Raw genomic sequence first — 144179 nt, forward strand, 5'->3', positions numbered from 1 at the left:
ATTAAGAATACATTTTATTACAACGAACAATCGTGTTTTATCTTTTCTTTCCAGGTACAATGGTCATAAGAACACATTGTGGATGAAGACAAAAGAGGTCTGGAATGCTCCACTTGCAATATCAATACTACCAGTCAAAATACCAGGCGATGAGCGAGTTTTTACAGACAATGAGGAATTGGTATTTGTGGTACATGCCTTTTCCATGTCTACATACGGCTTTCCAATTACATCTTTCGATCTTTGCTGTGTTGGTAAGTGCTATCTGGATGCAATAGTGTGAAAAGTACCAGCTTTTCAAAATCATTTTGCTGGCAGAGATTGGCCATAATGCTTTATGAACCGCCACACAGATTACATTTTCCAAAGAACATCGAAAAATATTATTTATTCAAGGGCTTCAAAGTAATTAGTGATTTCTTTTCAAACCTAGACAAGGAGATTGCTGGTGTATCTCGAGAACAAATTTGGAACTACGCCGAAACAAATCTCGTCGACGACCCAGGAGACAATAAGGTTATCACACAGCGAGGCTGCAAGTGCCCTTAGCAAATTTGAAACTCATCAAATGGTTGCACATCTTTGATGTTTTGTGGGAAGGCTACAGGCAATCTAGCACCTTGATATATTAACTATAAAGCAGAAAAGATTTGGTCCATTTGGACCGAGTGTGTATCAAATGAGTCTAGGTATAACAGAATCAAATCTGGGTGGTTTGATTACCAGGTTTGTGAAGATTGGTTCATTTCTCTCATATTGCCTATTTTAAAGAAACAAAAGGGTGTCAAAGTATGAACTGAAGATAATTTGAGTTCCCACATCAACATGGAAGTGCTACCAGTATGTCAGGGTGAAATCAAATTTATAGCCCTTTCACCACATACAACCGCCGGCCGGTGTGACCGTGCGGTTCTAGGCGCTACAGTCTGGAACCGAGCGACCGCTACGGTCGCAGGATCGAATCCTGCCTCAGGCATGGATGTGTGTGATGTCCTTAGGTTAGTTAGGTTTAATTATTTCTAAGTTCTAGGCGACTGATGACCTCAGAAGTTAAGTCACATAGTGCTCAGAGCCATTTGAACCACATACAACCACCTGCTACAACATCTTGATATGGTGTTTTTTTGGCCTTTGAGAAAACATTGGAGGGTAATTCTTACTTAATGGAAAACGACAGTTTCAGGAAGCAGATGCTTATCTATTCCCAAGGATGAATTTTCTGGTGTATTAAAGAAGCTTATGGCAGCCATGGAATCGAACCGAAAAAAAATCTGATGTCTCGTTTTCTCAAAATTGGAATTTTTACGCTAAACAAATAAAAAGTTTTATCAGGGCTTCTTAAAGCTAGCCTAGACAATAATTTTGGTGATATGGCAAACCTCATTTCTTGCAGAGATAAATAAAAGAAGGCAAAATGAGACAAATCCAAGAGAAAAGGAAAGATGTGAGAAATTGCATGTTTTAGCATGGAGGAGCATTGGAACATCTGATGTTTTAAATGTGGAAAACAACAAAAAGAACAAAACTGAGAGAGACCTGACAACTTGTACCAAGGAACAAGGAACGAGAAGGAAGCAGCAGAAAAGAAAAAAGAGTCATCCGGATGGGGAAACTGATGTCAGTGAGACATTTTCTTTACAGGATTTCAATGAAACTAATTTGGAGTTTTTACCTGGACAGTTCTCTGATCCTGATGACTGTTCTGAAGGAACAAACTATTAAAATCAAGAAACATTTGTTGCTGAAGAGAGTAATAGACTTTTCAGTTGGAAATTATTCTGTTGACTATTATGAGTGTAATTTGTTCCCAGGGAAGGTCATCAAGAGAAAGAATGGCGATTTCATTATTTCTGTTTTGGAGTGATCTAAGAAGAGTTGGAAATGGCCATCAAAGCCTGATTCCATTTTTTACAGTGCAGAAGAAGTTTTCTACAGCATAAACCCACCAAAACAAATAAACAACTGAGTTCTTTTTCATGTGATTGGTTTAGATTAATTGTTAAGCTGTTGAACTACAATGCCTGAAACAACAGGTATTATTTTATCAAAGCCTGGCATTTAAAATTAGGTTTTATAATATTTTTACTTGTTCCTTGATGTTATGCGGTGAAACTACTTTTGTCCAACCACAACTATGGGTTCTTTGATTGCTCGATGATCTGACACATCACACTATATAACATACAAAATATTAGTTCACTTTATAACATAAATGAATAAAAGAGTTACTTAACTTTGACACACATCTTTTCCATAGGATTATTCGATAAGTTACAACTTTCTACTGACTATTATGCTTCATTTGATGCACAGATTAACAAACTACTCTTTTGCTCTACAATGTTACAAACGTAAATGATCAAGTCTATCATAAACTTTAACTATGATGTTGATCCTATACTACAATGTTGACTCCTTCAGATGAGTCCACCCAGTGTGCAGAACTCTTGTTCCTCGACACAGTATTGACCTCAGTGTGAGAGCACTGTTATCACTAATGTCAGTTTACACCCAAGTTGTAGGCAGCGACTCTTGTTTGGACGTTCATGCTGCTGTTGAACAGCACCATACCATCAGCATATATAGCCAACACTATGTGTGCCAACCACGGTGGTCTAGCGGTTCTAGGCGCTCAGTCCGGAACCGCGAGACTGCTACGGTCGCAGGTTTGAATCCTGCCTCGGGCATGGATGTGTGTGATGTCCTTAGGTTAATTAGGTTTAAGTAGTTCTAAGTTCTAGGGGACTGATGACCACAGATGTTAAGTCCCAAAGTGCTCAGAGCCATTTGAACCATTTGAACACTATGTGTGGCACCTTTGGTGCACTGGCAGTGTACAGGGAGTATAGCAAGTGGCCAAGCGCCGACCCCTGTGGTACCCCTAAATATATCTGCCTGTCAGTGCATGACCTGCCGTCTGCCCTCACATGGAAGGTCCTCCTAGCAAGGTAGGACCAAACAACGACCATGTGTGATGTTGATATTGCATGCACAAAGAGTTTGTATATGAGGCTGTTGTGCTACAAGGAGTCAAAGGCCTGGGAGACATTGAGGTGCTCTGCCCCAAGGTACTCCCTTGTTTCCAACGCCCTCACTGCCAGTTCCACCAGTCTCAGCAGCTGATTAGAGGTGGATTTGCCACTCCAAAACCTAAACTGTTCATCTGATATGTGATGTGTAGCATCAGCCTCCTAGCATAAAGTCTCTGAAAACCTTTGAGAGGGATGGGAGTAGCTGATGTGCCGGTAGCTGGCTGCCTGGCGTGGATCCTTATCAGTTTTCGGAATAACCATCACTTCTGCATGGTTCCATGTAGAGGTGTAGACACCCAACCATAGTTTTTCATTGAAGATACTGGCTAATGACTGATGGACCCCTGGTGGAAGGTTCTTCAGCAGGTGGTTGGTGGTGCCATCGCTGCCTCCTGCTCTCCTGGCGTTCAGAGACCAGAGTAGAGCAGTGACTTTTTCCTCTATGGTCGGTTGTATGATAGCCAGGAAGGCGGGCCATTGTTCTTCAACCTGCTGGTTGTGGTTCTCGTCAACAGTGTCGGCCACTGTCATGAAGTTGTCCCCAAATGTGTTGGCCAGCATACTGGCCTTCTAATCTGGTTTGCAGACGAGGCCGTTGCCTACTCGCATCGGCGCAATATGCTGACGGCGGCGCAGGAAGCTTCTGACGACTTTCCAGATGGTGCCATCATCAGGGTTTAGTCTGGGCACGAGATCTTACCAGTTCCAGTTCCTGAGCTCCTCTACGGCTGCCTTACCCTCCAGCCTCATGCAGCAGACGCAGTGTTTCGTGTCTGATTGCCAGGTGAGCTGCCATTCATGAAACAGCCGATTCTTCTCTGTGATTGACGCCAGTATGTGGGCCGGCAGTTAGTGTGGAACTCTAAAGATCGTTGTCGTCGCTTCAGAGTGGCTGTGCCTGCTGCTCGAACTATTCAGTGGTTGAAGTAGGCCAGCTTGACATCGGCTCCCAACTTTCTCAGGGTCAGGTTGTAACCTCCCCCTCACTTATCGACCTTAATGACACTGAAAAATTAAACCGCGTGTACCTAATGGAAATTTGGAAAAAGCAATCGTCACTGAAGTTAATCTGTCGGTAAAGAGGGAGGAAAGGGTTACATCTAAATGAAAGGAAAAATGCCAATGAAACTGGTGGAAATTAATTTTGAAAAGGGGTAAAGTGAATAAAGAAAGTAAATGTGCGGCCATTACGTTAACAATTAACTAGCGGCAATTAGATATTTGAGATTTGGGGGAAATTACGGTCGCCAGTCCTATGGACAATTATTACAGTAACTGAAAAAGAAAGGTTATTACACGTATAATTAGCACTAGAAGCGTGGCAACTGAAGGTTGACACGTGTAGTGTGAAAACTGAAAGTTTGTCAGAAGTAATAAATTTCACTACACTCTGACTTAATTTAGCAAAAGAATTAATAAAACCGGAAAATCGAAAGTTAATTTAGTGTCTGAAGTTAATAGTGAGCTTTCTTTCTGAAGCACATCGAAATTCAGTAAAATATGGTTAGTCTTGGACTACCTCAACAATCATTTCAAAAGCTACTTGAATCTACGCAATTTAGAAATAAGAGATTTAACTTTGAACTTGAATTAAATGATTCTGAACAATTAACAATAGTAAAATTTAGTACGTACCAAGCTGAGCTGCAGTCACAGGTAAGCTAAAATATGGTAACAAAACTCGCACTCTTAATTTGTGCTTGTGTAGTCTAAATATTGTAGCCAGCTATGAATACCTTAACTGAACTTTGAAATTAAAGCAGTGAAATCGAATGATGCTGGCGTTTGAATTTCAACGACACTCGGGTTCATTCCGGAAAAGGAAGGGACTCTGCTTTGTAATGCAATTGGGACAATGAGCAACAAACGTTCATGCTAAGTTGCTGTAATTTTGTGATGCAACAATTTTAAAAGTTTGAAAAGCTGAGGTCTGCCATACAGTTCTAAAACTTTACGTGCTTCCAGTCTTCCTTGTTGGTTGATTGAAGGTTTGAAGCCGTCGATCGAGGAGGTGGCGACAGTCACTCATTGTCGGCCGTCGCTGTTGCAGAAGCTGGATGTTGGCGCGCCTTCCTCTCGACACGCTCACCAGACGAAACGGGCTCTTGATGTGCGACAGCTAATGCTTCCCGTCCGCGACACCATGTCAGAAACTAACATCGCAAGTCGAGCGCAATTACATGCTGCCGAACCCCGAAAGCGCGGCAACTCGCGGGAGCTTCACACAACACACCTGCTCCACTGCACCACCCCAGCCAGACTCCCCCTCTCTGCCCGCGCTCCACGCGACAGAGTTAACACTACCAAAGATCCTAAACACTTTGGTTCTCCACACGACCTATCGATGTATTCGTTCGATAGCATAGTTTTCCCTAGGCCAGACCCAGCGTATAAATACAAATAATATTCACAAAACAAACCAATTATAAATCGACACAAATGCATATATGTACAAATAGAAAAACAATTACAATAAAGAGACAGAAATGTCATATCTTCAGGTGGCAAAATAAGGAAAAAATTTATAGTACAATAGATGGAAACAGGAGGATATGCATTTCCGGAGTTACAAGGTGCATTGTCCAGTAGGTCTACCACATCTGATCAGTAGTGCTCGCTGTCTATGCTTCAGTGGCTTGGATGACTGGCTGGTAGTGTGGCACCGATCACATCCATGTGGAAGATCACAGGGTCATGATCAGACGACAGGATGTTTCTTGTCATAGTGGCCTTGATTTGCCCGATGCCCTTCAGGAGACGATGTGGAGCACTTCTGGGAGGCCTGGCTCAAAAGCACACAGGGTGATGGTGCTGTTCTGGTGTGTAGTGCAAGAAAGGCGACTCCCACTGGCGTTGGTAAGGCAACAATTCCTTTCTGTGATCTTTGCTTCGAAATCGCTGACAATGGAAAGTTCCTCCCCCCCCCCCCCCCCTGCTTTAATTGACAGCAGGACGTCGAAGTCCACTTCCTGGAGCAATCCCTGTGGCTGCTGATAGGCTATGATGAAGACACTCTCTCCAGTGGTGGTATGGACAGCCATCTATGTGGTTTCCATAGTGCCAACTGCCAGCATTATGGCTTGATGGTACAGCAATAATGTTTTGACATAGATGACCATGCCACCCCCTGATATTGGCCTGTCAATGCGGTAGCACATTAGTCCCTGGTTTGAGAAATGTTTTCTGTATGAGACAGATGTCAATTGCCTCACCCCATAGGAACTGGCGAAATTCGCCTTTCTGTGACCAGAAACTCCTTACATTAAATGTGCAGATGGTTGTAACATGTATCTGGTCGTTATCCATTTTACGACAGCTTGTTTGTGTCGCCAGCCTGGAGGGCCATTGTTACTGTGTCGAAGTTCAAAAATGGTTCAAATGGCTCTGAGCACTATGGAACTTAACATCTGAGGTCATCAGTCCCCTAGAACTTAGAACTGCTTAAACCTAACTAACCTAAGGACATCACACACATCCAAGCCCGAGGTAGGATTCGAACCTGCGATTGTAGCGGTCGCGTGGTTCCAGACTGTAGCGCCTAGATCCACTCGGTCACACCGGCCGTCTGTGTCGAAGTTAACTCATGAGTTGGTTCAGTGATTGCGAAAGCGATTTGACATCGATTGCGTTCTTCCTCAGAGCAGCAACCTTCAGTGTAGATGTGATGAGCTGTGATCAGAATGACATCCATGCCCATGTGATCTGGCCTGTGATGTGGCTGGGGGTGCAATCGCAGAAATTCTCTGCTGCTGGGACCAAGCTAGTGACTTCCCCTTAGTGATGTCAGTGACGTTGATGTCTGACTGAACTCTTCAAGCTGCTTTGTGTCTCTTGAACACGTTGCAGCCTCTGTAACTAGCCACATGTGGCTCGTTGCAGCTGCAACACTGTGCGGTCTTCTTTCTTGTGGGAGCACTCTCTTCTCTGCTGTGGCCCAGCACATTTCATGCACTGCACCGGCGTGGCGCAGTAGTGTGCTATGTGATCCATACCTTCACAAGAGTAAGACTGCGCCCTCCTGCCCTTTGCATGGAGACGTTCCAGTGCCACCCTGATGTCAGTTACCTTCTGTAACTGGAAAACCTTCCAGTTTTCAGAAAATTTATCTTCAGTGGCAGGTGGCCGAAAACCACCTTCACTGCTTAAGAGGTTCTTCATTGTGGGTGTAACAATGCAGCACTCCTTCTGCATGAATTCCACCACCTGCCGATGATGGCCAGTTGTCGTTATTTGGACCTAGCACAGGTAATTTCTGGCAACTCTGATGTATGTGGGGGGTGGCGATATTCCTAATCATCTGTCAGAGGATCTTGTAATACATCCAGTGGATAATGATAGGTAGGGGGAGGCGGCTTCCTCTCCTGTGGCGGCATGGCATCTTCCTCTGTGACTGCTTCCCGTGTACCAGAATACTGGTTTCCATTTGCCAGCAGTTTTGGTTGTACCCACTCGAGAGCTTTGGTTTTGGCATGTGTTTTTGGCAGGGAACAACGAAATCATTATCCTGCAGCTTCCTTTTCTGCTGTGTCCTGATTGAGCTGCCGTGGGGGGAGGAGTCCTCATTAGTAATGCTAGTGTGTCTCTGAGAGGTTTGTGTTATGTCCATGGCCTTGTCTTGTGTAGGCAGATTTGCCTTAACCTGGCTGGCATGTCCGACATTACTATGTCGGGTATAGTGACAGTGCTCTGTCTCACAGTGACCTTGTTTGGCGGGATGCAAACAGTCTGCCTTACAGTCGAGATTACAGCCTCATCGCCGTCATTGCGGTAGATCTGCCCGCTGGTTGCAAGAAGGTATTGAGGAATTAACATCTCTTCATCTGAAGGTTTGCTGTTCCTCTTGGATTGGGTACAATCTCGCTGGCGACGAATATTCGTGGGCAAGGCCTCGTGCGCTGTCTGAACCCACAGTGTGCTTGTGGTTTCAGACTCCAGGTGAGCAGCAATGACATCTTCTGCTGACATGCACTTCCTAGTCCTCTCTAAGGAGTCGATGTGGTAGCAGTGAATTGGCGATCTGAGCATGGTATCTGTCTCATTGTCAAAGTATGAATCCAGTCTGTAGGCTCAGTGGGGCTGCTGGAAGGGAAACTTCGCCACATAGCAACCCACCACACCCTTTGTGCAGTAATAGACGAAAGTCTCTTGTTGGCTGCTCTGCCATGCAAAGTTTCGAAGACACAACAGTTTGCCACGAAAACACATGACATTTTGTTTCTTTGGAGCAGAAATCCTCGTCAAACAGAGTTAGCCACTCAGAGAGTCCTAGTGAAGCACATGCAAGTGTGCACCATAGCACCATACAGCTGCCTGCGCTTGTCGAGAGGCTTTTTTTTTCTTTTTTGCACTTTTCATGCTCTTCCCTGAGAGGGAGGAATGGGCTGTTTGAAGGTATGCTAACTACCTTTTTCAGCCATAGGTTTTAACAATTTTTACTTTGTTTTATCCATGTTGGATCTTGTGAACTCTGCAGCCGTTAATGATAGTTGGTTAATGACGCAACCAGCCAGAAATACCTTTTAAATATTTTATTTTAGTGCCATAACTGGTTTTGGGCTACCATGCCAATCTTCAGATGGCTAATATTTTTCGTTACACACTTGTGGAGCAGACGTCATGCTGTTGGCCAAAATATCGGAGTAACCAAAAATATTAGCCATCTCATGATGGACATGGTTGCCCAAAACCGGTTATGGCACTAAATGAAACATATAAAAAGTATTTGTGGCTGACTGCGTCATTCACAAACTAATTTTTATTCTTATTGTATTTATTGCATTTTTCTTGCAAGAAGTATATAATTCTATCAGCACAATTTTAGTTTTAAGTTATTTCATTAGATTGTTGTCATAATTTTTTACATATGCAATATATATAGATAGTACATATTAGTATGCAACATATATAGCTAAGGAGAAACCCAGGGAAATTGAATTTATACATGGTACATGTATAGGTAAGGAAAAAAAAGAAGTGAAGGAAGGAGTGAATTCTGGAAATTAAGCAATGTTATATTTTTGAATGAATAGTGACGATTGCTATTACATATGTCTGTACGCTATGCTGCCATAAGGATAAATCGTGATAAGTAGATAATGTAATTAAATTAATAGTAAACTGATGGAAAAAAGTCGCAGCAACAAGAAGGATTTGTGTGACAAAGGAAAATTGGTACGCATGTTACTATTTCTCAAATTTCATTCCAGTCACATAAAAGTGGCGCTAATAGCGCCATTGTGAGGATGCAAATCAGGTTTGCTTTAAGTACACACTGTAACGGTCGTGAGCGTTAGTTACCTTCGAGACTGTCGTGTCAGTCAAGAGTGCCTTTAAGGCGACAAAGACGCCATTATCAGCACCTCACTGAGTTTGAACGAGATCGTGTTTAGGACTGCGAGAAGCTGGAAGTTTCTTTTGTGATATTGCAGAAAGCCTTGGCAGGTATGTACGCACTGTACATGATTTCAGGTAACGGTGGTCACGAGATGTACGGCCCCAGAAAGACTGGGCTCCAGACGGCCCTGTGGCACTACTGAGAGAGAAGACCATCATGTTTGGCTCTAGCACATTGTACTGCATCTGCAGCAGAAATTTGAGCAGCAGTTGGCACCACAGTGACCCAACAAACTGTTGCAAGTCAGTTACTCCAAGGATAGCTCTGAGAAAATGCCCTGTAGCGTGCATTCCACTGACCTCAAACCATCACCTTTTGCGACTTCAATGTTGTCAAGTGAGTTCTCCTTGAAAGGCAGGCTGGAAGTCTGTTGTGTTTTCTGATGAAAACTGTTTCTACCTCAGTGCCAGTGGTGGCTGTGTGTTGGTTAGAAGGAGGCCAGATGAGCGCCTGAGACCAAACTGTCTGTGTGCTAGACACACTGGATCTACACCTGGAGTTATTGTCCAGGGTCTGATTTAGAATGACAGCAGGAGCAGACTCGTGGTTATCCCATGGACCCTGACTGCAAAGCTCTATGTCAGTCTGATGATTCGACCTGTATTGCTGTCATTCATGAGCAGCATTCCATGGGTTGTTTTCCAACAGGGTAACGCTCGCCCACATACGGCTGCTGTAACCCAACACCTTTTACAGAGTGTGGTCATGTTGCCTTGACTTGACCTGCTTGACCATAAACCAATCGAGCACATATGGGACATCACTGGACAGAAATTCCAGCGTCATGCACATATAGCATTAACTAACCCTGTATTGATCGGCCAAGTGCAACAGATATGGAACTTCATCCCACAAACTGACATCTGGTACCTGTACAACACAATTCATGCACATCTGCACGCTTACAATCAACATTCTAGCAGTTACACCGGTTATTAATGCACCAGCAGTTCACTTTTGCAATGGCGTACCTCATCCTTACATTAACCTGTTATCTTGCAGTGCTTATCACTTACATATGTTCACAAATGGTTCAAATGGCTCTGAGCACTATGGAACTTAACATCTGAGGTCACCAGTCCCCTAGACTTAGAACTACTTAAACCTAACTGACCTAAGGACATTACATACATCCATGCCCGAGGTAGGATTCGAACCTGCTACCATAGCAGTCGTGCGGTTCCACACTGAAGCGCCTAGAACCGCTCGGCCACACCGGCTGGCACTTACATATGTTACCTAGTCAAATGTATTCCAGAAATTTCATTACTCTGCATTAATTATGTTTGGTGTTGCTACTTTTTTTTCTGTGAGTAAGTTAGCTTGAGGATTTTGATAAAATGTTATATCATTTACACTAGTGATTAATGAAGCTGGGTTTGGATCTGAGTTTTTGAAATGAATACAATATGTTCTTAGGTCTAAGGTTGTTTGTCTTGCTTGTATGATTATAGGGTTTTGTCTGTGTGTGTGTGTGTGTGTGTGTGTGTGTGTGTGTGTGTGTGTGTGTGTGTGTGTGTGTGTGTGTGTAGTTTCAAAGCTGTGGGTCGAGTGTTCATAAGTCATATGTATGTGGCATTGTGAGTATGGGTGTGTGTGTGTGTGTGTGGGTGTGTGTGTGTGTGTGTGTGTGTGTGTGTGTGTGTGTGTGTGTGTGTGCATGTATGTGTTGGTCATCTGCTCTTTCATTCAAGTGTGGGGGTTGTTTCGTCAGTAGTTATAGGTTCTAGGATGGGAGCAAGTTCTGGATAAGTTTTTGTGGTATTGCGTGGTATTGTGCATGATAGAGTGACGTATTTATATTTTGGTTTTCTATTTGTTCTGGGATGTGTAGAGGTAAGATTTTCCATGTCAGGACTTTTCCTGAGTATGTGATTGCCATACTTTGCTCTGAGTTTAACCACTCTGGTTTGCAATGGTTCCATTCTGGTAGACTGGTATGATCTCATCACTGGACATGAGGGTGGGTAATTTGGTGATGCTGTGAATCAGTGGCCTTTCTATACTGTATAATCTGTATGCTACTGATGCTTGTATGTCTCTCAGGGGACTGCTGTGTATTCCAGTACAGGTCTTATATACCAGTATGTCTTCTAAGTATGCAGAGGTGTCTGCACTCAAGTATGCAGTGGTGTCTGCAGCCATGTATATGAGTATTTCCTCAGACCTGTCTGATTAGGCTTTGTCAAAGTCTTGCTTTGTTTAGCAGGCATGTTAGGTGGGTTTACCACTTAAGATGTTTGTCAACATGTTCTCTGAGGTTTCTGGCTGTCTCATTGAGTGTGACTAGGGCCTCCCATCAGGTGGACCGTTCGTCGGGTGCAAGTCTTTCGATTTGGCGCCAGTTCGGCGACTTGCGCGTCGATGGAGATGAAATGATAATGATTAGGACAACACAACACCCAGTCCCTGAGCGGAGAAAATTTCCGACCCAGCCGGGAATCGAACCCGGACCCTTAGGATTGACATTTCTATCGCACTGACCTCGCAGCTATTGGGGGCAGACAGTCTTAGTGGGGTGTTCCATAGTGTAAGTCAGATGTCGTTGGCGTTTTTCTGTCTTTTCTTTGTGGGGTGTCTATGTCTGAAGAGGACTCTGTGTGTTTTTGTCAGGTTCAGTCGTATTCTCCACTTTGCCATCCAAGTTTCTAATTGGAGGAGGTAGGAGCATACTTTCCTTAGTATACTAATTGTCCTAAGTTCAGTACACCAGTAAGCAGTGGCGTCTGCATTATGTCCTATGGTATCGGTCTGTGTCATCACAGTTGGTATGTCAGCCATATACAGGGTGAATCACCTAAAATTTGCAGCACAAATATTGCGGAAATGGGAAGTGCTACTGTTGCACGTTTTTCACATATTGGATGGATAGAAAGGGGATCATATTGTTAGCCAATAAACAGACTTTAGTACTACTTAGAAAGTATTTTTTGCGAAAATACACTTTTAAAACGTCACAATGACTACTGTTATTAACAAACTGAAACAGGGTAAATTAGCATGTCAGTGGTGTTTGCCACGGGATTTTAGTGCGAGTCGTTTAGGAGATATCGTATTTTGAAAAGTTTCCTCGGCGACACTTGACTGTGCCATTCAATCTGCGCAGTTGCTAGGGACAATGTTGTTATGTTTGCTTACAGTGTGCTTGTGTGTTCCTTGAGTATAATGCGACTTACTAGTCAGTTAGTGGGTGACAGTCCAAGCAGTGCGTCATGGGTAGACGATGATATTTACCAATGCATAAAAAAGCGACTTGCTCATGGTGTATGGAGAGTGTAGGAAGAATGAAGTTCATTCTTGTATGGTGTATGCTGCAAGATATCCTAATAGACGTCAACCATCTCGGTAATTATTAATCATTTATGTGAAAGTGGTAGTGTAACACCTATATGACATAAGTCATAACAGGAGCAAACAAGTGATGACAGAAGAGGGATAAATTAATGTTCTTGTTGCTGTTGCAGTTGATCAACACATTAGCTCCCAGGCAGTCACATGAGGAAGTGACATGAGTCAGGAAAGTATCCTATGCATTCTCCATTAACACAGGTTCCATAGCTATCATATCTCTCTCTATCAAGAGCTACATGGAAATGATTATGAGAATTCATGGGCATTAAAACAGGATACTCCAGGTGTTTCTTGTTCAGTGATGAAACCACATGTACTACTTTGACCACATGAACCACAAAAACATGCACTAGTGGTCTGTTGACAATCTCCATTGGATTTGTCAGGTGGAGTCTCAGCGTCCGTGGAGAGTAAACATGTGGTGTGAGGTAGTGAACTATTAGCACATATGCCTATACTTCATACACGGAAAACTGGATGCACACAAGTATTGCAGCCTCCTAACAGACCATGTTCCAGAGACGCTAGAAGACGCTCCCTTGCAGATGAGGACGAACCTATGGTACATGATGGCTGTCCAGCCCGTGTAGTACATGACGCTCTACAGCACCTTTTCACGAATTATTTCCAATTGGATTGGGCGCAGACGACTTGTACCTTTGCCAACTTGTTCCCCAGATCTGACGCCTGTAGCCATTTTTCTGTGGGGAAACCTGATAGATGCTGCCTACAAGGACATATTATCTACATCCAATGATACCCAATGATGTATTACTACAGCCCGCTCAGACATCTCTGCTGAAATGCTAGCATGTGTGCAGCAGTTGTCCCACACCAGACTGGAAACGAGTGTTGCCGCTGCTGGTGGTCATTTTGAACACAACCAGTGATCGTCAACTGTCTTGTTACTGGTCAAAATCCACATAACTAGTGTATGCACTCATGTTGTTCTTTAGTGTGTACTACCACAGTTATTTTATAAGTATTGGTCTGGGATATTTTAAAAATACGATATCTGCAAAACGACTCGCACTAGAATCCAGCAATAAACACAACTGACATTCTGATTTACCCTACTTTCAATTTGCTAATGTCAATAGGCAGTTGTTGTTGTTGTGGTCATCAGTCCTGAGACTGGTTTGATGCAGCTCTCCATGCTACTCTATCCTGTGCAAGCTTCTTCATCTCCCAGTACCTACTGCAACCTACATCCTTCTGAATCTGCTTAGTGTATTGATCTCTTGGTCTCCCTCTACGATTTTTACCCTCCACGCTGCCCTCCAATGCTAAATTTGTGATCCCTTGATGCCTCAAAATATGTCCTACCAACCGATCCCTTCTTCTAGTCAAGTTGTACCACAAACTTCTCTTCTCCCCAATCCTATTCAATACCTCCTCATTAGTTACGTGATCTACCCACCTTATCTTCAGCATTCTTCTGTAGCACCACATTTCGAAAGCTTCTATTCTCTTCTTGTCCAAACTGGTTATCGTCCATGTTTCACTTCCATACATGGCTACACTCCATACAAATACTTTCAGAAACGACTTCCTGACACTTAAATCTACACTCGATGTTAACAAATTTCTCTTCTTCAGAAACGATTTCCTTGCCATTGCCAGTCTACATTTTATATCCTCTCTACTTCGACCATCATCAGTTATTTTACTCCCTAAATAGCAAAACTCCTTTACTACTTTAAGTGTCTCATTTCCTAATCTAATCCCCTCAGCATCACCTGATTTAATTTGACTACATTCCATTATCCTCGTTTTGCTTTTGTTGATGTTCATCTTATATCCTCCTTTCAAGACACTGACATTGCGTTCAACTGCTCTTCCAAGTCCTTTGCTGTCTCTGACAGAATTACAATGTCATCGGCGAACCTCAAAATTTTTACTTCTTCTCCATGAATTTTAATACCTACTCCGAATTTTTCTTTTGTTTCCTTTACTGCTTGCTCAATATACAGATTGAATAACATCGGGGAGAGGCTACAACCCTGTCTCACTCCTTTCCCAACCACTGCTTCCCTTTCATGCCCCTCGACTCTTATAACTGCCATCTGGTTTCTGTACAAATTGTAAATAGCCTTTCGCTCCCTGTATTTCACCCCTGCCACCTTCTGAATTTGAAAGAGAGTATTCCAGTTAACGTTGTCAAAAGCTTTCTCTAAGTCTACAAATGCTAGAAACGTAGGTTTGCCTTTTCCTAATCTTTCTTCTAAGATAAGTCGTAAGGTTAGTATTGCCTCACATGTTCCAACATTTCTACGGAATCCAAACTGATCTTCCCCGAGGTCCGCTTCTACCAGTTTTTCCATTCGTCTGTAAAGAATTCGTGTTAGTATTTTACAGCTGTGACTTATTAAACTGATAGTTTGGTAATTTTCACATCTGTCAACACCTGCTTTCTTTGGGATTGGAATTGTTATATTCTTCTTGAAGTCTGTGGGTATTTCGCCTGTCTCATACATCTTGCTCACCAGATGGTAGAGTTTTGTCATGACTGGCTCTCCCAAGGCCATCAGTAGTTCTAATGGAATGTTGTCTACTCCCGGGGCCTTGTTTCGACTCACGTCTTTCAGTGCTCTGTCAAACTCTTCACGCAGTATCTTATCTCCCATTTCATCTTCATCTACATCCTCTTCCATTTCCATAATATTGTCCTCAAGTACATCGCCCTTGTATAAACCCTCTATATACTCCCACCTTTCTGCCTTCCCTTCTTTGCTTAGAACTGGGTTGCCATCTGAGCTCTTGATATTCATACAAGTGGTTCTCTTCTCTCCAAAGGTCTCTTTAATTTTCCTGTAGGCAGTATCTATCTTACCCCTAGTGAGACAAGCCTCTACATCCTTACATTTGTCCTCTAGCCATCCCTGCTTAGCCATTTTGCACTTCCTGTCGATCTCATTTTTGAGACGTTTGTATTCCTTTTTGCCTGCTTCATTTACTGCATTTTTATATTTTCTCCTTTTATCAATTAAATTCAATATTTCTTCTGTTACCCAAGGATTTCTATTAGCCCTCGTCTTTTTACCTACTTGATCCTCTGCTGCCTTCACTACTTCATCCCTCAGAGCTACCCATTCTTCTTCTACTGTATTTCTTTCCCCCATTCCTTTCAATTGTTCCCTTATGCTCTCCCTGAAACTATCTACAACCTCTGGTTCTTTCAGTTTATCCAGGTCCCATCTCCTTAAATTCCCACCTTTTTGCAGTTTCTTCAGTTTCAATCTGCAGTTCATAACCAATAGATTGTGGTCAGAATTCACATCTGCCCCTGGAAATGTCTTATAATTTAAAACCTGGTTCCTAAATCTCTGTCTTACCATTATATAATCTATCTGATACCTTTTAGTACAGTGCCCCATCTAAAAAACGTGCATGTCTTGCACAAAAAATACAATTTGTAATTATTATTACAATCTGTTTATTGGCTAACAATACGAGCCCCTGACTGTCAATCTATTTTGTGAAAAGCGCACATCAATAGCACATTCCACTTCTGCAATATCTGTGGTGCAGGTTTTAGGTGATTCACCCTGTATAATGTTATAGATGTGGGGACTGTATGCTACGTTGTAGCACTCCCATTTGTGGGATAAATTCATCCAATGTTTTTTTTGGCTATGTATACCCTGCAGATCCGACTTCTGACATAGGCTTAGATTAGTCTAACTACTTTGGCTGGAATTTCCATGTTAATTAATTTAAATTACGTGCACTGATGTCACAGATATTCGAAAGCTCGTTCAATGTCGAGGAATGCGGCAAGTGTGCAGTTTCCTATGTTGAATTCTTTGGCTATACTGTCAGTCAGTTTGGGTAGTGAATCGTTAGTCCAGTGTTTGTGTCTGAAACTTGCTTGTGTAAGAGGAAGTAGTCGTTGGTTTTCCACAAATGTTTTTAGGCGGCTGGTCAGTATTGTTTTGTAGGTTTCCCCTATTATGTCGAATAAGGACACTAGTCTATAGGAGTGAGGGTCAGTCCATGGTTTGTTAGGTTTACGGATCATAACTAACTTGCTGGTCTTCCAGGTGGTAGGGATTGTTTCATTGTGCATGCAGAAGCTGAAGATGAGGGATAGGATGCGATTAGGATATGTGGAGGGGCTATTTTAAAGTGTATTCGTCTTGTCATTGTGTCCTGGGACAGAGTTACATTCTCAGTGGATTGCCTCTAGATTTCGATTTCTGGGATGTCTTGCGTTGGATTTGTTCTTCCATTTCAGTTGTTGGGTTTGCCAGAATATGCGTTAGCTGTGTTTCGATATGGAGGCTTAACTGGTCATCAAACTTACTGAAATTAGGAAAAGAGTATCTTCTTGTAAGACATATTTGAATGCTTCAGCCTGTGCATGGTGGCCAGTCTGTTCATGGTGGTCAGTCATGGGCTGATTGTTAATTATAACGATACTGGTGGATGTCTGTAGTTGTCCAGTCAGAGTTTTAAATATTTTCCAAAATTTTCCAACGTCCCTGTAGTTTTGTCTGCTACAGGTATCATCTCATTGTCACTGTCTGTGCAATGATATTATTTTTTTATTTGTGCATTGAGTCTATTCCACTCTCTAATTAAATCGAGGTTGTCAGTTTGTCTTAGTTGTTTTTGAATTTGTTTCTTTTCTTGAATTAAATCTAGTGCTTTTTGAGAGATGGAAGATGTCCAGTTTTCCACTGTTACTGTGAGAACCGCTTTTTTAATGGATGGTTCGAGTTTGTTTGCCAAGTGGTGTAGGTAGTTGTTATCACTGATGCTAATGGAGAATGTTAATTCTTCTGTGAGTACGTCTTGGTATTTGTCCCAGTCTGTGCTAACATATTTTAGAACAGTACGTCTTGTGGGATGAGGAGGAGGGGGTAGGTTTGCAGATATGGGAAAGAAGTTCAGAAGGTGATCTCTGGAGATGGAGTCGCCTGTCCTGCGTTGTGCTATTGTGTCGTTCAGGTCAGGGCTAAACATGAAGTAAAATCCGATACAGGTTGGCTTATCTAACGGCAGTGTAAGGACTGAGTCGGTCGTTAGCATGTTGCAGTGTTGTCATAAATTTCCATTGTCCAGCCTGTCATATAACATGAGCTGTCTGGCATTAAAGTCTGTAACGGGATGTAGTGTTCGAATGTCATGATGTATTGTATGAATTGTGTCTGCAGCGCCACCTCTGGGGGATTGTACATGCAAAATATCGTAAGGGATTTTCTGTTTCTGTCTGTTAGTTTGAGGGCAATGGCTTCATTGTTGGTAAATATCGCTGGGACGGCGATCTTTTTCGCTGTTATTGCGTAATGCACATATGTGCTATGCAGCCTTGACCATTTTATCTATTTTAATGAAAGATATTGTATTTCAGAAGGTCGCATTTGTTGGTGTCTTTCAGCTAAATTTCCAACAGTCCACAGTGTATGTTTTCCTTTTCTAATGTATGCATTAGTAATGGTCATTTGTGTCTCACTCCTTGCACGTTGGCAAAGAGGAAATTAATGTGTCGATGATCTTGCTCGTTCGTCATTTTTAGTGGTCCATGGAGGGGGGTTGTTCTGGGGAGGTGGGGGTGGGGGGCGTCTGCTGTAGATCAGTGTGTGGCTTTTGGTGCATGTGGTGAGGTGTGGTGTTGAGTGGGCATGTCTTTCTCACTCAGTGTGTGGTGTGAATATGGGCTCTTCATGGTCCGATGTGTTTGCTATTGTGAACTGTAGCATGTTTTTTATATCTCTTGTTATCACATCCCTCTCAAGGATTTTTTTTAGTTGCTGTGTTGACTTAACTTTTGGGATCCTCACGTCTTTCTTGGTACAGGTCCAGCAGGATGATAGCAAACAGCCTGATGACATCATCCTTGTCTACTGCTCGGCTGGTGAGATTCTCTCTGGGTGGAAGGGGCTCTGGTCCATCCACGGTCTTGATTGGTGCCATGGTTTCGACGATGGTGGCCTCCTTGGGGCCTCATGGGCACTAGTGGGATACTGCCGAGTAGGCACCATTGCACTTTCCTCACTGCAGCTTCTCTTTTCTGGTGCACTGCGATGGTCTGTGGGTCCCTCCACACCTTGCGCATTTTGCTTATTCTGTCCACTTTCGTGGTCCTATATACAAAGGATAGACGTGTTCCAGACTGCGCCACTTGGGAGGGGGGGAATCATGTGGTGGTTGCATAGGTCTTCGATTGTAATCTACTATGACTCTGTCACCTAATATTTTGTCAACAGTTGGCTGGTCATATATAATCACTTGAAACTTCTCTGTAGAAGCAATTTTTTGGAGGCAATTCTCCATGCTTTTGTAACATCAAGTCCTTGTTCTTGTAACTGATGTGAGTACCAATTCGTCTGAGGTACCCTCTGGTGCTTTTTTGGTAATGGCAGAGAGGAAGGAGGTCAGTCATCATCAGATATTTTTTGTGGCCACACCTCTGCTTCAGGATATCCTGCTCATTTCAGTGTCACATGTAGGTAGTGTTCCTGGTCTTTCCTTTCAACCTGTAAGAAAGCATTGCTGTATTTGGTCACAGTTCAGTATTTAACGTTATCTAAGACCCCTTCTTTGAAGTATTTTCTCATGATGCAAGCAAACTTGGGCTGTGTTGTGTCTTTTGGTAGTCTGATGATGATGTAGGTGGTGGATCAGAGGTTATGTATTGGAGTCACTGGTGGGCAACAATGAAGTGGAGCCGTCTACAGTCTGGATTCTTTGTTCTGGAGTCATTGATTAGGTGGTGGATGTTCCTTATTTCTGCCATCCATCAGTGGAAGGGGCCAGTTTTTTTTCCAGCACTTTTCATTCCCACCTTGGAGGCGGCAGGGTGGGCCTTATGAGAGCTTGCTGTATTGCTCTTTGTCAGCCTAAAGGTGAGGATATGTTATTCTGTTTTGCACCTATATTTGTTTGCATGTGATGCTAGGGTAATGACGGGGAATTAGACTAATGTCTCCCAATTGAGACTGTAGGAGAAGTTGGAAGGGGCAGTTCTGACATTCGTCTTACAACCAAGAGGAATCCTCCAAAAACCCTGGCTAGCACTGTTATTGTTTCCACCTATGTATCAGTCCTAGTGTTGGCGTGAACTTATCTGGAGGTTGGACTTCCAACTACTGGTGTATCTTCTATTGCTGTGTTGTACTCACATCAGTGTTTCATCTTCATGGTTTCTGTTGTACAGCCTCATTTGGTGATATATGTCAGGTTGTGCTCACCAGCGATTCCTGTAGTATCTTGCTGTTCAACATGTATTTATTGCTGTTAACAAATTCAATCGTCTGTATCTCCTGGCTGTTCATGGCTGGTTTGGTGACTCCCTTGCGACTGTCCAACTTGGCTTCTTCAACTACTCCTGTCGTCTGTATGGCAAGGTTTATCATCATGCTCAAGTGGGGCTTTGGTTGGGATGTTTGCATCGCCTGATTGTGCATCACATTGGCCTCGTTCTGGGAGGCCATCAAGACACTGCTGTGCATGCCTGTCTGCACTGCCCTCGCTCCCTTTTGTGGCCACCAATGGTAGGCCTCCCACAATAGGAGACTGGTGGCCTCCATCTCAGCATGGAGTGTTATTCTAACGCATGACTCTGCTTCCTCTAGTCCAGTGTCGATGTTGGCACATTGGTCATTGTCTCTGCCTCATCACTGCACCATCTTCTGCAACCACAATGTGCTATTATTCTCTGCCCACTGACAGAGACTGCCTTCTATCTCCACCCCACAGCTGGCTTCCCTCCCCACCACTCTCACTGGTAGTGGGGGCCTCTGGCTGCACTGGATAGAAGGCTGCTGTGGCTGCACTGGAGAGAAGGCTGTTGCTGGTTCACGTTGCTCATCGCCAAGGACGAAGCAGTGGTCCTCCCATGTCTTAGTCGCCTCCATCGCTTCTTGGTGCTCTCGACCAGTGCCGAATTCGTCTTCTTTTGTCTCAGTTCACTGGTGGTGTTGAGATCTGAGAAGGCATTGCAGCCTCACCAGTTTGCACCCTAAGGGGGTGGAGAAGACTGCTTGAGAACTTGCACTACGCTCTTTCCAGCCGATTGGTGTACAATAGCAGTTTATTTATTTAATATTTTTGAATTATTGCAATTACTCATATTTTACAAAATTTACGATTACATGTTTTCCAAAATGAATAAAACAAAATTTAAAATCACCTTTAATTTTGACATTTTATAAGAAAAGGAATTTAATTATAGGTTCACATATAACATGTTGCTAGTATTATTCATATTTTACAGGTTACAAACTTCTTAAATTAATATGTTTAAGGTGCCATAATTACTTACATGTTTTAATTGAATCAAATACCTCTACAAATTAAATGAAAGTAAGTGAAAGTAAATTGAGTAATTTAATCGCTTCACTCCTGCTAGAAAGCCCCCATGAGTGGAATGTAACATCAGCAAAAAAACTCTCCCCCCTACCCGCACACACACCAAATTACTGATACTGTGACAGTAGAGAAGACTGGTTTAACAACTTGATCTTATGATTAGGGATTTATTGAGAATAGCTATATTGTGAGGCAGCAACTCAGTAATTACCACAATTGTTTTAATTTTAATTTATAGATCAGTTGTTTTCATAGGAAAAGTGATTTATTGGTACTATTTTATACCTTTTAATTCATAGTCACCCATTACAGATTGCAGTTAGAACATTGATAACAGGCAGCAAGCACAGAAAAGAAATAGTGCAGCTGTCCACTCATGGGAACATTGAAAACATGATGCAGCAACTTCTTACAGGGATAGCAAGTGCCAATACTACTTCACATGATGAAGTTGGCCACATATTTCTCCCCAGAACGAAGATCTTTGGAATTTAAGCTTGTGTTTCCAGAAGTTGCGAGATGCAGGTGTGATTGTTAAATTAGTACTAAAGTCTGAGTGAAGTCAGTAGTTTAGCGAAAATAATTTTTGAAGGAGTTTCGTTGTTTGCTGTACAGACTGTGATATAGATTGTGTCACCATCTAATTCTTAATTTTCGAGGACCCTCTCAGCGTCTACCGGTCACTCGGTATGTAGACGATAGTTCAGAAGTATTCTTATGACCTAACTTTATTTTCCAGACGCAGGAGATGCTTCTTAGGTAGTGCTTTAATTGGCAGCAAGGCCGAGAAGAGTGAAAATACGTCTGTGACGTGAAATCAGTAGCTGATGAAACTTTAGAAGCGATAAAATGGAACTAATAGAAATGAGCTGTCAGTTATTCACGATCGTTAAAGATGTAGTGCGTAACTGCGATTTATGTGATCATTTGTGTCTGAAGTATGGCCTTGATTCTGTGCCTCAACATTTTCTAGAAAATGGTATCACCAGTAGACTATATCGGGACTGTGTTTTTAAAAAATGATTGTGCTACAGCACGGTGAGCTAATTCTCTAATGCACGAACGATAACTTCAGGAAATGCGGAAGAGGTCGTAAACATAGTATTTCGTACATTGGTCTTGCACAAAGCGGTAAAATTAAATTTTGATTGACTTGCAAGAGAGAGTAACATACGTTGTCTTTGTTGGCGGCACGTAGTTCTTGAATGTGAGAATGAAAGTTTGCGCGGAAAAGTTCTGATTTACATTACTTAAGATCATTTCCATGAAACTAAGTAGGTAATCCTGTTGCCGAGGAGACTCGGGTATACACCTTTGATATGTAAGTTGTGAAATTTAATCCGCAGGTAAAGTTATGAAGTGATACGATGAACAACTTGGTTGAGCTAAGCCTGTTAAATTTGTTGAAATTATGAGCTTCAAGGCATTTGCTAGTTACATGAGTAATTTCAACCAATTACTATGGTTAATAAACTTTGGGATTTAGAGGGACATTAATGAGGATGATCAAAGTCTCTTGCATTGACTAGAATATATGCTGCATTCATTTTTGTCAAGTTGGTGTGTGATGGAAAAGGGTTAGAACCAGAATTTGTAGGCCTAACTGTGGAATTAAAATTTTAAGTAAGATCAGTTGGGATATAGAAGGGTTAATGCAAGAACCATGAGAAGTGATAAAATAGAATTCAAATTGGGACAAAGATTTTTATTACATATATTGAAGTAACTTAAATAAAAATCAATTTTATACGAAGATGATTGAGGTATGTGCAGTAACATCCTCACATTCTGTTGATAATTTAAACACCACTACAAAGTTCATAAACGATTTCAGCTCCCTCTATATGAAGGGACAATATACTAGCTACAATTAAGGACTTTAGAAAATTAATATTGAGCAGGTGGATAAAAGAAAATATTTAGTAAATGTAATTTAACCAGTGGCAACACATTTAGGGGGAAAGTAACAGGAAAGATCTGATAGAGAAAATGATTTGGTGAAAGTGTAAGTGAAAGTTCAACGTAAATGATAATAGAAAGGAGGAAGGTTAGAATGAGCTTGAATTGGGAAGGAAATTTGTGTTTTTTTGCAAAAGTACCAGTCTGACATTTGCCATGAATGATTTAAGCAAACCACAGAAAACCTGAATCTGATTGGTCATATAGAGATTTGAACTACCATCCTCTAGAATGAAGAGTCCAGTGTCTAAACCACAGAGCATTCACGCTCAGTCATGATATTAGGGATTTTATAGAATATTATCCAGAAGTAAGCAAAACTATTAGGAAATGTCTGAGAGGATGCAAGGTGATGCAATGACAATTTGAAAAGCATGGGAAAAGGGGCAAAACCGAAGATTGCACTAGCCCTACCACATATCAACTTTGACCTATGACATCAGGATGGTGGACGCTGCTATTTAAAGTGTGTACAAAATGGGGACTGTGATATCACTAATTACACATGTGAAAAGGACATAAGTAGTACGAAAAACATTTAAACTGCAGAAAAACAAAGAAACAAGTGGGACAACTATTGAAATTTGGTGGTTTTGGATGAGGATAAACTAAATATAAGACAATACTAACAATTAAGAAGTACCAACATAAATACTAGCACAATAATAAAGCAAACAAAAATTTGAACAATTGCTGAAACCATAATAAAACAGTTGGTATTGGAAATTTTCCTTGACCTATAGCTCAACCGGAAATTCCTTTGATCTGTGTAGCTCAAACGAACCAATGTAGGTAACAAAATCTGATACCTACCATTTGTAATCGAACCTAATTACTGACAGTTAACATCACAACCTAGGAATTCATAAAAATTTTGCATTAACACCAGTTTTGTTATACAACAAACACAAAGGCATCTACACACATATCATACATAGATGTATCACTATTTAAAAAATCAAACCATAAAATCAATGTATCAAACAAGGTCACCTGACCTGCAAATCTAGGAACAACAAAAATAAATCAACAACACAATATCTTGAATATCTGGTCTAAACCACAAACCCCTCAGCCCCCATGTGCGCCCCCCCCCCCCTGCTCCCCCACCGTCCTTGGGTAGAATGCCAAATATTATCCTTCTGGCAATGCCAGTGGTCTCTTGGCAGAGTTGCAGCAACTTTGGTAAGTCCTGTATCTTTTCCACAATCTTAACACGTAACAAACTCTGCAGTTAAACCAAATAATCCTAGGAATTTAGATGTGGTAAACAATAACATTTTGTCCCCCACTGCTGCATGCAGGGACCTCTTTATGAAATTATATATATATATATATATATATATATATATATATATATATATATATATATATATATATATAAAAAAAACCTCCAACCATAAACTATACACTGCATTAACAATTCCCAACCTATAAACTCCCCATGGCGGCCAACATCAAAATAACTCAATACCTAACTGCCACAAGCTCTTCCAGTATTCTAACAAATAGCACTTGTGGAGTCCATTGAATCACTAATATCACTATGAACCAATTTAGAAACATAAACATCCCCAACTAGGTTGCCGCCCTATACTCACATGCCACAATCCATTTCAAGTGCACTGTGCCGTCATGATTGCAAATAACACAACCGTTAAGTCTTGGGTCAATGAAGCCAAGTGGTACTGTAAACTTCAGTCAATCCAAGAAAGAATACATACAGAACTTTTTTAGGGTACACCTCATACGTACATAAGATGGCAGATATTGCAGTAAGTATTCATATGTGAACCAGGAATACAGATAGTTAATCATTGATTATGAAGGAAATGCCAGTAGAGGTGTATAAAGCCGTTCAAGGAACAGAGACAGAAAAGTTATCTGGTGATGGTGTTTCAGTAGGGAAGACTAAAGGTAGAGGTAAATTAATACATAGTCAGCTTTCATAATTACACACAGAATTTCTATGTAGGAAGAAAATTCCTCAAAACAGGATCATTGCTTTAAATGTTGTACGTAATGAGAAAGTAAGCAGACAAGGTGTGGATAAAAACTATGTTTATATGTCCCTTCCAGCCACACGACATTTCCATTTCCATAATGTCGAAAATTTTCATTACAATTATTACTAGCCACATAGGAACAGCACTGGATTTTAATCAAACCAAATTTCAAAATTGTAAACACAATTGTGGAATAAGTTACTGAGTATAAAGTAGAGAATAACTTGTATTAATTGACATTTGTAAAATCATTTGACATGGTTCAAACAGATATGTAATAATATGTATTGAGAAACAAGACATTGGCTCAGTCTGTGTTACTATACTGAAGAACACATGCTCAGTGCTTCAGGTTACACAAATCATCATTATATAGTGGTAAATCCAAAATTGAAAGAGTTTGACAAGGATAGTGGGTTCTTGCATACAGCCAGATTGTTGTCAGACAAGAGAAAAAGATTCCTCCCACCCCCAAATTTGCTGCATGTGGCTGGACCCAACCTGGTCTGTGCCTAGACAATTTGTGTTGGATATGTGCTGTTTGAAATGTTTGGGATCTATGTGAATTGCATGTAAGGTTGTTCTACATCGGTGTGGGGACTGGGCTGAGTTGGCTTACTTATGTGGGTGGTTGTCTGTCTAGAGACCTGGAATAGTGTTACGCAATGATCCATAGTGGTGGGGTTGAAAAGCTAATCATTTGATGGGACATAGCAGGATCTGGTGTGGGCAGACTGCACGGTGGCAGTATCTGGCGGCTGGAAATCGTAAGGTGTTCTATGAAGACACTGAATGCGTTAATTCTCCACATCCAGAATGTGGGGGTGCTTTCTAATTGCTGTTGTTGAACAGTGATTTATTATAGGCTCAAAAATAGTATCTATACTGACTAGAATGTCTCACCCACAGCCAATTCCACCCACAGTTGCCGGCCGGAGTGGCCGAGCGGTTCTAGGCGCTACAGTTTCGAACCGCGTGACCGCTACGGTCGCAGGTTCAAATCCTGCCTCGGGCATGGTTGTGTGTGATGTCCTTAGGTTAGTTAGGTTTAAGTAGTTCTAAGTTCTAAGGGACTGATGAGCTCAGCAGTTAAGTCCCATAGTGCTCAGAGCCATTTGAACCACCCACAGTTGGATGTTTTTTGAAAGTCTGGTATGTTTGGTTTGCTCTTTGACTGGGAGGGGTATGGCAACTGCAGGTGCTGAATTTCATTGTTGTTGCAAAATTCTATGAAATGTTAATGTGAATTGTGATATGTTGTTTTTGGCAGTGACATTTTAAGTTCATCGGTGGTGAGTGTTAGTCAACTAAATCTACCAATAATGCATGTTGGCTTTGTCCTATGATGTGATGTTGTGCTATGTGAAGAGTACAGAAATCAGAAAAAAAATTATTTTGCATTTGTATAATTTTTAGAATGTAGGTCGTGGTGGCAGTGTGAACTGTAATGTAGCTTGAGATATAGGTTAGGTTGAAATGTGACAGTTTGGGTTGGTAAAGCCAGTGAATGTGAATACAAAATCTTGGATATGGTGACAGGCTGAATTGCAGTGTAACCTGAGGCCTTTGTTTAGTTGAAAAGTGGTAAATTTGGTTGTTAGTTAGTATGTGGTGGTATTGAGGGCTTCAGATTTGTTGGCCTGGATAACTTGTGTTGCTTAGCTGTGTATAGTTGTAAATAGTGTACCATTTCTTATTAATATATGTCCTAAAGGTAGCACATGACCTTGAATTTAATTTGCAGTGTAAACCTAAATTCAGCAAAAACAGGGTTATATGTCACTAGGTTTTGTAAATGCTCTTGAGAGTTTTCGTGTAACTACTATATCATAAAGGTAGTTCGCACAAGTAGGAATTTATTTTTCTATGAGTCATGACTATTGACCCACAATCTCTTATACAGGGTGCCTCAAAAGAAAGTTTAGGCTATATTGGATGTGGGGAAAAAAAGTTTATTATTGAAGTATAAAGTTTAGAAATTTGCTACTTAAAAAGGAATTTAAATGCAATGTAGCACAGCTATGGCACTCACTTAAAAGAAGAAAATTTTGGATGATGGCTCAGCATGCCATGGATATTTTCTTTCAAGCCCTCAGGGCTCAGTATTCATTTGTTAGGTACAGGTTTGGTGACCCTGGGGTTCCTGAGCTGGGAACTGGAAAGCGCTGCCAGTCCTATCAGCATAGGTTCTTAGCACGCTTCAGTGACCATTGTGCAGTGTGGCGGTGAAATGTTGTGTGTCACCTTGGTGTGACTGCCCAGATTGCGAGGATGGTAAAAACCTCTACAAAAAACCTTAATCTCAAGGTGTGCTGTGTGCTCATGAGATGCATGCCTGTTGAGATTGAACAGTTATTAGTGGGCGACCTCTGGGGAACCTGCCACAGCTTAGTTGTATAAGGCTTACCTAGGCATGTGCGACTATGTCTAGGTGGAGTAGCTCTGTCCAGCTGCTCGTGGGACCAGCATGGGTCTGCAGAAACCTTGTCTTCCTCCTCCCAATGAAAAGTGTGGGCGGCTGGTAGGTTCCAACACGTAATCAAACAAGAGGGCGCGTGTAGCCAGTGCTCTAGACTTGGGCATTACATAGACTGTGTCATTGCTGAGTAATAGACCACACGTTGGTGGCCAGAATGTGTTTCTTGTAATTAAACAAAAAGAGGGGAGCTTTGAGAAAGTTTCACCATTTAACATACAAAAAGATTTAGAGGAAATCACTGGAAATTTTAAATCTGCCAAGTGCTTGTGAAACGAGACACTATTGATAGAAACATCCAATTCCCAACAAGTGAAGAACATCGAGAAAGCTCAGTGCCTCGGGAAGTATGCAACAGAAAGTGAACTGCACAACAGCTTGAATTGTCGCAAAGGTGCTGTGACTTAAACGGATCTGGTTGATATTCCCTGAGAAGAACTGAAAGCTGAGTGGTCCCAGGAAGACGTTGTTGATGTACAGAACATAGTGAAACAGGTCGATGGCAATCTCATGAAATCACTTGTTTATACGGACTTACAGCAGTGCAAAACTTCCAGAGCATGTAAAAGCTGGTTTCCTCTACCTCAGTGTGTGGTCTTACGCGTAGGGACTCAGTTGTTCTCTACCGTCTCTGAATTGGACATACGCAGTTGACCCACAGCTATCTCCTTCGCCGTGAGAACCTGCCCAAGTGTCGCTGTGAGGCAGGGCTGACAGTGGTCCATCTTCTGATGGACTGCCCCCTTTTAGCCCCCTTGCGGCAGTCCTTTAATTTACCAGCTGCACTTCCTTTAATTCTAGGTGACGATGCCTCTATGGCTGACTCAGTTTTACGTTTTATCTGTGCAGCTGGGTTTTATCACTCACTCTAGTGTGGGCACTCTCACGTGATTTCTCAGGCTACACCCACTCCAGCGACTTTTAATTGTGACGTGGATACCAAAAGAGTGTCTTTTTATGGTAACAAGTTGTGTTGGTACCTCTATCAACGCTTTCCAGCTGGAGGTTATTTGTTTGTAGTTGAATGGTTGACCTTTTACCTGATCTATCAACCACTGTAATCTGTTTTACTCTAGTCAATTATTTGCTCTGCTCCTTTTAAGTGTCCTCTATTTTGTGTTATTGCGGTGTTCATTTTAGCTCTATACCCCTTGGTGTTCCCTCCCTCTGGGTGCAGAGGTTACGCTTTTACTGTATAGGCCTTTCACAAGTATATCTGTTTGGAACAGGGGACTGATGACCTCAACGTTTAGCCCCCATCAAACCCCAAAACCAACCAACCATTGTGTGGTTTTGTTTTCTTAACCCAATCCGCTGTTTTACATGACAGTGCTTTGGGCACACATCCTCAGGTTGTAAAGGAGCAGCCAGTTGTGCCAAATGTGGTAAGATCGCTCATGAAGGTGTTGGTTGTTCATCTCCTCCAAAGTGTGTAAACGGTCTAGAGTAGGGACTGCAATGCCTTCCTTGAAGAAAGCAAGATAAGAGATCAAAACAACTAAGCACATATGTTATGATGAGGCCAAAAAGATCTATAAGGCCATGCAGCCCCCCCCCCCCCCCCCCCTCCAAAGTTTGCCACCTCCTTTGTGTCTGCTCTTAAACAACCACTTCACAATACCGATGCTGCTACCCAAATGAAGGTTGATAGTGTCAACCCTAGCACCTGCTTGTGCCAGTGCACTTGGGCTGCTGCAGTTCCAAAGCCTAGACTTTCTCCCAAAACATCAGACAAGTTTGCTGTCACTGACATAGTGGAGCTTTCTGCTCCTCCAAAGTTTGTCTGGTCCACTGTCCAGTGGTGCTGCTATCACTGCTGTAGTTTCAGCTCCAAAGTCTACCCAGAGCAAAAAGCTGAAGGCCAAGCATCCCCTGCAGACAGTTGGGAAGCTGTGAGATGATGATGATGATGATGATATCATACTATCTGATGTCTTTCATGATGACTCTGAGGTAGAACTAATAGACCTTGATGTCGCACTGGGGCAATCGTCTTGCTCAAAGACTGAGGCCCCAGCCATTACAGGCTCACCTCCCTGACAGAAAGATGGGCTGAAAGTGTAACCCCTGTGATAGATGGCTCCTGTATTGCAGCGGAACGTTAACAGGTTCAGGACACACATGTAGGAACTGAAACTGCTAGTGCAGGAGCTCCCTGTGTCTGTGTTTACAAGAAACACATTTTAAAGCCACTGTCACACCTGTGCTATGTGGCTATACCCTCCACTGGAAGGATGTAGGCCCGAGGTATCCTGCCTGTCGTAAGAGGTGACTAAAAGGAGTCTCGCACTTTTCGGCCCTATAAATTCAGGTCCCATTTTATGGTTTGATCTGCCACTTTACAAATTCTACAGAATTACCGGCCTTTTGGGGAAGGACGCCTTGTGTGGTGCATGAGTTACCCATAGTGCTCTTAGATTTGATCTCCTGAGTCTCTTGTCATGGCTTTGCATCTCCACCTGCAGTTCAGCTACTTGGCCGAGGGCACTTTTTCGGGGTATGTCATCTTCTTCCATCTTCTTCCATTGTCTCCTGTCCTCTTTTGTCCCCATGACAGTATTGGTTTTGCCCCTATGACCGTATTGGATTTTTCTGTGCCCAATATCCAGCACTGTAGCCAGTCCGTTGTGGTGGGGCCGTCATGTACCCGTTTGGTGGTAGCCCCCCCTGACAACACAGGGATCACACTGCTGATGCCTGAGCTGTGAACTCTCTACGTATGCCAAGGAGTAGATGCCTGTCTCCCTCATGCATGAGGTCTCCCAGCAATGCCCATCGTGCAAGGTGACCTTTGCTGTGGCTGGGTGGCACCCGTGGGGAGAGCCCCTGATCAGAGTGGGTGGCATCAGGGCGGATGACCCGCAATGAAGTCGACTAAGTCATCTCTTGCTGGTGACCGTACGGCACCAGCTGTCTCTAAGATGGGCAAGATAGAGTACAATGCGGACTGATGTGGCCCTAAATAGTTTCCCTCCCTCGCTACGCCATGGGGGGCACAGAGGTCTACAGAAAGAAGAGAGCCATATTCGCCTCGGTATGTAATCTGTAGCAGAATGGATGGGGACTCCTTTCTATCTATGAAGCATCAATTTTTTGTTGAACATATTGAGGATAAGTTTGGGGAAGTGACTGAGCTGTCAAAGATGAGAAGCAGTGCAGTCTTGATTCAGACAGCATCCCCAGCCCAATCCCGGGCGTTACTCGCTTGTGACTGGCTAGGTGATATTTCTGTTTCCATCACTCCCCATAAAAACCTCAACATTGTCCAGGGGATTATTTTCCATCGCGACTTCCTCTTGCAGTCTGATGATGAGCTCCGCGCTAATCTAGAACGGTGGGGTGTTTATTTCATCCGGCGTGTTTACAGGGGACCCAAAGACAACAGGGTTGCTACTGGTGCCTTCATCTTGGCCTTTGAGGTTGATCCATTGCCTGAAAAGGTCAAGGTGATGGTTTACCGCTGTGTGGTTAATCCATATGTCCCTCCCCTTATGCGGTGCTGGAAATTTGGGCATGTCTTCCCGCTGCACTTCCAATGCCACATGTCAAGACAGCGGATGTCCACTGCATCCAGATACTCCCTGTGCACCTCCTCCCACTTGTATCAGCTGCCGGGGAGCAGCACTCCCCCTGCTCACCAGACTGCACAGTACTCCAAAAGGATAGGAAAATCGTGGAGTAAAAGACCCTGGACCGGGTGACTTACCAAGATGCTAAGCTTAAATTTGAACGATTACACCCCGTTCAGTTGACGTCCACATATGCTGCATCTACATTACCATCGCCATCACAAGTACCAGTCTTACCACTCTCTGTGCCATGAACAGTGGACCCTCCGGGCCTCCAGAAGACATCTGCCCCTTTGGTAGTAGGGGGAAAATCTCCTTCTGTTGCTCCCATAGTACCTACTTCGGGAGCAAGCGCAGCCCCCCCCCTCCCCCCCCCCCCCCCCCCGCCCCCCAAACATGGGGGACATCGGTCCCCTCCCCCCAGCCAGAGAAGCAACAGTCTCCTCCAGCTCATCTCATGTGGAAGGGGTCCCTTGAGACCCACTCTCTCAAGATCTCCACTAATGTTACAGTGGACACTCCCCAGTGGCTAAAGGAGCCGAAAGCTGCTGGACGAAGAGCTTCAGTCTTCCTCCGTGCCTGAAGCTACTTCAGGGAACAAGCCCCTAAAGAGAAGTGAGAGGGCAAGCAAACAAAGAAGGTCTGCTAAGAAAAAGGACCCTCCGGTGGCCCCATCACACCACTTCCTACCAATTCTGCACCGCGGATGAGGTGGAGAGCTTGGCATCCCCCAAGGACGTGGATCTCACTGATGTTTCATTCACAATAGGAATGGATACAAATACTCAGTCGGTAGCAGCAGGTGACCCTGAGGTGTAATCTGCCTCCTTACATGCTTCATGCCTTCCCAGCTTCACGATAACGTCATCCTCCAGTGGAATTGCTGCAGTTTTTTCCACCACCTGGCTGAGCTACAGCAACTGATAAGCTTTCCACGTGCTTTCTGCATTGCCCTCCAGGAAACCTGGTTCCTGGCAATGCGGACCCCTGTCCTTTGCAGCTGAAGGGGATATTACAAGAACCGTAGTGACTATAATACTGTGTCAGGTGGAGTTTGTGTCTGTTCTGAACTCAGTATACAGTGAACCTGTGCTGCTTCAAACCCCTCTTGAAGCTGTGGCTGTCAGGATAAGAATGGCACAGGAAATAACTGTCTGCAACATATATCGTCCTCCAGATGGTGCAGTATCCCTGAACACATTGGCTGCACTGATTCAACAACACTCTAAACATTTCCTACTTTTAGGAGATTTTAATACCCATAACCCCTTGTGGGGTGGCACTGTGCTTACTGGCTGAGGTGGAGATGTTGAAGCTTTCCTGTCTCAACTCGACCTCTGCCTCTTAAATACTGGGGACACCACACATTTCAGTGTGGCTCATGGAACTTGGCCATTGATTTATCCCTCTGCAGCCCAGGACTTCTCCCATCTGTCCACTGGAGATCCCACGATGACTTGTGTGGTAGTGACCACTTTCCCATCTTCCTACCACTCCCCCAGCGCTATTACACTGGACGTCAACCAAGATGGGCTGTAAACAAGGCAGACTGGGAAGATTTCAATTCTGCTGTCACCGTTGAATCTCCTGCACATGGTACCATCGATGTGGCAGTTGAGAGTTGAGCAGGTCACTAGAACGATCATTTCTGTGGCAGAAAGCACGATCTGTTGTTCTGTAGGGTTCCCCCCCCCCCCCCCCCCCCCCCCCCCCCCCCCCCGCCCCCCCCCCCCCCCGCCCCGGTGAAAATCAGTACCTTGGTGGTCAGTGGAAATTGCTGAGAGGCCGTTAAAGAGCGTTGGCGAGCTCTACAGTGACAAAAGTGGCACTCTTCCCTAGAGCACCTAATAGCTTTTAAACGGCTCCATGCCCGCGTTCACCAGCTTATAAAAAGACAGAAACAGGGGTGTTGGGAGGGGAACCTCTCGGCCATTGGGTGCCATATGTCACTTTCCCAAGTCTGGACGAAGATCAGACAGATTTGTGGGTACCAGATCCTGACAGGTGTTACTGGCATTAACATCAATGGTGTGTTACCTACCAACGCAAACTCAATTTCAGAGCACTTTGCTGAGCACTGTGCTTGAGCCTCTGTGTTAGAGAATTATCCCCCAGCATTTTGCACCCTCAAATGGCGGATGGAAAGGAAAGCCCTTTCGTTCAGTGTACGTCACAGTGAACCCTATAATGCTCCAGTTACAGAGTGGGAGCTCCTCAGTGTCCTTGTACATTGCCTTGACACAGCTTCTGGGCCAGGTCGGATCCACAGTCAGATAATTAAACATCTCTCATCCGACTACAAGCGACATCTCATCTTCAACTGGGTCTGGTGCAATGGCGTCTTGCCATCTCAGTGGCAGGAGAGCATAATCATCCCAGTGCTAAAACCCAGTAAAAACCTGCTTGATGTGGATAGCTATTGGCTCATCAGCCTCACCAATGTTCATTGTAAGCTGTTAGGACGTATGGTAAGCTGGCAGTTGTGTTGGGTCCTGGAGTCACATGGCCTACTGGCTCCATGTCAGGGCGGCTTCCGCCAGGGGCACTCTAATAATCTTGTGTCCCTCGAGTCTGCCATCCGAACAGCCTTTTCCAGATGCCAGCACCTTGTTGCTGTCTTTTTTTTTTATCTACACAAAGCATATGACACCACCTGGCGACATCATATCCTTGCCACATAATACGGGTGGGGTCTCAGAGGCCTGCTCCCGATTTTTATCCAGAATTTCCTGTCGCTCTGTACTTTCCATGTCCAAGTTGGTGCCTCCCATAGTTCCTCCTCATATCCAGGAGAATGGAGTCCCACAGGGCTCTGTATTGAGTTTACCTCTTTTTTTTAGTGGCCATTAACGGACTAGCAGCAGCTGTCGGGTCGTTGGTCTCACCTTCTCTGTATGCAGACGACTTCTGCATTTCGTACTGCTCCTCCAGTACTGGTGTTGGTGAGCGGCACCTACAGGGAGCTATCCACAAGGCGCAGTCATGGGCTCTAGCCCACAGCTTCCAGTTTTCTACTGCGAAGTCATGTGTCGTGCACTTCAGTTGGCGTTGTACCGTTCATCCGGAAACTTAACTTTATCTTAATGACAATCCACTCACTGTAGTGGAGAAATATTCTTAGGACTGGTTTTAGACACCCATTTCACGTGGCTTCCTCATCTTCATCAGCTGAAGCAGAAGTGCTGGCAGCACCTCAATGCTCTCCGCTGCCTGAGCAAAACCAACTGGGGTGCAGATTGCTCTACACTGCTGCAGCTCTACGGAGCCCTTGTTCAATCCCGCCTTGACTATGGGAGTCTGGTTTATGGTTCGGCGGTGCCGTCAGTGTTGCATTTACTCGACCCAATGCACCACTGTGGAGTTAGACTGGTAAGAGGAGCTTTTGGAACAAGTCCAGTGACCAGCGTCATGGTGGAGGCCGGTGTAGCGCTACTTTATGGTAGCACAGGAAAGGTTCAGTTAATGAAAGGACTAGGTGACAATTCTCAAACATGATTGACTTTGTTACAATATAACTCTCTGAGCAAGTTTCGTTCCTTGGTACTGATTTAAAAAAAAAAAAAACAAACCACAGAGCATAAAATTTTAAGACAGAGCTTCTCATAAAAACATTACTCTAATTAAATATAGAAATATCCAAAACAAATTTAAGCTGACAAGTAATTGGCTTTAGAGTTAACTTCTGCAATAGTTCAACACAGGAGCATTAAACAAACTCGTGGTTTTAAAACTACGCCACCACTCACGCAACTACAAATGCATCAAGAGATAATGGTTTTAATTGGAGGCGCATACTTAAAGCAGGATTACACAGCTTTCTTTTCATTACGCATAAACTGCTGCTCTCAGGAAGAGCCCTTTTACTCTCGAACAATCAGCAGGCCCAGCTCGCCTGTCTCCTCAGGCAGGTCATTGTACACACGGGAGAGAACACAAAGTACCAAGACAAGCTTCTAAAACACACAAACAAATGGTTTAAGTCAACAAGCCTCAAAAAACATGTTCATATACGTGCTTCAGGGAATACAGGCCAAACAATAATGACAATTTAAACTATGGCCTGGAAAACTTCAAGAAACCAATTGGTCCAGTAAATAAAATTAAAAAAAAAAAAAAAAAAAAATAATCACACTTGATAAACCATGAAAACACGGGCATTTCACTACTAAGGAAATAGTTCAGGACTGGCAGTTAGCAATACCTATAGCACAGATTGAAGTAGCTGATGAGAATTTCGAATGAGGGAACAAGAGGCAGCAATACATTAAATCATGTTGTTAGCACAGTTAATAGGCTGAAATTTTGCTCAAAAATGATCCATGGTTCCTATACCGTTGTGAGCAGAAACAAGGCTGTCCACTCAGTCCCGTCAACCAATCATCAGAATCACCAACGCCACTACCAATAGCCTCAGTTCTACGCGTTGCTAGCTTATACTGCCATCCAGTGTGCTTCCAAACACAGTGCATGCACACCTCACACCTCGTAGTTGCTCCGTGTTCACACTCTATTCATGTGCCTCGCCTCGGGCTCGTGCTATATAGGCAAACTTTATGCCAGGTGAGATCAATAATGGCTATGTCGATGTGCACACATCAACCTCCCATCTTAAGGTAAAGCTCCCCCAAGTTTGCGCACCTAAAGTTAGTGCAGTTGGGTGTGAAATTCCCTGTGTGTCTTCAGACCCCTCACCAGGAAGTTGACCGGACTGAGTACTCTTAATTACTTCACATGGGCCAATGAACCTGGGTGTTAATTTACCTACTGCCTCGTTATTGCAGTGTCCCTGCCCCCATAAATCTTTTTACAAAAATCCGGTCGCCCAGCCCAACTGACATTGCACGCCTTTCCCTATTATACGCCTCTTCTCAGCGGTGTGCCAAAATTATATTTCCTTTTTGCTGCCTCCCGTCTAACCCATAGCTTGTGAGGGTCCACATGCTCTGGCAGAATGTCCTTTATGGACCAAAGATTGCTCAAGGGGTTTTGTAACTTAAGAGTAGCTTCACAGGAGTAGTCCCGTGGCTCTCTTGTTGAGTGGTGTTCAAAGCCAGACTCAGCCAATTCAATGACTGGTCCCACTTAATCGGAGCACTAGAGTGGTAAATTATAAATGCAGATTTTAAATTGCAGTTAATCTGCACTGCGAAAGAAGGTTGTGGGTAATATGGAGTAGTCTTCACATGGCGAATACCTTGCACAAAACAGAACCTACAGAATTGCGGAGAACTAAATGCCGGCACATTGTCACTCACCAAACCACAAGGTGGACACAAAATTTGTGGAAATTGATGATAAATGCCGGGTACTCGCATCTGTGCTGGTACTTCTGCTCGGAATGAGCCAGACAAATCTGGTAAGAGCATCCACTACTACAAAAATAAACCTGTTCCCATTCTTAATGTGTGCAAGTGGCCTGACATAATCAGTGAAAAGCTTTTGAAAAGGTTGAAATTCCCTAGTGGATTGCAAGAATCCCTTACGCATGCCCACATCCGGCTTCCTGTGTTGGCAATCTCCACGACCACTGACTAACTTTCGAATTTTGATATCCATCCCTTTCCAAGTAAGATGTTCTTTAATTTTGGTGAGTGTTTTCTTGCCACCTAAATGTCCACCATATACAGATTGATAGTAGTATTTAAATACGGCTGGTACCACTCCGTTCAGCAGACAAATTCCTACCTTCTGGTCTCGTTGCTCTTGATAACAAAGTACTCCTTTCTCTATTGAATAACCGTCTAACAAATGCCCATTTTGCAACTCCTCTCGGACCACGGCTAACTTGGGATCACTTTCTTGCTCTTCCTTAAGGTTACTAAACAAGGCTGGGATCTCGGTTAGTACCACCCCCACCACTTGAGGTTCCGGCACCTCTGCCAAATCTGCAGGTAATGATGCCTGAAAAACTTATTTGTGGAAATCTTCTCAGTCTGGCTCAAACATGCAGCTAAGTACACCAGCAACCAGATTTTGCGACCCTCAAATGTCACCACATCAAACTGGAAGGCTGAAATCCTAATATCCCAGTGTGCTATTCTACCTGTTTTTCGTGGGCGTGCTAAAACCCAACTCAGTGCTTGATTATCAGTCTCAAGCTGAAATCACCGATGCTCAAGATAGAATTTGAATTTCATAGTAGCAAACAACACGGCTAATGCTTGTAACTCATAAACAGAGTAATTGCGTTCAGGACCTGAAAGTGCCCTTGAAGCAAATGCTATTGGTCTGCGTTCGTGTTCCTGCTGTTGCAACAAAACTGCAGCAATGCTGGCATTTGATGCATCGGTCTGCACAATAAATGGCAAATTAGCCGGGAATTCCTAATACTGGCGCATTGCTAAGAGATCCTTTAAGCACCTCAAAGGCAACGTGCTGGCTATCACCCCAGTCAAATTTATCCCCTTTCTTTCTCAACTGATTAAGAGGAGCGGCCAACCCAGCAAAATTTTGCACAAATTGACAAAAGAAATTGCACATTCCAATATATCGGGCAACTTCCTTCTTATTACAGGGTGCTGGGAACTTGTGAATAACACTGGTTCTTCATTGATCAACCCTCCTGCCCTTTTCAGACACAATGTGTCCCAGAAAGGAAAGTTCACTTTTAGCTAGCGTGACTTTGCCTGGTTTCACCGTAAGACCTGCTTCCTTTAACCGTGTGACCACTTGTTTCAGATGTTCAATATGCTCCTCAAAATTCTTGCTATAGACTACCACATCATCAAGGTAAGTGTGCACAAATTTGAATTTAAACTCGCCAAATACACAGTCTAAAAGGCAGGACAGGACTGCCGCCCCAGTAGCCAACCCAAATGGTACATGGTTGAATTCATACAAGTTATAATCAGTTCAGAAAGCTGTTAATGGTTTAGATTCCTCAGCCAGGGGGATCTGATAGTAGGCTTGATTTAAATCTAACACGGAAAACACATGTGCACTTGCAAACCACGTAAGACTAGTGTGTAAATCGGGGAGGGGCACAGGTTCTAATACCACTTTCTGGTTAAGAAAATGGTGGTCTATGACTGGCCTAAACCCCGCACCGTTAGGCTTTGGTACAAAAAAAATTGGAGAAGCATAAGGTGAAACTGATTGTTTAATAACACCATCCTCCAACAACTTGCTTACGATCTTACCTAATTCCTTCATCTTGGGTGGAGAGAGCCGATAAGGCAATTGTCTAACTGGCTTAGTATCACGCACCCTTATCTTACAGGACACCTCATGTGTTACCCCTAACTTTTCTGAAAAGACGTCCAGGAACTGGTAAAGAATGTCTTAACAGTTTCCAAGCCTGATTGCGAGACAAATGTCTAATGTCAAAAGTGAAACCACCCCCTGTATGTGGTACACGCTGTTCTTATCTTTATGGTCACACAACTGTAATTTTTCTGCAGGATGGAATTAAAAAAAAACAAACTCTTTCTGTGCATAGTCTAAAACACAACCAGTTCGTACAAGAAAATCATACGCCAGCAATACGGGTATTGTCATGCCATGAATAATCAAAAATTGCCAAGGCCAAGTAAACACACCTATCCTGAGTTTACACTTTATGCAACCTAAAACATCTAATTTTTTATTAGCCACGGACCGACACTCACTTTCTGTTACTTGTAAGACAGGTAAACCTGCACAAACTCTATTATTAATATACCATTTGTAATTGATTAACTATACACTAATTCCTTAAGCAAGCAAACTAAACACAGGTTAAGAACCCACCAATACCCAGGCAAGAGGTATCGACCGCAAATACTTTACGACAACCCCAAGGCGGTCCCCCTGAATTTTCTTCTGGTGTCAGCTGTTTATAGAATGCTTATGTGGTTTGGGACAGCCATGCACAAAATGCATTGTACTACCACATCTAAAGCACCGCGGGCCATGACCTTGACGCCCTGTAAAATTGGCCTGGAACTCGGCACATTTGTTTTCTTCTTCGAGCATCTGCTCATTCTCAAGTTTTCCATCACAATACTTCAAATTGTCTACTCCGACCACCAATGTGTCTAACTCGGAAAACAATTGCGGTCTTTCTAAAAATACTGTCAGAAACTGAGCTTGTGGGCATGTACCTTCCACGATGCTACCCACGCCTTCTACTTCAGATATTTTGATACACAAGGCTACCATAGCCATTCTTACTCTTTTTACATAATGGGATAATGTCTCATCATTGGCCTATACCCGATAAAAATAATCATCAAGATCCTTACACCTTCACTCGCCCAAACATTCTCTTAAAATCTTCTGCTGGAGACAAGTCAAGGAGCCACCTCTGCTTAGCACATCAATTATCAATCAACTCAGCTGGCCTGCGGCTAGTGGAAAAATTATCTGACATATCAATTCTTCCTGAATTTGCAATACACAAGTCTGGTTCTGTAATTTGACAACTAACCACGGAAGCTCTTTAACATGATTCACATCTTTGACAACCTACGCACTCCTTGAAGAAGTAGTAGTAGTAGTAGTAGTAGTAGTAGTAGTAACAAAGGGTTCGGAAGTTTACTAAATTGTTCAGATTTGGGGGTTTGAACAGGCACAGGTTCACTACATACAGAGTTTAGGACATAAATGCAAACCACTGTAGTGTTCACCTAGCGACAGGAGCTTGTTGAAAGAGTCCGGTGACCAGAGTTCTGGTGGAGGCAAGAGTCCCTGCATTGCGGATCTGACGTGCACAACTGCTCGCCAGTTATGTTGCACACATTCGTAGTTCTCCTGCACATCTGAATTACCGTCTCCTTTTCCCACCTGCAGCAGTTCATCTCACACATTGGCGGCTGAGGTCAGGGCTCACGATTATGGTTCATGTGCGATCCCGTCTATCCGAACTGGAGACCTTCCCTTTGCCACCTCTACGTGAGGTCCATTCATGTACATCTCCATGGTGTAAAATTCAGCTGAAGCTCCGTCTGGAAGTTTTACATGGCCCAAAGGACTCCGTTAACCCCACCGCTCTCGGCTGTCACTTTGTCCCGATTTTTGACGTGTTCTGGGGCCCTGAAGTTGCTTACACCATCAGCTTGATGGCTCATGGTAATGTTGGCTTCACCTATGTCAGCGGAGGCTATATTGAACAGAATTCCTTGCCCACTGGCTGCAGTGTATTCACTGCAGAGCTTGTGGCCCTATCTCGTGCACTTCAGTACATCTGTTCCTGTTCTGGTGAGTTGTTTCTTCTCTGTTCAGTCTCCCTGAGCAGCTTACAAGCTATCGCCCAGTGCTACCCTCGTCATCCTTTGGTACCATCCATCCAGGAGTCCATCTGTGCCCTGGACCGGTCCCATCATTCAGTGGTGTTTGTGTGGACTCCAGGACACATCAGAATCCTAGGCAACGAACTTGCTGACAGGCTACGCGGAAACTGCTTCTGGAGATGGGCGTCTCTGAAACTGACCTGAGATCTGTCTTATGCTGCAAGGTTTTTCAGCTTTGGGAGATGGAGTGGCATAACAAACTGCGTGTCATTATGGAGACTGCGACTGTGTGGAAGTCTTCCCTGCAGGCTTCTCGCAAGGAATCAGTTGTCCTTTGTCGGCTCCACATTGGCCATACGTGGCTTATACAGGGTTACCTCCTGCGTCGCGAGGACCTACCTCATTGTTGCTATGGCTCCCAAATAAGTCGTCCACCTCTTGCTGGACTGCCCACTTTTAGCTGCTCTGCAGTGCATTGTTAACTTTCCCAGCACCCTACCTTTGGTGTTGGGTGACAATGCCTCAACAGCAGCTTTAGTTGTACATTTTATTTGTGAGGGTGGGTTTTATCATTTGAGCTGAGTTTTAATGCGTATCCTTTGTCCCTCTTTGTCCTCCACTCTACGGCTTTTAGGGTGGAGGTTTTCATGTGTTTCAGAGTGGCTGGCTTCTCCTTTAATCTCATGGTCAGCCAGCCATGGTAATCTTTTTTGTTTTTAATCTCTTCTCCCTGTTTCTTGTGTGTCTCTGTGGTTTTTTGTCCTGTTTTGTCGATTGTAGTGTTTGTTGTCCTTCTGGTTCTTCCTTTCTCCTGTTATAGTGCCGTACATCGTCTTTGTTTTTCTTCTTTCCGTTTGGTAATTGTTCCACTGGGAATTTCCTTTCAGAACACTTTAACCTTCTTGGATACATCTCCTACCTTTATTTTTACTTGAGTGAAAGTGCTGCAAGACACTGTTTGATGAAGCAAATTGCAGCCTTTTGTTTTTGTTATTCATATGTTGTTATTGCCTTTTGTGCTGTGCTTGGACAATATATCACAATTTTTTTTAGGAGACTGTTAACAGCATTGATATACTTGGAGAAATGCATGGTACATACTGTATTGTTTTAAAATGTATTTATTCATAACTGGTTTTGATCATTGCTCTTCACGTTAAAATTGAAACAAAGCAAAAACTGTGAATATCAACAAAAATTAAATTTCCATGAAAATTATTAGTCAGAAAAATTAAATGTACTTATGAAAAATGTTAAGAGAGTGTCATATATGCTATTTACCCAGAAAAGATGCCATAGCTGACTTGCAGATATCAGTAGGAGATACTTCACACCATGTCAGCTTAAGCAAGAAGAAAATGTTGAAAATATGAGACCATGTAATGGCAGTAAGTGCACAGCACTATTGTTCAGGCACATCATCCAGTGGGTTAACGCACAAGTGTTTAGCAAAGAAACTACAAGCCAAAGTAAAAAATCAGGTTCAGAAATATATGTATATTATAGTACAGTCCCAGAGAGGCATACATTTTAGCTTTAATTTAAATTCTTCCCCACCCGACGCTCTATACACATTTTAATTAACACTGTCTTGATGGTATGTCTTAGCATAAATAGCTGTTAATGAGTAGTGTATGCAGTACATCATATTAACAATGTGTGTTTTACTTTTGGCATCCATTGTTTTCATGGTGTATCAGTGGCAACATTATAATGATTACACACTGATGTACTGTATATATAAGTTACTCAGAATGGTTAAACCATAGTTCCTTGGTGTGTACTTAAATTATCTTACCCTAGGCCACCCCCCCCCCCCCCATCAAAATTTATAAATTTTTTACATTTACATGTTACATAAATTTTCATAAGTGACACCCTTGTCACATAAGCTTCTACCTAGACATCCTTTTCTGTTATTTAGGACCTAATACTGAATGGTTTTACATGCATGTTGTAATTAACATTTATACATGCTGTTGCTGATGCCATAGATATAAGGTTTGTGTATGCCTCACACCCCTACCCCACCCTCTTTTTTATACATTTACATTTTCCATGTTGAAACATTTTTAGCTATTTTCAACATGTGTCTTAGATTTTTTATTAGATACATAATATTATAATGGATCTGCACACATGGTCAAATATTAAACAATATAAATACACTATGAGATAGGCCATGGAGACATACAGCGTATTTTACGTAGATCTCTGCCACCCTTAGAATCTCTTACACTTTTATGGAGTAGGCATAATTTCACAGCTGGCTTATTTGGATATGATAACAGATGTGTGTGTATTTTCTGATAGTTAAATTCAGTGTTAGTTTTAATATTGATGCAGTTGGATAATATGAGGTGTATTGGGCATGTGCCATGTTCAGATTACTGGTTAATTAGTTTAATAAAATTGTTTGGAAATGGACAGTAAGGTCACACATGTTGCAATATGAATGATTATAGTTTCTGTAGGACAACATTAGAAGTGATTTTAGCCTTGGTGTCTCAGTTGGTTACAATATGTTTAATCTTGAACTTTTGGTGTGGACGTGACATTGGAATTGTCTTGGTGGTTATTTTGGTTTTTATGTTCTGTTGAGGTTAATGCTTCTCATAATGTTTTGACATTATATGTGTATGTAGATTTTTTATTATGCTGGTCGTTCTCACCAATTCTTTGGATTGTTATGTGACATTGTACATTTACCACCCTCCCAACATTATTCGTGTTATTCAGCACAACTTTCTGCTTCCTGTTCCTTAAGTATGATTTGAACCAACTGTGTGTATAGCCTTCAGTTTCATAAAACCCGAGTTTTTCTAAGAGTGTGACATGATCCACACAGTCAAATGCCTTGGAAAGATCACAAAAATTAGGGCTTGTACTATTTGATGAGTAAATGTGTAGGTAGCATTCTCGGTTGAGTAACCCTTCCAGAATCCGAACTGTGACATCTTGAGTAAATTATTTTCACTGAAATGAAATGTGAGACTACTCTGGAATACATAACTTTTTTGAATATTTTAGAAAATGAAGTCAGCAATGAGATTGGTCTATAATTATTTAAGTCACTCATGCCCCCTTTCTTATGAAGAGGTTTGACAATTGCGTATTTCAATTTGTCTGGAAAAATTCCCTGTGCCAGCGAAGCACTAGATATATCGCTAAGGACTCCACTTATTAAAATAGAACAACACTTCCAAATTCTGTTAGACTCCATAAACACCACATGAGCTCTTGTTTTTCAGTATATTTATAATTCCCTTAATTTCAGTGGGGGATGTTGGTGCTATTTCTAAAGGCCTAAAGTCCTGGGGAATGACATATCTAACATACTTTTTTGCTTCTTCAACTGAACCCTTAACCCTATTTTTGCTCTACATTAAGAAAGTGATTGATAATTCACAAGCTGCTTGTATTTTTAACACTCACATCATCATTTAACTTGATTGCTATGGTATGCTGTGCACTGTCAGGCTGCCCTATCTCCCGTTTGACAATATTCCATATAGTTTTAATCTTCTTATCCACATTATTAAGACTGATGACCTTCGCTGTTTAGTCCCCCTTAAACATCCCCCCCACATTATTAATTTCTGTCAGAACTCATAAGCTTCTCGACTTCTTAATGACTTTCCTTCAAATATTACAGTATCTTTTGTAGTAAGCAAGTAATATCAGATCCTGACTTATTCTGGCCTGTCCATGTATTTCCCTCTTCCTCTTACACATCATCTTAATTCCCTTAGTAATCCATGGCTTACTTGACTTTGTAATGGTTTTTTGGCTAACATTTCAGGAAAGCAACTCTCAAATATTGAGACAAGTTTATGGTGGAATAAATTGAATTTGGCATCAGCATCATTTTCTGTGTATACTTCATCCCATTCTACCTCTTCTAGGCTGCTCTTAAAACTCTGTACCCTGTTCGCATCAATAAGCCTCCCTGCCTTGTATGAACCTTCCTGAAACCTGTAAGGTGCTATATGTGTTATTTACATTAACTGTGCATTATGATCAGATAGCCCATTAACAACTGGGTACACATTAATTGTTTCTACCTGAGCACTGTCTGTGAAAATGTTATTGATAAGTGACCTACTATCCTGCTGCATACGAGTTGGAAAATTTACAACAGATACTAGATTGAAACAGCCAAACAAAGATTCTAGCTCATTTTTCCTATCTATATCTTTTAAGAAATCTACATTAAAATCACCACAAACCGCTGACTGCTTCTTCTTGTCTGAGACGTAGCTCAATAATGCCTCTAGATTTTTCATGAATTGCTGAAAGGTACCTTGAGGGGATCTGTAGATTGTTAAAATTACTATATGAAGTATATTGCAGTAGGAACTCACAAGCACATGCTTCAAGGATCTGATCTACACTAAAACTATTTGTTTCAATATTTTTGACTTTGTGTCCAGTTTTTATATAAGTAGCAACTCCTCCTTTTTCCATGTTGACCCTACATGAATAAGACGCTAATCTATAACCCCTTAAATTTAACTTCTCCATCCCTGTGGTTACATGGTGTTCAGAGAGATACAAAACATTTATACCTTCAGAATTTACCCCATTTTCTAGGCATACAAGAAGCTCATCTATCTTATTTTACAATCCTCTAATGTTCTGATGAAACACACAAATTTTATTTCTCTGGGTAGTGCTACAGACATTATGGCACTGTTCTGTTTTAATCTCTTTCAATACTCTGTCTGTAACCTGACTCTAACCTAAAAATGTGTCTCTCTGACTCCAGTAATCACAGGTATTTTGTCTTGTGTGCATGTAGCCCCCTTTTACATTGTCTGCAAGATCAACTAATCTATCCTCCCCCCCCCCCCCCCCCCATATTCAGGTGCAGGCCATGACTAGTTGAAACCCCATCTCCCAATTGCGTCAACAGGCACAGCACAGATATGAGATTCAATTTCTGCCAACAGTAACTCCCCCCGCTCTCTGTTAACAAGGTTGACAGCCGTATTAACCCAGGGCTGGTCATGGCACTGCAAAACATGCACAAACCCCCACACAAGTGTGAGCTGTTGCTGCTCCTATTACATCCAGGTCACACATAAGACTATAGTCCAAATTGCTAGCCAGGCTGTTTCCTGCTCCTTCTACTACAAGAACATGGTCCTCACCATCAAAATCTTTGCACAAGGCCCCTAGGTTTTCTGTAACCTGGCTAAGCTTAGCACTAGGTTTCACAATGCTTGTGATGTAGGTCTTACTAAATGGTCAGTTTGTTTTTATCATGTGATGATACTGTAGTATCATATGAAATGCAACAGCATCATGTGACTATTGTATTGCATATTATTGTACAGGACTATGTATACTTTTCTTATGTGGTGGTTTTCACCAAATGGTTGGTTTGCTTTTATCATGTGACAAGATATCGTGTAATATTATAATGGTATCATGTAGCTATTGCAGTAAATAATATTGTATTTAAATAAAGTGAAAAAGAAAAATGATAAAATAGATAAATAAAATTAAAGGGGGAAAGTATACATGTGTATCTGCTTTTATTGTATTTCTTTTTATTGTAATTTTAGTGCATGTGTGTTTCTCTGTGACTGTACTAATATTTTGGAACTTGTTCCTTGATCTTTATATTTGACCTTGTTGTTTGACTTCAGGCTTGTAACTTCTTTGATCAACACTTGCGGGCATTAACCTACTGGGTGTTGTGCCTGAGCAGTGGTGCTGTGCACTTACTGCTGTTATATGGGTTCATATTTTCAATGTTTTCTGTTTGGTGAAGGCGGTATTATGGCGAAGTATTTTTCTGACATTTGCAAGTTATCTATGACATTCTTTGTGGTTAAATAGCACGTATGACGTGTGAGGTTGTCACAATATTTTTTGTAGGATTTTTTCCCGATAATATTTTTCACAAAAATGAAATTTGTGTTAATATTCAGTTTTCACTTTTTTATTTTTGTCCCAGCACTAGGAAGATGATTGATGATTGAAACCGATTGTGAATAAATATATTGTAAGACAGCACAGTTAGGTGGTGGTGGTTTTAGGTTGCTTGGTTCCTGGAGAGAAGATAAAGAACAAATTCATACATGCTGTCAGAAACTATGGTTGGATTTGTCCAGATACTTATCAATTTTGTTGTGTTTATTCATTAGTTACATAGTATTGAAGATAAGTTTTCATACTTATGAATGCTTTATACTGTCATTCTATTTCAGAAATGGCTAAGTGGGGTGAAGGTGATCCCCGATGGATTGTTGAAGAACGACCAGATGCAACAAATGTCAACAACTGGCATTGGTAAGTGTCTCTGTAAATAAATAACTTTTGTAGATTTGTAGAATTAAATCAAATTTGATGTGGTTGAAAAGTGAAGATTTAAGAGAAATGTGAAATATTTTCATATCATTCTAAGGCAGCAGACTTTAGTGGTAGCTGTAGCCGAATGGATAGCATTATGGCCTTTGATGCGGAAGGATCTGGGTTTGATCCCCAGTACCTTCTGAGATCTTTTCTCTGTGGTTGAATGGTCTGGTATGGAGCCGCCGCCCCCCCCCCCCCCCCCCCCCCCCCAAGCGTTTAACACATTGAGGCTGACGAGCAAGCATATGTAGTAGAGAGTAAGTTAGTATTCAGCTGTGATTGAATCTGTACTTTATTGGAGAGCTAGATTTCAGCTGCAGTATAGGTATCATGAGTGTACATGAAGCGAGTTATGCAGACTCGACAGGCTCTTAAGTGCGTATTATTGCACGACATTAGCATTTATGTAGTTTGAATTAAACTCGAACAAACTAGAGTTCGAATTGAGGGGCTGAGAGTACAAATGGTGCAAGTGACATTTCATAAGGAAATGATCTAAATACATATTTGGTAAGCTAAAGTGTGAATCTCTTCTGAGTGAAAGATATACAATCAATTTTCTGCATAGTGCTGCATTTTGTGATGATAAAGTAGAAACTCTAAGCCAATGCCTGCACTGAATTTAGAATATGCATACAGGTGAAATGGTTCACAGAAGTAGAAGTGCTGCTATCTTTAATGAAGTTTCAGGCATGTAATTATTATTATTATTATTATTATTATTATTATTATTATTATTATTATTATTATTTCTTTTCTCAGATGTTATGTCTTATTATTATTATTATTATTATTATATTATTTAAGTACAATTGCCCAATGCTTTAGCTACTAAGAGTATTTACAATAATACTTAATGCGTTTGTAAATACACGCTATTGTGAAATATTGGATTACTTCTTGAAGCAAAATAAACATAGTGACACAGTAGATCATCAGTTCCACACATATATAGAGTATGATAGATTTTGGTCTCTGTGGAAAGGCAAAGCAGCACTTCAAATATATATTTGTTCCCCAAGAAGGGATGGAAGCAGTGAAGGTGGTCAGCACTGGGAATGAAAACAAAAAGCTTTCTTCAATTAAAGCCATGGATATGATAGCAAAGGAAACAAAATACACTGGAGGAATATCAGGTAGATCTGAATTAGCAAGCAAAATCCTCTGAACTGTTTCATGAGTTTATAGAAGTGGATTTTAGCAGGCCCAATATTGGCCCCCATCAACACCGCTTCTGCAACTTTTGCATCAAAATGCAATTGAAATAAAATTTTAGATGTGGAAAAATCTTCAGGAAATAAAGAAATACAGCCAACACTTCATCATGAGTCATAATAATGTATCCCATTCCCAGAAAACAGTTACCATGGGTGTAAGAAGAGGGAGTGGGAAAAGAGGACGACATAGTCAAAGCAAGGAATGAGGAAGACGGAAAAATGCACAACACGATGGTACAGCATTGCAAGTATTGCCCCAGGAAGGACATCGAAGTGATACCACAGAAGGAAATGACTATGGTTCTATAGACATTGACAGTGACTGGAGTATAGAAAGTAGCTACGAATAATCTCCCGTATATGTTGGAATTGCACCAACATATATTCATTCTGGTATTTCTATTATATTTGCTATTAACCTGTGTGTTTCAGCTTGTTATATTAATTCTGCCTTAATTTCTCACACACATGTACGGTGCTTTACGTATTGTGTAGTGTACCAAAATGTCTTCAAAATATAGCACAGTAAATAAAATGTTTCTATGCTTGTACTTGTTTTACTGTAAAAATTTGTAAGATGCAGAGCATATGTGTTTTTAATATATTAAAAAAATTACCCAAGGGCACTACAATCTCTAACCATACCTATTACTGTACGAAGACTAACTGACCATTAGGCAATAATGTATGATGTGTAGGTTGTTTTGGAAACATTCATTGCCAGTTTTGCAAAGACAGTCAGAGTATGAGAGTTCGTAAAATGTCTTCTGGTGCAGTACAACGCTAAGACAATTTCTCCCTGCACTATTACATGACTATGCCCCAGGGTCAGGTAACAGGATAGAAGAATGAAGGTTCTAAAACACTCCAACAAATTAGGAACAGTGTCACACAAATGAGTTAAAAAGGTTAACTTATCTTTGTGGCTTATTGAAAAATGAAGTCTGCAGTACTGCATGTAATAAAACACAGAAAGGCCCTCAATGGCTAAGTGCAAATAATCATAGGTAAGTTTCACAGTACATAGCAAATGCAATTACAACTGCCTGTTCATTTCTAAGAGTTCATTAAATGACGTTCCCTGTCTGTCAGCCCTGGACAACGGCTGCTCTTCTACCTTCCGAGTAGGTGTTTGTCCGTTGTTGTCCAGTCATTGGCGGATTGTACTCGGCCAGCAGTTGGCTGAGGCAAAGTAGATATCTTTATCCTTCAGCGCCGTCTGTGGTGCTGGTGGAATTCATGCAAGTGTTGAGTCTAGGGCACTGGCACCAGTTCGCAACTTTGCGCTGTGGTGCTTTTGCCCTGCTCTGTCTTGTTCGGATGACGTGGCGGATAGTAACTTTCATGATTTTGTAGACAGCCATTTAACTCGGACAGTCATGTATTCATCTTACTTCAGCGAGCACTTGTACTCTTTACACTCTCAGCTCCTCAGTTAAGCTATGTGTATGCTAAGGTCATGGAAAAATGTGTGCATTTACAAGAGTGTTGAGTGTATGACTCACTTAAGATACACTGACTTTTTGTTATGTCACAGTTGCTGTGCACAAAGATTCCAGTAGAATCCAGTCTGAACATAGTTCATAATTTTGTTCACTATGTTTAAACTTTAGACCTTAAGAATGTGTGTTTATATTTACACTTCCTTTTATAACTCTAAAATTTTTTTTCTTCTTCAGTGCATAGAAAAGTTTCCGGTGAACTGTACCAGTATTACATGGATTGCATGTGTGATGGTATTGGGGAATTTTTTTGTTAGTTTCTGTATTTATGCCCAACTCCCTCCCTCCCATCTGTGTGTGTGTGTGTGTGTGTGTGTGTGTGTGTGTGTGTGTGTGTGTTTTAGTTTTAAACTGCTCTTGAAAAATGACTTTCAGAACTAGCTAGACAGTTATGTGCAGATATAAAAGAGAGGAGGGTTTATAAGAACATAATGCATCAAAAGGAGGTTGGGGAGAGCTGTCCGGATGTATTAAGTACGAAGTAACACAGGCTTCCACATCCCCCCCCCCCTCCCCCCAAGTGCTTCAGACCGTTTCACTGTGTGACACGTTATTCATAAATGGAGTTTTTCATTATGTCTAACTACAAATTTCAATTCAGTGGCCTATTCTTCCTTAAGAATGATGAACTTGTTGAGACATTCTAGAAAACTAAATGTACCTGAAAAATAGTATCCTTAGAGCTATATCTGAAATGCCTGTGTAACTGGATTGAGATACATGCATACCTATTCTTGAAGAATAAGGGCAGAATTACAAGCTAATACTCTTCATAAGCTAGTGAGTACAGCAGAAAAATTATTCAAAAACGTAAATGGTACCAAATTTGCTCATGTTTCCGGATTTAGCTAGACTACTGACCTGTTGGGCTCCGGTATGTCAGAGAATTCATGGCATGGCTGTTGCCAAGAACCTATAACAGTGAGAATGAGAATGTGGCCCACTGTGCAGTCTTAAACTTAGTTGCTGAGCCACCAACAAACAGCAATTAATGTCTGTGATGAATAATTACTTTGGGGCACAGAGGTATATTTGATGATTTTTCCTATATCAAATCAATGTTTTAAATTAGAAAAAGTTGCGTAAGCATTTATAATGTTTGACAGCTTTTGGAATTGCATTCGCAAAATGGTAGTGGGAACAGGATATAATGTAAATGGCCCTTTGTTCCCAATTACATTTTATGTAAATAAACTAAATCTTAAAAATAGCACACATCTGTTCAGACAGTTGACTAAAAAGCTTGCAGTTCTATGTTTTTGCATCTTGAATTTGTAATTTCTCTTAATCATGAAGTTTTTATTTCACTAATAGTGATACAATGATAAATTTAATTATTGGTTCTGTATTCATTATTGAGTGTTCAGTAAGATATGAAAAATTCAGTCATAACATTTAAAAAAGCATCTTCTAAACAAGTCAGTGCACAGGAAGACTTGGATACTTACCTTGCAGTTTATATTTAGATGTGCAGAATGGACGTTGGTAGAATATACGGGTCTCGGCAGACATGATTAAATTACTTTAGATGTTTCTGCCCCTATGTTAATTTTTTCCTTTTTTGTTCGAAATGTAATGTATACCTGAGTAAAATTCATAAGTACATGGCAAAATGTCTGACTTAATGCTCCTGTGATATACGCAAAAATAAAGTAATTAATAAGACTAATGACAAAGAAACCGTAAACAGTTCTGGCAGAGTGAAATAAATTCCTAATTAAAAGTATTTAAAGTGGCTCAAAGACCTAAACTATTGATTCACACTGATGTAAATAACTTTATAATAATTTCAGACAATTCCTTTTTCCCCTTTTATTTTCAGTGGTATTTTAATTTGTGCTATAGAGCATACAATTTACTGCCTTTCAGAATCAATACTGTATGTCAGCAGCATGAAAACCTTGACTTCTGTAAGTTTCTTAAAGAAGCAGTCACTTAGTTGTCATTGCACAGAGACTGGAATTTAAGATGCTTTTCATAACATTGAGAATCTCATGAAATTGTAGGTTTAGTATTACTAATCTAATTGTCAAAGGATTAATTGACACTAACACAGTATTTGTTAGATTAATACATGGAAACAAGTCATATGTACAGTGTGTAAACTTTTAGATGGCAGATCTCTTCGTAGTCTTGAATCGGTAGAAGTCGGTAGACGTCGGGAGGCTTTGGTAGGCACGCAGTTTCGACTGCTGCCAACATTACGTAGCTGACTGTGTTGTACAAGGTAGCCATTGTCGTCTGCTTCGTTATTGTTTTGCGCCGTACTGTTCTGCGTGTTTTTATTGTGCAGTTGTGCTAAACATTATCATAATGAGTGAAGAGGCAGTTGCTGGCCCATCTTGGGAGTCACCAACAACCCCTACTGGTAGGCATACGGTATGAAGGAAACCGGTATTACGTAGCGATGCTCACAAAATTATATTGCATGTGATTGAATGCTGCTAAAGGGAAAGGGAGCAGAAAAAATTGTATTTCTGTTCTATTTCAAACACAGAAATGGAACAGAGTGACAATGAAAGTGGTGGACCACATGGCTCTAAATGTTTTTACAACAGTATGACATCTTGAATAAATACAAAACAATCTGCCATTCATTGCGTCGTAAATTTTATTTCTATTTCAGACTGTTTCCTTTCCTTGCGATAAGCGTACTTCATTGCTGCAGTTAAGATATTTATTAAACACTAGCAGTACGCCCGTGTTTCGCAACGGAGGAAATCTCAGAAAGTTGTTGACTGATTGATTTAAAATTTTGGCACAACATTTTTTAGGAATACGCCCGTGGTTTTATATACTTTTTTTAACACGTTTGCGAAATGTGTTGCAAATAGTGTTAGTAGTGAAGAAATAATAGAACAAAACGTCATGCCTGACGCGGCACTTTTTCACGCATCTCGATGTTTACTACGTCATATCTCCTGAATTATATGTCACAAAGAGACAAATTTGCCGGCGCATTTACTGATAAGTGGGTACTGTATGCGAAATATGTTGCAATTAGAGTTAATAGTAACGAAATTATACATTAAAACGTCATGTGTACTGTGGCAGATTTACGGTATGTACTGAGAAAATGTAGTAAGCGACAACCTTTTTTCCTTTCATTATTTTGTGGGGGGTGTCAGCGAGAAAAATTTTCGTAAGGGTTTGAAATTGTATGTAACGTTTGTTGCTAGTCGCTAAGTGCTCTCATTTTCAAATAGTGAACGCATAAATCTGGGTATTTTCCCGCAGTGGCATCTTATTGTTTATGATGTCATATCTCCTCAAGAATGTGTCTTATTTCTATTTTTTTTTCGGCTAGGAACCTTTGTGGGCGTACGGAGAACAAATCACCAAAATTTCATCGCAATCAGATGAATGGGTTGGGAACACACAGAGGGCAGACATATATATATATATATATATATATTTTTTTAATGCACATGACGATTTCAGTTTCGTTTACGAACAACATTTAAAGCAAGTTTTACTTCCGAGCCTTTCATCTGCTTTCGTGTAAGCATGACGCGCAATTTGTAGTGCCAGCACTGCAACTGGTAGGTGTGCCTTCCCCCCACCCCCCACCCCCCCCACACCCCCATCCCCACCCGCCAATGCTTGCTTCCTCCTCTCCCCGCACTCCCTTCACAACACACTGTACAGGCATATGAATTAAGAAGACAGGGTTGTCAGCTGTGGCCCTGTTGATGGAATCAGTCTAGTATCTTCCTGAAGTGATTTAGCTAGACCTAAATCAGTACGGCCAGACTGACCACGAGCCATTATCCAGCTGAATCGGATGCCACTGTCTTGTCAAATGGACTGTCCCCTTGAAACAAGATAGCTCAGTAATTTGAAAATTAATTACACATTGTCAGTTTAGCCTGTGTGTGTGTGTGTGTGTGTGTGTGTGTGTGTGTGTGTGTGTGTGTGTGTGTTTTCTGCGCGTGCGCCCTCATACACACTTGCAAATGACTTTAGGACAATGGCCAAGCTGTCGTGCCTGTAGTTACCTCTCTGTCTTCCTTTCTGCTTGTCTGAAAAAAAAAAAAAAAAAAACTTGGGCAGAATCCCTTCATGATAAGTGAGATATTGCACTCAGAGAAATGGCAGGACAACAGTACTGTGCACCAGCAATCTCGCTTGATGATTTTCCTATGGAAAGAAATGCATTTTTATCATATGTTGATGTGTCAGCAGTTTTATTTGTTTCGTAAGTAATCTTTTGTGTAGTGTTCATTATTAAGAGGTACATTTTGACTTTAACTGTCTTTTTAAATAAATGTATTTGAGCTCACTCTTTCATCTCCTTGGGCAAAATTTCCTTAAATTTAATCTGTGGTAGAAAATACTGTTTAGTTTCTCTCTTTCTCCATGAGTAAATGTAGGTCCAAACTGGCCTTTGTTTCATGATTGTGTGTAGAACTATTTATGACATAGGTACTAATTTTTTTTGTGAAGTGTCCAGTGGTTTAGTAGATGTATTCTCTTCACACAGTAAGGATACTCATTTTAAAAAAAAAAAAATATTTCCTTACAATGAGTCTTGCTATTACTTTGTATCTGAAGTTATTTTCTGTAATTTGAAAATTTTTGTTTTGTGCATTTGATCAACAGAATGGAATCCCGTAGCTAAGAATTGAATGTACGTAGGAATATTATGCCATAAGACACACTGGCTCTTGCACACTGATGCTACAACCTTAAGTGCATAACATGCTGGTGACATTCTTTTTGCCACTACCTTTGTGTGTTCATTCTATATCCATTCACCCCTTAAAACACTGTTTGCTACACAGGTGATAGATTTAGCCTTTGTTCAATGCGTTGTCTCCCTTTAATCTGATGGACATGCTGTTTGTTTTGTTTCAGTGTTAATTTATCATATACTGAGCAATTGTTAACATCATTGAGTGTTCCAATTGCATCCTATTTTTCTATTTGAGACTGGAACCACTCATTAGCTATTCTTCTTGTACTTAGCATTTCTAGTTTGTTTAGTAGTATTTTGTGATAAACAGTGTCTAAAGCTTTCAACAGCTCTAAAAATATGCTTATAACACAGTCAACCCTATTGAGAATTGACGGTACAACCTTTGTAAACTCTGTTATGGCCCATATTAGAAGTCAAACTGTGCAGCATTTAGGAGGTTGTATTTATTCAGGTAACTCACTTTAGTCTGTCTTTCACAGTACATTCTTATTATTTATGTTTGAAAATGTTGATAGTGAGGTAAGTGACCTGTCGTTTTGAAAATTATTTTATACATCTTGGATGTGCTTTAGGTAAGCTGGAAAAGTACCTGAACTGAAAGATGTATTTGTTACTAGCTGACAAATCTGGCATTGCCCAGATGTTCATTTTGCGAATTTCCTATTAGAAATGAAAGCAAAAAGGGAACTCTGTTTGTAGTGAAGTATCGAAAAAATTTAATTTCCATTTATTTGTGAAAATGCTTTCAAAATTATGGAACAGTCATACACAGAAATATTCATAATGTGCAGATGTGTATTGTACAGTATCCAATTTAACGAATGTGATGTGCACAGGTTCTGTATGCTGGACGCATCTACTTTGCATGTCTACAACATGATTCTGTAAATGTCTCTGTGGCAACACGTCTTCATGTCTCTATTGACAGCTGTCGTTTCCACTTACAGACGTTTATGCTTCGCAGTTTAAAGCTATCAAAAGCACTCAGAGGAATCGAGGATTTCCTTAAGTTGACTCTACAGGAGGATAGTGTTTGTAATAAAGAATAAATTTATTAAAACTTAACAAGTTTTCTTGTGTGGCCATCCTCTGCAGCAAGCCCAGAAATACTTGTTTTGTAAATAGAACTGCCTTTTCTTGCTGCAACTTGATTTATTCCCAGGTGTGTTTCGCCTTTTCCTTGCTCTAAGGCATCATCAGTGGGATAGTTTGCTGTGATCTGTTTTTCCTCTCATGTGGTCTGGAGTTTGCACTACCACTTTATTTCAAACACATAAGCATGATTTTGTATTCCCAACTTTTCCACACTGTTCACCATGTTTCTCCTTTTTTGTGGTGTACTATTATTCTTTTGCCACTTGGTATGGCTATTTCTTCAGACACTGTGCTTTTAACAATGTAAATAGAACTTACAATATTTATGTTGTTAAAAGCACAGTGTCAGAGGAAATAACTATATCGAGTGGCAAAAGAGTAATGGTACACCATAAAAAAGGGGAAACATGGTGAACAGTGTGGAAAAGTTTAGAATACAAAATTGTGCTTATGTGTTTGAAATGAAGTGGTAGTGCAACCTCCAGACCAGATAAGAAGAAAAACAGATCACAGCAAACCATTCCACGGATGGTTCCTTAGAGCAAGAAAAAAGTGAAACACATCTGGGAAAAATAAATTAAGTTGCAGCAAGAAAAGGCGGTTTTATTTACAAAACAAATGTTATTAAAACTTAATGCACAATGCAGCATTTTTTTCACATATCTTGTTTATAGTGTCATCTCTCTTGAACTGTGTTGTACATCAGCATATTTGTCTTCATACTTTCATCAGCATTTGTGGGTACTGTTGGGGAAATAAGCTTTGGGTAGAGTTAGTGGCAAAGAAGTAATAAATTTAAATGTTGTGCACGACACGGCAGTTTCTCACATATCATTATGACCTCATATCTGCTGAACTGTGATATATAGATGGTTCTCAGTGGTTTAAGAGGAGATGTGGAGAAAAACACACACACACACACACACACACACACACACACACACACACACACACAATTTTATAGTGTTTATGGATGTTTGTTAATAGAGTTAATGTTCTGTTCATGCATCGGTTCAGAACTATGATTGGCACCTCATATAGGCCTTCTGCTTTTTTAATTTTTGTGTTATCCTGTCTTCTTGCTATGTTGTGGGGTACAGTATGATTGTGCTGGCTGTTTAACTGTGGATACTACACCTGTTTTAGGATAATTTTTTCCAACTTCTCTGCAGTACCTGAAAAATGGTCATAAAATTTGGTGATTCCTGTATATTTTGCTCTTTCACAAACTGATTTAAAGTGTACTGATAGAAAAGTATTGTTACGTAGTTGCCACAGCTGCATAGCATAAAAGGCTTGAGAATCTTGAGATAAATTTATTGGTTTCTATTATTCCTGCACTATGAATTCTAAATTAAGACTATTAGTGTGTTTTTAGTTTTCTACGGTTTTTGAATAAGATAATGTTTCTCTAGTTTGTGCAAAATTGAAGTACTTTCATTGTATTTGATATCTTCTCACAAAATGAGATATTACCTTCCTTAACAGATACATACCAATACAAATGTACATTAGTGGTTTGTGTGGCACTGAGATTTGTGTTCAGTATTTGTATGCCAGTTATTTATTTTTTGTTCAGTCATTCATTCTACCAAAACTTAAAAAGGTTATTCCATATACTGCAAAATGATGGACATAGATCTTTAATGTTTGGTTTTGGTAACATGGTCGTCACATGGGGGAAGGGAGGGGGGTTGTCTATAAGTACCCCAACAGAGTGTAGGTATGTTGCTAAATAATTACTGGAAATAACTTAAAAACTTACATATTTACATAATAAAACAACAAATTTATTATTTAAATCATTTACTGTACTTACAATAATCAGTCTTCACAGAAAATTTGTCATCTACAAAAACACGTCTCTTTGGTTTTTTATTTTTATAATTCAGATGAAATGACATAAAAATCAAATCAAAAATTAGGTCCTAATTCAACTCTTTGTTTTTAACAGAATAGGAACATAAAATGAAGTGAAGACTATAAAACAACAATAACTAATGAGAAAAATCACAGCACATGAAGTGCCTACAAAGTCATTCATTTTCTTTGGGTTTGTAGGCCAAACAATAATTGATTGTCTTCGAATGTAGCTTACAGGTACACTTTGTTGTTGTTGTTGTTGTTGTTGTTGCTGTTGCTGTTGCTGTTGCAAGTATTACATATTTATTTTTATCTTTTGGCCTTGGTCAAAAATATCACGTTCGGTTTTTAGAAACACTGGAACCATACTCACCTGCATTAGGTGTTGATAAAGTTTGTTCTCTCTCAGGACTCATTGCAGTGGATTTTATGTATTGTCTATGGCTGATATTATTATTATTATTATTATTATTATTATTATTATTATCACTTCTTTCCTTTCTCCCTTTCTCAGACAATTATGTCTGGTTAAAAATGGAAAGCAACATGGACCTTGATCAAGCGTGACTTCCTTTTAACTGTATGGTGTATCTTACATTGCATTTAGGAACTTTCGGGGAATTGAGCAAGTATCAATAATTACAGATTTGTGTAGTTGTATATATACGTTTCGATGTAGCTGTATTGCGTTGATGTACTGGTGGATATTGTGTGGTATGACTACTGTAGTTGATAGTAAAATTGGTATAATGTCAAATTTATCCTGATGCCATATGTCCTTGACTTCCTCAGCCAGTTGGATGTATTTTTCAATTTTTCTCCTGTTTTCATCTGTATATTTGTTGTATTGGGTATGGATATTTTGATAAGTTGTGTTAATTTCTTCTTTTTATTGGTGAGTATGATGTCAGGTTTGTTATGTGGTGGTTTATCTGTTATAATGGTTCTGTTGCAGTATAATTTGTAATCATCATTCTCTAGTACATTTTGTGGTGCATACTTGTATGTGGGAACATGTTTTATTAGTTTATGTTGTATTGCAAGTTGTTGTATTATTTTTGCTACATTGTCATGTCTTCTGGTGTATTCTGTATTTGCTAGTATTGTACATCCGCTTGTGATGTGATCTACTGTTTCTCTTTGTTGTTTGCAAAGTCTGAATTTATCTGTTGTGGTATTGGCATCTTTAATAATATGCTTGCTGTAATACCTGGTGTTTATTGTTTGATCCTGTATTGCAATCATGAATCCTTCTGTCTCACTGTATATGTTGCCTTTTCTTAGCCATGTGTTGGATGCGTCTTGATCGATGTGTGGCTGTGTTAGATGATACGGGTGCTTGCCATGTAGTGTTTTCTTTTTCCAATTTACTTTCTTCGTATCTGTTGATGTTATGTGATCTAAAGGGTTGTAGAAGTGGTTATGAAATTGCAGTGGTGTAGCCGATGTATTTATATGAGTGATTGCTTTGTGTATTTTGCTAGTTTCTGGTCGTTCTAGAAAGAATTTTCTTAAATTGTCTACCTGACCATAATGTAGGTTTTTTATGTCGATAAATCCCCTTCCTCCTTCCTTTCTGCTTAATGTGAATCTTTCTGTTGCTGGATGTATGTGATGTATTCTATATTTGTAGCATTGTGATCGTGTAAGTGTATTGAGTGAGTGCTTCTAGGTCTGTGTTACTCCATTTCACTACTCCAAATGAGTAGGTCAGTATTGGTACAGCATAAGTATTTATAGCTTTTGTCTTGTTTCTTGCTGTCAATTCTGTTTTCAGTATTTTTGTTAATATTTGTCTATATTTTTCTTTTATTTCTTCTTTAATATTTGTATATCTATTCCTATTTTTTGTATTATCTATTCCTATTTTTTGTCTGTATCCTAGATATTTATAGGCATCTGTTTTCTCCTTCGCTTCTACGCAGTCACTGTGGTTATCCAATATGTAATCTTCTTGTTTAGTGTGTTTTCCCTTGACTATGCTATGTTTCTTACATTCGTCTCTTCCAAAAGCCCTATTTATATCATTGCTGAATACTTCTGTTATCTTCAGTAATTGGTTGAGTTATTGATTTGTTGCTGCCAGTAGTTTTAGATCATCCATGTATAGGAAATGTGTGATTTTGTGTTGGTATGTTCCAGTAATATTATATCCATAATTTGTATTATATAGCATGTTGGATAGTGGGTTCAGAGCAAGGCAGAACCAGAAAGGACTTAATGAGTCTCCTTGGTATATTCCACACTTAATCTGTATTGGCTGTGATGTGATATTATTTGAATTTGTTTGGATATTAAGTGTGGTTTTCCAATTTTTCATTACTATGTTTAGGAACTGTCTCAATTTAGGATCTACTTTGTATATTTCCAATATTTGTAGTAACCATGAGTGGAGTACACTATCAAAAGCTTTTTGGTAATCAATGTATGTGTAGTGTAGTGACCTTTGTTTAGTTTTAGCTTGATATGTCACCTCTGCATCTATTATCAGTTGCTCTTTACATCCTCGTGCTCCTTTGCAGCAGCCTTTTTGTTCTTCATTATAATTTTGTTCTGTGTTGTATGTGTCATTAATTTCTGTGTAATGACTGAAGTTAATATTTTGTATATTGTTGGTAGGCATGTTATGGGGCAATATTTAGCTGGGTTTGCTGTGTCTGCTTGATCTTTAGGTTTCAGATATGTTATTCCTTGTGTAAGTGTATCAAGGACTGTGTATGGGTCTGCAGTGTAACTGTTATTTAGTCAGATGTGAATGTGTTGAGGTGAACTTCTTTAGCCAGAAATTTGCTATTTTATCATTTCCAGGGGCTTTCCAATTGTGAGTAGAATTAATTGCTTGGGTGACTTCATGTTGCAAAATTATCGCTTCAGGCATTTGTGGTATCATCTTGTATGTGTGTGTTTCTGCTTGTATCCACCATGCATGTCTGTTATGTTGTACAGAGTTTGACCATATGTTGCTCCAGAAGTGTTCCATGTCTGTTATGTTTGGTGGATTGTCTATTTTTATGTGTGTGTTATCTATTGTCTAGTAAAATTTCTTTTGGTTTGTGTTGAATGTTTGGTTTTGTTTCCTTCTTTTTCACTTTTTTTGTATCTTCTAAGTCGTTTGGCCAATGCTTGTAATTTCTGCTTCTTTCCATCTAATTGCTCTATCACTTCTTGTTGCGAGATTTTACCTAACCTTTTTCGTTTTTTTTTCTGAGATTTCATTTCTTATAAATTGTGTTAGCTGTCCGATGTCTTTTCTCAGTTTTTCTATTTTGATCTGTAGCCTGTGTTGCCATGCTGGTTTTGTGGGTTTCTTCTGTGTGTTGGTTGGTTCTGATCTCTGCCTAGTGTGTATATTTAGTGTAGTGAGTGCTCCTATATAAAGCAGTAGTTGTAACTCTTCCATAGTTGTGTTTTCATTTATTTTGTTGTGTATGATTGTGTTGATAGTTTTTATTGTTGTTTCGACTTGTGGGTTATTTGGCGGTCTATGCAAGAATGGTCTAATGTCTGTATTTGTGTCTTTGTATTCTATATATGTCAGCTGAAATTTTTCTTCTATATCTAACATGTGTGTCACTTCGTGTTCTATTTGTGCTTGTTCTGGTGGCTGTCTTAAGATTTCGTTTTCCTCTGATTGTTTAATTGATACGTGTTGTTCTTTGTTTGTTTGCTCTGGGATGTTTGAGTCCATTACTGTATTTTCTTCTTCTTCTGATTGCACATTATTTTGTTGCAGTGTTTGTTGCACTTGTTGTTTGATGTTTTCTAATTCTGACTGGGGTATCCTGTTATTTTCTATTATTACATGGATCTGATCAGCTAGTCGTTGTTCTGCTAAAAATTTTAAATCTGGGTATATGGAATAAATGTTGTGTATACTTGTGATCTGTATCCAGTTGTGTTGGTTCCTAAGTTTCTTACTTGGTAATAACAGAACATGAGGTGTCGGTTAACTTCATCTCATCCTCTGTCTTTGTTTTCCTTCTAGAGTGGGTGCAGGAAGCATATCCTGCAAAATACCTCTATTTGGATTTAAATCATTTTCCGTGGGGCTATCAGTGTAGTTACCATTGTGGATGGGCATAGGGTTAAAGCGTTGTCCCCGAACGTGACAGCGCTTGTCTGAGGCTTCATTAGTTCTGTCCTGAACCAACTAATCACACTAAAAGGGGGGTTAGCCCTATTAATGGTTTGTTCTTTTCGTCGCCTTTTATGACTGGCAGAACATACCGGAGGCCTATTCTTTTCCCGGACCTCCACGGGGTTTATTAATAATAATAATAATAATAATAATAATAATAATAATAATAATAATAGACAATGCACCAAACATAACAGACATGGAACACTTGGTCAAACTCGGTACAACATAACAGACATGCACGGTGGATACAAGCAGAAACACACACATACAAGATGATACCGCAAATGCCTGAAGTGGTAATTTTGCAACATGAAGTCACCCGAGCAATTAATTCTACGCACAATTGGAAAGCCCCTGGAAAAGATAGAATAGCAAATTTCTGGCTAAAGAAGTTCACCTCAACACATTCACATCTAAATAAATTATTTAACAGTTACATTGCAGACCCATACACATTCCCTGATACAGTTACACGTGGAATAACCTATCTGAAACCTAAAGATCAATCAGACAAAGCAAACCCAGCTAAATATCGCCCCTTAACATGCCTACCAACAATATACAAGATATGAACTTCAGTCATTACACAGAAATTAATGACACATACAACACAGAACAAAATTATAAATGAAAAACAAAAAGACTGCTGCAAAGGAGCACGAGGATGTAAAGAGCAACTGATAATAGATGCAGAGGTGACATATCAAGCTAAAACTAAACAAAGGTCGCTACACTATGCATACATTGATTACCAAAAAGCTTTTGATAGTGTACCCCACTCATGGTTACTACAAATATTGGAAATATACAAAGTAGATCCTAAATTGATACAGTTCCTAAACATAGTAATGAAAAATTGGAAAACCACACTTAATATCCAAACAAATTCAAATAATATCACATCACAGCCAATACAGATTAAGCATGGAATATACCAAGGAGACTCATTAAGTCCTTTCTGGTTCTGCCTTGCTCTGAACCCACTATCCAACATGCTAAATAATACAAATTATGGATACAATATTACTGGAACATACCAACACAAAATCACACATTTGCTATACATGGATGATCTAAAACTACTGGCAGCAACAAATCAACAACTCAACCAATTACTAAAGATAACAGAAATATTCAGCAATGATATAAATATGGCTTTTGGAACAGACAAATGTAAGAAAAATAGCATAGTCAAGGGAAAACACACTAAACAGGAAGATTACATATTGGATAACCACAGCGACTGCATAGAAGCAATGGAAAAAACAGATGCCTATAAATATCTAGGATCCAGACAAAAAAATAGGAATAGATTTTACAAATATTAAAGAAGAAGTAAAAGAAAAATGTAGACAAAGACTAACAAAAATACTGAAAACAGAACTGACAGCAAGAAACAAGACAAAAGCTATAAATACCTATGCTATACCAATATTGACCTACTCATTTGGAGTAGTGAAATGGAGTAACACAGACCTAGAAGCACTCAATACACTTACACGATCACAATTCCACAAATATAGAATACATCACATACATTCAGCAACAGAAGGATTTACATTAAGCAGAAAGGTAGGAGGAAGGGGATTTATCGACATAAAAAACCTACATTATGGACAGGTAGACAATTTAAGAAAATTCTTTCTAGAACGAGCTGAAACTAGCAAAATACACAAAGCAATCACTCATATAAATACATCGGCTACACTACTGCAATTTCATAACCACTTCTAAACCCCTTTAGATCACATAACAGATACGAAGAAAGTAAATTGGAAAAAGAAAACACTACATGGCAAGCACCCGTATCATCTAACACAGCCACACATCGATCAAGATGCATCCAACACATGGCTAAGAAAACGCAATATATACAGTGAGATGGAAGGATTCATGATTGCAATACAGGATCAAACAATAAACACCAGATATTACAGCAAGCATATTATTATAGATGCCAGTACCACAACAGATAAATTCAGACTTTGCAAACAACAAATGGAAGCAGTAGATCACATCACAAGCGGATGTACAATACTAGCAAATACAGAATACCCCGGAAGACATGACAATGTAGCAAAAATAATACATCAACAACTTGCCATAGAACATAAACTAATAAAACAACACGTTTCCACATACAAGTATGCACCACAAAATGTACTGGAGAATGATGAATACAAATTATACTGGAACAGAACCATTATAACAGATATAACACCACATAACAAACCTGACATCATACTCACCAATAAAAAGAAGAAATTAACACAACTAATCGAAATATCCATACCCAATGCAACAAATATACAGATGAAAACAGGAGAAAAAATTGAAAAATACATCCAACTGGCTGAGGAAGTCGAGGACATGTGGCATCAGGATAAAGTTGACATTATACCGGTTATACTATCAACTACAGGAGTGATACCACACAATATCCACCAGTACATCAAAGCAATACAGCTACATCCAAACTTATATATACAACTACAGAAATCTGTAATTATTGATACTTGTTCAATTACCCAAAAGTTCCTAAATGCAGTGTAACATATACCGTACAGTTAAAAGGAAGTGACGCTTGATCAAGGTCCGCGCCACATTCCATTTTTAACCAGACATAACGTCTGAGAAAGGAAAATAATAATAATAATGTTCTGCCAGTCATAAAAGGCGACGAAAAGAACAAACCACTAATAGGGCTAACCCCTCTTTCTGTGTGATTAGTTGGTTCAGGACAGAACTATAGAAGCCTCGGACAAGCGCCGTCATGGTCGGGGATGACGCTTGAACCCTATGCCTGCCCACAATGGTAACGACACTGCTAGCCAACTGGAAAATGATTTAAATCCAAATAGAGGTGTTTTGCAGGATATGCTTCCTGCAACCACCCTAGAAGGAAAACAAAGACAGAGGATGAGATGGTCAGATGAAGTTAATCGACACCTCATGTTCTGTTATTACCAAGCAACAAACCTAGGAACCAACACAACTGGATACAGATCACAAGTATACACAACATTTATTACCAGATACCCAGAATTAAAATTTTTAACAGAACAACGACTAGCTGATCAGATCCGTGTAATAATAAAAAAATAACAGGATACCCCAGTCAGAATTAGAAAACATCAAACAACAAGTACAACAAATACTGGAACAAAATAATGTGCAATCAGAAGAAGAAGAAAATACAGTAATGGACTCAAACATCCCAGAGCAAACAAACAAAGAACAACACGCACCAACTAACAATCAGAGGAAAACGAAATCTTAAGACAGCCACCAGAACAAGCACAAATAGAACACGAAGTGATACAGATGTTAGATATTGAAGAAAAATTTCAGCTGACATATATAGAATACAAAGACACAAATACAGACATTAGACCATTCTTGCATAGACCACCAAATAACCCACAAGTCGAAACAACAATAAAAACTATCAACACAATCATACACAACAAAATAAATGAAAACACAACTATGGAAGAGTTACAACTACTGCTTTATATAGGAGCACTCACTACACTAAATATACACACTAGGCAGAGATCAGAACCAACCAACACACAGAAGAAACCCACAAAACCAGCATGGCAACACAGGCTACAGATCAAAATAGAAAAACTGAGAAAAGACATCGGACAGCTAGCACAATTTATAAGAAATGAAATCTCAGAAAAAAAACAAAAAAGGTTAGGTAAAATCTCACAACAAGAAGCGACAGAGCAATTAGACGAAAAGAAGCAGAAATTACAAGCATTAGCCAAACGACTTAGAAGATACAAAAAAGTGAAAAAGAAGGAAACAAAACCAAACATTCAACACAAACCAAAAGAAATTTAACCAGACAATAGATAACACACACATTAAAATAAACAATCCACCAAACATAACAGACATGGAACACTTCTGGAGCAACATACGGTCAAACCCGGTACAACATAACAGACATGCATGGTGGATACAAGCAGAAACACACACATACAAGATGATACCACAAATGCCTGAAGTGATAATTTTGCAACATGAAGTCACCCAAGCAATTAATTCTACTCACAATTGGAAAGCCCCTGGAAATGATAAAATAGCAAATTTCTGGTTAAAGTAGTTCACCTCAACACATTCACATCTAACTAAATTATTTAACAGTTACATTGCAGACCCATACACATTCCCTGATACACTTACACACGGAATAACATATCTGAAACCTAAAGATCAAGCAGACACAGCGAACCCAGCTAAATATCGCCCCATAACATGCCTACCAACAATATACAAAATATTAACTTCAGTCATTAAACAGAAATTAATGACACGTACAACACAGAACAAAATTATAAATGAAGAACAAAAAGGCTGTTGCAAAGGAGCACGAGGATGTAAAGAGCAACTGATAATAGATGCAGAGGTGACATATCAAGCTAAAACTAAACAAAGGTCGCTACACTACGCATACATTGATTACCAAAAAGCTTTTGATAGTGTACCCCACTCATGGTTACTACAAATATTGGAAATATACAAAGTAGATCCTAAATTGATACAGTTCCTAAACATAGTAATGAAAAATTGGAAAACCACACTTAATATCCAAACAAGTTCAAATAATATGACATCACAGCCAATCCAGATTAAGCATGGAATATACCAAGGAGACTCATTAAGTCCTTTCTGGTTCTGCCTTGCTCTGAACCCACTATCCAACATGCTAAATAATACAAATTATGGATACAATATTACTGGAATATACCCACACAAAATCACACATTTCCTATACACGGATGATCTAAAACTACTGGCAGCAACAAATCAACAACTCAACCAATTACTAAAGATAACAGAACGATTCAGCAATGATATAAGTATGGCTTTTGGAACAGACAAATGTAAGAAAAATAGCATAGTCAAGGGAAAACACACTAAACAAGAAGATTACATATTGGATAACCACAGCGACTGCATAGAAGCGATGGAAAAAACGGATGCCTGTAAATATCTAGGATACAGACAAGAAATAGGAATAGATAATACAAATATTAAAGAAGAAATAAAAGAAAAATATAGACAAAGATTAACAAAAATACTGAAAACAGAATTGACAGCAAGAAACAAGACAAAAGCTATAAATACTTATGCTGTACCAATATTGACCTACTCATTTGGAGTAGTGAAATGGAGTAACACAGACCTAGAAGCACTCAATACACTTACACGATCACAATGCCACAAATATAGAATACATCACATACATTCAGCAGCAGAAAGATTCACATTAAGCAGAAAGGAAGGAGGAAGGGGATTTATCGACATGAAAAACCTACATTATGGACAGGTAGACAATTTAAGAAAATTCTTTCTAGAACGAGCAGAACTAGCAAAATGCACAAGGCAATCACTCATATAAATACATTGGCTACACCACTGCAATTTCATAACCATTTCTACAACCCTTTAGATCACATAACATCAACAGATACGAAGAAAGTAAATTGGAAAAAGAAAACACTTCATGGCAAGCACCCGTATCATCTAACACAGCCACACATCGATCAAGACGCATCCAACACATGGCTAAGAAAAGGCAACATATACAGTGAGACAGAAGGATTCATGATTGCAATACAGGATCAAACAATAAACACCAGGTATTACAGCAAGCATATTATTAAAGATCCCAATACCACAACGGATAAATGCAGACTTTGCAAACAACAAATAGAAACAGTAGATCACATCACAAGCGGATGTACAATACTAGCAAATACAGAATACCCCAGAAAACATGACAATGTCGCAAAAATAATACATCAACAGCTTGCCTTACAACATAAACTTATAAAACAACACGTTCCCACATACAAGTATGCACCACAAAATGTACTGGAGAATGATGAATACAAATTATACTGGAACAGAACCATTATAACAGATAAAACAACGCCACATAACAAACCTGACATCATACTCGCCAATAAAAAGAAGAAATTAACACAACTAATCGAAATATCCATACCCAATACAACAAATATACAAAAGAAACCAGGAGAAAAAATTGAAAAATACATCCAACTGGCTGAGGAAGTCAAAGACATGTGGCATCAGGATAAAGTTGACATCATACCAATTATACTATCAACTACAGGAGTCATACCACACAATATCCACCAGTACATCAATGCAATACAGCTACATCCAAACATATATATACAACTACAGAAATCCGTAATTATTGATACATGTTCAATTACCCGAAAGTTCCTAAATGCAATATAACACATACCGTACAGTTAAAAGGAAGTGACGCTTGATCAAGGTCTGCGTCACTCCATTTTTAACCGGACTTAACATCTGAGAAAGTGAAGGAAATAATAATAATAATAATAATAATAATAATAATAATAATAATAATAATAATAGAACCAACTGGGAGAACATATCTATTAGCAAGAGAAATACTCAGTGCAGCAGCAAAGATTGTGCTCGGCCATCTTCTTTTTCTATGTGAACAAGAGTAATTTTGAGCATTTCAAATCTAAGGTGTCAACCCCCTTCTTTAGTTTTGCTGTGAAAACTGTAATTTCAAGTTTCTTTGATTGTTGTTTTATGGATACTTTGTGATGCATAGAACATGGTAAAACTACTCTTTTATTCTTCTTTGGAATGAATGGCACAAAGGTCTTGTCTCATACAAATCCAGGTGTTTATGAATCAGTGTGTTCTTTTATTAGGCAAAAACTCAAGAGGAATTTCCAGTTTGTTTTTTTGTACATATACCCACGTACGTTAGTCCTCATTTTAATAATTCGTCTACTAACTCAACTGAGTAAATAAACTATTTCCAGTGATATTTCTGTTAGTTCCATAAAATGGCTCTGCAACTTTTTAACACATCCTGCATTGTCCCTATGAAAGGGATTTTTCTTTAGGTAAGTGGTTTTCCAGAATATATAAACACATTATATAAGTAAGGAGTTTTCATATTGCAAATGCACTGCATTTTCATGCCATATTTTGCAGGTTAAACAGTCTGAATGAGCACCTCCCTGGAAATTTTATCAACATTTCAACAACACACAAATATTCTAGACAAGAATAGTTTGTGCTGCAGTTGCTAATACTCTCTCCAAAAATTTCTTGTCAAGGCCAATTTATTTGTGGATTTTCTCTCTTGGGTACTGATATAATCAAAGGTTACATTAAAATGAATGAATAAAAACTGTTTTTTCCCATTACTCCTTGTAAAAAATATCATATCATAGGGATGCAACATTTTCATGATTTGACTTGAATATTGAAATAAACAGAAGTTATCCAAGGTAAGCCTGTAACTCAAAGCAATCAGCGTTTTTAGCATGATATGACTGTAAAAATAAAGTTGAATATTTGTCCAAGTTTTTTTGTCAGTTTAGTGCAGTATAGCATCAATCACCTCATTGGTAAATAATAGTTCCCAACTATCTATTGGTGAAATTTCATTTTTACAAGCAGCAGGTCTTTTCAATCAAGTGAACTGTCATACAATATTGTGCTATTGCACAAAAGATGTATGTGAGGCAGATTTACTCATTTTTATTTCTGTACTTACTGTAAAAATAGTTTCCTGGGCTTTCTTCTTCTTTTTCCTCATTAGAAGAAGAGCCTTCACTTTGCTCGATCTCTGACCAGAAAGGTGTTCACTGTTTATTGAATCATGATTGCTGATGTCATCAACTCCTCAGCTTTCTTCTTCTTGGTTATTTCTTTCTATGTCTTCACCTTCTGAGTCATTGCCTCCTAACAGTTGTTAAATATCCTCATCACAGATAGTGAGCCATTATTATAAATATACTGTAATAAAAGCAAATTATTGTATTAGCGTATTGTAAATAATTACTACATAAAAGCACGTGTGCGATCTACAGAAATGCAACAATGTGAAACAGAAACATACTGTTGTGAGAGCAGGGTACACATCCATGTCACAAGCCTATGCAGCACACTGTGAATACCTAAAATGGTGAATCTATAGTCTGCCAACAATAGAAACTATAAACAAAGTCTCTTGGGGTTTGCTCGGACCCCACCCATGTAGTTAACAGGTTAAAAAAAATTTTGTGCTTATTAACTTGGCTATCCATTTCTTTAGTAGTCTCTCTGCCACATTTGTCCAACCTTCTTTTTTCTTCCATGGTTTCTCCTTTAGTGGCTGCCATATTTGGCACCACATTGTAAAAGGGAAAGTTGTGAATGTTGTTTAGGCTGTGGATAGTGTAGATTTTGTTGCGTGTTTGTGTGTGTTGTATTTGAAATTTAGTTAAGGATCCAGCTTGGCATTTTTGTTGACAATAGTGCCAAAATATCTACATACTTTTGCTGGCCAGTGTGACAACCCGGTGGCGCATAATTTAGAATTGATGTTCGAACTGGGTCAAACTCGTCATGTTTTCTAATCTGACAAACTGTGTATTACATTGTACAAGCAGGACCCCCACTCTTCCTGATATAGAATTAGAGCTCACTTGCTCTCTGTGGCCATGTGTTTTTTTAATTATGTGATGTATATAGATTGATGAGGAAACCCTTCTGCATGAAGTAAAATTGCCTGCTTTTAACAAATTTAAGATAAACTTTCATAAAAATCTCAGTACCCCATTAAAATTATTACTTCGAAGATTGGAAGACAAAACAATGAGTTAGTGTAGGACATTTCAAAGATTACTTTAACACATTGTTATGTTTTGGTTATGTAAGTAGAAATTCTTAGAGCAGGCTCTGAACTTAAAAATCCGTACCTGATGTCCCTAAAGTCACCTTTTGTGGAAGAGATTAGTTATGTATTAACTGATTTCAAGAAAAGCTTGGGGGGGAACTATCAGTTGATGCTACGTCTACATACATAACTCCACAAGACACGGAGTGGTGCATGGTGCAGGGTGCGTTGTATTACTATTAGTCATCTCCTTTCCTATTCATCTCAATTTGGTGTACAGTAAGTCATTACAGAAATATATTCTGACATGAAATTAGAGGAGCTCAAAGTTGATTGCAAAGAGACTGAAGATCGAAATAGTTATTAATTGGTGTCATGTGGACAAGGGTGGGTGGATGGGTGGGTTGATTGGCTGGTTGATTATTGTAGCTGTAGTACTAGTATGTTGGAACATGTGGACGATTAGCTGTCCAATGTGGAGAGAATCTCTTGTGTATGCTGTTTTGCAGCCTCAACAAATTGCATGAAATGCATACTGTTGTAATAATATCCACCAGAGCTGCTTCATTAGATTTTATTTTATGCTACTAGTTTCAAGCAATAGTTCATTCACTAGTGGTATCTAGGTAAAATAGTTATTTTCAGGAAATTTCTCTATATGTACCTGCTAATGTATAACTTTTGGTTGTATTATTTTTTACATATATTACACAATTTTATATGTTATTTTTAAAATATGATATATTTTTGCCATATTTGTGGCTGGTTGTTACACTTTTGATTTGTGTACTAGATATGCAGGTCACTATTAAATTTATATCTCCGATGAAAATCGTATTACATCTTAACGTAAATTTAGGATTGTATGCTGTTTTGTATGTTTTAGGTTTTATTTGGATATTTTGTCAAATGTGTGTAGATTTCTATTTCCTTTACCTTTGTGGTTCTGTGAATATTTCCCAGAAAATGCTAAAATTGCTGAACAGGACAACTAAGAATCATCTTCCCCTCTAGCATTGTAGAACAGCATGTGGAGATTTACATAAAATCTGCGCATGTCCTTTCCTTGTGTTACTTTTATTAGGAAGTAATACCTGTATTCAGCATTTTGTTAACAGATTTTGCAGAAAATAATTAATCCCCCTCAAGGATTGCCTCCTCATAGTGTTGCCAGTGAGTCCAAAGGCGAGCTGTGGAAGAGTGTGTGAAAGTCTGCGAAATGTCTTGTAGTTGGGTAAAGGGAGTGGACTTGCCTGCTTGCTCTTCAGTTTGCAGACTTACAAAGGAGTGAAAGTGCACGAGCACAATCTGATGACGTGCCTTTCCTCACGTGTCTACCCTTTAGCATGTGGCTCACATATTTAATATTTGTTTTTCATTGACTAATTTAAAAATAAACATTAATTTTATACCATTAAAAAAACTATTTTTAATAATCTGCGATATTTTACATTCCCTGTAATGTGGAAACTACTAGTTGTAGAGAAAACAGAATAGAACATTTTTGTAGGAAATTTAATTATTTTAATTTTGTACTGGGACAAATTTTTTCTAGGAGCTGCAGTCTGAGTTAGTAAAGAAAATCGTGTTTAAATGCCCACCTTCACCTTCAAACCCCACTGGTCAGGATTTTTAGTATGACAAACTATTTTACACTCGGGGGCAACAACATCTGTTGAGAGGCACGATGTTAGGAGAAACTCCACTCACAGCTGGTAAAACTGTTGTTTATTAAAACACGACCAGTTTTGCAGCTTTAAGCCACATCATCAGGTGAACCTATGTGGTAAAATGCGAAGTACAGTGTCACCACTTTTTGTGGATATTACAATTAGTAAAGCAATGTCTAAAATATACTCACAATGTTAAAAGGTCGTAGGCATACCCATTGTACCCATTGCTCCAAGTCAAAATTTGCTATTCAGGGAATATCGCCAATACTATGATAAGCGAAAGGTAAAGAAGTCCCCCAGTCTTTAAAATTTGCCTGCATCTAAAAAGAAAACAAAAATATTTTATAGTGAGTGGACAATAAATTTTTTACAAAAAGAAGCCGGATAGGTGATAAAGAATTGTCACTGCTAACATGATTAGTCATGGCACAGGCATATTACAATGTGGAAAGAATCAGAATCAGGTGGCAGTATGACAGCAGGGCAACACAGTGCAGGGCAAGGCAAAAGTGGCCCGCACGAGTGACAGAAAGACTAACTGGCTAGCAGAACAGAAGCTATCCATGTGGACAGTGTGATGTCATATACTTATGACTAGGAGTGCTGGGTTGCTACCTTTACAAGCGAGGATAGAATTTCATTACATAATATTCTCACTTGTAACACTGTCTGCATGGATAGCTTCAGTTTCACCAGCCAGCTAGTCTCTCTTTGTCATTCGCATGGTCCACTTTTGCCTTGCCCTGTTGTCATATTGGTAAGACACTTTCCACATTGTAATTTGCCTGTGCTATGACTAATCGTTAGCAGTGACAATTCTTTATAACCAATCTGGCCTGTTTCCAAAAAAAGAAAAAAAAAAGAAAATAAAATAAATAAATAAAACATTGTCCTCTCACTATAAAATATTTTCTTTTTCCTTTTTAGATGCAGGCAAATGTTTATGAATGGGGCACTACTTCTTTACCTATCACTCACCATAGTATTGACGATACTCACTGAAAAGTAAATTTTGACCTGGAGCAATGGGTATGCCTATGATCTTTAAAAACATAGTGAGTATATTTGACGTTCCTTTACTAATTTTAATATCTGCAAAAAGTGGTGACACTGTACTTTGCTTTTTACCATGTGGGTTTATTTGATGATGTGGCTTAAAGCTGTGAAACCGGTCGTGTTTTAATGAACAATAATTTCACCAGCTGTGAGTGGAGTCCTTTCTAACATCATTTTTTTAGTATGTTCATAAAACCACTTTACAAAAATCTGTACCACACGAATTCCCCCCCCCCCCCCCCCCCCCCCCATTCGACGTCTTTGGGTCTTTGTTGACTGGTCTGGTCTGACATACATAAGCATTGTTGCCTGGTACCACATCTAATTTTAGAACCCTTTAGTGGAATGCTATTGATATGCATCTAGTACTTCCTCTCAACAGTCATCTCGCCAAAGCTGAAGTTTCATAAAACACGAAGAAGAAAACAATATCATGTAATTTAATTAAATTTCTTTTTTCTTTGTCTAGGACAGAAAAGAATGCCTGCCAGTGGTCTGTTGATAAACTCAAAGAATTGTTGACAGGTCTGAAAATTGAAAATGCACTTGGTGAGTATCCAACGCAAGTAACGTCATTCTTCATTTATAGATCCAGTTTTTGTTCATGAAAAAGATCAAATGAAGGGTCTGCTGGATGTAATGCATGCATGAGAAATATTTTATGTAGATCTTGGGCTTCATAGAGTGGCATTCCTGCTGAGTGTCCCCCCCCCCCCCCCCCCCCCCCCCCCCCCCCCCCCCCCGTGCGGGTCCGGGGGTTAGAATAGGCCCGAGGTATACCTGCCTGTTGTAAGGAGTGACTATTAGGAATCTCACATGTTTGGGCCATTATGTGATGGTCCCCTGTAGGGTTTGACCTCTATTTTTCCAAATTTTCCCGGAGAGCGAGCCAATTGGGGAAGGGCACCTTACATGGTGCATTGTGTCCATTGTGCATTGAGATCTTCAGCCCACTTTCTCATCATCATATTGCAGTCCTGCCCATTCTCCATCTCTTGGGTGAGGGCACCTTACTGGATGCATTTTCCACCATGCGCTATGTGGTGTCACTTTCTGTGCCGATGATGACCATGGACTTATTTGTACCTCATATCCAGCACGGTAGCCAGTCCATTGTTGTGGGGCTGCCATGTACCCTGTTGGTTGTAGTCCCCTGACTACACAGGGATCGCTCTGCTGATGCCTGCACCATTAACTCCACTCGTATGCCAAGGAGTAGATGCCCGTCACCCTGGGGCATCAGGACTCCTAGCAATGACCATCCTGCCAGGAGGCCTTTGCTGCAGCTGGATGGCACCCGTAGGGAGGTCCCCTGGTCGGAGTGGGTGGTATCAGGGCAGATGACAGGTCATGAAGTGTAGTACATCATCTCTTGCTGGTGATCTGCCGCCAGCAGTCACTAAGCGGGCAAAGTCTAACTTTAATGCTAAGGAATAATGTCACATAGAAGAAGGTGTAATTAGATGAATGACAAACACTAACTTCACTTAATGAAGGGGTATTTAGCACTTGCACATACGAGAGTGCGGAGCGAACTGCCTCCGGCCAGAACACATACGGTATATATATATCATTCCAGTAAAACGATTCTTGACATTTGTGGATACTTCTAGAATGCCCTCGAACCGAATCTATAAGTTAAAATTTTACAGTTCAGGTGAGTTTTGAACTCACTTCCCTCCATACAACAGTCTAGTATCATAACCACTACACTACAGTGAATGTGCTACTCAGCTTCTTCTGACAATATGACCCCAAGTCGTTCCCCTCCCTGGCTACACCATGGGAGGAATGCCCGGCTAAGGATGGCAGTGAAGCTTAATTGCCCCAGTACCTCATATGTATGGGAGTTGATGGTGAATCTTTCATGTCCATGAAGCCTCAGTTTTTTGTGGAGCATTTGGAGGACAAGTTTGGGGAGATGGAGGGCTTGTCCTCTGCCAAGTCACAGGCTTGTGGCAAGTTGGGTGATGTTTCTGTTACCAACACACCCCATAAGAGCTTAAATACAGTCCATGGTATTATATTCCACATGGATTGCAGTCTGACGAGGAGCTGCGCGCCAATTTAGAGTGGTGAGGTGTTCATTTCATCTGGCGCATCCATCGGGGTCCGAGGGATAACCAGGTTGCCACCAGTGCCTTCATTTTGGCCTTAGAGGGTGACACGTTGCCCAAGTAGGTCAAGGTGATGGTCTACCATTGTGACGTCAAGCCATATATCCCTCCCCCGATGCAGTTATTTAAGTGCTGGAAGATGTCTTCCCACTGTACTTCCAGCCCCACCTGTCGAGATTGTGGACGTCCATCGCATCACAATACTCCATGTGCCCCGCCTCCAATCTGTGTCAACTGCGGAGAGCATCACTCACCATGCTCACCAGACTGCAGGATTTTACAGAAAGAGAGGAAAATCATGGAATATAAGGCCCTGGACTGACTGACCTACACTGAGGCTAAGAGGAAATTTGAGCACCTACATCCTGTGGCTATGACTACCTCATACGCTGACGCTACGAGAACAGTTCTCGCCCCATCAGTTCCTCGAATTCCTGTCACCTCTGAGAACCGGGAGACTACACCTGCCCCCTTGATGGTGGGGGCACTTCCCTCCCTGTTGCTCCAGCACCATCTACTTTGGGAGCAACACCCCCCCCCCCTCCCCCCTCAACCATTGGGGATTTCAGTCCCCACTTCTGAGCCAGAGAAGCGTAAGGCTTCTTCAGCTCCTCTCGCTAGGAAGGGGTCCCTTGGGCCACTCCCTTCCCAGGTTTCTGCTAGTGGGAAAGATGACACTCGCCAGTAGCTGAAGACCCCAAAAGCAGTGGGTTATAGGGCTTCACACTCATCCTCAGTCCTGGAGACTGATTCAGTGAAGTCCTCCCAGCCAGGGAAACCCAAGGAACAGCTAGAGACATCGAAAAAGAAGACCCTTAAGAACAAGGAACTTGCGGTGGCACCCACACCACCCCAACCTACAAGTTCTGCGTCTCAGGATGCGGTGGAGATTCTGGCGTCCACTGAGGACCTAGGTCTCGCCAGACCCTCAGAGACAGTGGATATAGACTGCTAAGGCAAAAGAGTCGGTGGCAGCAGGTGACCTTGAGGCATAGACTGCCTCATTGAATGTTCCAAGCCTTCCCAATCTCACGATGATGTCGTCATCCAGTGGAATTGCACCAGTTTTTTCCACCGCCAGGCTGAGCTACGGCAACTGTTAAGCTTTACACCTGGTTTCTGTATTGCCCTCCAGGAAACCTGGTTCCCAGCAATGCGGACCCCTGCCCTCCGTGGCTATAAGGAATATTACAGGAACTGTAGCTACTACAATAGTGTGTCAGGTGGAGTTTGCATTTATGTCCTAAACACTTTCTGTAGTGAACCTGTGCCCGTTCAAACCCCTCTTGAAGCTGTAGTGTCAGAATATGGACGATGCAGGAAATAACTGTCTGCAGTGTACGTCTTCCTACAGATGGTGTGGTACCCCCGAATGTATTAGATGCACTGATTGATCAACTCCCTAAACCGTTCCTACTTTCGGGAGATTTTAACGCCCACAACCTCTTGAGTTGTGACACTATGCTTACTGGCAGAGGCAAAGATGCTGAAACTTTACTGTCTCAGTTCGATCTCTGCCTCTTAAATACTGGGGCTGCCACACATTTCAGTGTGGCTCATGGTAATTACTCGGCCGTTGATTTATCAATTTGCAGCCCAGGACTGGAGAGCACATGACGACCTGTGTCATAGTGACCACTTCCCCATCTTCCTGTCATTGCCCCGGCATCGGGCCCATGGACGCCTGCCCAGATGGGCTATAAACAAGGCAGACTGGGAAACTTTCACCTCTGCTGTCACAGTTGATTCTGCCCCACATGGTAACATAGATGTTGAGCAGGTGACTACTACAATCGTTTCTGTGCCAGAAAAGGGGTCCCTTGCTCTTTATTGTGCCCCCCCCCCCCCTACCACCTCACCTTACCCCAGCGAAAGACAGTCCCTTGGTGGCCGCCGGAAGTCTCTGAGGCAATTGAAAAGTGTTGGCAAGGTCTACAGTGACATAAGTTGCACCCTTACCTAGAGTACACAATAGCTTTTAAGCAGCTCCATGCCTGTGGTCCTGCTTATAAAATGATGGAAACAGGAGTATTGGGAGATGCAAGTCTCGACCATTGGGTGCCATACATCACCTTCCCAAGTCTGGACAAAGATCAGACGTCTTTTTGGGTACCAGACCCTAGCAGGTGTCCCTAGTGTTCAACATCAATGGCATGCTCTCTACTGATGCAAATGTGCTTGCTGTGCACTTCTCTGAGCTCTATGCTCGAGCCTCTGCATCAGAGAACTACCCCCCAGCCTTACGCACCCCCAAACAGCGGATGGAAAGGAAAGTCCTCTCGTTCACTACATGCCACAGTGAACCCTATAACGTCCCGTTTACGGAGTGGGAGCTCCATAGTGTAATTGCACATTGCCCAGAGGCAGCACCTGGGCTGGATCGGATCCACAGTCAGATGATGAAACATCTCTCATCTGACTAAGAGTGTCATCTCGCCATCTTCAACCAGATGTGGTGCGATGGCGTCTTTCCATCGCAATGGCAGGAGAGCACCATCATTCCGGGCTCAAACCTGGCAAAAACCAGCTTGATGTAGATAGCTATCGGCCCATCAACCTCATCAATGTTGTTTATAAGTTGCCGAAATGTATAGTGTGTTGGCGGTTGGGTTGGGTCCTGGAGTCACGTGGCCTACTGGCTCCATGTCAGGGCAGCTTCCGCCAGGGGCACTCTACCACTAATAATCTTGTGTCACTAGAGTCTGCCATCCCAACAGCCTTTTCCAGATGCCAACACCTTGTTGCTGTCTTTTTTGATCTACGCAAAGCGTATGACACCACCTGGTGACACCATATCCTTGCCACATTATACGGGTGGGGCCACGGAGGCCTGCTCCCAATTTTTATCCAGAATTTCCTGTCGCTCTGTACTTTCCATGTCCAAGTTGGTGCCTCCCATAGCCCCTCCCCTCCCCCCCCCCCCCCCCTTAATCCAGGAGAATGAGGTCCCGCAAGGCTCTGTATTGAGTGTGTCACTATTTTTAGTGGCCATTAACAGTCTAGCAGCAGCTGTAGGGCTGTTCATTTCACCCTCTCTGTATGCAGATGACTTCTGCATTTCATACTGCTCCACCAGCACTGGTGTTGCTGAGCGGTGCCTACAGGCAGCCATCCACAAAGCGCAGTCACGGGCTCTCGCCCACGGCTTCCAGTTTTCGGCCGCTAAGTCGTGGGTCATGCACTTCTGTCGGCATCGTACCGTTCATCCGGAACCAGACATTTACCTTTATGACTATCCACTTACTGTAGTGGAGACATACCAATTCTTAGGACTTGTTTTCGATGCCTGATTGACTGGGCTACCTCACCTTTGTCAGCTTAAGCAGAAGTGCTGGCAGCACCTCAATGCCCTCCACTGTTTGAGCGACACCAACTGGGGTGCAGATTGCTCTACTCTACTACAGCTCTACAAAGCCCTTGTTCAATTTCCCCTTGTCTATGGGAGTTGGATGTACGGTTCGGCGATGCCCTCAGTGTTGCATGTACTCGACCCAGTGCACCATTGTCTCATTCACCTAGCGACAGGAGCTTTTAGGACAAGTCCGGTGGCCAGCATCCATGTGAAGGTCAGAGTCTCTCCATTGCGGATCCGACATGCACAACTGCTCGCCAGTTACGTTGCACAGATTCATAGTTCTCCTGACCATCTAAATTACTGTCTCCTTTTTCCACCCGCGGCATTTCATCTCCCCCTATCAGCGGCCCAGGTCAGGGCTAATGACTGCAGATTGTGTGTGATCCCTTCTGTCTGAACTGGAGTCCTTCACTTTACCACCTCCCATCCAGGTCCATTTGCTTACACCTCCATGGTGTACACCTAGGCCACAGATTCGTCTGAACCTTACGCATGACCCTAAGTAGTCAGTTACTCCTATCGCTCTCCACTGTCACTTCCTCTAGATTCTTGACGTGTTCCAGGGCTCTGAAGTGGCTTACACAGATGGCTCGATGGCTGATGGTCTTGTTGGCTTTGTCTACGTCCACAGAGGCCATTTTGAACAGCATTCCTTGCCCGAGGGCTGCAGAGTGTTCACTGCAGAGCTCATGGTCATCTCTCGTGCACTTCAGTATATTCGTTCATGCCCCGGGGAATCATTTCATCTGTGTACTGACTCCTTGAGCAGCCTACAAGCTATCAACAAGTGCTACCCTCGCCATCCTTTGGTAGCGTCTATCTATGCTCTGGACCGGTCCCATCGTTCAGTGGTGTTTTTGTGGACCCCAGGACATGTCGGCATCCCAGGCAGCGATCTTGCCGACCGGCTATGCGGAAACTGCTTCTGCAGATGGGCATCTCTGAACCTGACCTGCATTTTGACATGCGTTTATAGGGATTTTTGGCTTCGGGAGACGGAATGGCATAACAGTACACACAACAAACTTCGTGTCATTGAGGAGACTATGAAAGTGTAGAAGTCTTCCATGTGGGCCTTTCGCAGGGAATCAGTTGTCATCCGCCGGTTCCACATTGGGCACACTTGGTGGGCGACCCACAGTTACCTCCTGCGCTGTGAAGACCCACCTGAATGTTGGTGCAGTGCCCGGTTCATAGTGGACCATATTCTGGTGCACTGTCCCACTTTGACTGCTCAGCGACAAAGTCTTGGGTTACCGGACTTGTTGTCACTAATTTTGTCTGACACATCGTCTTTTTATTTGTGAGGGTGGGTTTTCTCATTTGATCTAAGTTTTAGTGCATGTTCTTTGTCCCTCTGTGTCCTCCACCGTAGTGCTTCTAGGGTGGAGGTTTTAATGTGTTGCAGAGTGGCTGGCTTCTCCTTTTTTATTCTCATGGTCAGCCAGCCATGGTAATCTTGCCCTTTCTTGGGTGTCTGTGGTTTTCTTTTCCCTTTTAGTCCATTTACATGTTTGTTGCCCTTCATCGTTTTTGTGAAATATTCCCCCCTCCCCCCCTTCTGTTTTGAGTCGTCAGTCTCATTTGTTTTATTCTCACACTTGTGGCATTGTTTTATTCGGAACAAGGGACTGATGACCTTGTAGTCTGGTCCCTTTCCCCCGTCTTTTAATCCAACCAACCAACCTGCTGAGAGTGTAACTTTTCATCATAACAATTTTTTTATGATTTGGAGTTTATATCAATAGCTTCAGTTTCCCAAGGAATCATTTGTCCATTGATTTGGTTACCCAGGGATTTGAGAGTTTGGCTTTCTAACTTCAGCAGTGACACTCACTGCAATTCTTCGCACTGCCATTGGGGTTGGACCATAGCTCAGTGAATTCATCGCAGACGTTCCTGCGATCTCGAACCAACTGAATCCATAGTTGTGTCTATAGATGGGCTAGTGATCATCAGGCTACTCGTCACTCAGTGCTGTACGTCAGTGAACTTGGCATTTGATGTAGGTATTCCTTTGTAGTTTTGACTGGATACTAGCTTTGAGGAGCCACCCGAAGAGCCTCTGCTTGGATCTTTCCTTATGGTTTCCAATTATCTCCTGGAAAAATGCAGGTCACGCATTTGTCATAACAAGACAGTTGATCATGAACCAGAACTCTATTTACGGACCCAGTGCATGGGCGTTTTTACACAATCCTGAGTTTTGGGACTCTTCGTTGATAAAAAGCTTATTTGGCTGTCGTATATTCAGCAAAAGGCTAGCTGTGTGTGAAAGCTTCAAGCTGCCAGATTCCTTGCCCACACCTCTTGAGTGGATTGTGTTTACTCTCTTCCATATTTACCAGAACCTGGTCTCATTCAGATTTTACTATGTTGGGCAGGTTTATGGTTTGACAATCTTCAGCTTTGAAGTTGTTTGCCCCAGTTGGTCATTGTGGAGTAAATCTGGCACCTTCTGGAATAGTCCTGTATAGTGTGCCCTTGCTAAAAGTGTGTCTTCCTTCTTCAGTTCTGTCTGCACCAACTCTTGTTCACTCGTGCAATCACCATCCGATGATTTTCTAACTGTCCAACTTAGTAGACTGCGTTTGCATACGAGTGACATCGACCCACGACACCTGCCCTGTGGTGGAATTACCAGTTGGAATGAATCTCGAGGCCTTCTGCTGGGACCTCCGCCTAACCTCCTCAGAATAAGCTCCCCATGTTTTCTGTCACACCGCTCCATGGTAAATACCCAGAGCATGAGTTAGGATTTATCTATTTCAAGGTTATAAAGTTTGTTGCCCCTATGTCTGTCCCTCTCATTTCAGGAGTATCAGGGTACTACTATCATTTACACTGACATCCCTAAAACCATGGAGAGGACAGGATGTGCTTTTGTGTCAAGGCAGTAGGGAACATAATTTGTTGTTGGGACTGTTTAGTATTTTTATGGCAGAACTTATAGCCACTAACAGTCATATGTTTAAAAAGAAAGGCCCTCCATCAACTGCATTTTAATTTTCAGTGATTCCATGAACAATTTCCAGGCTATTGATCGCTGTTGCTCTTGTCAGACGATGATATCTGCTATTCACGACCTTATCTTGTACCTTAGTCAAACTGCCTGCTCAGTTGCCATTATCTGTGTCCCAAATCATGAGAGTTTCCCTGGGAATGAACTGGCCAACCATTTGGCTAGAGAAGCATTCTTTGTCAAACATTCACTTTCATGATCCCTGGAGCACATTTGGTGTGCCACTTTCCCCCTCTAATAAACTCCATACTATCAAGGAGACAATTGCTGCATGGCAGTCCTCCTTAAGTTACTTCTGGGAAGAATCGATGGCCATATGTTGCCTCCACACCAGTCCTACCAGAGTAACCCATAGTTTTATTTTATGTAATGAGCCATCCCTATGTTGTGGTTGCAGAGCCTTAGTCTCACGTATTCCTCTGAAATTGCCTCTTCTTTTGGCTCTCCACGTGAAGCATGTTCTTAGAGATTCTTTGCCTCTAATATTGGTGGACAAATCACACACAGTTGAACTAGTTCTGTTTTACCCATGAAAATGGTTTTTATTCTCAGATGTAACATTTTAAACCAACTTCAGGGCAGGGGCAAGGTGGTTGGGGCATCTCCCGTTGAATGCTGGGTCTGGGGAACCTCGACTCTACCTCCTTTCCCATCTGCCTCTGTCATCCCCCTTTTACTGTTTGAGTTGCATTAAATGCAGTTTTCCCCTTTCACTGCCACACTCCTTATATTTATTTTAGGGGTAACACTCTGCTGAGTAGTGGGTGCTGTTCCTTTCTATTAGTTTTGACTATAATGGCTTAGTGGTGGGACAGCTGCAGGAAGGATGGCTCCTATTGTGTGCGGAGCCCTTGGTGATAGTTGCCAGGTGCCACCCACCTGTTGCTTTTATTATTTCTCTCACTGTTTTTATTATTTACAGGTCAGCTGATGTCTGTTAAGTTTTTAATCTTCTCATTTTTAGTTTCACTCCAGCATATGGAGCATGACGATGCAGGCTGTAGTATTGATTTGGAATAAAAAAACAGCACCGGTTGCACTTTTATTCTTATTTTAAATACCATTTTTACTGGTAGAAATCTCCTGTGTAGAAAGCATTTTTTACTTTGCAACTCTCTTTGCCCTTAATTGGATTGGCATGGTGGGTTGGGGTGGGGGGGTCGGATGTGGGTGGGACTTATCTTGCCACAGATGACCTCTTGTCAGCTCTGACCTATGTACTGGCCTGATTAATACACTTTTTCTTTTCTGTCAATTATTTCTTAGTTCTGGCATCAATATTACCTTCTGTGCTTTCACTACTCCTACACACACCATCATCTTATCATATTTTTGGCAGATGTCGCTAACTCCAGATGAACTATCCCTTGACAGAGAGATTGCTGACCTTGCTGTAGTCCCCTAACCCCCAACCAATCATTCCTCCATTCATCCAAACAAACTAATATTCGTGCTGCCTCCTGTGAACCCCTGTGTACCGCAAGTACTGGTATGATATATTCTGCCCTAACTGGACATGTTTACTGATTGTTAAATATATTGTAATTGGCATGTCAGAATGCTGTGAGTGAAAACTTATCCTCTTTCAATATTTTATTTACTGGACAATAATTACTGCTTTCCTATTGCAATTACTGGTTTCAGCTGTGATATTCTGCCCTTTAGAGATGATTGTTGTAGCGCCTCGTAACAGACACTTGCTAGTTGCAGCTTTCACATGATGGACTCTTGCCATTGCTGGAAAATGTCACTGCTGGCTTGCTGATGTATGTACTTTCAATATGACAGACTTACCAAGTATACTTGGTGGTGGTCTTCCAAAATCATATCCATGCTTTGTATTGTGCTAAATGTATAGGAAAGGGTGAGCTGTCTCTGGTCCTTCACCTTTCAACCCCATCTTGTGCCATCAGACTTATTCACTTGTAATTTTAAGCAATTGTGCATGGTGATTAGCCAATAAATCCTTAAATTTTTGACAGCTTCTCACAGACACCTACCAATCTGTTACATGAGAAATGCTACACTGTACCTCTCTGTCCTTAGAACTTCTTGTGGTGCTTCATATCCACCACTGAGGAAATAATTTTTAGCACCTGCATCACTAAACGATTTTGTGAAAGGTACATTGTGTACAATGTTTTGTAGCCATAGGTCATTGACACCATACAAATGCTATCTCCAGGAAATCCTTAGAAACTAATTTGTGCCATTATCCCATCCAAAGTAATAAGCATGCAACTTGCAGTTTACTCCTGATGCACTCCCACTGTGGCTATAACACGGGCCACTATTGTACTACTACTACTACTGGATGTGGTTTCATTATGCTGGGATTCACTATGAGGAGTGCTTAATAGCTGGAATCTTTCCCCAAACACTGAGCATCTCTCTACCTCAATATTTTGTGGAGCAATGATGATGAGTTGATAATTTTATCAACCACACTAGACCCCCACAGATCCAATGAGGTGGAGCCTGTGAACAGCCAGTTGAGAAGCCCACTCCTCAGAAGCCTGTATCGTGATATTTCAAGAAATGGATATTGACATGATAGTGCAAGAAACAACAAATTTTATTACTCATTCAACAGGTAATGTAATACGCTAGTCTTCCGGACCTTCCCAGTCCAAGTTCGTAGCCTGATGTTCTCTAGAAATAACTGAGACTGTCAGAAACAGACAGAGGAGTAAAGTGATGAAGAGGTCCCTCCACTAATAATATTTAATATAAATGACTAAGAACATGCAGTCCTTTGCTTACAGATACTTTGTGACTAAGTTGAAAAACAGTATCGTGTATGTGTTGCTTTTAAGTGTAGTGCAGCATTCAGTAAAAGTTAATTCGCTTAACATAATAATGTGTAACTTGCTTTGTGAAGTCCCTTTGTAGAATTACTCTAATTCAGAAGGAGCAAGAGTCCATATCCCTGTCCACTTATCCACATTTAGATTTGATGTAGTTTCCTTCAATCTGTTAAGATTGTCAGGATGGTTTCTTTGAAAAAGACATTTTTTTTCCTACACCTAACTCCAGTTCTATCTGGGCTTGTTCTGTCTCCAGTGATGTCATTGTCAAAAGGACGTTAAACCCAAATCTTCCTTCAGAAGAGATGAAAGGTGGTGGATGATCCACACTGTTTAATTAACAGTAGGATGAGCTGCAACATGTGATGCATCAGTTGGACAGTAAATGTTTTCCTGTATTTGACATACAACAGCTGGGTTATGGGTGAGCATGATACTTTCTGCACCTTTTAATTAATTATTGCTTACAGAGAACACTGTGAAATATAACAGCGGGAACATGGCATTTCCTCCTCCCAATACCAGCATTCTAAATGTTAAGACATGATAACATCAGCTTTTCAGCTGTTGCCATTCTCTTTGTCTTCATTGACACTAGTATTTTTCTCTGTTGGCTTCTACATTCTCATCATGAATTTCCTTGCTTCCCTGTTCCTTCCCCTCATCAGTTATTGTACTGGAAACTGTCTGTTATCAACAGCTGTTTGTTAGTAGTATGCTGAAATTTTAAACTTTACTGAATGTCCTTTATTACTTCTGTACTCAGTGTTCCTTTCGATCCAGGAACAGATTAATTTTACTGTTTCATTTTCCTGTTGTCTTTCATTTTTCTCCTAATGAAGGGATTTTTGAAAAAGTTGTCTGTCAGCCCCACAGCAGTTGTTTCCATGTTGCAGAGAAGCTGTACTCCTTTTATGCCCCAAATAGTCTAAGTATTCATTTCATTTTGTTCTGGTATCATAAATAGTGGCATATACTGATAAAATATTGGCATGTCTTAGTATGAAAACATAGGACACAACATATGCAATGTTGCAACTGTGCTTCCGACACCAAAGGGGGGGAAAAGACTCTTTATGCTGATTAGGGCTCGTACAGAGGCATACAGGGAGTCATTTTTTCCTCATTCTGTTTGGAAGTGGAACAGGGAGAGATGATGCTAGTTGTGGTACGAGGTACCCTCCACCACGCACCGTATGGTGGTTTGTGGAGTATGGATGTAGATGTAGATGAGTAAGAAGTTGCCACAAATAATAAACAGCAGTACCTCACAATCTCTCTGCTCTCATTACTGTAAGAAATTATGCAAATTATCATTTTTATGTCATGAAAGAAAGTGCTTCTGCTGCCATTCAGTGATATTATTGAATAATTAAAGTGTAGTATTCAATTTCCGTTATGTGGTATCCACCAAAATACTGTACTTACAGTATTATATGGGTAGGAAACTTAAGGCTCGTATTAGTTAGGGAAGGCTTGACGTTTCAGTTGATCAGTGTAAGAAAGAAAATATAAAACTGTACCTGAAATGGTCTTAAACTGAAAATCTAACTGTGGTATGATTTTTATTGCTCTAAAGCTTTATTTATTAGATTTTGTTCAGATCTAGTGTTGAAACCAAGTAAGGTTTCAGTTCCATTTATTAAGAGTGTGACTGACTTCCCCATTTGAACACACATCTAAATCTTTGCTGTTATACCTAAACCAGTTTAGGCAACTACTGGGCTATTTCCTTATTATGCTTTGTTTGTGCTCTCTCCCTTATAAGCAAAAGATCCCTGCCTTCCCCCCCCCCCCCCCCCCCCTCTCTCTCTCTCTCTCTCTCTCTCTCTCTCTCTCTCTCTCTCTCTCTCTCTCTCTCTCACCCCCCCCCCTTCCTCCTCTTCCTCATCCCCCCACCCTCTTTCAGCTATCTTAAAATAATTAAAATTTTTGATACCTCTGCTGTAACACAAGGTATCAAAAGTTATGTGCTACTTATTTTTATCTTAATGTCGAACATTTGTATGCATAGCCAAATGAGCAGCAAGACTTCAGTAAAGTTTTATTTATTTCACAGCTAAATGTTGTATAACAGAGGTGGAGAAATGTGAGGGAGAAGCAGTAGCAAACAACAGAAAAGGGAAATTAATATTTTTTTATGAATGGGAATTGAAGCTAAAATGGAAAGGTTGTCTTCTTGATTCAAAGAACACAGAAATAGAAGGCACGGCAGAAATTCCTAATTTGAGCGAAGAGTATGATGCATCAGAAGTTGATGTAAGTTTTATATTTATAATAATGTTGAGTTTTTTGACATTTTATTGATGATGAAGTGTGAGAACTATTTAAAAGCATTTTTGATGTATGTTAAAAATGTTTTTATGGTCATTAGTAGTTGACATAAATATTTTGCTTGAAGGTCTGTGAGGAGAGATGTGATTCATAGCAGGGTCTACAGGTAGTAGCACTGCTTAGTTTTCACATTTGTAGTTTCTCAGGTATTGATAATTTTACATGCAGGAAGCTTAAATTTACAAATTGGTATGCTGATAGGTAGTGCAAAAGTTTGTTTGATGTACATTTTAAAACCAAGTAAAAGTATTTTCAGTTTTAAGATTAAAATAAATACATTTAAACCAAGCAGAGAATTTGCTATGGAAGTTGTATGTGACAAGTTAAAACTGTGTGCCACTGTGGGATGCAAATCTAGACCCCCAAATTTCTTGAACTGTGCACTACAAATTACACCATCTGAGCATGCTTCCCCTGTTGATTCAAAGCCTCAACACGGACTAGTCATTCTACTTGAGGGGAACACAATAACAGACATTTAAACAGTTTCTATTGTAATATTTCAGTCTCAGGTCAAACAAATGTGGTATCATTACCAGTTCCATCTTCGTAGCAAGTAATCATCACACATTTTTTAAAAGAAAAGAAAAAAATACAGTGTTAGGAAACTTGATTGCAAAATAAAACTAATTTCTGTTCAAAACTACATGTACTTGAATGTTACACAGTAACTCATTTGTAAAATGTAGTTTTTTCACTATATTCTTTTTTAAAGCAAACCTGCTATCAAGTCAGGACTGGTAAAGAATGATTTGTGTGACCTGAGGCTGAACTATAAAAAACTACCTAAATGTAGTGAAGACAAATTCACTGTGAAAGCACATCGTTCAGTTCAGTTCAATACCCTGTCTTAAGTTACTGTGACTGTGTGGAAGGAAAGGAAAGGAAAGGAAAGGAAAGGAAAGGAAAGGAAAGGAAAGGAAAGGAAAGGAAGGAAAAAGAATGTTTTCTCAGAAAATCATTTTTTATTGTAAAAAAAAAAGTGGTTTGACAATTTTTTGTTTATTTATTTTCTACATAAACATAAAGATTACATGGTTTACAGACTCAGCATCTGACATATACTTACCAATGAGAGAAGAAATTTTTTTTAAATTCACACTGTGCATTTGCAAAGAGAGCCCTTGTGTTTCATTAATAGTCGTGGTGAACACAAGACACATTGAAAATTGGACTCGTTTGAACTCGAATGCCATGTTGGTTAGAATGAGTGGTATTCGTGGAAGTAGTATGTCTTCACCCTTATGAGATGCACTCAGAATTGTTGCCTCAGTTGGATTGTTCATCAAATTTTAACTGCTAATTGGGTGCCATTGCGTAGCTTCGGCTAATTGAAGTTTCAGAGTAATGTAATTGGCACTCCAATTTTCAAATTCAGATGTGCGATGGTGATCTGGAAACAGAGAGAATTAAGAAATTGCTGTGAAAAATTCACTATTTCACTTTAGCTCACTAGAGAGCCAATGGAGTTGTGCGTCACTATTTCACCTGCAATTCTATTTAGAAGTCCACATTGTTTAGCCACTAGAATATTTCTTCACTCAGCCATGTGTGATTTTTGATAATTCGTTTTTGCACTTTGGAATTCATTATGTTGCAGAAAGTAGATGGGAAGGTGATGTTTCCTATTTCTGGAGTTACAGGTTCTGTGCCGTTACTGACCTTGAGTAATTATCTTCAAAATGTTTGAAGATAAACTCTCATATTTGTTATTAAATGCATTTTTTTTTCACTGCACTCCAGAAAGTTGAATATTTCAAGGAGGCACGCAATTTATCAGCTGGTATTGAGTGAAGTATAATTGGACATGACAATGACTGGAAACGTCTGCCTGAAATCACTGGATAGTAATGCCAATGCTCCACCAAATGGAACCTGATTATTTCCCAAGTCGTTCAGTGTATCGATTGATGGTTCCAGTGACCTCTTGTGAGCCATTGTACATTCATCCCATACAATGATTGGCATGCCTGAAGAACCTTTCTCGTTACTGATGTTTTCGAAATGTTATGTGTTTTCGAAATGTTATATGTTGGGTTTTCTGTGAAGTGCATGTTTAGTGACAGTTTAATATTTGAATGTGCTTCTCTCCTCCTTCCATCAGTGTGGTAGCAGTGCCTGAAGAGCCAAGAGCTAATACAGTATGGCCATTGGAACATGTTTTAGCCAAAAAGTAAGTTTTTCTAGTACTTTGGGTGTCCAAAAAGTGCAGTTCACGAAATTGGTTGGCCGCAGTTTATATGGTGGTGTCAAATGTTATCTTTTGTTCTGGAAGGAGTTTCAGTGTGTTTTATTGGATGAAAGTTGAATTTGAGGGCAGGATTTTAGAAACAGAAGAGGTGGTAGATGAAGACGAGGTGGGAGATAAGATACAGAGAGAATAATTTGACAGCATTTGAGGTGCTAAGCCAAAACAAGGCCCCAGGAGTATACAGCTTTCTGTGAGAACTATCGTTAGCCTCGGGACAGCTAGCCATGACGAAACTCATCCATCTGGCACAGACTATCAGTTTAATAAATCATGTGCAACAACAACACAAATTGTTTTCTGAAGAATGGAAAAACTGCTAGAAGCCAACTTTGAGAAAGATCAGTTTGGATTTCAGAGAAATGTAGGAACACACAATGCAACGCTGACAATGTGACTCACATTAAAAGACAGGTTAAGGAAAGGCAAACCTACATTTATAGCATTTGCAGGCTTAGAGAATGTTTTTGACAATGTTGACCAGAATACTCTTTCAAATTGTAAAGGTGGCAGTGGTAAAATACAGGGAGCAGAAGGCTAATTACAATTTGTACAGAAACCAGATGGCAGTTAGGAGTCGAGGGGCATGAAGGGGAAACAATGGTTGAGAAGGGAGTGAAATAGGGTTGTAGCCTATCCATGATGTTCTTCACTTAGGATATTGAGCTAGCAGTGAAGGAAACCAAAGAAAAATTTGGAGTAGGAATTAAAGTTTAGGGAAAATAAATAAAAACTTTGATTTGCCAGTGACATTGTAATTCGGTCAGAGACAGCAAAGGACTTGGAAGAGCAGAGTGGACAGTATCTTGGAAGGAGTATGTAAGATGGGCATAAACAAAAGCAAAACAAAGGTAATGGAATTTAGTAAAAATGTGGAGCTAGTTGTATAAAACTTAAGATCTAACTGCCATTTGATTGTATGGTACGCATTATTACATGACCTAGGTTTATGCAGAACACAGGTCAGATGATTTTTGACGTTTTTACCACTTGAAAATGGCCCAAGGCTGAAATCTAGATCATGTAATAAAGTGTATCATAGTCAAATGACGGTTATATCTTCCCATAGTTGATGCTGAGGGAATTAGATTAGGAAAATGACACACTTAAAGTAGAAGAGTTTTGCTGTTTGGGGAACAAAATAACTGATGATGGCCAAAGTAGAGAGGGTATTGGGATACATGGGGCATCACACTTAGCAGTACTTTTCAAAACACTGTGCATAAAAATTTGATGTTCTGGTGCTGATATCTTGGATCCATTGGTGATAAAAAAAGCAGGGTCATGTATTTTGGATAGCCCTTGGGATAGGGATCATTTGTATACCCAACAGAAAGATCGTTTTAATCACTGCTTGACGGTACAGGGTCAGAGTAGCGATATTACAGACTTCCTCCTGCTTACGCAAATAGAGCAAATCGGTTGGTTCTTTCTGGTGATAACCCCCAAAGAGGGCCGTCACCAGTGGACCAAAACCTAATCGAGGATTCCAAGATATGGCTATGCACAGCAAATGGCTGAAATTTTCAAAATGTATATCTAAGGTCCTGATCTTGAAAAACCTTGAAAATATTTGTGATATCTTTATCCCTTTGCCAAATATAGAGGTTCCAAGTTACCCTATTCATGCATGTAAAAATTAAATAACTTGGTTGATGAGGGGTCTACCCATGATTTAAATAAACTGACGGATATACCCTTTGCAGAAATTCATGGGCAGTTCCTGAGAAAAAAACCAGAAAAAGCATTTTTCACTTTTTTCTGTCAGTAGTGGGCCATACCCAAGTCGCAGGTTCCAAGATGGCTGTGCACAGCAGATGGCTGTAATATTTATGATGTATTTCTAACATTCTGGTCTTCAACAGCCATGAAAATTCTCTAGATATCTCTATCCATTTCAGAGATACAGAGGTTCAAAGTTACGCTACTTATGCACATAAAATATGCATATAAAATGCAGTGCGATGCAAAGGGGTAGTTTATAAAGTGATGTAGTATAGTGAAATATGATGTAAAATGTCTCTGTTATCATCAGAACAGTTCTGGGAACTCCACATTGTAGTGCTGAAACACATGCGAAATTTTTTTGCATATAAAATCCAGTCTGAGGTGTAAAATTAGTTCTGTGTTATTTGAGTTTCATATAAGTAAAATATAAAAATTTTACTTGCCCGTAAAGTTCTTTACCGGTTAGTGAAATTCCCTGCTGTGGCAGGGAAAAGAAGGGAAGCAACAGAAAAAATGCCCCTGTTGGAGCACAAAAAAGGCAAATATTCTCTTCTTTGCACACGCGTGGTAACACTTGGTTTCTGACGCTCTCTAGGAACTGTTGAAACAAACGTATTTCTAACAGGTAGCGGGAAAATATTGCGAATAGTGGTTTGAAAAGCGTTACTTTTAAAGTAAATTTCCTTTTACGCAAGATGAATTATGTTATGTGTGAGAATGTACGATAAATTTCTTAAATCGCAGAGTGTTGTGACTATCATATAAAACTTAAACACTTTGAGGACCAGTCACTTAGAAGAATTTAGAGCCCAGAAGACCAGACATGTCATTTAAAATTTTACTGGCACATTTGGGTGATGTATCTTAAAGTGTGACATATGCAAGAAAGACAAATATTATAAGTGAATGCGTAGCTTTTCTTCTATCTACACTATATATATTAATTTAAACCATTAACTTTACCTATTTGTGTTTTCACACTACTTAACACTTTGCCATCTGCATGTCTCGTACAAATTTATTCGCTTGGTGCTGGCAGCGCCAATTCGGATTACTTGGCTTGTCGCCAGTCGCTTGTCACCTTTCCATTGATGACAAGCTTCAAACATATTGAATTTTGCGCGCTTCAATTTTTCCGGAAATCCTCTATTTTGTCGCATCATTCCACAAACTTGAATTTTCTTTTCAAGTAACTTCTTTGCAAGTTCTACACTGTTATAATAATTTTCCATGTAGCGGCGATGCCACTCAAATCGCACAGCATCCGAATGAGTATGTCATATTTCGTAATTTTCGACGGATTGTAAACTTTAAAATTTAACTGTCCACACCGTGGTATCATTACTTCATCAATTGAGATGTTTTGGCTTAGATTAAATGTTTCTTTAAACTTTTTGGAAAAATAATCAATTACGAATTTCACTTTGAAAAGCCGGTCTATTGTTCTTGTCGGAAAAATTTAAAAATGATGTTTGTCTGAATCGGTTGTGTGGACATAATTTTGTGAAATATCAGTGTATCTATCAACGGATTTGTTGACCAGTAATCATCGGTCGTTGCTTTTTTTACAATCCCTATAAGGATAGCAAGCCCAAACCATTTTCTAAGTTTGGGTCGCATAACGTCGACAAATTTGGCTTTTTTTAAATCCAGTTTCCTTCTAATGCAATTTTGACTGTAATTGCCATGGCACGCACAGCCGCAGAAACACAACGGTCGGCTACCGCGACAGAGTTAAGCCACGCCTACAACTTAGTGCTGGCGCGTTCCGCCAGCCGGCGCTAGAGGCGTTCCTGCCAAACATTCAATCAGCCACGAACTACGCACACACACACACACACACACACACACACACACACACACACACACACACACGAGCCTTTTTCTGCCGCAGATGGTCACACTATATCACCATCCACCAGTCAGGGACCGCCAACAGCCGCCAATCGTCACTCCGGAATCTGTGGAGGAAGACTGGAGCCGCCGTGTTAAATAGCCAGTGTTGCATGGAATTCAAATTTACACCTTTGTAATATGAAAATATGCAGAAAAATGCTGCCACACATCAGATTTTTCCAAAACGTTTTTCTAAACTGCTATACACCAATGTATAAGACCTTAACCATTCAAAGGACTGATAAGTTTCCCAGTTTTGAGGGAAAGTATATTGTCACTTAACACAGAAAAAGTGTATTTTTGACTGGGAAAAATCCGGGAATTTTTTCCTTGTCAGCATATAAACCCTGCACAGAGTATATGACAGAGTATATGACAACGAGGGAGGGAGGGAGGGAGAGAGAGAGAGAGAGAGAGAGAGAGAGAGAGAGAGAGAGAGTAGCAGCAGTAAGATATTAACAGTAAGAGATAATGAGAGAGAGAGGCAGTGACAGTGAGAGGAGACAGTAGTAGTAGGACAGAATGAAAGCAACTGTGGCTGAGAGACAAGAGGCAGTGACAGTTGGAGAGCCACAAAGAGATTATGAGAATGAGTTGGGCCAAATGAGTGAGATCGACTGAGCAATTAAGAGTGGATGAGTGTGAGAGACTTCCAGCGATGGACTAGTGTGTGAGTGTGAGAGGTGACACATGTTAAAAATTTTGTGAATGTTTGCATGTCAATATTTTTGTGAAAATTTTTAAAGGTGTTGAGGAAGGTAGAATGAGTCAGTTGGTACCCACTTTTCAATCTATCTTTTAATAGTAAGGGCATATTTGCCTTTCTTGTGCTCTGATGGGAGCATTTTTCCACTGGTAGAATGTAGACTGGTAATGGCAAGAAAAGCGTTTCTGAAGAAGAGAAATTTGTGGACATCAAATATAGATTTAAGTGTTAAGAAGTCTTTTCTGAAAGTATTAGTCGGGAGTGGAGCTATGTATGGAAGTGAAATATGGACAATAAGTAGTTGAGGCAAGAAGAGAATAGAATCTTTTGGAATGTGGTGCTGCAGGAAATGCTGAAGATTGAATGGGTAGATTATGTAACTGGTGGGGTGGAACTGAACTGAACAAAAAAAAAAAAAAAAATCGTATCACAACCTAGATAGAAGGAGGGATTGGTTGACAAGACACATTCTGAGACATCAAGGGATCACCAATTTAGTATTGGAGTGTTTTGTGGTGGGAGGGGGGGGGGGGGGGAGGGGTGTAAAATTTGTAATTTGTAGAGGAATCCGAAGAGATGAATACAGTAATCAGATTCGGAAGGGTGTAAGTTGCAGTAGTTATTTGGATACGAACAGGCACAGAACATAGTAGCGTGGAGAGGTGCATCAAACCAGTCTTTGGACAGAAACAACAACAACAACAACAACAACAACAACAATGGCTGTAAATCATTTCAGCCGTATGATTGGGTTCTTGAGCAGTTATGTCAAATTTTGCTTTGATGGACTGATTAGTTGTTGTTGTTGTTGTGCCAACAACTTGCCACACATTGCAAGACAAAGCCCTCAATGAAGATGGTGCTTCTGTGAAATCCAAGCCATGATTTCGGTTTTTTTTTTACGCTTTCTGTGCGAAAACACAGACAACACTCAACTGGAAAGAAATGAAATGGATTTAATGTGCATATTCGAATGCAACATTGTGTCAAAAATTGAATCAGTCAACACACTACTTTGTTTTATTAACACAAACGTACACAAAGTGAATTGTTATGGTATGAAGATCTGAAAGCTGACTTTCACATACAAGTACAGAAATTATTCACATTAGAATAATTGTTAGCAACAACCCTGAGTTGTGGGTAAGCCAAAACCCTGCACTGTAGCCTTGCTCATGGCCCTAGTCACAGCACTGTGGAAAAGTCACTACAGAGTTCTGAATTAAATGGGAGGAGCCTGGGAAAGTTTTCAGTTGGTCTGGGAAATGTGCTCAAATGATGAAACTGGTGGTGCACTGCTCTGAAAGGCAGGTGTCAGAGTTTGAATCCCAGTTTACTCCACAGTTTTAACTTTCACATCCATTTATTTTAATATTCAATAATGAATTTTCACTTTGGAACAGAATATGCCCTAATTTGGCACTTTCCTGGCATATTGTAACTGTGTACAGACCTGGGACTCAAATGTGGCACTTTGCCTTTCGGAAAGTGGCAGAAGTCGAACTGATGAAAGTAAGGCTATGGGGGCAGGTCTTGAGTCCTCCTTGGGTAGGTCAGTTAGTAGTGCACTTGCCTGTGAAAGGAAAAGGATCCTGGTTTGAGTTCTGGTCTGGCACATAGTTTCAATGTGCCAGGAAAATATTTTAATACTGTTTGAGAGATTTTCGCTGATGAAAATCAGCGTGAGTTATCTGGATCATGTGAACTTCCAACACATTCACAGCACACACAATCATGCTTTTCCCCCATCTACATCTACATTTGGACACAACCTTAGTGTCATTTGCTATCATTCTGTAGTCTTATCTTGTGTACCGAAGTCAGATGCTTTTCACATGGATAAAAAAATAATTTTGTAGTCTTATTATGTGTGTCATTTTATTTACTCTCTAGGCTGCTTAAGATAGTTGAAGGAAACCACCTCTTGTGTGAAAATATAATTTCTTACTTGGATCACAGCTTGGTCATTAAGTCCCCTTTTTAGTTTAAACCAATCACTACACAACACTTCCAAAGCCCTTGCCTTTGAAAAGATTTTTCATAATCGGTCTGCACTCTGGAGGCACTGTCATCAGCTGCAATTTTTGTTATGCCTTTGTGAAATTGAAACTATCCCTCACAGGCAGCAAGAACATGGTGTCCAGTATGAGCTTAAATAGTTTCTTAATCTGTTTCATCCACATCCACCAAACTGTGTAATTTTCTTTCCTACCACTTAAGCCATTAATTTGTGGGAAGATAGATATTTTCTCAATTTGCCTGTCAGTTGGATGCTAGAATCATTTCCATTGAACAGTACTGGTAAACAATAATTTTCCTCCTACCCCACTGTTTTCAGTCAGACACCGCTGTTATACTTGGTTTTGTCAGTTATAGCACCTATCTATATACAACCCCCCCCCCCTCCCCCCTTCCCTCCCGTTCAGTCCAACTTCACTATTGATTGCAGAGATTGGCAAGTGAATGAGTGCTGAGTCTCAAACTGTCTCACCTGCTGTATGCCATTTATGTGGTATCGCTTTGAACAGACATGCTGTACAGCTAAAGAAACAATGTGTCACTTCGCTAGAACTTGACAATTTTATCCGTCTCATTATATATATGGTACTGCTAAAGTCTTAACTGACTCAAACGTCCCACGACCCACCTGGATTTGCATGTAAGCAGTTCTGCATTTGTGCAGGCATGTGATGCTCCACATGCCATTTCTCGCTACTCTAAAGAGAGCTCCTTTAATGACTAAATGTTGTTTCAGGCAGAAATAGGTTCTTGTTTTAAATTAAAATGTACTTGACATTTTTCAGCTGGTTCTCAGAATTTTGTGCTTCTTTCCACATGACAATTATTATTTTAAACAACTATTTTGTAACTGAAAGTACACTAGTGTTGTACACATTTAATTAAAAGTCCTGGCATTAGTCTGTGGCACTTTAAATGTTGGCCAGCAATTAATGTGAATTATCATCCCAGACTTGGTTAACATTGTAGTTCACTGTTAAACTTACAGGTAGACTTCAGTGTAAAAACTCACAGTGTGGAGGCCGACAGGCTGAAAGAAATTATCGCCAAAGATGCAAGGGATGTTATTCGAAGTCAGTTGGCAAAATATATAAAAGCATTAAGGGAAGGTAAGACTGTGTTATCAGTATTGTATCACGAGTTTTGTATCAAATATTTATAAAATAAATGTTCAAACTTATAGTCCTTTAAATTTGTACAGAATTTGCTAAGGGCATGATACTGCCAAAAAAAGAGGATGAGCAAGCAACAAAACAAGACAGCCTTGCTAGCTTAACTGCTGGTTTCAAAAGCAAGGTACTGTGGTTTTTTTGTTTTCTCTAGATTTATTTACATAATTGCAGTAAATATAAAAAATTGAAATACAGTTTCAGTACTGTAATGTGGTCGAATCTATCTAATAATTTTCAGGTTCAAATGGACAGTCCAAGCAAAGAAGGGTCATCAAAGAAACTGAGCACAACTACTTTGACAATGTCTGTGAAGCTCCAGTGCAGGAAGGAAGAAGTTTACAATGCTCTCACAAGTATTGAGGTAAAAATCTACCATTGGTTAGCTTTGAAGTTATATATATATATAAAACAAAGATGATGTGCCTTACCAAACGAAAGTGCTGGCAGGTCGATACACACACAAACATACACACAACGGTTGCTTCGTCAGGAAAGAGGGAAGGAGAGGGAAAGAAGAAAGGATGTGGGTTTTAAGGGAGAGGGTAAGGAGTCATTCCAATCCCGGGAGTGGAAAGACTTACCTTAGGGGGAAAAAAAGGACGGGTATACACTCGCACACAAACACACATCCATCCACACATATACAGACACAAGCAGACATATTCAAAGACAAAGAGTTTGGGCAGAGATGTCAGTTGAGACGGAAGTGCAGAGGCAAAGATGTTGTTGAATGACAGGTGAGGTATGAGTGGCGGCAACTTGAAATTAGCGGAGATTGAGGCCTGGTGGGTAACGGGAAGAGAGGATATATTGAAGAGCAAGTTCCCATCTCCGGAGTTCGGATAGGTTGGTGTTAGTGGGAAGTATCCAGATAACCTGGACGGTGTAACACTGTGCCAAGATGTGCTGGCCGTGCACCAAGGCATGTTTAGCCACAGGGTGATCCTCATTACCAACAAACACTGTCTGCCTGTGTCCATTCATGCAAATGGACAGTTTGTTGCTGGTCATTCCCACATAGAATGCATCGCAGTGTAGGCAGGTCAGTTGGTAAATCACGTGGGTGCTTTCACACGTGGCTCTGCCTTTGATCGTGTACACCTTCCGGGTTACAGGACTGGAGTAGGTGGTGGTGGGAGGGTGCATGGGACAGGTTTTACACCGGGGGCGGTTACAAGGGTAGGAGCCAGAGGGTAGGGAAGGTGGTTATTCATGGGTCGCTTAGAGGAAGCCTTCTTGGTTACCCAGGCCTGCCAACCCAAAGTTTGGTACAGATTTATTGATGACATCTTCATGATCTGGACTCACAGTGAAGAAGAACTCCAGAATTTCCTCTCCAACCTCAACTCCATCAGATTCACCTGGTCCTACTCCAAATCCCATGCCACTTTCCTTGACGTTGACCTCCATCTGTCCAATGGCCAGCTTCACACATCCGTACACATCAAACCCACCAACAAGCAACAGTACCTCCATTATGACAGCTGCCACCCATTCCACATCAAACGGTCCCTTCCCTACAGCCTAGGTCTTTGTGGAAAACGAATCTGCTCCAGTCCGGAATCTCTGAACCATTACACCAACAACCTGACAACAGCTTTCGCATCCCGCAACTACTCTCCTGACCTGGTACAGAAGCAAATAACCAGAGCCACTTCCTCATCCCCTCAAACCCAGAACCTCCCACAGAAGAACCACAAAAGTGCCCCACTTGTGACAGGATACTTTCCGGGACTGGACCAGACTCTGAATGTCGCTCTCCAGCAGGGATACGACTTCCTCAAATCCTGCCCTGAAATGAGATCCATCCTTCATGAAATCCTCCCCACTCCACCAAGAGTGTCTTTCCGCCGTCCATCTAACCTTTGTAACCTCTTAGTTCATCCCTATGAAATCCCCAAACCACCTTCCCTACCCTCTGGCTCCTACCCTTGTAACCGCCCCCGGTGTAAAACCTGTCCCATGCACCCTCCCACCACCACCTACTCCAGTCCTGTAACCCGGAAGGTGTACACGATCAAAGGCAGAGCCACGTGTCAAAGCAACCACGTGATTTACCAACTGACCTGCCTACACTGTGATGCATTCTATGTGGGAATGACCAGCAACAAACTGTCCATTCGCATGAATGGACACAGGCAGACAGTGTTTGTTGGTAATGAGGATCACCCTGTAGCTAAACATGCCTTGGTGCACGGCCAGCACATCTTGGCACAGTGTTACACCGTCCGTGTTATCTGGATACTTCCCACTAACACCAACCTATCCGAACTCTGGAGATGGGAACTTGCTCTTCAATATATCCTCTCTTCCCGTTACCCACCAGGCCTCAATCTCTGCTAATTTCAAGTTGCCGCCACTCATACCTCACCTGTCATTCAACATCATCTTTGCCTCTGCACTTCCGTCTCAACTGACATCTCTGCCCAAACTCTTTGTCTTTGAATATGTCTGCTTGTGTCTGTATATGTGTGGATGGATGTGTGTTTGTGTGCGAGTGTATACCCGTCCTTTTTTCCCCCTAAGGTAAGCCTTTCTGCTCCCGGGATTGGAATGATTCCTTACCCTCTCCCTTAAAACCCACATCCTTTCGTCTTTCCCTCTCCTTCCCCCTTTCCTGACGAAGCAACCGTTGGTTGCGAAGGCTAGAATTTTGTGTGTATGTTTGTGTTTGTGTGTCTATCGACCTGCCAGCACTTTCGTTTGGTAAGTCATCATCTTTGTTTTTTATATATAATCTGCTGCTCTGACATTTTTTTAATTGTTACAGCTAGTACAGGCTTTCACCAATGGTCCTGTTGTGATGGAAGTGAAACCTGGTGGAAAATTCGAGCTCTTTGGTGGAAACATACATGGAGAATTTTTGGAGTTGGTAAGATTGTTTGAAAATAAATGTCTGTTAATATTATTCTACCAATATTACAAGAGGTTTTTATGTTGATGTAAGACAGAATTCCTGCACATCAACTGTAATGTTTTGGTCCTTCATAATTAAATTTAAATTTTTGCCTATATAGGTTTGTATAGACCAACTGTGTTACAGTAGTTTACCTGTATTATGGCTCATTCTGAAATGTCGCACTTCCTTACTTGGGCAACTACTTGAAGTATAATGACATTTTTACTAGAATGTGTAGATAATTGAATGCTTCCCTCATATCAAAATAATTTTGATTGCAATTTGTAAACAGGTCATGCCCTAAATCATGCTGTTCCAGCTAGGGTGCCTACACATGGGCAGCTGGATGCTTACGGCAGTAGTAGGCAAACTGCTGATATGCTTACAGACAGCCAAGAGTGTCACGCATGTGCAGAAACCTTGTGACAGGGATGCTTAGCAGGAAGCCTGTACTACGTGTGCCTATCGATGAATGAGCTTGATGGGTGCTTGTTGGTGTCTGTGCCCATGGGACAGTTCTGGATTTCCTCACCTTTGGTGGTGGTGGTGGTGGTGGTGGTGGTGGTGGTTTAGATAAATATGAAATAAACTGTATTACTGCCATTAAAGATAGTATTTGAGTGATGTGGTGGGCAAGTGTCGAGTTACTAGACAGTGTGTACAAAACTCATTGAAACCTTAGTAAAGAATAAATATCTATATATTTAAATTAAAGTCCCTTTCTTCCTTCTGTCTACGTTCAGGCCAGTCTCGGGAACTTCTGGGGGATATTGACATTGTTGTCATTAATAGGTAGACTGATTCTCTGGGAAGGCTTGTGTGTGTCGTGTACTGTGAGCAGCAGAAATACCTGAGTTTTCATTCATGCACAGTAGGCAGTCACATGGACGAGGGTGATGGGAAGCGCGGAGTTGTCAAAGTTGCTCAAGGCAGTTTGTTGCCTTAGAGAAGTGGTCCAGTGAGCATCGCGTGTTCATCATTGAGACATATTTGAAAAGTGGCAGTTATATTGTTGTCACACAGTTTCGCAGACATTGTCATGTGAGTAGCAGGGGACAAATTCCATCCCGTAACATGATTAAATTTGGGGTCAAGAACTTCAGATCAACTGATTCAACATTAAAACAAGAGGCTAAAGGACATCCAACGTTGGTCAGAACACCAAATAACGTTGAGTGTGTGAGACAAGCAGTGCCCTTAGCTATCAGACGGGAAGCCTATTCACTTAGAATATTATTCCAATTCTAAATTCATCACATTGAGTAATAAAATTACATTCAGTTTTGAAGACTTACTCGCAAAAAGAATCTTTAGAGTGTTCTCTAAACATCAGCTAAAGAAACTGTGGATTACAGTAGGCACCAAAATATTCTATGGTATATTGAATCAAAAGCTTGAAATAACCCAGACAGACTTAACATATACAAACACAGGTATAAAATTCTAAATAAAGTGATTTAAATTATATAAGAACTTTCTTTGTTGAACAAATTTAAGAATACAAAATCGATGTTACGTGAAATGTGTTAAGGAATGACACTGACGTAGTTTCCTGATGGCCTCCAATATCACCCTTAATATTAATAATATTGAAATGAATGGTAAACAGAAGAGTGCATAGATCTTAATGAAACAGTTACTCATTGAGCAGATACGCTCTCTGAGACAGTGGATATATGTTAGTGAAGGCAAATGCCGGAATGTTTTTTCTTTCAAAAGGGCACAGCCAGGTTCCTGCTCTGGTCTTATTTTATCCCAGCTGGTGCTCTGTCTGCTATAAACTTTTTGACAAGATGTTAGTCACCAATATTTTTATGGTATCAGTTGTTCTTTAGGTAACGCACTGAACACTTAAATCACAAAGAGGAAGTAGGAAGTAAATGTCGGAAGCAATAAACTGCAAATTGTATCTATTGTTCGATATTGAAGAGTTACTCATTGAGGTCCCCTCGTGTTGTATTTTGGATCTCTTGAATGTTTCTGATTTATGCTAATGACCTGCCCACAGTGGAGTATAAAATTACTATGTCTGCTGATGACACTAGCACGGTGTCTGAAAAATTTGGCAGCTGCAGTAAATACCCAGAGGAATTAAGTGACATTGTCAACTCCTTGTTATTCTATTTAATTAGACTAAATCCATGCTCAAGCTGTTGGAGATTACACATGTGAAATGGGTCAGAGTGACTGGCGAGACAGTTGCAATACAAGCAGACATACAGATACCTGTGACGTGTACACACACACACACACACACACACACACACACACACACACACACTCTTAGGTCTCAAAATATAAACATACAAATTTTTATATATAAGTAGTACTTTAATAGAATATAATCTTCTTGGGGTTCTTCATGCGTGACTTCTTCAGGAGAAACGTAATAACAAGATGCAAAAAAGTAGATAAAAAATTTAATTACGGGAAGAAATGTTCCCCCGGTATGAGTTTCCAATAGGAAAATACCTACAACTCTTAAACATTAGTAGAGGTGTTTACTTATTTGACTTGTTTTAATGATAATGTACATACTTAAACAGAGCCACATCAGACATAAAAAATTATGCCTTGAGTATTTTTCTCGTGATTGGAAAAGAGGTAAACATCTGATTTAACACTCAATTTCACCCATTTCCTCATTGTATTAAAGGACGTGTTTGGGCTCCCTTGCTGTTCTAAACTCTTTGATATGTTTTCCACCATTTCTCTGCTTTAGTATTTCATTGATATCGTACAAATGTCATGCTTCTCTTTCAGTCTCAAAGGCAGCAAATTATTATTATAACTTCTCCATAAAAATTCACCTTTCTGTAATATTTGTTTGGCATATTTTGCCAATTGCTATGTGCTGTCTCAATAACATTGTTTCCCTGGTCCAACTTCAAAAAGCGTTTTGTTGTGGTCTTCAGTCCTGAGACTGGTTTGATGCAGCTCTCCATGCTACTCTATCCTGTGCAAGCTTTTTCATCTCCCAGTACCTACTGCAACCTACATCCTTCTGAATCTGCTTAGTGTATTCATCTCTTGGTCTCCCTCTACGATTTTTACCCTCCACGCTGCCCTCCAATACTAAATTGGTGATCCCTTGATGCCTCAGAACATGTCCTACCAACCGATCCCTTCTTCTGGTCAAGTTGTGCCACAAACTTCTCTTCTCCCCAATCCTGTTCAATACTTCCTCATTAGTTATGTGATCTACCCATCTAATCTTCTGCATTCTTCTGTAGCACCACATTTCAAAAGCTTCTATTCTCTTCTTATCCAAACTATTTATTGTCCATGTTTCACTTCCATACATGGCTACACTCCATACGAATACTTTCAGAAATGACTTCCTGACACTTAAATCTATACTCGATGTTAACAAATTCCTCTTCTTCAGAAACGCTTTCCTTGCCATTGCCAGCCTACATTTTATATCCTCTCTACTTCGACCATCATCAGTTATTTTGCTCCCCAAATAGCAAAACTCCTTTACTACTTTAAGTGCCTCATTTCCTAATCTAATTCCCTCAGCATCACCCAACTTAATTAGACTACATTCCATTATCCTTGTTTTGCTTTTGTTGATGTTCATCTTATATCCTCCTTTCAAGACACTGTCCATTCCATTCAACTGCTCTTCCAAGTCTTTTGCTGTCTCTGACAGAATTACAATGTCATCGGCAAACCTCAAAGTTTTTATTTCTTCTCCATGAACTTTAATACCTACTCCGAATTTTTCTTTTGTTTCCTTTACTGCTTGCTCAATATACAGATTGAACAACATCGGGGAGAGGCTACAACCCTGTCTTACTCCCTTCCCAACCATTGCTTCCCTTTCATGTCCCTCGACTCTTATAACTGCTATCTGGTTTCTGTACAAATTGTAAATAGCCTTTCGCTCCCTGTATTTTACCCCTGCCACCTTTAGAATTTGAAAGAGAGTATTCCAGTCAACATTGTCAAAAGCTTTCTCTAAGTCAACAAATGCTAGAAACGTAGGTTTGCCTTTCCTTAATCTTTCTTCTAAGATAAGTTGTAAGGTCAGTATTGCCTCACGTGTTCCAGTGTTTCTACGGAATCCAAACTGATCTTCCCCGAGGTTGGCTTCTACTAGTTTTTCCATTCGTCTGTAAAGAATTCGTGTTAGTATTTTGCAGCTGTGACTTATTAAGCTGATAGTTCGGTAATTTTCACATCTGTCAACACCTGCTTTCTTTGGGATTGGAATTATTATATTCTTCTTGAAGTCTGAGGTTATTTCGCCTGTTTCATACATCTTGCTCACCAGATGGTAGAGTTTTGTCAGGACTGGCTCTCCCACGGCCGTCAGTAGTTCCAATGGAATATTGTCTACTCCGGGGGCCTTGTTTCGACTCAGGTCTTTCAGTGCTCTGTCAAACTCTTCACGCAGTATCGTATCTCCCATTTCATCTTCATCTACATCCTCTTCCATTTCCATAATATTGTCCTCAAGTACATCGCCCTTGTATAGACCCTCTATATACTCCTTCCACCTTTCTGCTTTCCCTTCTTTGCTTAGAACTGGGTTTCGATCTGAGCTCTTGATATTCATACAAGTCGTTCTCTTATCTCCAAAGGTCTCTTTAATTTTCCTGTAGGCGGTATCTATCTTACCCCTAGTGAGATAGGCCTCTACATCCTTACATTTGTCCTTTAGCCATCCCTGCTTCGCCATTTTGCGCTTCCTGTCGATCTCATTTTTGAGACGTTTGTATTCCTTTTTGCCTGTTTCACTTACTGCATTTTTATATTTTCTCCTTTCATCAATTAAATTCAATATTTCTTCTGTTACCCAAGGATTTCTACTAGCCCTTGTCTTTTTACCTACTTGATCCTCTGCTGCCTTCACTACTTCATCCCTCAAAGCTACCCATTCTTCTTCTACTGTATTTATTTCCCCCATTCCTGTCAATTGCTCCCTTATGCTCTCCCTGAATCTCTGTACAACCTCTGGTTCTTTCAGTTTATCCAGGTCCCATCTCCTTAAATTCCCACCTTTTTGCAGTTTCTTCAGTTTTAATCTACAGGTCATAACCAATAGATTGTGGTCAGAGTCCACATCTGCCCCTGGAAATGTCTTACAATTTAAAACCTGGTTCCTAAATCTCTGTCTTACCATTATATAATCTATCTGATACCTTTTAGTATCTCCAGGGTTCTTCCATGTATACAACCTTCTTTCATGATTCTTAAACCAAGTGTTAGTTATGATTATGTTATGCTGTGTGCAAAATTCTACCAGGCGGCTTCCTCTTTCATTTCTGTCCCCCAATCCATATTCACCTACTATGTTTCCTTCTCTCCCTTTTCCTACACTCGAATTCCAATCACCCATGACTATTAAATTTTCGTCTCCCTTCACAATCTGAATAATTTCTTTTATTTCATCATACATTTCTTCAATTTCTTCGTCATCTGCAGAGCTAGTTGGCATATAAACTTGTACTACTGTAGTAGGTGTGGGCTTCGTATCTATCTTGGCCACAATAATGCGTTCACTATGCTGTTTGTAGTAGCTTACCCGCATTCCTATTTTCCTATTCATTATTAAATCTACTCCTGCATTACCCCTATTTGATTTTGTGTTTATAACCCTGTAGTCACCTGACCAGAAGTCTTGTTCCTCCTGCCACCGAACTTCACTAATTCCCACTATATCTAACTTCAACCTATCCATTTCCCTTTTTAAATTTTCTAACCTACCTGCCCGATTAAGGGATCTGACATTCCACGCTCCGATCCGTAGAACGCCAGATATCTTTCTCCTGATAACGACATCCTCTTGAGTAGGGGAGGAGTACTAATTGTCAACAAAATAAGTATATCCCTTATTCAGTTTTGATTTTGACAAGTCCATGACAACATTATCTGAGGCACACCTATTCCAATCAGTTTTGTCTTAGCCACTATGTAATCTGAAACCACAACAAAAGCTGGTACTTGCCTCATGTAGTTGATAAATTTTTAACCCAAATATTGCTAATTTTGATGGACTAAATTGTTTGTTTGCCAAATGTTCTTACTATTTCATCAAGAATTCGTCTATACTGTCATTTTCATGTAATGGGTAAATTTCTCATTCCAAAGGTCGACAAGTCCTGTCTTTCGATGCCAGTCAGTACTGTCAACTGTTTTGTTTTTTGCAAAAATGTAAGTCATGAACTTTTTAAAATATCAGCATTTCTACTACAAGGCTTTTAGACCAATACATTCAGATATTTGGTTTTTATGACTTCATCAAAAATCACAGTGCATGGTAAGCCTTTATTTTGTTGAAGGTAACAGGGTACCAAGTGTCATCCACTTTCTGTTTTTTCCATTTGTTGTCTATTACATGACAGGTAAAATGATTTGTTTCTGTAATTAGTATTTCCCAAAATTTTGTCATCAAACAGAACAGAAAATGGTTCTAATAATCCTGTGTGTTCAGTTAAGTAATTTGAAATGGATACTTCTATGCCAAGAGTCTCAGAATATTTCCAAATGATTTATGTGGGTTTTGCTTACTGCCAAATCCACAATACACAGGATTTAGGTATCCAATTTTCCTGTTCCCTACTGTTGCCTATAACAAAGGGTTTTGCATGCTTCTTATTTTCTACAATCATGTCACTGGATTAAACATCACTGACCGTGTAAGTGCTCCTCTCGTTAACATTCTGTAAGGATTTATTAAATTTTTCTTCAAAAACCATAGTACAAAACCACTAGTACACTTGATTTGTAATGTGGATTTAACAAACTGAAACCAGTTCTTGTAATGTAATGCTAAGAATTAATCCGCGATTGTAACTGACAAGTGTTTATCTCACGAGTTAGATTCGTGATGCTTATGTTTGGCCTGATTTTGGTTCCTATGAGAGTGTCTAGTGATATGTATGTTTGGTTCACTTTGGTTTGCATGAGTCTGACTAGAGATATTAATGTTTGGTCCAAAATTGTAATCACGATTCAGACTCTTCAGAGTATAGCAAGGTATTAAGAAAGTAGTTTATTTTGTGTACTATGGATAATTTTGCATGATAAATTGTAATGACATAGAATGCGTCATATTACACAGACATCACAACTTTGTAAATACGGCTACAGGTGGTGTGAATTAGTAATTCCTACCCACCACCTTCTACATATTACAATAACAGAAATTCTTGTGCGGAATAGAAAGACTTATCAAGTACTAAGTTCATCTACATACATACTCTGCAAGCTACCATATGGTGCATGGTGGAGGGTACCATGTACCCTACTAGTAATGTCCTTTCCTGTTCCATTCACAAGAGGGGAGAACATCTGTCGATAAACCTATGTATGAGCACGCTTTGCCAGTTGACAGCTGCGCATTCATTTTTGAACTGAGAGCTCAACACTCGCTGCTTCCTCAGCATTATTACACCAGAGTAAGTCTTTTCCGTCATTAAGCCATTTGCTTGGCGCATACATCTCCAAAGCACAATTTAAAATCAGTTTAAACTTTGCCCATAATTCCTCTACATCTGTCATATTCGAATTAAATGATGTCAATTCATTGTCTAAGTGGAATGTTAACTACTGCATATCTGCATTTTCTAGCATAAATACCCTCCTAGCCTTTTTGATGGATTAATTAACTAGTAAAAATTGTCATTATATCATCACAATCGCTAACCCCTTTTTCTATACTGTCACTGTTAAGGTAAGGTCTGTTCATAGCTACAAGGTCTAAAATATTTTCAATGGGTATGGGTTGTCTAACTAGTGGTTAAAGACAATTTTTGGAAAATCTGTTTAAGTACTTCAAAACAATGTCTGTACCACCTACAGTGAATCCATAGGTGGCCCAGTCTACACTTCTTGGATTAGTCACCTCCAACAAATATTGCATGACCTGTGTCTTCACTAATTCTTAGGACTGCAAACTGGAACATCATATTCTTCACACATTGCTAGAACTGAACTTTGCTGATTTTGGCCTTTGACTACTTGGTTGCATTGGTAACCAGAAGTCTACAAGACATCATTTTGTTTATGTACGGTCCATTATATGTTGGTAATTATTTGTTAGGGGAATTTCTCACTTTTACAAATTTAATCAGTTTGGAAAAGTTAACACTGCTTCACAATACACAATTTATAATTAACCCTACTCTCTATGGAAGCAGTGCAAATGTCCATGACACACCACAGACACGTGAATGACATTCACAAAGAATTAACACCTCTTTTGCACCAATGACAAGTTTGCAGATAACAATATTTTAAAGTCTCTTCCCATAAAGCTCAAATGCTTGAAAAATAGGGAATCCAGTTTCAAATTGCTGTTTAAACAGTCCATGTATGATACTGCAATTGTGAGCTTACAAAATAAATATTTTTTCATAAAGTTTCATGTATGCTCCCTCCCCCCCCCCCCCCCCCCCCCCCACTTCCCCCATCCTCCTTCCCTAACTGCCAACGTGTTCATGAATGAGCCATGCAATCATTATATAGTTGTCATACATGTGTTACTGTACTGATATTTTCAAATGCTCGTGTTCTAGTACTGTTTGTAATAAAATAGCATATTTAAAGATTTGTCTGGTCAAGCATTGCTTTGTTGTAAAAGTAAATTTTTGTGATAATTGTACTAACACATTAGACTTCTGGGCAAATCATTGTTAAATAAAATGAAATTTAACATACAACCACTTGCAGTGCTGCTAATTTCCAGGCATAATTTGGCAGTTGGAGGGTGGCATTAGTGCAGTGAATGTGTAACTAAATATTATTCATCTTCTGTTAATTTTCAGATTGTTGTACTTCTACTGCATTTGTTAAGAAAATAATTTTAATGAAACATTTTTGTGCAGGCTAATAGAGGTGCAATGCAAAGGAAACAGTTGCATTGCCATTATGCCATATTATTTTATGGAACTGATGTGTGTTCACAGGTTCCTAATGCTAAGATCTGTCAGAAATGGAGGTTCAAGGGATGGCCCGATGGTCATTTCTCAGACGTCACAATGGACATAGAGGAGCTATCGGACTGTACGGAGGTGAAACTGGTACAGAAGGATGTGCCAGAAAGGTTATTATTGTTGTTGTTGTTGTTGTTGTTGTTGGCGGCGGCGGGGGTGGTGGTGGTGGTGGTGGTGGTGGTGGTGGTGGTGGTGGTGGTGGTGGTGGGGATTCTGCCACCATATAAAGTAACTTGGTGGTTTTTATTTCTTGTAGGGTGTCTATTCTACCAAAAGATGGTCTACAGAATTATCCTGCAGCATTTGACATGTTATATCAGTCTTCGCTTGACATCTTTAGTAACAGTGCTTGAATGGTACTCAATTTAGATTTTGCCACTAATATCCCAGTATAGTTGCTGTGTTAATTTTGGCATAGTTAAAATGCCTTCTGGTGCACTTTAATAACTCTGTCAATCATTTATTCTGATTACAAACGGTAATATGGTCCATCACTGTTACAAATTGTTGAGGTGATGCCTCTTTCTGTCAGTTTGATTCCATAAAGTGTTTCCATTATATGAATATTTTTCGTGCCTAAAATGTTTATATTGTTGTCACATTAGATCGAAATGATACCTTAAGCATTTTCCATTGTTGTACTCAGATGCTGGCTGTGGGCAGTGTTGTATCCTCGGTAATCAGCTGAATTACATAATGACGATGTCTTGTAGAGACTAATGAGCTGACATACTTTACACAAGAGTATCGTGATCTGTGGTGAAGCAATATACAGTGAAACCCCACTTATACACTTTTCAAGAGACTGCAAAAAAATGGTGTAAAATGCGGGAAATAAAGTTTTAAGCTGTAAAAGTTGTGTATATGATACCCCCCTTGCACTTTATGTATGATATATGTACATAACAGTCATCAAAAGACTTGTCAGGGACTTTTTTTAAATTATCCAATAAAAGTTTGTTAGCTAATAAAAACTGCTGATGTAACTGGAATTGATAACTGTCTGGGAAGTGGAAACATTTGACTTAATTTCAAACATCATAATCGATGCTTTTGGAAAGCCTGCAGCTGTCTTTCATTATTTAAATAATGAAATACTGCACTAGTTACGTATTTTTTCATGCTTAGCACGACGCGTTTCGAGAATTTTTCTCATTGTCAAGTGCAAATATTTAAAAAAGTATTTTGTATAGTGTTTGAATATGTGTTGTTCTGTGTCTCTTGCACTGTACTCACCTTTTTGAGGTTATCTGGTACTGTGGCTCATCAGTTACAGAGAAGACTACACACACACACGCACACACACACACACACACACACAAAATTGTTTGTTTGTGTAACATCACAAAAAATACATACGTAAATACTACACTTGACAATGAGAATAAATTCTCGAAACACATCTTGCTCAGCATGAATACAATACGTAACTGGGGATGTGTTTACACTAAAAACATTTGAGCAACACAAAGTGAATGACAGTGTCAACTACCGCTCCACGTGACCATATGCCAAAACGCGCTAAATATGGTTCGACAAAGGTGTCACGATGATCACAATCATCACGAAAGTGCATTTGCGCAGTGGAGACAGTTTAAAAATGGTTGATTGGTCATGATATCTTGATTCGAACGAACCTAGTTACTCCCATCAGCCACCATGCCACCTAGAGCTTGGCAGTGGCGGTAGATACGGCACAAATTGGTACAAAGTTTACTCGTTTACCTGTTCAAATCCTCTGAATAGAGTACCCTGGTGTCAAGAAAATGTTTATAAACACTACTGGACGGCCAACATTATACCAGCATCATATTTTCTCCACAAACATTTTTTTGCTGCTGCTACTACTACTACTACTACTACTACTACTACGACGACTACTACTGCGACACGGTGAACATAACCAGAGCTTTTATAAATGTGTGGTACATGCTGTTGTCTTCAGTGTGCTCTTTCTTATTTTCTGTGTGCTCCTTCTTATTTTCTGTTTACTGAGAATATCCTTAAAGTGTTGTTCAGGTCCCCCCCCCCCCCTCTCTCTCTCCCTCTCCCTCTCCCTCTCTCCCTCCCCACTAACACTATTCATTTCAGATAATAACCCCCCCCCCCCTCCCCTCCCATGGGATTCACATATCTTTTTTATGAGCAAGTGCTCGGCTGTCACAGGACTCTGCCCCATGCAGCACTACTTCCTTATTGAGCTGCATGTTCATTCTCCTACTACAATTTGTTCCCCTCTGACACTCCTTTGGATGGTCTGCTTGGTACCAACCATGTTTGGATTTGGTTTATGATTTTGGACATTCACTTATGTCGTACAGCACTTCAATCCGTCACTACATTTTCTCCTTTGCTGAGTTTGACCTACCATTCCTCTTCCAAATTTTACAGAAGTGCAGTTTGTGCAGGGAAGGGTGCCGAATGTGGTGTACATTCCACTTTTTGTGCCTTTCTGCCTTTTTATCCTTCTTTTCTGGCAGGAGTAATACATGGTAGTCATTCTGTTGTGGGGATTAAATACCTTAATGGTGGTACCCATCTTACTACATGGAGATCGTGCAGTCGGTGTCCGCACAGGTAACTCCCTGCATATGGCAAGGAGTATGTGCCTGTTGGGACTCCAGGCAGTGGGTACCTGGTCAGGTAGCCATTGATGTGGTTGTGTGACGCTTATGGAGAGAGCCTCCATTTGGAATGGATGGCACCAAGGTAAGTGGCTTGTAAATGAAGTGACTCAGACTTTTTTCTGCTTGTGGCTTCACAGCCCTGCAGTCTGTCGTCCAGAGAGCCTCCCAAGAACATCAGGCTCTTGACTCTCCACCTTTTCAGGAGATTAGGAAGAAATATGATTGTTCGCATACTATATGTATGACATTTGCTACATCGATGACAATGTCATAATATCTCGTGACAGTACCCTCACCCTTCTGCGCCTTCTACATCTGACCCTTGGGGCTGCTCACCTACCTCGCTTCCCTGGTGGTTGGCGACATTCCTACTACCGTTAAGCCCCAGTTTGAGAAGCAACACACCTTCAGTAACCCTCATCAGGAAGGAGTCCCTCAGGACTCTTTCCTTCTGGAGTCTGCGGATCTGCAACCGGATACCATTCAGTGACTGAAGGAGCCACATGTTGCTGGCCATAGGCAGACAGCAGTATATGTTTGAGACTTTACAAGGATCTGATCCTGTCCCATCTTTGTTATGTGAATTGGCATATGTCTCGGCCTTGCTTGCAGCATTGTAGAGGCTCAACCCGAGTCACGATCGAAGTTACCATACAATTTCTCTGCTCTGAAATCACTTCCCCCACTGTCATCTTTTGTCTTGGAACAGTCACTTACGCCCAAATGTCGTGGGATGTGACTCAACCTGCCCTTTTGACTGAACACACTGCTAATACCATGGTTTTTCATTGCATATTCCTGGCCATTCTTCATGAATTTCTGGGTTCAGAGCTGGTAATACACTGAAGGCTCTAAGGTCAATGGATGAACTGGTTTTGCCTACATGCGGGGTGCAGTAGACTATGCTCCCTGCTGAAGGGATGCACTGTATTCACCACAGAATTGGTGGCCCTCACTCGAGCCCTCAGTCTTGTTCGTTCTTGAACAGGCAAGATGTTCTTAATCAGCAGTGACTCCCAGAGTAGTCTTCAGACTATTGACCAGTGCTACCCTCAAAACCCATAGTTTTGTTATCCAGAATCTCCTTCCTGATATCCATCAAACTGGATGGTCGCTTGTCTTTTCCTGGTCCTCGGGTCACGTTGGAATTCCAGGGAACGAACATGCTGACCAGTTAGCTATCGGAATGCCAACTTTGGAGATGATGGAATCAGACCTATAGCCAACTCTATGCCATCAGTTTTTGGAGGCTTGGAACACAAATTGGTGTGCCCAGTTTCTCTGAACAAACTGCAAGCAATAAAGGGGACCATGACCATGACATGTGGCAGCTTTCCCTTTGTGCTCCTCACAAGGAATAGACCCCATTGTTGGTGCAGTGCCCATCTGTGGCCCACAGCCTTCTGGATTTGACCACCTTCTGGTAGAATGGTAAGCTTGCTGACATGCTGTCTCCGGGTGCTACTGGATGACGCCAGAGCAGCTGATCTGGTTTTGTGTGTTACTTATGTAGGTGGTTTCCACTCTCCTCTGTGAGGTAGGCCACATTAGCCCCATCAGCCACTTGAGGCATTAAAGAGGTGTATTGTCACCTGCTGTGACCCAGGGGGAGCCATGGCTGCTCTTGCTTGGTGCTCCAGCCTGGCTCCTGCTCATCCTAATTATTCTTCTTATTCTTTTACATCTGCCATTGGTTAAATGTCTCATCCCCATTGTTCTCCTTGTTGATTTTACGAACTTGTCTGTGTTGCTAGCTTTCTTGTGCTAATGGAGAGAGATGATGGTTGGATGCAGAGTGTCTCTCTCCCATTGCATAACATGCCCTGAGGACCTCAACCTGCTTTCTGGGTGGAGCAACTTGCCCAAATTCAACCTTTTACCCCTCTCTCACTTCTACTTTCTTCTACCTCTTGGTATTATTGAATCTTGATCAGTCAGTTTCATCAGGATTTGTCTTGGGTGTCCTTTCTATCTGAGGACTCTTCCTGGCTTGATGAATAAAGAATGAATGGACTCATAACATGATAGTTTGATCGCTTTAACTCCATCAATCCAATCCAATTAGATTATACCACATGGTTCTCTACTTTCAGGCTTATTTTGTTTTGACTATATAATCTTTAGCTTCATGGTTTGTGAGATTGTGGTGTAAATTCCAGCACATTTTCTGAGACTAGAATTTGCATTTTTGCAGTGGAAGCAGTGACACTGACAGAAGGGCTCCTCAGCCTTCAAGGTTTTTCATTCCCAACCAAAAGTTTTTTTAAAATAAAAACTGATTTGCAACTTTGAAAGCAGTGTTAATTTGATTTCACGTACTTTGTTTATTTTTATGACAAGTAGAAGACTGAAGTGAAATATGGGCTGTCTATGCAACACTTCTCCCACTATTGAACGAAAATATTCTGTAACTGAAGGTATTGCAGATATGAAAGTGTGGACTGGTTTAAGTAGATAAAACTCTTGGTTTTGAAATGTGTGATTTTGGGTATGATATGTGAGACTGCTCAAATAATGAAACCTTACAAACAATAAAAGTACTTTATAATTGGTCTTCAGTCACTTCACTGTATATTCACCTCTCGCTTCATACCATTCATGGTTAATAAATCCCCAAGTATTCAAGAGTAAAATTCATTTTTTTTTCAAATATTCTACTTTTTAGTTGAAGGGATTCCTGAAAATAACATGTTGCACAAGAATTAATTGCCTATTGTGTGGTACAAAGTATGTTTTAAATAGTTTCGTATCTACCTTCTCATTTCTAGTAATAACTTTGGTTCTAGTTAATATAATGAAAGAACTTAGCTGTAAAAGTTAAGTCACTTACTACTTTGGTGGCTGAATTAATGTTACTATTTTGTTTTCAGTGAAATGGATACTACTAAAGAAAACTGGAATCGGTACTACTGGGATGCTATGAGGAAAACATTTGGATTTGGAGCATTCTTCGTGTGACTGGTGGATATTAATCACAAAGTTTGCAGGAGGAACTGACCATTCATGCATTCTTTTTTTTTATTATTTAATCTTTAGAGACTCATCAGTTGTGTGTTAAATCTTGTGAGCAATAATAAATGGTACCCTGTTGTGTTGCGCTACAATTTATATGAAACTATTGCGAGTGTGTTAAGTTATTGTTGCTTGAGGACATTATTAGTATTTGTATTTGGACTGGTTGGCTTGTAGGTTGCAGCCTTCTACGAGAAGAAAACAAATGTTTGCAGAACGTACTGTTGTGTGTCTAATTGTACTATACGACATTCATCATAAGAATAAACCTCATGTAAACAATATACTATGTATTCTTCCACATTTGCTGGAACTTCATTGGATTTCGTTTCACGTGGAATTGAAGCCAAGCTGTCTTTAAGTACAGTCGAGTACAATAATGAGGATACATTATATGCTTCATGTTACGCATACATCGACTCGGTGATAATACGCGACAACAGCTTTACTGGCACATTTAACATGGACAGCACTGCCCAGCCACCTGGTCTAACTAACCTGCAGTGATGTGGACAGTTGCAGTAAAGATGTAAAAAGAGATGAGCAGAGAACAATGTAGCTTTGAATGTCATTTAATTTTAAAACAGAAGGAAATAATGACTACAAAGTCTTTCGTGACGGAGTCCTTGCATAAAAAGTTCTCGGTTTACTTGCCGCATCAAATTTGGATAAAATCCCATGCGCGCAAACAAAACCTATGGATATAGGGGCCGCCACCTCAGTATGCATCGGTTTCACCGTGACGTCATCCAGCCAATGAGAAGCCGTCCACTGCTTATAAAAGCGGAAGCCTCACCGGTCCACGACAGTCAGTTTTACCCCTGACGAAGATGACGGAGGTAGTCATCGAAAGCTTGGGATTTTATCCAAATTTGACGCGGCAAGTAAACCGAGAACCTTTTATGCAGAAGGAAATAATGGTAAAACTCGAGCAATACGCATCTTAGGTGATCTGATGCTCACGATCTTAGCAAACATAGTATTGTAATTAAAAACAAGAGTGATGAAAATTCCTTACTTTAACAAGGGTAATTTTTCTCCTTGAGCTATGTGTGGTGTAAAAGAGTTCTGCTGGGAGTTAACGATGTAGTTAAATATTGAAGCCACTGAAGATATTACTGTCAGTTGCCTGATAATCTTGAACTCCCTCCATATCGAACTCCAAGGAATACAGTACTGCTACATTGATGATCAGGTGATCAGCAACAGAATCTCAGGCCACCAAAAAGTCCCCATGTCGTCCTACTCCTCTTCTATGACGTTCTGTTCTGCATTTCGCCATCATTTGGCAGCAACGTGTCAGGTAGCTTCGTGAATTAATTCTAGTACGTTTGGCAGCTTAAATACCTTATTTTTCGCAACAAATCCGTTAACTGAGCTCCAGATCAATTCTATTTAGTCCAGATTGCAGTGTTAAGGTGACAACTGTTAAAATGTAGCATTTGTACAGTGTGGTAGTTGATATGAAAATTGCTGTTTTCCATGTTTCAATGATGCTTATCACTCTGGCTTGTGAGAGACCACATCTGTCCTACAAAACAATGGGCATATTCAAACAAAGAATATCTGATTTTTCATTTTTCTCCAAAAAAATTGATCTTTTTTTCTTAACTTCAACAATATTTAAAAATCTTTCATAAAATATCGATAATTAAGATTGTGCATTTGCAATGAAAACCAGAATTTTGCATGTGCTATGTAATTAGTAGGGACCAGAAAATGTAGCACCTATGTTTTGCAAAATTCGCGTATATTTTTGTCAAGATTTGCAACTGTTTTCTTTATTTGTAAATGATTAGAGGCACAAATTTAAAAGGCTGTTGTGCTACATGAATGAAGACAAATAAATTATTAGTTCTTTAAAACTACTATTGAAAAAGGTGCTGATTGGGAACTTTTTGATGGGAATGTCTGTTTTTGCGAAAACTTACACCTTTTTCTTCTGAAATGACCTTTGCTTTCTTCGTTTGGGTGTATTTAAGCTTTCAAAACTGGCTGTTCTGTTGAAAAGCAGCACCATTTTCCCACCAGTTACGTGAATGCATCTCAGAGATAAGTTGTTTCAGGACCTTATTTGTCTTTTCCTGCCCAATTTGAAGATCGAAAAATCTGCAGATTACTAATTTTGACCTTTTATGGGCTTTCATAGTCCTGCTTGACAATCACTAGCTAGAACTGGCAAACACTTTGCTTAGAAATAGAACTGAAAGAAAGCAACTCGATTTTAGCATTAGGGGAAGAATTCCAGTGCCATCAAAAAATGTTATAGATTTTGTTTCCCAGTCGCTATAGTGCAGTGGGCAGGAGTTATAGGCTATAGTCGCAGATGGCCGCAAGTGTAAACGGAACAGAATGTTTCTCACCAAATGAGGAGTGCTGGTGCAGGGAAACAAGCCCCGCCTCCATTTCACTGGGCAGCAGCCTCCAACAGAACTGGTACATTGTCACAGGGATGGCCCAATCTCTTCTGGTGTTGTTAAGGTTGTAATTGGAAGACTTGATGGACCAGGATTAGTCACCTATTTCAAAAGAAGAAAAGAAAACGATGAGCAACACTCAACACAAAGCATTTGGGGGCGGCTATCGTGCAATGGATTGGTGAAGTGAGCAGAGTATTGTTAACAATGTAGTTCAGGCCCAATCTCTAGCGGTATTAGATGCAACTACAGTTAAAAACATCCGCCACCTAATTTGCCACGTTAAAACTGTCCGCATTATACTATCTTTCGAGCTATAGGTAACAAATGTATACGTTTCTTTCTTGTAAAATGCTAGGTCCCATCACTGAGTACTACATTGCATTACGCGACATGCCTTAAACAGACCATTCAACCGCCAACTGGCATGCCATCAGATCATTGAGCGCATTGATACATCATTGAGTTCATACACTTCATTTTGCAAGTACGTTCTTGCGCTCATTACCTTCCCAAATTGGGCTTTGCCAGATGATTTAAAATGCCAGTAACTGCTTACATTGCCTGTATTTTACGCAGAAAATAAAACTATTTCGAACTATCTCTGATAAATAGCTCATGTGGTTTCATTTCACTATGAAACAGTCGATTACATAATTTTGTTTTTTCACATTTTGAGGCAGAGTTCACATCTATTTTGCATTTATCGTAAAATGCAAATTTTTCTGGTCCTTAGTAATTAGAAAATAAAAGACGTGCATGTTTCTTGGAAAAAATGATGGTTAAGGATGAGTTAATTACCCTATATTTGATGAATTCCATATTTAAATGATTTAGGTATTCAAACTGAAAAAAAAGTTGTAGACCACAACAGGTTTTGATCTGCTGCCAGTTATGACGCTATTGAATACACCACACATAAATTAAATTACTCTCCCTTATATTTATTACATAGTGTTTCACAAAAAAAGTCAGATGGATTTTCTCTGTAATCTTGCGAAAAACGTTAAGAGCTACTAGTTTCTAGCCATTAACGATGTTCTATACACATTTCACTATGAAGCAAGAAGCATTGTAACCCATTTCCACGGTACATACGAACGACGATACAACCAGAGCACAAGTAGTGCTTGCAGAGACTGTGACTGTACCTGATTTTTGAAGTAAAAATTGCATAGCTAAAGTGTGATTCAGTAAAAACATCGATGGCTGTTAATACATCAGAATGTCTTAGTTTCTTTTACAGTGGCATAGTAATAAAATTTCTAATACACAAGTTGGACCTACTTCGAAGAGCGAACAACGCCAGTGTAAGAGAGCTACGGCTGCTGACAAATTGTCGCATTTGTGTCTGTTTACATCAGATTTATTCTTATGATGAATGAAGTATAGATTATTTCTGTTGTGTAATGTTATGTTTGCTGCCTTGCTGCTGGTGATAACGTTCCATTTGCAAGTACTTAAGTCAGTAAAATGTTGGTAAGTGATAAGATGTTCCTCAAACACTATACAGTGTATATTGTTTTGCCACAATATCTACAGTAGTTTTGTATTAATGTCTGAAAGTATCTTCCATGACCTAGCCAATGACGCTAACTTGAAGGAATTTCCTTAAGATGCAAAAATGATCATTGGCAAAGGAATGCAAACATTGAACGTGTCACAAATTGTACAAAACTTGAAAACCTGTAATAATACCTGTAAGGTAATTTAATACAGATACATGCGGTAAATGAAATAAACTGCTTGAGAAAAAGATGTGGGTGAATCATAACTTGTTGATTTGTAAATGATACAGGGTGTTGATTTATGATGAAGATCTAAAACATCAGTCATCCAAAATGTGAAAGTTTTGAAAGCCAAAACATACATGTTCAATTATGTTTTAGATATTGACACATTGCTCTCCCACCCCCTTCTCGTTTATTACTGAATGTGGTATTAAAATTCTTTGTTTATGCCTTTTCTGTAGAATTTAGGGTAGTAAAATATCGAATTTAAAATTAAATGACTTGTGTATTTTATTTTAATCTCAGGCATGCTGTTTTAAAAATTTTATCGTTCTGTAAGCAATTTTTGTTTCTACTTTATGGGATAAATCTAAAATTATGAAATGAAATGATCATATGGCATTGATGGCCGGGAGGCCCCATTTGGGTTCAGGTGCCAAGTGCAAGTCTTATTTCAGTCGGCATCACATTGGTTGACTTGTGGCTGATGATGAGTATGAAATGATAGCACAACACACCCTTGTCATGGCAATAAATGCATTAACATTCTAAAATTATAATGTTAATGAATTTATTGCCATGACAATGGTGTGTTAATGCTGACATGTTAAACTCATCTATACCAACCAGTAACAATAAGAAAGTTGAGAGGAAGAAATCAAAAAGACAGTGGTATGTTCAGTGATTATCAGGCTCTGAAGGTAGGTTTCAGATTTGTTAAACTGCCTTCCAAAGTGTTTTGGGTGTCTGCAGTGACTGAATAATGCATGTGTGTAATTTCTTGAAAGAAGGTATATCTCCACAAGATAAAAGTGGAAAATGACCTGGAAGTGGAAAACCAGTGTACTTAATAGTGGAAAGAAAAATTGCATAAATTCATTTTCAGTCAAGAAACCACATTATACCTGAACTGAGGAGTAGGTGCCGCAGAGTGCAGGTGGAGAAGAGTGAAGATGCAGGAATGCTGTAGGAAAGGGAAAATAAAGCAAGCTAAGTTATGTTTTTTAAGCAGAGCAGGTGATGGGTTCCAGCAGTATGATGCTAAGTACGCTTAAAAACAGAGTAAGACAACCCTGTGTGACAGGTTAAACACTGATAACAATCAGCACAGAGGGACACCAAAGTTTATATATGAAAGAATCTTAACTTCTGTATGGCAAAAAACTAGTTTTAAGGCAGCTTAGTTAAAATTGTTGGTACAGTACTTGTTTTAAATTTGAAACAGGAATAGGATGACAGAGTGCATCTCTGTGTTGACTTTCAGCACATATAAGGTTCCAAAAATGCTGGCCATCTGTTTTAGGAATTTGTTGTCCTCATAAAAACCACAACAGACGCTTCAAAACGAAAATTTCAATACCTAAGTACTGTAATTTGGACTACATACTTGTATGCTGTGTAAAACACATACTTAAGGAAAAAATTCATATTAATTTCACTGGGCATGGCTAGGAAAATTTTAGACTGAAGGGAAACGGTCTGTTCACTGGACGTAAGAATTAGAAATGCAAAACTGCTTTTAACACTTAAGAGTGGTGCCTAGAATGGAAATAACGCAAATAAATGTTTCCAAAATGACAATGGAATTAGCTCCTGTACAGAGGAGTGGAACATCAGTTTAAAAAGTTAGATGAAAGTTCAAAATGTAATGGTCCATTGATCAGTAAGACGAACAGAATAGACACAGCAAAGAGGTTTTGCACATTCTGGATTTTACAACAAAATGAAACACTCAAAGTAAGCTTGCAAAAGGTAGCATTGTAAAAAATAAATAAAAAATAAATGGCAAACGTAATGCATTCTTTTGAAAGGCAAAACAAAATCCTTGTCAACACTAGAGATCTACATGGGAAATAACATCAAAATTCTATAACAAAGCTGAGTGATGCAAATAGCCTAATATCATCAAATGACAGACGTATACAATAGATGAGAGAGGGAACCTTTAGACGCCTCAAAATCTTCATTAACACTTAAACTCTTCACGAAATACAAGTGGACTTGCACCTGGGCCATCCTCCTTACAAAACTTTAAATGCTGACTTACAATTACTTAAAGATTAAGCACTATAATATAATAGTCAAGTGAGTAAGTGCATTGTCTCAAATAAATTAATAGTCACAGAAAAACTAAGACTTACTACACAGACAGTAGACAAAAGATGGTTGAAAAGGTGATGGAATAATTTCCCCATGAAGTTAGTTTTTGCTCACTGGAAGCCTATATCGTAGGAAAACTAGACCTCATTACAGCGCACAGAAGGGGAAGACAAGTTCTAGCCATTGCTGGCTTACCACCTGGCGACAGCTGTGCCAATCCACGTGTTTGCTTATACAGTGAGGTACCTCCTAACATCATGTTGGACCTCCTTTTGCCTGGTGTGGTGCAGCAGTTTGATATGTCATGGACTCGGCAAGTCGTTCTGTGCAGAAATTTTGAGCCATGCTGCCTCTGTGGGCATCCATAATTGCGAAAGTGTCGCCAGAGCAGGAGTTTGTGCATGAACTGACCCCTCGATTATGTTCCATAAATATTCGATGGGATTCATGTCGGGCAACCTGGATGGCCAAATTATTCACTTGAATTGCTGAGAATGTTCTGACATAGCGCATTATCATCCATAAAAATTCCATCTTTGTTTGGGAACATGAAGTCCATGCATGAATGGCTGCAGACAGTCTCAAAGTAGCCGCACATAACAATTTCCAGTCAATGACCAGTTCAGTTGGACTAAAGAAGCCAGTCCATTCCATATAAACACATTTGCCATCATTTTGGAGCCACAACTAGCTTGCACAGTGCCGTATCAACGGTCCAGTCGATGTGGTCATGAGCCCAGGATAGGCGCTGCAGGCGATGTTGTGCTGTTAGCGAACGTACTCGCGTTGGTCAACTGCTGCCATAGCTCGTTAGCTCCACATTTGACTGCACTGCCCTAACATACATTCTTTGAAGGTCCCATATTGGTTTCTGCAGTTACTTCATGCAATGTTGCTTGTCTGTTAGCACTAACATCGCTTCGCAAATGCTGTTGCTCTGTCTTTATGTGAAGGCCGGCGACCACTGCATTGTCTATGGTTAGAGATAATGTCCAAAATTTGGCTATTCTCGGCACACTCTTGACACAGTGGATCTCAGAATATTGAATTCCCAAAGGATTTCCAAAATGGAATGCCCCATGTGTCCTTGGCCCAACTACCACTTTCCATTCAGTCTGTTAAATCCCGTCGTTCAGCCATAATCACGTCTGAAACCATTTCACATGAATTAGCCGAGTATGAACTGCAGCTCTGCCAATGTACTGCCCTTTTATTCCTTGTGTACGCGATACTACGGCCATCTGCATATATGCATATCACTATTGCAAAAACACATTGTCTCAACTTGGAACTCGCTGCGCGGTAAAACAAAACACGGTTAACTGTTCTACTCTAACCTCTAGGGGTGACAGCATAAAATAGACCATTTAATAGCAGTCAGTCATCCTGTCTCATACCTGCCAGGGTAGCCAAGAGTGCTAATGCGCTGCTTCCTGGACTCTGGTAGGTGCACAGGCCCCGGATCGAATCCACCCGGTGGACTGACAACGAGGGCCAGTCTACCGGACAGCCCGGATGATTGTTTAAACAATTTAGACATTGTGTGGAATATTGTTTGTTTATTAATGGCAGTGTATGAAATATAATTTATTTATTTAGTTAAAGAATTTGTCAGGAAATTGATTGCAGTGTATGAAATATTGTTTAAGGATACAGGGTACTTTTCCGGCTCAATGTTGTGTAAAAATCAACACCTATTTCTTTCAGGCACTGTTTATAATGTGTATGTTTCACAGATTTTTTTTTTGTTGATATCAGGTAATGCAGCACACTTTCTAAACAAATTTTGAATATTTTTGAACCTGCTTAGGGTTATTAAAAAAATTACAAAGAAAAAGATGCTTCCCCCCCCCCCGCTCCCCCAAAAAAATGCTGCCTCAAATTGAGGTACCATATAATCCAATGTTATACATTTGAAGGAGACCAAATTTTTACCAGATATGCCTGACATGACGGATGAGGTACTAGACCTATTTAATTCCACCTATACCTGACTCTGTCTTTCTACAGAGGCCATTCCCTGATTGCCTGTGTGGACCAATGCCCAGAAACATGGAGAAAGATGTGTACATGTTCCTACTGTCTAAGGCTGGGGGCGAAAGGAAAGCTGATACAATTTCGATATAAAAAATAGAGTGAAAAGGCAATTTTGCACTACCTTTTCAAATTAATTGGTTAAAAAAAATTGGAAATTTATGGTTAGGTCTTATGGGACCAAATTGCTGAGGTCATTGGTCCCCAAGCCTACACACCACTTAATCTAACTTAAACTAACTTATGCTAAGGCCAACACACACACAACTATTCCCGAGGGAGGACTCGAACCTCCGAAAGGGGCAGTGGTGCGAAACCGTGACAAGGCGCCACAGACCGCATGGCCATTTAACAATTTACACCAGTCAAACAGATCGCTTAAAACACTCACCTCAATCTTATGCTGATTCTTCTTCATAATAAAACGTATTTTCAGCATTTAAGTATCGCACGCAAACATTATGCAAATCAAGAAATTAAATTTCTACCACATAGTGTAGAGCTAAATATATTCGAGGTCTTGTACGCTCCAGCATTTGAGACCACAAACACACTCCTCCACCACAACCTTCCGCTAAACATATCTGGTGAAAAAAAAAAAAATCCTACCGATCACACAAAGTAGCAATCTCGAGGCACGCACCATTCGCTGTCTACAGCATAGTCCCCGTCGGCACAAGCCAGGAGAGAGACCGACAGCCAACCAGTTCCAGTCATTCCACCACAAAGGCGGTACATGGCTCATGTTGTCTCTAGTTCAACCATGCGTAGATGGCCAGTACTGCAGTTTGATTGTGTCTGCATTGTTACTTAGTGCCAGGAAGGGCTCTCAACAAGAGAACTGTGCAGGCGTCTCGGAGTGAACCAAAGCGATGTTGTTTGGATATGGAGGAGATACAGAGAGACAGCAACAGTCAATGACATGCCTCACTCAGGCTGCCCAAGGGGTGCTATTGCAGTGGATGACCACCACCTACGGATTATTGGTCAGAGGAAGCCTGACAGCAACTCCACCATATTGAATAATACTCTTCGTGCAGCCACAGGACGTCGTGTTACAGCTCAAACTGTGCGCAATAGGCTGCGTGATGCGCAACTTCACTCCTGATGTCCATGGTGAGGTGGATCTTTGCGACCACATCACCATGCAGTGCTGTACATGGAAGGCGCTATCAAGGCTGTACAATACGTGAATGCCATCCACCGACTGATAGTGCAGCTGAATCAGCAGTGAGGCATTCATCTTCAGGGGCGACAATTGGTGCCCCCATCGTGCACATCTTGTGAATGACTTCCTTCACAATAACGACATCGGTCGAGTAGAGTGGCCAGCATGTTCTCCAGACATGAACCATATCAAACATGCCTGGGATAGATTGAGAAGGGCTGTTTATGGACAACGTGACCCACCAACCACTCTGAGGGATCTATGCCGAATTGCCATTGAGGGCCGGCTGAAGTGACCGTGGGGTTAAAGGCGCTGCAGTCTGGAACCGCAAGACCGCTGTGGTCGCAGGTTCGAATCCTGCCTCAGGCATGGATGTTTGTGATGTCCTTAGGTTAGTTAGGTTTAACTAGTTCTAAGTTCTAGGGGACTAATGACCTCAGCAGTTGAGTCCCATAGTGCTCAGAGCCATTTTTTTGCCATTGAGGAGTGGGTTAATCTGGACCAACAGTGCCTTGATGAACTTGTGGATAGTATGCCATGACAAATACAGGCATGCATCAAGGCAAGAGTATGTACCACTGGGTTATAGAGGTATCGGTATGCATAGCAAATTGGGACCACTGCCTCTGAAGGTATCGCTGTATGATGGTACAACATGCAGTGTGTGGCTTTCATCAGCAATAAAAAGGGCGGAAATGATGTATATGTTGAACTCTATTTCAGTTTTCTGTACAGGATCCAGAACCGAGGTGATGCAAAACTTTTTTTAATGTGTGTATAAAAGCTTCACTAACTTCATCCGACAGAGAACTCGATACGATTTACACCGCATCTCTGTCTTCCAATAAATCGAAAACAAACACCGGCTGCATGCCGGAATTGAGCATATGTGGTGATCCTATTAAATCTACAAGTATTGATTCATTGGAGCAGATGGCCAGTGATCAAAGTAGTGTAAAGTTTCATTGCCTGTATTGTAGGACCACCATACCCCATAGACTATTAGTTGCAAGAGAGGGTCCCTGTTTTGTTGTTTGATACATTGTTTTTTCGGATGTAACACACCTTGTACACTGCTATACATTTTGTTTTTTTCGCCACGACTTCGAGGTCTGTGTCAGGTTCTAAATTGACATTAACACCTTTTGATCCATTGCGTCTCGCAGAGAAGTAGACGTTGCATGGTGTAATCAAGTTGCTACTGCTACCACAACACACACACTCTACGACTTTAAATAAAAGCCAGTCAAACATATGGAAACTGGAAGAGTTTAGCTGTGTTGTGGGGCATTTCCAAACTGCTATCTGAAGGTGATTGACGGTCTCTACATTCAAAATCATCTGTCACGGCGACAGAATGTCTAATGGCTCAGTGTTCCATTTCAGTTGGTTCCTCATATTACAGTCATGTATGTGATCACTGTTTAGGTGCTAACCAACCCCAGAAGGTGTGGTCCCTCCACCAAGACTCTCTCTCCATCTCAAACTAGCGATCTCAGTCAATCATTATGTGGTAATCAACAGTGTACAAATGAATGGATGGGATGGAAAAGACACTGTTGATGTGCTGTAATAAGCATTGCAGTTGATAGTGTGATCAATTTAGCAACTTCACCGTAATTTCAACACCGACCAATGACGTGGCAGCATGCTTCCCAATTTCTGTCTCATCACTAAACCACCCCTCCCCTACTTTGCGAGTACCACTGCGAATGTAGATAGATGACTGTGCAGTACGTCCATTAATTGTTAATTCTCGAACACAGACATAAAATTATACCAGACAGCAATCTACATATTTCTAGCACTTCGAGCATGGTGCGTAATTTACGATCTTTCTCGATGCGGATAGGAGTCACAGGGCATGCTCGCATTCTTAGGATAAAGTTAGAGAATGAAAGATCTCCTCACATGGTCTTTGACCAACCATCCTTTCAGCACTGTCACCTATTTAATCTGCAGCTGACCAGAAGTAGACTGCTACATTCCACGTCTCATGAAGAAATAGAGTGAACCAAGTCCTCTCCAGATGCGCACATGTCGAGGTGGTTAGCATCCCTTACCGGTACATAGTAGTAGACTGTTACGAAGGAGAAGAAGAAACGGATGGTTTTTATGCATGACAGAGCTCCAGGCGGACAGAGTTTCTGTAAATCAACTGAGCTATCAATTCTAAAGTATTGCTCCAGTGTGTGGGATCAGTACCATGAAGGTATTAGTAGGAGAGAACATAAATAAATGCACTCTGAAGGCTACAAGGTTCTGTACTTAAAGCATGCTATAATGTTAGATCGTTGCAGTTTCCAACCTATTACTCGTGTGGACTGCAACACTGATAATATTTTAACGTAAGAAATATAATTCCACCGCATGACATGCATCCTTTTTGCAGGTGTCTCTGCGATAAACCATGGTAACAAACTGTAAAATGAAAAAAAAACTACTTCCTTAAAACATCGATTCTGTGTGATACATGCACAATATAGCTTTTCAGTGGTGTATAGTGCCCCATGTTCACATCTGATCATGGTTCAGAAATTATACTATGCTCGCATCAGTCCTATATAAAATGATCGATAGTAACGGAGAACGCCTCTTACAAGGAAAGAGACAAATGCATTGCGGCGGTGTTTGAAAAGTGAAATTACCCATCATGCTACCACTAACTCCGTAAACAGGACATCTGTCAAGCAGACGTGTACGTGAGGATTGCAGTATCTCACAAACGCCTGTCGCTAACTTAGAATCACCGTTGTTATGAAACTATAGGCTCAATTTTATGCCCAAGATGCAGCAGGAGAATGGAGTATGTCGCATAAAATTTCGTTCGTAGAGAGAAAAGCACCGTTGTTATGAAACTGTAGGCTCGAGTTTATGCCCAAGGTGCAGCAGGGGAATGGAGTACGTCGCATAAAATTTAGTTCGTAGAGAGAAAAGCACCGAAAAAGGATGGACATGTTCTACTACATCATCACACATGAGATCGAAGTCCTCTGATGATTGAGAGGTTTGCTGCTAACTACCGCAAGTAGATACTGCTCTATGTCACACACGGAACAAGCAGTTGTATACGAGTTGAATGCTGGTTATGCCACGCAATTGACGAACCCCGACAGAACGACAGCAAAAATGGTTAAATGATCTGCAGCAAAATCTCCCTCTCTTTCTAGAATGCATCACCAGCCTACCATTAAATCATACCTCATTACAACTCCGTCTCAATCGATCACTCCATCCAGTTTCTGTCATCCTTTAAGGGAGATGCAAGTAGGTTTAGAGGCAGTTGGTTCTCTTTTTTCCAGGAAAACATCAAAGATAGCAGTTAACTCGCGTGTATCACTATTACCTCAATAGACATGCAGTAGAATGTTGCCTTACAACAACGTTTGTTAGGTGACACCGCTAGTTTGTGACTGGTGGAGAGTACAGAGAAGCACATTGTAATTACTGCATGATAGTGTCTGAAACACCTAATCTGTCCTGTTGAAGTCCGCCCCCGGTAGCTGAGTGGTCAGCGCGACAAAATGTCAATCCTAAGGGCCCGGGTTCGATTCCCGGCTGGGCCGGAGATATTCCCCGCCAGGGACTGGGTGTTGTGTTGTCCTAATCATCATCATTTTCATCCCCATCGACGCGCAAGTCGCCGAAGTGTCGTCAAATCGAAAGACTTGCACCAGGCGAACGGTCTAGTCACACGACGTTTTATTTTTAGTCCTGCTGAAGATCAAACACGTGATCCATTCTGTAGTGTATATTGCAGTCCCGCGACGCTCTTTAGCTAAGGACACATTCTGTTCCAGCCGTCTTATCGCTGTCCACGAAAAAAATGACTGTTTCTCTGGTTCCCGGCGCTTCCATGTCAACGTTCTCTCGTATTCCTGTTGCTGTCGCACACTCGTTCCCATGTAAAAGAATTGTTCTGCAGCAACCACAAGACATGTAAGTACTTCCTCAATTTCCCCACATTATGTGCAAAGAGTACCACTCTAACAAATGTGATGAGTGTTGTTTTTCGTACAACCAATTATATAAGGAGGCATGGGTTACAACAAAGGCAATTTAAAAGCTTCCTTGAGTATGTAGAAAGCCAGTATGGTAGCCTGCCTTATTACAGCGAGGTCCGCTGGCTTAGTCGTGGCGAATTATTAAATCGATTTTTTTGCCTATTAGATGAGATAAATATGTTCATGGAAATAATATGCATATTCCTGAATTGAAAGAGCCTTCATGGAAATGTGATCTCGCGTTCTTAGCAGATTTAATTAGCCATCTGAATGCTTTGAACATTTCACTACAAGGCAAAGATCTGCTAATTACTCATTTCATAGATCGAATACGAGCTTTTAAAATGAAACTGACACTTTGGGTGAGTCAGCTGGAAACAGGAAATCTAGCTCATTTTCCTACATTATCATCCATGCAAGATGTTCACAAAGACTGTGAACGTTATTCACATGCCCTTAAGGAAGAATTTGATCAACACTTTCAAGATCTGACAGCATTAGACAGTGATTTTGATCTGTTCTCCTCTCCATATTCAGCGAATATTGAAGAGATTCGTCCTGAGCTGCAACTAGAAATTATTGACCTGCAGTGTGACAGAGAATACAGAGACAAATTTCAGAACAAGAAAAACATTTTGGAATTCTACAGAGGCTTCACTCAGGATAGATTTCCTCGTTTGCACAAACTGGCGTTTACAATAATATCAATGATCGGTTCCACGTATATTTGTGAACAACTGTTATCTGCAATGAAATGTAACAAGACGCGCCTGAGAAACTCATTGTCTGATCGAAATTTAAACTGCACGCTGCGCCTACAATGCACAAGAACAATTACTCCGAACATAGACGCAATTGTAAAGGGCAAAAAGTACAAGATAACCGAGAACCCCACACTTCAATGACACCTTTTATTGTGTAACAGTTCACAAATTAATACGAATGTAGAGGCATACACTAAGCTAATAAAATTATGTGGCACGTGTACATTCTCCTTTATTTGTTTCATTTGACGCAGTAATAGTTCGCGAGTGATATCCCTGCAGGTGGCCGAGGATTTACATTGACTGGCGGCAGCTGTTTTGTACCCCACGTGACTATCCCCACTCGCCCCTCTGGTCCGGTAGTGGGGGGTAGCGTGCTCGCGCTTGTTGCTCACAGCTTGCTCCGCGAGCACGTATGTTGTGAAGCCCTGCTGTAGCAGATAGGTTCGGAAAAGGTGACTCCTTTCGAGATATGAGTGTGGCATGAGTATTATTCTCCAGAGGCTGTAATCATTATCAGACGTCGCCATAGGATCAAACGCAAGTATGTGGCTGAATGGTGAGATTTGATTCCAAGTTGCTGACAGTATACCTACCAGAAAGCGTTACACTATCAGCGACTCGTGTGTGTGCATGTAGAACCAAGACCACTTTTTATGCTGGGTGACAGTAACATAGTCATTGTGATTGTGTTTTTCACAGCGCACTCCAGACGTGTAATGTATGTTGCTGGCGGTAAAATCCTTCTGTGGTCAGCTTCAAATGTCGGTTCTTAATAGTAATCCTTGAAAAGAACATCGTGTTCCTTCCAGGGATTCCCATTTGAACTACGTGGTGAGTGTAATCCGACTACTGGAAAAGAAAAATTACTCGCCATGCAAAATTACTCTCATGATCAATTGAATCGGTAGTTGTAAGAAGGGAATAAACACTGAAAATAATAAATCGAGATTTTGCCGAATTCGAGTCATGAAAGGGTACACGCAACTATAGAATACAAGAAAGGAACGAAAACTAACCCATCAAGCCTTGAAAACCAGGTCTGAATATTCCGTAAGTTGGAAGAAGAAAACAAAGACAGGATTTATTTTTGTCTTCCAACTACTGCCACGCATGGCCAAGAGATGGCAGCAGGTCACGGAACAAGTTCGTTCATACTCCATCTGCTGGATGTCTTTTTAACTAGTTAGTTTGCAAACAGTTGGTTAATGTGATTACGTGTTTGTGTAGAGCTTTTACTAATCACAAATTTCTTCGTACTACAACATACTTATATAATGTCATCGATTTCCGAGAGTGATTCTGAAGTGGCTTCATCGTTCAAAAACAAGCGGAAAAAAGGAGTTCGCAATGTTCACTGCAATAAACGTGAAGTATAAAAGAAGCTCCGTCTTCTTGGTCAACAATATGTGAGTACCTCCACAGGTAACACTATTCCTGCAAAATCAAACACCAACATTTCGTGTTCTTGCAAGTTGAAATGTACACTCAACTTCCCTCTTGAATATAAGAAATATTTTCTAGATAATTTGTATGATGGACGAAACAAAAATGAACAAGATACATTCCTAATGGGTCTGATAATACAACGTGATTCATAACACCGCCATTCAAAGAACGAAAGCCGTAAGAAACGAGACGTTTTCTATTTCTTTGTTCTAAGCAATGCTAACAAACGAATTGAAGTTTGTAGAAGTGCATTTTCCATTTTATATGCCATCAAAAATAAAGCGCTTTTCCGTTTGACTACTTTAATTGCTTCTGGAAAATCTGCAACTGATATGCGCAGTAAACATATGAACCGGGGTAATATGTTACCTCCACAAATACTAGGTGCTATTGATGATCATATAAATGAGTTCCCAATACACCATCCTCATTACTGCAGTAAGGAAATTAAATATCTAAGTGTTGAGCTGGACATAAAAACTTTGCACTGCCTGTTTTGTGAGAAATATCGGCATTACGCATTTAGCGTCAAATACGATTTTCATCGGAAATATTATAATGAGAACGATGGATATAGATTTGGGAGGCTCCAAATTGACGTCTGTAGCACATGTGAGGAATTGGAAACGAAGATCAAAGCGCCAGTTCTCAACGACACCGCAAAACGTGTCGCAGTTGCTGAAAAGATGGCCCATTTATGTCGAGCCAAGAAATTTTACTCAAAACAAAAAGAAGTGTTGGAACTGTGCAATGAAAAAGAAGAAGTCGGGTGCCCTGTCTTTGACTACATGCAAAATCTTCCACTGGTGCCTGGAGATGCATCGAATATGAGACTGCCATGACTGCGCTTTGGAATGCTATGACAGTATAAGCGTGACTTTATAGAGGAATGCAACTTTCACCGGTGTTCGACGACGCCGGCTCGGGGAATGTGACGTAGTGCGCGGGACCCGGGCTGCGGCTGCCTCACTTCTCTGGGGTTGTGGTGCACGCGGCCCTAAATGGAGGTCTGTGAGTGCTTTGATAGCTGACAGCTGCGTCAACCGTATGTGCGATCGTGTCATCATCGGTGTCTAGCAGATAGGAACTTCTCAGGTGTTACATATGAATGGGGGTGCCGCCACCTCGGGCTTGTGGAAGCTGAGCAGGGGCCTGTGTGCAGTTTGACATCTGACTGATAAACCTCTGTCTGCCTGTTTCAGGACGTTGGTTCACATAGACAATCAGGGAATGGCCTCTGGAGAAATACAGCGTCAGGAAATGAGAATGGAATTTTACAATGAACAGAATGCGACCACTTGATACTTTGTTTGTGAGCTTCAAGATCAGAGGAGGCCAACATGTGGTCTGTGGTATTTAGTAACATGATCTGTAATTAGGACATTGGGCAGTTTTGACCTTTGTTGCGGAGGCTTGACGATAGACATACGTGTTGGAAACCCCCATTGGCGGATAGTATACCGCACTTCATTCCATTCGTGGTCTGTAGAACACTTTTGCAGGATTTAACTGTCAGTGCAATATGACTGCTGTATGTACAAAATAGTTTGCCACTGAGATTCTAGTGATTTGTCCATCTGCAGAAAGTGACGGAGGGTTTCAAAATATGTCATAAACTTACAGGTATGTAATTGTTCAGATTTTCCCGTCTGTACTTAATATACCAGTCTGCTTCGAAAAGTGAGGAAAATGAATAATAAGGGCCTTAACACCCGTTACTACAGCAGGAGATATAAACTAATCCTACTCAGCATTTCCAAGCGCGATCAGAATAAAAAAGTTCCGCAATTGTTTAAATATTCAATACTGCGATCGATTTCTTGACAAGTTTTTTTAAATAAACTACGCTCATCCTCATAAATTAAGGATAATGCTGATACATGGTGAAACAACGCTCTGGTCGGTGGTTTGTGGGTTTAAATCACCTCGAGGTATGACCATGTGGTGCATTTGATCTGCGGTCGTCGCACGGTGGCGCTGACAGCAGTCCACATATGCAGAGGTGTGTTGCTACATGTCAGAGTACAGTGCAGCGAGTAAGTGTGCAGTCGTTTTCAGATGTGCTAATGGTGACTGTGTGTTGAAAATGGCTCAAAGAAGACATATTGATGACGTTATGAGGGTTAGAATACTAGGGCGACTGGAGGCCGGCCGGCCAAACACAGCAGGTCGTAGCATGGGCCCTCCATGTGCCACAAAGTGTGATCTCAAGATTATGGCAACGATTCCAGCAGATAGGAAACGTATCCAGGCGCTACAGTGCAGGGCGTCCACAGTGTACACCACAAGAATACCGAAATCTCACCATCAGTGGCCGTAGATGGCCACGAAGTACTGCAGGTAGCCTTGCTCAGGACCTTACTGCAGCCACTGGAACAGTTGTCTCCAGACACACAGCCAACAGACGACTGAACTGACATGGTTTATTCGCCCAGAGACCTGCAAGGTGTATTCCACTGACCCCTGGTCACAGGAAAGCCTGTAAACCCTGGTGTCAAGGACACAGTACATGGTCACTGGAACAGTGGTCCCAGGTTATGTTCACAGACGAGTCCAGGTATAGTCTGAACAGTGATTCTCGCCGGATTTTCATCTGGCATGAACCAGGAACCAGATACCAACCCCTCAATGTCCTTGAAAGGGACCTGTATGGAGGTTGTGGTTTGATGGTGTGGGGTGGGATTATGATTGGTGCACATACACCCCTACATGTCTTTGACAAAGGAACTGTAACAGGTCAGGTGTATCAGGATGTCATTTTGCACCAGCATGTCTGCCATTTCAGGGGTGCAGTGGGTCCCACCTTCCTCCTGATGGATGATAACGCACGGCCCCACCGAGCTGCCATCATGGAGGAGTACCTTGAAACAGAAGATATCAGGTGAACGGAGTGGCCTGCCTGTTCTTCAGACCTAAACCCCATCGAGCACGTCTAGGATGCACTCTGTCGATGTATCGCTGCACGTCTTCAAACCCCTATGATACTTCAGGAACTCCGACAGGCAGCGGTGCAAGAAAGGGAGGCTATACACCAGCAGCTGCTCGACAACCTGATCCAGAGTATGCCAACCCGTTGTGCGGCCTGTGTACATGTGCATGGTGATCATATCCCATATTGGTGTTGTGGTACATGTGCAGGAAACAGTGGCATTTTGTAGCACATGTGTTTTCTCTACTTATCATCAATGCCGTGGTCTTACAGATCTGTGTCGTGTGTGTTCCCTATGTGCCTATGCTATAAGCGCCCGTTTTGTGTAGTGCCATGTTGTGTGGCACCACATTCTGCAATTATCCTTAATTAATGAGTATGAGTGTATATTCCAGACACCATCCTGTATCCTGTAAATTGTTTAACTAAACAGTATTTTATACTCTTCACTCAATTTCCCAACAAATTCTTTAACTAAATAAATGAACTATATTCCAAAAACCGCCTTGAATTGCGTAATTTGTTTAAGCAAACAATATTCCATGCATTGTCTAAATTGTTTAAACACTATTTCATACGCTACAATCAATTCCTGACAAATTCTTTAACTAAATAAATAAACAATTTTCCATACACTCCTATAAGTAAACAAACAATATTCCACACATTGTCTAAATTGTTGAAACAATATTCTATACACTGCAATCGAATTTCCTCCAAATGACCGATAAATTGAGGTGTTTTTCCCGCCAATTTCCGGGAGGGAGAAGGGAGGGAGGGTGAGTGCTGGGGGTTTCCCAGAGTGTGGATTTATTTAATTGATCGATTTCATTAATTAGTCAATCAAATTGATATCAAATTTGTGCCTGTATCAGCGATGGGAGTTCCCAAATGGATGTGGAAGGAAGCTGTGGAAGGGGGAGGATGTAGGGGTGAGGGAACAATAGGTTAAGGAACTGTCAATCAAAATAGAACAATAGGTTTGCACCTAGGTGCATACTTGTCCCTAATGTAATCAACCCACGCTAACAAAATGCGCAAAAACGAAGTTTTCCCTACTACAGCCAAGTTCTCGTTGGATGTTTGATTTCCATGACATTGCGGTCATGGTGACTCATCAGGCAACTGTAGATCTCTCGACATGTGGGTACTCTCATGGAAGAAACATATGAACAAACATAACTACGATCAAAAAAAAAAAATAAAAAGAATGAGGCTATGTGTGCACGTAAGGCGAGATGTTGTCCTCCACTGTCGGAGGTTCGAATGCGGAAGAAGTTCATCTATCAGAGCTGATGTTATCTGTCTTTTGACTCTTTCCAGTTCTGAACCAATGCTCACAGACTAAGTACCAAAGCTTTGATCCGCAAGTTCGTAAGTTTGAGGCTACTATTAGGGTTAATGAGTCTTACTTGATCTAAAATAACATCCCAGTACTGGCGTACTACGAAAGTGCAGCCATGAGATGGTCCACAATACCCTTCAATATCCATAGGATCTGCACTAAATGTGGCAGTCGTGACACAAGGTGAACGTTGGTGTACGTTACACGTTGGGCCTTGTCGAGGACTCTCAATGAGTTGTTGCATATGGACAATCAAACATTCTGAAGCAGCCAATAACTCGTCGCCGTTGACCACCGCAAAGAACGAGTAAATGTGATAACCACTGCAGCGTCTCAGACGTCTGAAATTGTCCTGCCACATCTTCCAGACCTCGTCCAACGTGTAATATTCTGGACATCGTCATGTTAGTGATACTACTCATTACCATCCTATATGTGTTGAGATGCCTGACGCACTTCATGTCCTGAGTGGTCTGAGGAGTATCACATCGTCTGCATAGGCACGATAAATGAACGATATCTCATGTAGCATTATTCCAGTGAGAGAGCGTCATGTAACATTCATCAGTGACTTGAGTGCTATCGCATAAAGTATTATTGAAAGCAGACACCCTTGTCGGATCTCGTTGTTAATGTGAATTGAGTCTGCTTCTGGATCGTTTGCTGTCGCCTTTGATGAAGCTCTGCAGACCAGTCTCGAAACTATGGAGATGAAGACCGGTGTAACCGCCATTTGGCTCATACCTGATGATAAAAAATCAAGGTTTACCCTGTCGAATGCATGATCAAAGTCCACCGATATTAGAGCTGCTCGCATTCGACACGTTTCTGGAAGGGCCATGATGTCACGATGTTCATTGAAAGATCAGTGGATGTTGCCTCACACTCCTGGACATGCCTAATCAGGGGAAATAGTTCTCGATATCACCTGTTTAAGACGAGACACTAACAGTCGTGCAAAGATTTCTTAGTCGTTATTTAGCATGGTGAGCGGCCGACATTGATTCGCACTGTAACTTCTCTTTGACTTTGGAATGGGACGAATCAAACCCCTCAAAAAATCCGGTGACACATGCATGTCAGAGTGTAGTAACTCACTGTACATCGACACCCATTGTGGCATCATCACTGTCGAGAATCTCCGATAAAATTCTAACGTTATCCCATCTGATCCCGGAGATTTACGCGCCGCTTCTTCTTGAGTGGCCCCATTATTTCGTCTTCTCTGAGTGGCTCCATTAGTGCAGCCTTATCCATTGCAGTCAGTCGCATTGTCAACTGTCGCAATATGTCCTCCCTCACCCGATGGTTCGTCGGTGTGCCTGCAAAGAAGTGGTGGGAATGTTCCAAAAATTCATCCGCAATGTCGTTTTGTGTCATCAGTTGACGACACTCTGAATCATGGAAAACTGTGAGTAATGACTGGCAGTAAAGTTTGTGTTCTCGTGACACATGATGGATCAAGGTGCATTCCCCAGTGATGTTGTCTAGACACCTAGCCCAAATCATAATGGCTCCCAGTCAACGTCGCGTGATCGTCAGGATGCGTCAGGATCCTTGACATCATTAACTTCTGTGTGATGTTCTGGAGAAAGATGCCGAAGTGACAACCCATGAAGCATCCTGTAATAATAATCAGGAGTGTGTCTTATCTGTCTCATCTTATCCTGGCCGTCTTGTATAAGAGCTCTTCGTATCATCCGTTTAGCATGTATTAACCACCTGTGAAGCACTGAGGGGCAAGCTGGAATGCAATGTTGAAATGTCGCCCATTCATCCTCGACTCGCTGACGACATTTGGGGTCTGCCTACACTGACGAATTTAGCCTCCAAGCGTCGCAGCTGCTCCACAGCTGCTCCACATATTCTTATCTTATTGGCCAACAGAAACATAAATCCAATAAAGTCGGTTTGCCGAGCGACTAGTAAAAAAAGTATATCCCTCGGGATTTCGAAGGATTCTGTCCCATGTGTCAGAGAAGTGAATTTCCCAGTGTATCGCTTGTAGTTCACTACAGGTATTGTAATGTGGAGTTTGATCCTTTGGGGTTCATGCACAAATGAAGACTACCCATCAGTAAATAATCGAATCCGCCTGTCGTTGATCGACTTCAGAGTTGTGTGGGAGACGTCGCCATGTACTTCCTGGAACGCAGTAGTACAGATTTCGTGCACCATCAGTATAAGCACATCTGAAGCATACAGCATGTTCAGGAATGGTTGTTGTTTCACTGGCGATCTAATAGTGTTTATTAACTGTCCGTATTTTGCATGTCCGGGTTTGAGTATCCAACATCTTCGCACAATGCTGAACTGGCAAAAATGTACAAAATCGTTGGTCTCATCACATGTCCTCAGAGGGCTGCCTGTCCCACATCTTCCTGTGGCATTAATTTCCAACAGTTGTGGAAGAGGGATGCAAGTCTCCACCAATGAAGGGAGTCACCTCGGTGATGTCTTCATCCTGCTCAGCCCAATCGGTACCAGTGAGGGTCTCTACTACGTCAGAGGCTGTACTGGTATGTAGTGTCCATGAACTTTCTGTAGCACCATCCTTTCCTGCTGAAAGGTTGATGGACACGTGAGGGGACAGATCGTCGAAAAGAGATGACATCATTTTGTTATCCGAATGCGCTTTTTCAGCGACATCCAGTAGCTGTTGGTCCGTATCTGACAGGTCCATATTCCCAGAGTCATCAGGCGTCTTAGTATAAGGCTGGGTCGAAACTCCAGAGTCGAGGTAGCGCTTCTTGCAACACTTTGGGGAGCGTTGTTTATGCGTCCTTATTTCAACCTCCAGTGCTGTTGAATCCTGCAGATCCTGTTGCATCACTGTTGCAACAGTGTCCGTGGACTCCCCCCCCCCTCCCTATAACCACCCTTTCAATTGATATGTCTTTTGTTGTGTGGTCGTCCTCGTGATCCACCACCTGCGATGTATGACTCTGGAATGGAGTAAGAACCATGTCAGCAGCATTGTGGCCTGATGGCCCCACCGTTATCTGCAGTATTGGTTTGGATATGCGCTCCAAACTCGGCGTCACCTCATCACAGAATGCTGATGCGTATGTCAGAGATAGTGATGTGGACGTGGCCTGCGTCATTAAGTCTCTGCTGGGAAGTTGCACAAGTCTCCTCATCATCCATTCAGATCGAAGGTGTCCTTTACCAGCACATCCAGGGCAGATCAAATGTTGGCCATCATAGATGACAATGACCTTACAACTTCATTCCGGTGAATCAAGGAAGACGAGTGATTGTAAAAAATGGACGAAAAAGAATTTCGTGTGCTGAATAAATATTACTTTATGAAAGGCAAAACGCCTCCGGAGACTAAAGAGAAGCTCGATAAACATTATGGTGACTCTGCACCTTCGATTAGAATAGTTTCAAAATTTTCAGATTGGCCATATGGGCACAAGCGATGCTGAACGTTCTGGACGCCATGTGGAGGTTACAACTCCAGAAATCATTGATAAAATCCTTGATATGGTGATGGATGACAGATCGAAGGTGTCCTTTACCAGCACATCCAGGGCAGATCAAATGTTGGCCATCATAGATGACAATGACCTTACAACTTCATTCCGGTGAATCAAGGAAGACGAGTGATTGTAAAAAATGGACGAAAAAGAATTTCGTGTGCTGCATAAATATTACTTTATGAAAGGCAAACCGCCTCCGGAGACTAAAGAGAAGCTCGATAAACATTATGGTGACTCTGCACCTTCGATTAGAATAGTTTCAAAATTTTCAGATTGGCCATATGGGCACAAGCGATGCTGAACGTTCTGGACGCCATGTGGAGGTTACAACTCCAGAAATCATTGATAAAATCCTTGATATGGTGATGGATGACAGAAGAGTTAAAGTGCGTGAAATTGCTAGTGCTGTGGGCATCTCGAATGAATCACTACATAATATTTTGCATAAACATTTGGACATGAGAAAGCTATCCGCAAGACGGGTTTCGCGATTGCACACACTTGACCCAAAACGGAATCATGTGAAGTGTTGCAAGGATGGATTGCAGCTGCTCAGGAAGAATCCAAAGGACTTTAAGCGTCGTTTCGTCACTGTGGATGAAAGATCGGTACATTACTATACCCCTGAGGCCAAAGAAGAATCTAAACATTGGGATAGCAAGGGAGACTCTGCACCAAAAAAGGCGAAGACCATTCCTTCGGCCGCAAGGTTATGGCAACTGTCTTTCGGAATTCGCAAGGGTTAATCCTCATCGACTATCTGGAAGAGGGTAAAACTATACAGGTACATATTATTCATCGTTATTGGGCGGTTTGAAAACCTAGCTGCAAGAAAATCGCCGGCGATTGAACCGCTAAAAAGTCCTTTTCCATCATGACAGTGCACCAGCACACACCTCAGCAGATGTGGTCGCAAAATTAATTGAAATAGGATTCCAACTCGTTTCACATCCTCACTATTCTCCAGACTTGGCTCCCTCGGACTACTATTTGTTCACCAATTTGAAGAAATGGCTGGCGGGATAAAGATTTTATTTAAACGTGGAGGTGATTGCAGCAACTAATAGCTATTTTGCAGTCTTGGACAATTCATGTTATTCGGAAGGGATCAACACACTAGAACAGCGTTGGACGCAGTTTATAAGTCTAAAAGGAGACTATGTCGAAAAATAAAAAATGTTTACCCCCAAACGCCTAACTACATTTTATTTTTGCACAGACTTTTCAAACGCCCCTCGTAGCAGCACAGTAAGTGTCCAGAGGACATCTTGGGTGATACTCGGCGGTCAACTGCTGCTTGATGTACGCTTTTGCACGACAGAGTTCATCCCATTCCACCTCTGTAAACTGCACTTGAACAATTTTAGCTGCATTCTCGATCTCTAACACAATGCACCACTCTCTGTCTGTGGGTGCTGCTATACCCATATGTAAACGTTTCGAAGCACTAGCGGTTAAATTATACACTGAGGAGAAGAGTAGTGATGCACAGGGCTTAACTAGTATCTTCTCATCCACTACATCCTCACTTCGCTCATGCAGTATCATTGGAATATTCTGCGACGGTGGAGGCTAGTACTGACGTGCGTCATGCTGATTAGGACTCTGAGTGCACTTGAGCAAGTCAGGGGGTGGCTGGGTGTCTTCAACCAACAATAACAGCTGATTGTTCTGCTCCATCAAGGTGACCAGCCGCGCAACAGGCTCCCACGATGCTGTCACTACTGTGCGTCCTGATGGTCTGTGACACGTGACTATTGAAGACCCTCACAGGCTGGAGGACGTCGAATCCGCTGATGAACAAAGAAGAAAAACCGTTACAAGCGATGGTAGACACACAGACCCTCACATGGGAGTAAACATAGACATTAACCAAGGGGCACTTATTCTTCTACTGCTTCTTCCTATTCTGCCACTGCTGCTGCTGCTGTGGCTGGGGGGTGGTGGACGATCTTGCCTGGCTCTTCATGCTGAGTGACTGACTGACTAACTGCAACTAAGGCTGCAGAACTGTTGGGCCTGCCCTATACACCCATTGTGTTTGGATGCTGCGTTCCTATTGGCTACTGCCGATTTCCAGTGACTCTGGTGGTCTAATGGTCAACTAGAGCAGTTGTTTGATCCTCTGAATGAGAGGCAGATGTCTCTTGTGATGTAGATAACTGACTGTTAATTTCAAAAATGGCTGGCAGTTATAAAAGCAGTATTGATCTGCCTGACTTATAGAAGGCATCTTGATAACACTCTGCTACATAGCCATAATCTGATGGACAGTATTCCTCTTCTTCTTCAGGCACCCATCCAATATAACTCCTTTCCGTTCGACATGTAGGAAGTTATGGGTACAGTCCATGACTGTATACTTACAGGCACCATGGCTGTTAAACTCCTCTCGCTCAAACACCAACAACTCTTAGATAGAACACATTCCATACAGACGCGAGAATGGGTTGGTCGAGGGGGAACTGGATGAGAATGAGCAGTTGAAGTTGTTCAATGGTATATATTATGTATATGAATATGCTTCCACTGAAGTGAATTAGCATCAACTGCCCACTCTTCCGTTTCAGAACAGTGTGTAAGTTTTCACATATGCATGAGCATGTATTGGTTACAACATGCCTCTCTACATTGTCACAATCAGCTGAACTGAAATCTTCTCGTTCTTTCTCCTACACTCTTTCATTATCATAGTCTTCCATTCCCCACATGGTGAACTGTGGCTACACTCCCCATTCGACTTTGTACATGTAATACAGCTGTCTCTATCCTTCACATTCATCTCATTGATTGAACACATCATGATGCTTCCATAGCGACCTCTCAGCACACACAGAATGTATCACACCAATTTTGGTCACGTGTGTGGAGAAGAAATAATTCCCACCCAAATTTGTATTATCCACCAGTTGGGAGGGGGTTGGGGTGAGACGTCAGCACAGCCCTGGGACAAAGAAATTTCCACCAGAATTCGAAACTCCCACCAAAATTTGAAATTTCAGCCAACAGTGTCAGGGGGGAGGAGGGTCTCTGGCGCCCACGTGCAGGCTGAGAAAAACATATGACGTCATCAGGGGGTGGGGGTGGGCGTGGTGCTGGTGGTAGTGGTGGGAAGATTAATTAATCAGTTTGATTAATTTGCATGTCAATTTGATATCAAAAGTGTCCTCACGCCGCCACTACCCTACTACTAGTGTTCTCAAACTTCTCTTTCAGATGTATTATATTAAAACAACTCACAATTCTCCAAGTTATTCTTTCAATTTCACTTTGCCCGTATTATCATTATACAGTCTGGCTGAGGACTGGAAATTTGTTATCTGCATGCACAGGTTCTGTCTTGTGTGCTCAGTTCCAGTGAGCAGAGGAGAATGCCAATGATGCAGTATGACGCTGACATTTGGAATTAGAAAAAATTATTTAGTCTGTCGGTATGAACTGAAAGATACTTATTTGTTTCCAGACAAATTACAAATTAGGTCTCTCTGTACATACTGCTGGGATGGTTCCTTTGAAAGGGCATGGCCAATTCCTTCCCCATCCTTCTCTAATCCGATGAGACCGATGACCTCGCAGTTTGGTCTCTTCCCCCAAATCAACCAACCAACATACAGCTGTGTATGGATTGTACCATTGTGTATCTAATTTGTGCGATCTGCCTTCTTGTACTCTATATCATCGTGCAACATAACATTCTTCCCACAATGGAGCTGTTTTAGATTCTGTGTTCTGCTATGATATCCTGATTCCTTATTTTACGCTATGCATTCTGTTCTATCTCATATCGGTGCATTTCTTACATTTGCTCTTTTAACTCTGCCACATAATCGTTAAATTATACCTCAGTGAGCCAGATATTTTTGTAGCATCACACTGTTTGCTCTCTGTTTACATAGCGGTGCAATATCTCGGTTGATTTTCGATGTGTCCTCTCTAATGCTCCATTTGTTGGAGGGTGGTAGCTGGTAGTCTGTATGTTCTCAATATGCAGCAGTTTACATACTGTTTTCATGGTATCACTTATGAAATTACTTCCCATGTCACTCAACAATACTGACAGTATTCTGCACCTCAGTGTGATTTTCTCAACTATGCCCTTGCTACTGTGTTGCCATCTTGCTGTTCAATGGGTTCAGCTACCGTCAAATTGTCAGCATGTACTGATATATAAGGGTACATATGTTTGCTTGGTTGGTTCAATGGACCTGCTATACAAATATCACACCTTTCAAAAACCTGTTCCGGCATTGTCGTGATGTCGAAAAGTATCTATATGTTTCTCCTACTGAATGTAGTGTTTTGACAACCTCCTCATTTATAAATACACTCCTGGAAATAGAAAAAAGAACACATTGACACCGGTGTGTCAGACCCACCATACTTGCTCCGGACACTGCAAGAGGGCTGTACAAGCAATGATCACACGCACGGCACAGCGGACACACCAGGAACCGCGGTGTTGGCCGTCGAATGGCGCTAGCTGCGCAGCATTTGTGCACCGCCGCCGTCAGTGTCAGCCAGTTTGCCGTGGCATACGGAGCTCCATCGGAGTCTTTAACACTGGTAGCATGCCGCGACAGCGTGGACGTGAACCGTTCGTGCAGTTGACAGACTTTGAGCGAGGGCGTATAGTGGGCATACGGGAGGCCGGGTGGACGTACCGCCGAATTGCTCAACACGTGGGGCGTGAGGTCTCCACAGTACATCGATGTTGTCGCCAGTGGTCGGCGGAAGGTGCACGTGCCCGTCGACCTGGGACCGGACCGCAGCAACGCACGGATGCACGCCAAGACCGTAGGATCCTACGCAGTGCCGTAGGGGACCGCACCGCCACTTCCCAGCAAATTAGGGACACTGTTGCTCCTGGGGTATCGGCGAGGACCATTCGCAACCGTCTCCATGAAGCTGGGCTACGGTCCCGCACACCGTTAGGCCGTCTTCCGCTCACGCCCCAACATCGTGCAGCCCGCCTCCAGTGGCGTCGCGACAGGCGTGAATGGAGGGACGAATGGAGACGTGTCGTCTTCAGCGATGAGAGTCGCTTCTGCCTTGGTGCCAATGATGGTCGTATGCGTGTTTGGCGCCGTGCAGGTGAGCGCCACAATCAGGACTGCATACGACCAAGGCACACAGGGCCAACACCCGGCATCATGGTGTGGGGAGCGATCTCCTACACTGGCCGTACACCACTGGTGATCGTGAGGGGACACTGAATAGTGCACGGTACATCCAAACCGTCATCGAACCCATCGTTCTACCGTTCCTAGACCGGCAAGGGAACTTGCTGTTCCAACAGGACAATGCACGTCCGCAAGTATCCCGTGCCACCCAACGTGCTCTAGAAGGTGTAAGTCAACTACCCTGGCCAGCAAGATCTCCGGATCAGTCCCCCATTGAGCATGTTTGGGACTGGATGAAGCGTCGTCTCACGCGGTCTGCACGTCCAGCACGAACGCTGGTCCAACTGAGGCGCCAGGTGGAAATGGCATGGCAAGCCGTTCCACAGGACTATATCCAGCATCTCTACGATCGTCTCCATAGGAGAATAGCAGCCTGCATTGCTGCGAAAGGTGGATATACACTGTACTAGTGCCGACATTGTGCATGCTCTGTTGCCTGTGTCTATGTGCCTGTGGTTCTGTCAGTGTGATCATGTGATGTATCTGACCCCAGGAATGTTTCAATAAAGTTTCCCCTTCCTGGGACAATGAATTCACGGTGTTCTTATTTCAATTTCCAGGAGTGTATATTCTTCTATATATTTCATCATAGCATTCTATGAGCAAGATGTATGAGACAGGTGAAATACCCGCAGACTTCAAGAAGAATATAATAATTCCAATTCCAAAGAAAGCAGGTGCTGACAGGTGTGAAAATTGCCAAACTATCAGTTTAATAACTCACGGTTGCCAAATACAAATGCGAATTCTTTACAGACGAATGGAAAAACTGGTAGAAGCCGACCTCAGGGGAGATCAGTTTTGATTCTGTAGAAATGTAGGAACACGCCAGGCAATACTACAACGTATCTTAGAAGATAGGTCAAGGAAAGGCAAACTTACGTTTAGAGTATTTGTAGACTTAGAAGAAGCTTTTGACAATGTTGACTGGAATACTCTCTTTCAAATTCTGAAGATTGCAGGGATAAAATACAGGGTCGAAAGGCTATTTACAATTTGTACAGAAACCAGATGGCGTTTAAAAGAATTGAGGGGCGCGAAAGGGAAGCAGTGTTTGAGAAGGGAGTGAGACAGGGTTGTAGCCTACCCCCGATGTTATTCAATCTGCACATTGAGCAAGCAGTATGGGAAATAAAAGACAAATTTAGAGAAGGACTTAAAATCTAGGGAGAAGAAATGAAAACCTTGAGGTTTGCCGATGACATTGTAATGCTGTCAGAGACAGCGAAGGACCTGGAAGACCAGTTGAATGGAATGGACAGTGTCTCGAAAGGAGGATATAAGATGGACATCAACAAAAGTAAAACAAGGATAATGGAATGTTAAATTGGGTGACGCTGAGGGAATTAGATTAGGATATGAGACACTGAAAGTAGTAGATGAGTTTTGCTATTTGGGCAGCAAAACAAGTGATGATGGTCTAGGTAGAGAAGATATAAGATGTAGACTAGCAATGAAAGGAAAGCGTTTCCCAAGAAGAGAAATCTGTTAAGATTGAGTATAGATTAAGAGTGAGGAAGTCTTTTCTGAAACTATCTGTATTTAGTGTAGCTATGTATGGAAGTGAAACATGGGCGATAAGCAGTTCAGATAGGAAGAAACTAGAAGCTTTTGAAATGTGGTGCTACAGAAGAATGCTGAAGATTAGATGGGTGGATCACATTGAGAGGTGGCATGAGCCCCCTCTCATATTTCTATCTTACGATTCTCCTCTCTAATTGCATACGGTGGAAAGTTGCTATTCCTTCACACGCGGACTTCCCACGCAGCGTCTCTCGTCACCCGGGTGGTCCGGTGACAGGCGGGATCTGCTGATCTGGAAAGCTTTAAGCCGACGGGTGTGAGGAAGTCGAGTGAATGCTTTGCAGACACCGACATTGTCAAGAGGCACGCCCGCAGAGCTTGAAGTAGCGGCTGGGCTAGAGGTTCCGTTACTTCGCAGAAACTTAGCGAAAACACTTTCTGGCGGGCTGCCAGCGAGGCGTGGGAATGACTTGTGTACCCAGGCAGCTGTGGCGGGAAAATTCCCGCACTTTCTGCAAAATTGTAACTGTGATTGGCTTGC

General features: G+C 41.0%; 1 protein-coding gene across 2 annotated transcripts; it reads left to right on the forward strand.

Annotated features, from left to right (window-relative positions):
- Positions 1-21578: 21578 nt before the first annotated feature.
- LOC124721205 (activator of 90 kDa heat shock protein ATPase homolog 1) lies at positions 21579-117934 on the forward strand. 2 transcript variants are annotated; one of them, XM_047246055.1, is made up of 10 exons: positions 21579-21618; positions 46531-46612; positions 73092-73171; positions 85983-86182; positions 95843-95963; positions 96056-96150; positions 96265-96387; positions 98797-98898; positions 107844-107980; positions 113368-117934. In XM_047246055.1, the coding sequence occupies exons 2-10, from the start codon at positions 46533-46535 to the stop codon at positions 113453-113455; spliced, it is 1026 nt and encodes a 341-aa protein (XP_047102011.1). In that variant the 5' UTR covers positions 21579-21618; positions 46531-46532; the 3' UTR covers positions 113456-117934. The 2 variants fall into 2 exon arrangements, with proteins under 2 accessions (XP_047102011.1, XP_047102010.1); XM_047246054.1 differs by having other exon boundaries at positions 21582-21780.
- The last annotated feature ends 26245 nt before the right edge of the window (positions 117935-144179 follow it).

The sequence above is a fragment of the Schistocerca piceifrons genome, chromosome X, assembly GCF_021461385.2.
Source record: "Schistocerca piceifrons isolate TAMUIC-IGC-003096 chromosome X, iqSchPice1.1, whole genome shotgun sequence".
Classification (NCBI taxonomy): Eukaryota; Metazoa; Arthropoda; class Insecta; order Orthoptera; family Acrididae; genus Schistocerca; species Schistocerca piceifrons.

Bases quoted from the DNA above. Each gene is read 5' to 3' on its own strand.
- LOC124721205 (XM_047246055.1), top strand. From the start codon at position 46,533: ATGGCTAAGTGGGGTGAAGGTGATCCCCGATGGATTGTTGAAGAACGA. The intron at 73,172-85,982 runs GTGAGTATCCAA...TTTATTTCACAG, and splicing joins GAAAATTGAAAATGCACTTG to CTAAATGTTGTATAACAGAG. The intron at 96,151-96,264 runs GTACTGTGGTTT...AATAATTTTCAG, and splicing joins CTGCTGGTTTCAAAAGCAAG to GTTCAAATGGACAGTCCAAG.